We start from the raw sequence: 144,179 nt of genomic DNA on the forward strand, positions 1-144,179 counted from the left end.
ATAGCCCACATATGATAGAGAAGAACTAATCGTGTGTGTGTGTGTGTGTGTGTGTGTATGTGTGTGTGTGTGTGCATGTGCATGTATGTGTGTGCGTGTGTGAGTGTCTGTGTGTGTGTGTGCATGTGTGTGTGTGTGTGAGTGTCTGTGTGTGTGCGTGTGCATGTGTGTGCATGCGTGTGTGAGTGTCTGTGTGTGTGTGTGCATGTGTGAGTGTCTGTGTGTGTGTGTGAGTGTGTGTGCATGTGCGTGTGTGTGTGTTGGGGGATAGAGGGGGTGTCAAACAAAAGAAATTGCAAATATTATTGTGCATTGCGTAGTCTCAATGAAAGCTGTCATAGCTCTCTTCTACATACACTGAATTACCCTAACAATACACAGATGTGATTTATTGACATGTTTTGATGGTTGCTTCACTCTGAAGTTGATGCATTGTCTATGCAGGTAGACTAAAGTGGTCTGTTTAAAAATGTATGTGTATTCAGTTTTGCAGTGTTTTTTTTTAATACAGTGTCTCCCCACAAGATTGAAAAGCAAAGGAATGCCCCCCCCCCTTCCCACCCCCCATCTACAAATCATTAAATTTGTGTACAAAAGCACACAGCTTTGACTTTGACGATGATGACACACGGACGCCTCTTCATTTGATAAATTGAGCTGATGTGTTAAATATTATGTTCAATAACTGCAAGGCAATGCATAACATACATAACAAATATCCATAAAATAAGACAGCTTGAATAATCCAGACACAAAGCAAAGTCTTAGTTATGTGCACTCTCCATTGGTCATGAGAACAGTTTTATTGCATGTAACAATTTCAAAACCTTGGAAATATAGTGGTAAAATATGTGGCAGACAGCCATATAGAAACTGACTTTTTTATACTTGTGATGAAGATCCAGAGACTGCTTAGCTTATTAAATAATATTTACAAATTCCAGTACACATTCAACAGTTACGACGACGTATGCACATTGGATTGGTGGCAACTATTTTAATAGTACATCCAAAGAGAAAAGCAAACTACAAGAGTGAACCATGTACCACTTCCAAAAACAAGATTTGTAAAATCAGCACAGTGGTCCTCTGAATAAGATCCTAACAAATTAAAAAAATGAAAACTGTCAAATCTACTCACATGCACACCCCAGGTGCCAGGTCCTACTCAGGGAGTGCATTAAGCGCAGTATTAAATTTCTGGGTTTCCACGTGCTTAACGGGGAAACACTTTTGCTGCTGAAACCTGTTCAATGCTGCCCAGATGTGCTGTTAATAGAGGACTCTTCACTCACTCAAGTAAAAAAAAAGGGTTTAATAACCTTGATTATAGTGTATTAAATGTCTCCCCGTGCAGAAGTGGGGACGGTGGCTGGCACTTCCCAGGGCAGTAGAAAGGGGCGGAACCCTGGCCTGGCATCTGCGCCAAGTGGACAGCTGCCAAATCGGCCTCAGATGCAGATGCACCCGCATCCTTTTGAGTTTAATTGAAACGCTAATGATTGGGTGGGGGAATGGGGGGGGTTGGTGGTGATATTCACAGTCACGTTTAAAAAGGCGTTGTGCATTGGGTCTGACGGACCCTGGGGGAGCCCTACTACCACCACCTCCCCACCCAGTGTTCACCCTGAAGCTCTGGCTCTGATTCGTTTATCAGACCCCAATTTGCCATCCTCAGAACTCTCCAGAATTTTCATGTCTCTTCATGTAACCGGGGGTGTATTCCCAACCACATATTTTATTTATCCTTTCTTTCCGAGGTCCTTGACTAACCTGGAAATCAAACGAGGTCAACTTTAAGGACATTCTAACCAGCTAAATGCTCCGTCGAGGAGCTAGGAGCTAGAAGGCTCCCAAATAATTCTTGATCAAGGAAACACAACTTGCATCCTTTGCGAAAGTACTTTTTCAGAACACGTGACAAATAATCATCGACCTGTGGATCCACCTCTCCCCATCCGCCACCTTCCGTAATTGACGTGCTTCAGTCGGAAGCTTGAAAGAGCAAAGACATTCCCTCAGCCAAGTATATGTTTCCTCGATTCCTCCGTCCTTGTGTCCTTTCCTTGCTTCCTTTCCTGGCGTCCTCTGATGGGTGGAGCTAGGAGCAAAGAAAGGAAGCAAGGAGATAAAATGAGCAAATGGAATGAGCCGCCGTTGATAACGACTGATTCCACACATCAATTTAACATATTTTTTGACCTGTTTGGCGTTCCATACTAGGAAAGGAAACAAGGAAAGGAAGCAAGGAAGTGAAAAAATAAGCAGTTGGAACACACCCAGGGATTCACTGGAAGAAGTAACCCTAGAAGCTACCCTGCATCCTCAGAAGAGGTAGATGGGAATGGGAGATTAGAGGATGCGGAGAGAAAATAGCTGATGACTGCAGTTCCCCGCACTGGGAAGGAGTGTCGACGGGGAATTAGCCTCGACTCTGCTTAACATCGCCCTTGATAAGCCCTTCCCCCGCCACACACAAGCTGTCAATCATCCATCGACGACTGATTCATTTCACATCAAGTTACGATGAGAGAGCCTGGGTTTCTCATATGGGTCAATATCTCCTGATTATGTAACAATCTCAATTTGTGAAATACGGCATTGGTGAAAAGCATCAGTTATATTAATGGATGCTCACGGAAACAGGAAGTGTCACGGAAACAGGATTTATGAAATTATATACTGTGTAGCAAGGAGTAAAGTGGCATTATGATGCAGAGATCTCATAATAATAAGATTGCTCAAGTATTTCAATTTCATTTGATGAAGGCGCAGTTTAATTTAAGATGACACTCAGCTATTTTTCTCCAGCAAGCTTCAGCTCTCTTAGTGTAGTCAGGAAAGAGTCTCTGTTATACCAGGAAAGTGTTTACACCTCTGACTCTCTTTCTGTTATACCAGGGAAGTGTTTACACCACTGAGTCTCTCTCTGTTATACCAGGGAAGTGTTTACACCACTGAGTCTCTCTCTGTTATACCAGGGAAGTGTTTACACCACTGAGTCTCTCTCTGTTATACCAGGGAGGTTACACCCTGAGTCTCTCTTGTTGTACAGAAGGTTATACCACTGAGTCTCTCTCTGTTATACCAGGGAAGTGTTTACACCACTGAGTCTCTCTCTGTTACACCAGGGAAGTGTTTACACCACTGAGTCTCTCTCTGTTATACCAGGGAAGTGTTTACACCACTGAGTCTCTCTCTGTTATACCAGGGAAGTGTTTACACCACTGAGTCTCTCTCTGTTATATCAGGAAAGTGTTTACACCACTGAGTCTCTCTCTGTTATACCAGGGAAGTGTTTACACCACTGAGTCTCTCTCTGTTATATCAGGAAAGTGTTTACCTCACTGAGTCTCTCTCTGTTATATCAGGAAAGTGTTTACCTCACTGAGTCTCTCTCTGTTATATCAGGAAAGTGTTCATATCACCCAATCACTCTATACCACTGAGTCTCTCTCTCTATATGTGTGTGTGTGTGTTTCTGGTATTCCTCTTGTTTAGCTGTGAGAAGGGATCGTGCTCCCTGTTACATAGGGCAGTGCACTTCTGGTGCGTGCACTGCAGTACTTGAAGCAGATCCATTCAGCGCAAAACCTAGAAATGCACTTACATAGTCATTAAAATATTTAATCTAAATAAGTGAGTTTTCCTGACTTAAATATTATTTTTGATTCAGGCCACAGATTACTTTGTTTTAACCATTCATTAACAGGATGGAAGTGCTTAAACTGGGCATGACATTAATTTCTCATGCTTTTCATATGAGCCACAGTAAGAGCTTGCTTTACGAACAACTTGCCTTGAAAACAGGACTTATGTGCATTTACCCTGCACTGAGGTATATTTCACTTTAGAAACACAGAACAGAAAATAGAGTTTGTATGATATTTTAATGGGAATAAAACCAATATTCCCATATGTGAATAAAGAAAGTATTTCCATAAAATTGTGCAGAAATTAATTCTGGATTAGCAAAAATGAATTTAAACATGACATTACAAAGTCAAGTTAAAAAAAATACTTAAAAGATCATTAAAAATCATTGCTGAACAACAGAATCAAATTGCGGCTGAATAGTTCCATTGATCGCCTGCTTAATTTTAAGACCGGAGGTTGAGTCGGTGAGAATTCCTGCTTCCTCCAGCAGCGGGTTCGAGCAGGAGAAGGGAATGACGGAGGCAACGCGGAGGCTTGCCATGAGAGCACGGCCTCATGGGAATTTCGCCGGGACCGCTTGCGTTCGCCTCACACGAGAATCGCACGAGACTCGCACAGCTGTCAGATCAAAATCAATTCAATTTTAGAGGGCTTTAAAGTAAATATTTAATTCTTGCCTTGGGAACCAATTAAGGGAAATATGTGAACTTTGAGGGACTGCTTGAACCGGGGCTGAGTTGGTACCAGCTGGTGTTCTGCAGGGATCAAATGCGGGCTTACAAAATAGATGCAAATCCGTCGGTGTGAACGCTCTTTTTCAATTACCCAGTGACGTTTTAAAAATTCACCCGAGTCGGACTGTCAGGTGTCGAATGGAGGGGCTCCACCGCGGTGCATTGTGTCCCATGCAGCCGGGCTATTTGCTGGCTTTAACCCATGTGCCGTGCTGCAGGTACGAAGCTACGCAGTAAAGGACGGATGCTGGCCTTCAAAGAGCCTGGCAACAAAGACTTTTCCCCGATCACTTTGACGACCGTCGGCATTTTATTCGGGTTGGCTGGAGTTTTCAAACGCTTTTTACTAAAGGCCTATTGTTTTCACGTTTGATTTTATGCATTTGTTTTGTTATTTGTAGCATGTTGTGATTTAAAACAGATCTGAGTTATGATTCACGGTAGAATGGAACACATTCTAGGGGGTTTCCATGTATATGAATGAATATGAAAAAATTAGATAAGGACTGCACTTCCAAAAAATATTGTGGGTGTGTGTGTGTGTGTGTGAATGCATGTTTGTGCATGTGAGAGTGTGTGTGTGTGTGTGTGTATGTCTGGGGCGACATAGCTCAGGAGGTAAGACCGATTGTCTGGCAGTCGGAGGGTTGCCGGTTCAAACCCCGCCCTGGGCGTGTCGAAGTGTCCTTGAGCAAGACACCTAACCCCTGACCCCTAACTGCTCTGGCGAATGAGAGGCATCAATTGTAAAGCGCTTTGGATAAAAGCGCTATATAAATGCAGTCCATTTACCATTTACCATGTATGTATGTGTGTGCGTGTGCGTGTGCGTGTGCGTGTGCGTGTGCGTGTGCGTGTGCGTGTGCGTGTGTGCCCATGTGTTAGTGAGAGCACATATGTGTGCATATGTGTGAGTGCACATGTGTGTGTGTGTGTGTGTGTGTGTGTGTGTGTGTGTGTGTGAGGTGTTACACTCACAGACAGAGAGTGATTAATAGCAGTGTAGACACAGCCCTCCAGGCTATGTGCTCTGTGGCAGGTGGGGAGGTCCTCTGGTTGAATCAAGATCCCCCCCCCCCCCACAGCGCCCCAAAACCAGGCTGTACACGCCCCCAGGGCACCCCTTCCTCAGTGAGAGAGAATAACCCCTGCCCTCTCAGCACCCCAAAACCGGGCTCCACATCCCCCCGGGGTACAGGGAAAAGGACACGGTGGGAGGCCCACACACACCTCCCTGGAGCCCCCCATGAGAAGAGGAATTTCACCTGCAGTACAGGCACTGCACACTGACTGAGAGAGCTACAGTACATACTCATTCTGGCATCGCTCCATCCTTTCTCACCATTTTCAGATCTCCTTGTGTGACAAAAAAACCTTTACTGCAAAATGATCAGCTATCTGTTCCATATACAATCTGAGACTCATTGATGGGAAAAAAATCAGAATCTTGTAAAACTATTTAATTCGAACAGCGAACCAGATTTTAAAATGCTCTGGAAAGAAAATTACAGACAGGATCATTTGCTTTGCCCTTGCTTTCAGTCAAAACCATTATTTCAGATCATGAATTTTTATTTTTGCGTGACTGATGTAAAGACCGACCGGTAAAAACGTAAGATAATGTAATGGAAGAATTTTAAAAAGACTGATATGACACTAGATTATTGTCAATTATTTCACATTCTGACACCCTGGACATAAGATTGTGTATAGTGTATAACAGCAGTGAGTGTCTGTGTACGTGTTTGTGTTTGTGTGTGCGCGTGTGTGTGTGTGTGTGTGTGTGCGTGCATGTGTACACAGTATGTGTGTGTGTGTGCACTCTCACTGAAATGACTGCACGCTAAATTATGGAGAAAGGGAGGGATGGTTTGTACAAATGAGAGACATCATCAACAGACATTAGATCTTTTGAATGCAATGTAGTTCGATGTTTATCAAATCAAACTCGTTGCAGGAGTTTTTGCAAATCAGGACAATATGGATAAAAATCTCCCAAAATAATTTGGTTGGTAAAACAATCACATCCTCTAATTTAGCATTGATGGGAAATTGGAAAGGTCTGAATTTTTATAATGTAATTTACTTTATGAGAACACATTCACAGACATTCAGCCACTGACGTGATTTAATGTAAACAAGTCTATGAGTGCATCCAGATGCATGATACATGTTAACAGTAGAAACAGTAAAATTTCTTGATTTCATTTGCCACCAATAATACTTTTTTAATGTGGGTCAAATTGAATAATTGGCTTGCCCATATGTTTTTAAACATCAAGGTCCTTCTTGGCAAATGGCTAATAGTTCACAGATGTTTTTTTTTTTTTTTTTGCACAATATTTTCACTGAATTATGGAACTAATATTTCAGCAAAGATAAATATAACGGTATCATTTCATTGGCCGTAATTACCCACTCAAACTGCTTGACACTGAATGAATTAACACGTTTGAGGAGCTTGGAAGTCCTAAACTGAACTGGCATGTATGATACAAACTGAGAAATTGCAGCATACGTTCCAGCAGCCATTTTAGGCTTGGCCCGCAGGTCCACATTAGCACTGCGCTGCCATGCTATGCTGCTAACCGTATGGCAGTCCTCTTCTTTGGGTTTATATAGCGTTCTGTACCTTTATAGTGCCTTTAAATCATTACTTTCCTTCTCTTTTCTGCGTTCTACACCTAAGACAGCGAGAGGTATAATCGCAGGGCAAGGAACGCTATGATATCGCAATGACTGTTGCTATGGTCACAACTAAAGTAAAACTAAACTGCTCTTCCCATCCATTCATACAGTCATGGACAAAAACATGACTCGAATGCAAAGAAATTTGATCTGTGCATCCACACACAGGTCACGTCATTGGAATCGAATACTACAGATGAATGGATATGTGGGATATTTCTTTCAATGTGTTTTTCACCTCTTATACAGTTGGTGAAAAACAATGATTCATAATCGCATGGGGTCCTGAGTTTATCAAAGTTAAGCCCTGTGCCAGTAAACTCACCCAAAGCATATTTAGACGTCCATGGCTATCTGTGCTTCTGTGCGGACTGCAGCTTTAAAAGACAAAAACACGGCGCTTGTTTCTTCAATACCTGAAAAATTCCAGTTTTTACAAGCTAAGATTTTAACCAGTGTGGATTCGTGTGTGTATGCGTTTAATTTTGAATATGTTCTCGTCATTACAGGTTTTATAATGATATGGATGTACCTGCTGAAATTCTGTTTTCTGATTAAACAAAAACCCACTTCATATTTAATATTATATGTTCTGACATTCTGAGCCTGGGAAACATGACCATGTGACTGGCAGAAGGTAAGGCACTCCAGTGTATTTTCTCTTCCTGAATCCTCTCACTAATGAGCTTCTCTTGTATTTTCCTCGGCATGTACTGTACACCCCAAAACAAGCCCCCAAATCCCAGAAAGTCAGATATTTTTACCTGTAGGGCACTACGAGCCTTTGAGAGTTCTGGAGATCAAAGTTGGCTCTTTTGTTGAGGATCCCTGCGCCTCTTTCCGTACAGTGGTAGAAGCTGTGATGTCGTTGTTTTTGTGTGAACGGGCCTCTGCTTAGACAGCCTGTCGCCCGCACGGGGGGTCCACATCACGGCTATGTTAGCCCATACGGGCTGAGTTAGCGCCTATCACGACCGCGGCCTAATTACCATTCGGATGAGGAACGCGCGGCATCCCGTTTGGGTCGCGTCCAACCCCCCCCCGTGGTGAAACGCACCTGCCCTCCCTTTTCAGCCTCCCTCTTTCAGTTTAGCTCTTGGCAGTGGTCGGGCAGTGACCCACAGCAGGGGGCTGCGATGCCTTCTCCGTTCGGCCTGGTGAAAGGATCACCAGCCTGCCCTCAGGACACATGCTTATGTTCCAAAACGTGTGCCGCTCTTGCCAGAGTACCAGCGGTGGTTTGGCCCCTGAAAGAAGTCAAATTTATCATAAGGAGATACAAACACAAGGTATATAGTTATGCCAAGCTGTATGTGCTTGCTAATAGTTTGCTATTAACAGGGACAAAGACTTTTTATTTTATTTATTATTTGGCTCTGTAGTCCACAATTTTAGATTTGTAATCAAACATTTCACATTTGATTAAAGTGCAGATTTTCGTTTATTAGGTATTTCGACCTTGGTTCAAGCCCCCCACACGCACGTTTCATACACACAATGACATGCGTTGATACATGGTTCCATTGAAGTAAGTGTTTGATTTCATGATCAAGACCATAACATTCAGGCTACTGCTTTGAGAAGGGAAGCATGTTTGACTCGTGCGCCGGTTTGTCATTCTACAAAGCAGAGAGAGAGCGCTTACAGAACCTGTCCTTTGGTTTTGTTTGTTCAGCGATCCTCCAGGTTCTCCAGGTCGGGTGCCGAGGTGCGGTACGCACCCCTCCGCACACGTGCAGCCAGCCGTCTCAGCTTTTTAAACGGCTTCCCCTCCTCAGCCGCAATTTCTTGTTCCCGAAAAAGGAGGGTAGAAAAGGTTCCTCCGAAACGTCGCATCAAAGGGTTTCCCCCGGCGCTCCAGAGCTACGCCGGGACGGTATGGAAGCGCGCGCGCCGCGAACGGGACCCCGGTTAATTCGCCAGAGCGCCAGTCAGCCAAGGAGCGCCGGGCCCTCCTCATTATTCGCCGTTCGCCCCTCTCCGTTTCATCTGTCAGCCCCCCCCCCCCCGAGCTGCGCGTTTCATCCCCGCGTATCGGCTGCCGCCGGCACCAAAGCGCGGCTGTCACGGCAACGGGGAAGGAGACGGTGCAAATCGAATTTCTCCGAGACGGCGGGTTCCGCCGGAGCTCGTTTGAGTTTGTTTGTTCCCGGGGCGAACTCCGAGGCTTGAGTACGCGTCACTGTCAGCTCTGCGCGAGCTTCTCCTGAAAACAGGTCTATTCACCAAAAAATACACATTTGCACAGCTTGTCAGATCAATGCAGGTGACAGACAAAAACAACTGACAAACACGGGCTTGGCGCGGAAATACATTATAGAAAACATACGCAGCGTTTTTGTGAACAAGCGCCGTGATGTCTTTTTCATGGAAAGTGGCGCGTGTGTGTGTGTGTGTGTGTGTGTGTGTGTGAGGGAAGTACCACAGATCAGTGCATTCACACTATGTTATACCTGAACTCCTTAAACAGAAAAGGAAACTCTGGTGTATTCATAGTTTAATTTTGTGGTCAGCGTCAGTTGACTCATTCTCAGTAAGAAAAGATATGCACTCATTGGACCTCGTAAAACGTGTGTGATCAGACTGGATTGTTAAATGTGCTTATGAACGTTTCCACAAACATTTCAGCATTCATCATCATTTCTTGTCTGAATGTTTCTTTGGTATGATTAAAATATGTGTGTGTTTGGACACATGCAAGGGTATATACCCAGAAGAGTTTTCTATTTATAATGCTTTATTATTTATGCAAACTCAATTCAAGTAGTTACAGACCTGATATTAACAACAAAATGTTTTGTCATCAAAACAAGAATAGGCCTAATGTGGCTATTGATTTTAACTACAATAACAGGGCAGTAGGTTATTTGAAACCCCATTTAGTGTCCACAAGGGAAAACTGAAATCTCAGCCCAAATCATGACACCACCTCACTAGTTGATCTTGATGGGGACTCCGCCCCCGCGAGTGGTTGCCAGGTTTATTATAACCTGCGTCTTTGTGCGTGGTGGTGGTTCAGCAGTGACCGTCTTGTGATAGAAGCTGCTATTGTAGCGTCCAAAATTTCAAATGATGAGTCTTATGTTGGACAAGTAAGGACTACTATATTTATATAGCAACTTTGCAATATAGCATTATAGCAATGCATTCGCTACATAGCTTGCTATTGGTGTGATTTGTCTTATATGGGCTAGCTGTGTTCAGTGTTGTTTGATGTGCATGTGGACTAATGTTAGCTGTGACAGAACGATAGCTTGATAGCTATCGTTAGTATTCTTCAAAAGCCAGACTGATGGGTCTAGTGCTGGTTGGACTTAGCTGGTTCTCTGGTGACGCCTTGCACTTTCCAATGAAGTCGCCCATTTCTTCACTAACAGGTATAAACACAACATGGCTTAAATGACAAATTCATGGTCAATACAATTTTTTTGGTGGAAAAGCAATACTTTTACTCTTTCTGCAAGCTCTGTGGATGTCTTATTTTTTTATTATTTGTTAAAAAGTTATGTAAAGTATCTTTGACTAACATGTCTGAATGACCTCACAATTTTTTGAAGTTGTTTTAAAATTTAGTTTTCAAATTTGATCTCAATTTCAGTTTAGTTTCTAGTTAGTTTTAAGAGCAAGTTTGCTGAATTAAAATGGATCCCAACAGAACTGTTATCCCCAGCAATGCTAAAGACCATTACACTGCACACTGGCTTCACAATGCACACTATTGATTGGCTGCATGGAAGCCATTTTAACAAAGTGCCGCTTTCTGAGTTGAATGCCATAGAGGATGAGTGACCTTTAACAGCCACTGAAGTGCCTCTCTGTAAGTACATTTGGATGTGCGATTGTGAAGAAGAAATATACACACTGACTATTTTGGGATATGGCAGGTCACTGTAATATTTCCATATCAGGCTACCCATAAGAATTTTGTTTTAAAGATGTAAATTGCAAAACATTCATCGACCTTAATGTAGATTTTCAAAACATGAATTTTAAATTTGCTCATGTACAGCTAAACAAGTAATATCTGACACAGAGTAAACGACTTGGTTGTTTTTATTAGTTTGATTACACCAAAATGCTTCACATAATGCTAAAAGTCTGAATAAAGCAGGCCCTCAGAGATTAGACTCTGCGCACTGTTTGTTTGGGAAACCATGTGACACATGAACATTGCACAGCTGGCATGCCATGTTATCAAACGGATTAACATCTTAATAAATATATAATATTCCCAATGTAGAAACAATTTTCACTAATAGTTTAGAATTCTTGTTATGAGGCATTGTTTCCTGAGTGGTCCACCTGAAAATAGTTCACAGCAATGCTAGGTTTCCAAGGTTTCCAGTTTTTTTTTCTCTCCATATTTACATATTTAAAACATAAATATTTATTCATGTTCGTCATGAATGAAATGCATAATTTTTTTCTTTAACAATGAACAAACAACCAATCAACATGGCTTCCTGAGATTACAGGAGATGTCTCCAGGCCAAAACATAGAGGCATTTATGCCAGTATCCTTTGGACCACCCTTCTCTCATTTATTATTTACTGGAAGATGGCAAAACGGCATTGCTTTGAAAACATGACTTTTCCCTGCCAAATTTATGTTTTTATTAACTCAATTTTGACACTGAAAATGTATAAATTCAACTAATATAAAATAATCCACACCTTATACGTGAAACCATTTGTTGTTGTTATTGTTGTTGTTGTTGTCACTATTCAAGATGCAGGTAGTGACCTGTACACACAGCAAATTTCACATCATTATTAAAATGGTGAATAAATTTTGCTTTGAGAGAGTGCATGTGATTCTATGTGGACTCTCATAAACTCAGTTCAATTAACACAGAAACTTTAATATGAAATAAATTGGCTTCAATGGCTTTTGGATGATATGGCCTGGTTTGCGTCCACTTTATTCAGATAACGCCAACTTGACGGCCAGAAAGAAAAGTGTACAAATCATACCTAAGAATTCAGTCTCTCAGCAGAGATATGTTGGGCTTCACAGTTTGAACACCTTCCAGAAAAAAATGGCTATGCTAGGAGGACACACAGTGTGAGCATGCAGGGGGTTAAGCATGTGGTCTGCTTCCCGATTCCTGTGAGTACCTCACAGTTATGTTTAAGACACCTCCAACCCCCCCTGCCCCCTGCCCCCCCATGCTTGGCGAGACCCATCTGCGATACCAGCCCCCATCCCGCTGCATCTGCAGCACTGGGGCACAGGGATGGGGGCCTCCTCAGGGAGGGGGGGCAGAGCAAATTACAGATCACCGCGGGAACCGCGTCCCTGGCAACCCTCCCCGCACAGCAGCTGCAGCTACGCCGGCCGGTCATGTGACACCCTGACGTGTGTGGAAGGGTGGTGAGTCCTTGGTTCTCAGGGGGCCAGAACCCGGCCCAAAGCCAAACAGGTGCGCCACATCCCCCTGGCACTTCTTGGGGTTGCAGGGTTTTTTGGGGAGATGCTCCTGAGGAGGAGGAGGCCCAGAAAATAACAAAAGAAAGTGGGGATGAGAGATGACAGGTCCGGTGATTCTATTTAAGGTGGACCGGGCCCCTACCCCACACTGCAGAATGCCTCTGAGGTCTTTCACAAAAATGGAGTGCCAGAAAGGAGCGGAGACACGTATGTAAAACAGTCCCTCTGCACTCACTGATTGGTGTGCTTCTGAGTGTCTTATTTACTTTGCTTCGGTGAGTAGGAGGAGCCTATGAGGAGAACCTGATAAAGGATATGACATCACACACTGTAAGATGTGCTAAGGTTACATTTCAGCATTTAACAGATGCTGTTATCCTCAAATGCTGTCATGCTCTTTTATATTTAGTTAACCATACATTCCATTTATACAGTTGGATATAAAATATTATTAATGTTCAGCTGTATATTCATTTTGTGTTCAATGTTCAATGCATTTGTGCATTTTGGAAAGTGATTCAGGCTCCAACCGTTCTTGGAGGTTGAATCTGGTATTTTATCAACAGTTACTTCCCAATTAAACAAAAATGTTTGAAATAAGAAGGCAGATCACTGCAGAATCAGTCGTGTTGGAGGGCAGAAGAGAGGAGGAGAAACGGAGCGGTATTTAAAGCGACGGAGGCCGGTTTTCCCCCCGCTGCGCAGGCCTGGACACGTCCCAAGCGCACGCCGTCTGTGTCAAATGAGCCGGCTCAGTCGCAGCTGAGGCACAGGCGCCCAGCGCCCTCCCAGGGGGGGCCAATCGCCATGGCGCCCTGGCAGTCGCACCTGCAATCATTATCAATTACACCGTTCTGTGAAAACAGCTCATCAGAAAAAACACAGGGATGATAATACAGTACATTAACAAAAGAAATCCATATAAAAGTAAGCCGTGTGTGAGTGCTTATGTGAAATATATATAAAGCATAGAATAAACTAAAACACACTCCATGTATTCAAATAGCAATGGCCGACTATTGCATAGTCCCAAAATATGATCTGTTCTCTTTTTAATGAACCATAGTAATTATCACTGTGTTTTTTTCATGGGTATAATTATCTTCACAACGTTGTCTGGCTTTTCCTGGAAGTTCTTCCATTATCACATATAATGCATGGACTTAACAGTAGGGGCCATGGTAACAGTAGTAATGGTAGTGACTGTATTGTAACTGGTGGCCATAATAGCAAGGGTATGATCTTGGATTTGGTTCAGTACAGGTAGACTTCTGTGACTTTGTTATTTTGGTCTGGCTAGTGACTGGAAGCGTTTGAGGATTTGCCGCGTTAGCAGGGTACGTGTTGTTCACTGCAGGAGAGGTAAGAACGAGTGCCAGGACCGGGCATTAATGTGGGCACTTACGATGCCACGAACGATGGCAGATTTAGCCAGACTGGCACCCGTCACCGCGAGCTCCCTGCTGAAGATCTGGAGCGTTTGGCACGCCGTCTGACTGCGCGGTGGACTGTAGGGGAGCATCATTTGGGCTGCAGCGCGGCGCACTAGAAATAATCACTTTAATCAGCAGAACCTAATTACCTGAAATCATAAATTAAAGAGTTTGGCTGGATCTGAGCTCCACACCAGGTGAAGACATAGAGCATTAATCACAGGTAGAGCTGTGAAGCCAAAGGCCACTTGCAGCTCCCCAACCCTAATCCTAACCCTAACCGTACCCTAAACCTAACCCTAACCCCTCTGACGTTCAGAGTGGGAAAGCACCTGTATATAAAAACACCCGTAGTTTTATTTTATTTATTTGATTTATTTTACTTTAGGTGGAGAGGAATTCAGTTAATGTATGCACATTTATTGAATAACAAACCAAGTATAAACTTTTTTTTTCCATTTCTACCTACATTAACACAAAAATATTTTTTTTTTACTGAAAAATAATCTTAGACACGGCTTTCCTCGAAATAGCCTCCTTTGGCTTTAATTACAATTAAATTAATTACTGGAAATCTATACAATCTTTTTTCAAAGAGGGAGGTGTACACATTCATCATAAATATTTCTGCAGGTTTAACTCCAGTCCTGCAGAGTCAGTAGTGTCTGCAGGTTTAACTCCAGGCCAGGAGGGCCGCAGTGTCTGCAGGTTTAACTCCAGTCCTGGAGGGCCGCAGTGTCTGCAGGTTGAACTCCAGGCCAGGAGGGCCGCAGTGTCTGCAGGTTTAACTCCAGTCCTGGAGGGCCGCAGTGTCTGCAGGTTTAACTCCAGTCCTGGAGGGCCGCAGTGTCTGCAGGTTTAACTCCAGTTCTGGAGGGCCACAGTGTCTGTAGGTTTAACTCCAGTCCTGGAGGGCCGCAGTGTCAGCAGGTTCAACTCCAAATCTGGAAACACCTACAGTACTGGTGTGAAAAATTTCTTACTGGCAGAATGGCCTTCAGCTTGGCTTTCTACAACTTGCAACATACATATTTTTTCCAGATGTTTTTTTGTTTTTGTTTGCGTGTTAGTTTGTTATACATGAGATATGAGCCAGCTGGCTTCAGTAGAAAGATTTGGGATACCGTCCTCCACACAGCAGAGCGGGGCTCACTCATTATGGGATGTTCATGAGGCTTCCAGCACTAATTGGTCTTCCTTTGAGCTCTGGAAAAGAGCTGAGAAAGACCTCTGAAAACGATGACTGCAGGCTCTCTAACCTCATTAGGAAGCGAGAGCTTCCAGTGTGGCAGAGGGCTGGGTCTGTACAACAAACAGGCAAGCCCAGTATGCCGTTACTTTGAGGCTAAAGACAAAATTTAAATAACCAAAGAAAAAAACATACTATACATGCACTTGTGTTGCCTTGGGTATTTGTTAAATCAATGAATCACTTCTATTGTCTGTCTGGATATCTGCTTTTGCAAATATCTTGGAGCCTCTGGAGATATAAAGCTGAGGCGAATTCCGATGCATTCTCTCGCCATTGGAGAACAGTCAAAGAGAGCCCAAAATCTTTCTCAAATGACCTAGTATTTGAAGAGAGGCGCTGATTTTTAGGGTACCAATTACACGTTCTGTCTGTGCCAAATCTCCTGAAAGACCCATGAATGGTGCTCTCCAACATGAATGACACACTTCAACATGAATAACACACTCCAGACAACAACACTTAGAAAAAGGTCAGAAATGTATTGCATTTCATTTGTAAGACACACTTGTGCAACCTCTTGTGCAACCACAATGATAAGCCTACTATTCACTGCTATTCTTTACAAACATAGGGTCTCCTTTGGTTGCTTGCAGTTAGATCTTTGAAAAGGCCAGAACCTTCCAGTAACATGATTAGATATTTATTCTGCAGGGTGAGCAACATGAGAAAATTAAGCAGCCAGACAGCACATCTACAGACGAAGCTCGTCCATGGCTTTTCAGAAGTCACACCTTTAATCAGACATAACTTTTGTGCGAGGATAAGTCCCGTGGGTCTCTGGGTACTCCAGTTTCCTCCCATTGCCCAAAGACATGCAGGTTAGGTTAATCGGCCAGTCTAAATGTCCCATAGGTATGAGTGCGAGAGTGAAAGGTGAGTGAATGGAGTGTGTGCCCTGCGATAGACTGGCGGCCTGTCCATGGTGTGTTCCTGACGCTCTCCCAATGCATGCTGGGATAGGCTCCAGCACCCCTGTGGCCCTGACCAGGAATAAGCAGGCTAGATAATGAATGGAGCATAGTGATAACTATACCAGTGAAAGTAGCTTGAATTCTAAATGTTTTGGAAGTACGACTTCAGTTTTGCTTCAGATACAGGTGCTATTCCAGGGAAAGCAAAGCTGCTGATGAAAAAATAAACAACTTGGCTCCACTGCTGAGCAGCTAATTGGGAAGGGTATATTAGGGTATCATGAGTTTCTGCCTGAGGGCGATTGTACCTGTGAACTCAAATGGATCATTATTTTTTTTATTGAAGCTGCCTACAGTATACATCAGCAGCTGGATCACGTATCAGAGGGGTATCAGGAAAGCCCGGTCCCCGTTTGCCGTGGTTCTCGCTAACCCCTTCGAGGCCGCGGTGTAGCTCGTTTTAAAATTATCGAAAGGAGTAATTGCGTAGCTGAGTGACAGTTCATCAATCCGCGCGGTCTCCAAACGTTTCCTGCAGGATTGCTTCAGTAATGGGAGCAGGCCTTCCAACACAACATGGAAAACGCGTCTAACCGTCATTAAAAGCACACTAAGGATTTCCCATCAGTCAAAGAGAAATGCTAAAGAGCTAAGGGGTCTTAAAGTGGATTTGACTGCTTTTAGTGTTCTCAGCCAGCTACCCTCCGTATTTGATACTTTGTCAGTGTAATCCAGTCTCTCTGGCAAATCTAATAACTGCAGTAGGTAGGTAATAAATTATTTAATTATTTTCAAATGATGTATAGGTAGAATTAGAAATTTCCAGATATCGACTTTTAAGAAAGGAAGTCCTTTTAAGACTTTTTAAAAAGGAGTAACCTTCTTCCAGCTGTACTGAAATAGGTGACACTGAACACAAGCTTATTACAGCCAAGTATTTTTCTTTATTATGAAATTATCCGCTTCATGCCGCAGATCTGCAGTTGGGATGACTATCTGCAAAGCGGTGAGTGTTAAATCATATCAATTGCCACATTGTTCACTGCTGAACAGATGAAACATTTTTAGAATTTATCTTTGCCAATAGTTTGTGCAGCAGTCCAGCTCTCTGACTGTGTTCTGACACATGACTAAGTACAGCATGTCCAATCCAGCTACGACTATATTCTTTATTATAAAAGGACATGAAAGGTACAAACAAAAGACAAATCGATTTTTTGTTTCTTGACCTGAATAATTTTTTAAAAGTGAATTTTTAAAAGTAACAGTGAAATACCACTGTAATTTTAATGTAAGAGGAGAAACACAACAGCAGCTGCAGTTAACCATCTTGGCTGGAAGACATTCTCTATAATCTTTGATGGCGGGACTAAGTAAAGCAGGGAACGGGGGTGGTCCTACAGCCTCTGTCCGTCCTTGCTGGTGACAGACACAGGTGGGTTTGTTTCCTCAGTCTGCGAGGAGAGATATTTATCCTGGAGCTGTGCTGGCTGGGCCTCTGCGGCTGGGGCGCACGCCTCCGATGGGCCGTCTCTTTCGGTAAAAGGCCATGTCCACCATCGAAGAGCGGGGCCCTCCGTACGGAGAACAGGTGCGCTCCCTCAGTAACGGTTTCCGAAAAGGAACGCACGCACCGTGACAATATCTGGCGGACAGCCGAACGGGACGGTACGCGTTGGGGGTTGGGGGTGGGGGTGGGGGTGGGACGGTTGCTGGAAAAAAATTGTAAATGTCTTCAGGCTACAGACAGAGAATGTGAGCAGGGCCCTGAGAGACTGCCAGGCATCCCAGAGGCACAGAGAGAGAGCAGAGAGGAGGAGGTTTTTATTCTGCAGCCAACAAACACAACCTCTGGGACTGCCTCCTGGACCAGCGCAGGAGCTAAAACCTTTCTTGTGTTTTGCTTCTGACAGGAGGCATCTGAAAAAACTCATCCCCCTTCCTGACATTCACTGCCCCCCACCCCAACCCCGACCACGCTCCCTCCCTCACCCGTCTTGCCCAGGGGGGGTTCAGTGTCACGCCTGGTTTAGTATTAGCTTGAACTCAGCGACGCAGAGGCTAATTATTCGTTTCTGAAGCTCCATCTGTTGTGCTCGCTGGAGTGCAGGTGCGAGGAGAGGGGTGGGGGTCTCGGGTGGGAGGCAGGGTGCTGGAGTGGATCCCCAGCCCTGGGGGGGTACTGCCCTGGGGGGTACAGCCCCAGGGTAGAGGCTCTGAGGCTCAAAGGCTTGTGCTATCTCTGCTACGGTTGCACATCACCTGGCAGAGTCCCTCAGGTAGGCTCGCTAGTGCAGTGGTCTCTAAACTCTATGAACTCACACATATCACCCACCTCATGCTAATGTGTGTATACACACACACACACACTGAGACCTGTCGTGAGGAGCACAAAACTTTGCCTCCTGAGAAATAAATAAATGAAATTAAATAAATCTATATACAGTGAGCTCCATAATGTTTGGGACAAAGACATATCTTTCATGATTTGGCTCTGTACTCAACAATTTTAGATTTGTAATAAAACAATTCACATGTGGTTAAGTTCTCAAGTTTTATTAAAGGATTTTTTATATGTTTTGGTTTCATCATGTAGACATAACGGCACATTCTATGCATACAATTTAAAGGAATTTGCTGTTTTTGTGCTGAGTTAAGTCAATGGGTGACATTAGAAGTAAATCAAAACAATAAAGTCAAATGTTGTATAGCCCTTAAATGCAAAAACTGCATCATGTGTACGACCCAATGACATCACCAATCATTTTTTGGAAAAACCTGTCCAGGTCTTCACCTGCAGCCACTTTCAGTTGATTTTGTTTGGGGGGGGGAGGTTTGTCTTCAGTCTCCTCTTCAGCAAGTGAAATGCATGCTCGATTAGAAATCAGGTGACTGACCAGGCCAGTCCAAAACCTTCCACTTCTCTTGATGGATGCTGTGGTTGCATAAGCAGTGTGTCTGCGGTCATTTTCTTGCATCAGCTGATGATGCAAGAAAATGAAGCATCAGCTGATGAGGTCGGAATATTTTTGTACATAGCCAGACAAAATCTGTCTGTGTCTGTATATGTCCAAATTCATCCTACTGCTGTCATGCTCTGTTACATCATTGTTAAATATCTCTGTATTTTTTGGCTAATTCTGATCTTGCCCATCGGTCCTTGCTGCTGATGAGAGGTTTGGATCTTGCAGTGCAGCCTGTATAATTCTGCTCTCCAACTCTTCTGTGTTTGGTGGCTCGTGATGTTTTCACCCCAGCCCTCTGGAGGCTGCTGGTGATGTCACTGACTGCTGTTGTAGGGTTTTTCTTCACAGCTCTTAGGGTTCATCTGTCATCAACTGTAGCTGTCTTCCCTGGCCAACCTGTACCAACCTGCCTGTTCCTGTCCATTTACTCTCCACCTCTTACCCTCAAGAGGCTTCTCTGTGTCTCGCCAGGTCATCTTTGTAAAGAAGAATATGTCCTTAATTGACCTGCATGGTAAAATAAAAGTTAAATAAAAGAAATAAAATACAAATACGATGTTTATTTCCAGCACCAGACCCAAAACAACAAAAAAAATTGTGTCACTGTACAAATACTTTTATATTTGTTTTAAAGAGATTTTCTGTGCAGCCATAAATATTATTTGCATAGCATTCTATTTTGTTGAAAATAATAACAGAATGTTGTAGTTTCATTAATGCTGATGTCTCCAGATTTCTGTCTCCTTAGTGCATTAATGTAAGAAAAAAATAAAATAAATAAATTTTAAAAAGACTGTTTTAATCATCAAACCGTGGACCTATTATTAAAGCAACTGGTCATTGGCTTCATTATTGATTTCAGGTATCAACAATGGATTATTTTGGATCCCATTGTTATTTTAAGTAACATTCAGAGATAATCAGAATGTTATTTGCGAACTTTATAATTATATAATTACGTTTAACTACTCTTCCTAAGCCAGCTTTATTAAAGTACTCAGTATTGCCGCTGCTCATATTCAGTCTCAGTATGACTGCCAGTGCTTGTGAGCTCCTCTCCTCCGGTCAGGTCTGAATAGTCTTTAGCCTGAATTGACACAGAGGCACAGAGGTACTTGTAACTGAATGGACTCCTTATCTGCTGCTTTGGAGTTGTGTGTGTCTTTTTTAAGGTGGGCACGTTTCCATTTCTGTGTGTGGGCCCTTTGGAGCAAGTGGTGCCCCGCAAGAGAGGGGGGTTTGCAGGGGGGTGGGGGGGAGGTTCTGGAGACAGGTCATGTGGTCCACAGCGGGGGCCCCTCACTCCACTTCAAAGGCCTCTCCAGCACCCGCCCGAGGCGCCTTCGTACCCCCTCTTCCTGATTTGACTTGTTTATGTTTTATAAATGACGCATCGGTTTTACATAGTGTGGGCTGGGATTTGACAGAACAGGAGGAGCCCCCTTCCCCCTGCCCCCCCCTCCAGTTTCCCTGTGTCTCCGTCTTAAGAATGTTGTCAAATGAGCATAACCTGAGACTGCACAAACCAACGCTCCAGTTAAACTTGACAGTATTTCTTGACCTCGGCCCCATATCACAAATCTATCACAGACCAACGCTCCAGTTAATGTACACGTACATGACGGTACAACAGTTCTGCAAGCCTAATGATCCTGTAGATAGTTTCAATCATGCTGTTATGAGATCAAAACCTGAGAGGGTGATCTAGAGGACCTTGCCCTCGTAGCGGCCAATTTGCCTTCCCGCCAAAAGCAATTTCCCAGGGCCTTGGCCACTCAAGAGTCATTTCATTATGACTACTTACTCCAGGTCCTTTCTCCCAGCCCGTCTCAATAAAATCCCGCCATTTTATTTTTTTCATTCAGACTGTTTAAATGTTACAGCCTTACCGGCACCGCGCGATCCACTCGTGTCATTCGTCCCGACGAACGTTATTAAAACATGAGCTATCCTCTCGTAGCGCGTTTTAACCGTGTTACTGCATTTCCACGCGTCGCCGGTCGACAGCTCCGCCACGCCAGTCAGCCACAGGGGAAATTTACATGCTTCTGAATCGGGCCTGCCAAGCAGCTCCTTCTCCCACTGACAGTCCGTTTAACTGGGTGATGAGTTAATCCTTGCAGGGCTGGAGAGAGCTCCGGCTTTCTCTTGCGAGGATAATCTGCTTCCTGAACCTTAACGTTTCCATAATCAGCTCTTAATATTGGCTTTTTTTTTCAGAAAAGGAAAACAAAAAGGCAAACATATATGAAAATAAACTGGACTGGAACCAATTTCACTGTAAAAAAAAGTAGACAAGTCATTTCAATTTCACCTTCACAGATTGTATTGGTTTTCCAAATATATATTTAAATTTTTTTTTAAAACTGTCTATCTATTAATTCTTATTAATATTTAGCAGGTGCCCACACAGGATGGCGCCTAATTGGCCACAGCCTCGCCCAATGAGGGAGGGCTTCAGTATGCCAGACATTCCCTGGCTCACGGGCAGTACAGACTCCTGTGATCAGTCGTGCTGCTGCCGTGTGACTGTGCAGTCGGGTCAGAGACACACTGACCTTTGACCCGACAGCAAAGCGAAAAGGAGCAACAGCAGGCAGCGCACATGTGGGAGGGGGCGTCTGGTTTTTACCTCAGCAGAACTGAGGTGTGAAAGGGTATGGTGTGATGCAGTGACAATTTCTGTAAAGCTATACATTAAAAAAACAGAGAGATGAACTTATAAAGAGCATAAATATCCTCTAATAATGGCTAATCGTTTTTAGAATAACAACATTATATCATTATGTAACATTATAATTCAATTGATATTGCTTGCATATAAAAATATTATTTCTTTTTTTCTTCTAAGTACTGCCACATATTTTATATTTTGAAAGCAAGCCTTCACACAGACAACAGTTGCAGCTTGCACAGTAAATATATATGCTCAAGTCTATTTTGTGATGCTTGCAGATGCAGCTGTGTGATAAATGCTCTTAATGGCTGTTGACAGAGCTTCTTTATCGGATGAGAAAGGCAAATGAATCACTCCTCTGACACTGGCTGTGTGAACAGAAGACATGCACAGGGCCTTCAAAGACACCACCGTCAGACATTAAATAACAGTTTGTTTTCGCGTTTGCAGATGAATGCTCTCAGCCTCAAGCAATTACAGGGCTAGCCGGTTTGCTCAAAATGAACTCCTGCTGCCTTTAGCTTTAAATATGTTACCGCTCCCGTGAGATACACTACCTGTTTGGTCCATTTACTTCTTTGTCACATGAGCGGTTAGCTGCACCGCTGCTTAGCAAAGCTGCTAGCCTGTGGAGCTAGTGACCTTGCCTCACACGGCCAATGGGGAGCTGGGGGCTGCCGGTCCCCTTCCTGATTGGACGCGTGGCAGACACTCTTACAGGGAGAGTCCTTGGTACGGTAAGTATTCTTATAGTGCTACTTTCACTCAGTGTTTCCAAGTCACCATCGCTTAACATAGCAATTTCAGCAGGATACATGTAACAGAGAACTATACAGTGTTATAAAATGCGGTGTTTTAAAGTCCTCAAACATTTAATCTTCTACTGGACAGAAATGTAGGAATTTCACAGATACATGGACTGACTTAAAGAAAATATGATGATTGGAAAAACAAAAAATACATTATGCAGTGATCAAATTGATTAACAGTATGGATATCAAAATCACACAATAATTTGATTGATTCCTTTTTAACTACTATTCACTTTAAAAAAATCTTGGTAATAATGCTGAATAGATAATCAGACGCCCCCCCCCCTCCCCCCCCTTTTGACCGATGTGGCCGTAACATTCGACAGCTCCAGTGAGAGTCACAGACGCATCAAAGAAAATAAATCAATTATAAATCACAAGTGGATTCAAAAAATATCACTGAGAAAAACAGGCAGCTAAAAACACTGACTTGTATTCTTTCAGAATTCAGTTCCTCAGAAGGGCAATTCCTTAGAAGCATGGCCTGTAGTCCCTTTCTTTATTCAGGTATAACGTCTGGCGTTTGAGACTGCTGTAGAGTCTAATGTTAATGTACAGCAGCCCAGTGTTACATTATTACACACTAAATGGTCTTCAGGTTTAACTATACAATGGTAAAGCCTAGTTCATGTTGCTTCCTCAGTATATTGTCATTTCTGGGGGATATAACCACAATTTGTGTCCAGTTTCCTGGACCATTAAGCTATACTGGTACAACAGGCTGCTGGAAATCGAGAGAAGACCCTGGCAAAGACGAACTCGGTAAACACAGAATTGAGTTGTCTTTTAGGATCATAACCCAGGCTGTGAAGTGCCATATACTGCACATATCAGCTTAGGGGGAGTGTTGTTTTGATTTCACAAATCCCACGTCGACAACAGTGTGGACACTACAGAAGCGTGCTTAGGCTGGGGCTTGTAACCCAATAGCCGTACAACAGTGTGGACCCTGCAGAACAGTGCTTAGGCTGGGGCTCGTAACCAGATGGCTGTAGGTTTGACTCCTGGCTTTAACACCTCTGGAGAGGTACGTAGATTTAGACAGTACTGTACATATCCATATCCAGCAAAAACTGAGCTACACGCATGGATATTCCATTCCCACAGATTCATACGCAGTAAATATCTTCAGAAATTACATCAGAAATCACTGCGCACAGAATGAAGGTCTGTCACATTCAATAAAGCCATGGCAATATTGAATATGATAACAGTAAGATGTGGGGCGTGTAACTGTTTGAGTGCAAATGATCCACTCATAATCTGCTGTAATGTGAAGGAAATGCCTTTCAATACATTTTCATTGCTTTCATCATGTGCATGCTGTAGAAATGTTCCCCTAAAGCTTTTCAGGCATGCAAATTTGCAGATAGGACATGAAACTTGACAAATTAACTGCATATAGGAGAATATTATTACATGTGTAACAGAAAAACATATTTATGAGAAGTTGTTCATCATATTGTGACATATGCTCTTTTTCTGTTACATGTTGACAGACTGTTCAAGACTGAAGGTAAAATTGTTCAGATGTCGCTTGTTAAAGGAAGAGAAGAAAAAGATTCAGAGAAACTGACAGGAGCTGGTGTGTGCGTCAATGATGTAAATGTCTTTTTCTAAAACAGATGCTTTTAATCTCTGCAGAAAATTGGGGAAGAGATTGTTTGTCAGTTTATTTGGTTTAATATTGGAGCTTCGAGAAAAAAAAACACCACAAACACTGAAAAACAGACCTTTTTCATTAATATTTATTTATTTATTTATTTACTTTAGCTGGAAGGTAAGTCCTGGTAAAAGCAAAGTCTGAAATAAGCAAAGAACACATTTATCGATTTTTGTTGGAGTTCGAGTTTAGGAAAGAGAGAGAGCAGAGAAGGTCTCTTTGCCCAATGTGTCCAAATGACATCCCCTGAGACCTTCATAATGGGGGGAGGGGGCAGAAGTAGAGGACGAGGGCAGCTCGTGCATAGAACTGCCCTTAGGCTAAGGCTAACGGTATCGGCCTGGCCTGGTTATGAGAAGCTCTTTTCTAATAGACAGCTTTGTGATGTGCGAGATGACAGACAGATATCGATTGGTCCTTACGCCCTTAAGTTGACAACCTCTGAAAATGAAAATCCACCAGCCTGGCCCAGACTTTTACTGGGTTGCATTTCTCAGGGCCTGATTAAAAAGTGGCACTCGTGTTAGAGGGAGGGGGAATGTAAGGAGGAGTCAATTTAAATTACATCACATTACATTACAAACACTGAGCAGACGCTCTCCAGAGTGAAGAACATCAGTGTTACTCTTGGGAATATAGTATATATAATTTAATATAAGGCTAGCTCATGCTGAACATTACAAACAAAAGGTCTTCATCCAGGAAGTTACAACAATTTGTACTGTAACAAAATAAAGTATGATTAGATTGATGAGTCTTTGGTCGGTGTCAGAAGATGGGCAGGGTTTCTGCTGTTCTGATTGCAGTGGGAAGCTCATTCCATCAACCAGATCAACCAGAACCAACAGGGGACATGACCTGGAAGTGAAGGCACACCTACATGACCTGGAAGTCCAGGCACACACATGACCTGGAAGTGCAGGAACACGCACATGACCTGGAAGTGCAGGCACATACGCATGACCTGGAAGTGCAGGCACACACATGACCTGGAAGTACAGGCACACACACATGACCTGGAAGTACAGGCACACACACATGACCTGGAAGTGCAGGCAGACACACATACATGACCTGGAAGTGGAGGCAGACACACACACATGACCTGGAAGTGCAGGCAGACAACCAAAGTTCTCATTTTTGTGCAGCAGTGCATCTGTAGGATTCATTTCACCAAAACAGGATCTCTTCTATGTCAGCAACTTTTATGACAGCTGCTCCTTTCATGAATGATTTTAAGTGGCTTTTTTAAATACATAAATTTGTATCAGGGAGAGTTTGCATAACAGTAAACTTTTTCACAGAACACATCACAAATTTCAGTCATGGCAATCAAAGTAAGTCACAGGAGAAATGAAAGGCAGACCAGTGGGTTAACTTCGACAGAAAGAACCCAGCATGGATTTCCAGTGTCAGTCCTTATATACATACATATACTTAAATATGAACCAAGGTTTACATGTATTTTCCATTCACTGCTGAGGTACAGTGACTGCATATGGTCTTATCTCTATCTGTTGCTTAAAAGAGACTGTAGGTTAAGTCACCACACACGTCAGAACTGGTGGAACTGGCTGGACAAATACGTACATTCAGCATGAATTCACATGAATGCTTTGCTATAAGGCAGACTGCAAGATTTTCACAAGAGTTTGAAGCCTTTCCTTTGATTACATGACTCCCTGGAAACTTTCTGAATGGTCCCATTGCTGTTTGTGCCAATTAGGGCAGAAGCGTACACATAAAACAAAGAGCATTCTCCTTAACTGCAAGATATATGCACTATGTGGGTAAATCAAAAAACAATTATCTAAGAAAACACCAGACTACTCCTTTAATTGATCAAGTAAATATTGGATGAAAAAAGCAGAAGTCAGCAGGCATCTGGCCCTTAAAGACCAATACTGAGGATCCCTAAGCCTATTAAAATGAACAAATGCTGTTTTGTTTGAAAGGATTTTACTGGAATTTTGTGGGATATTTTAAATGGCATAAGAAATCTGGTAAAACTTACACAGATATAAGGGCTGTTCAAACACACACACACACACACACGCACGCACGCACACATCTTAATACCAATCCATATTGTCAGTGCTACCAACAAAGTTTGGGAGAGAATAGTTTCTGTGGCTAATCTAGAATTACCATTTGTCATATGCATATGCTATTTACAGTAGAATATGAAAGACAACCTCAGGGAAAAGGGCATGCTTCATTGATAACCAGAAAAAGGAGACAGGATACAAAAAGAACTAAGTGATTTTCTCTGGATGATTTATAGAAAATCCTTAAACTGCACATAGTGATGCCTTATGTAAAAGCAGGCCCGTTTCAAACATTTATAGTGCTCTTATTTGGTTTGCCTGAAGATATTACAGCATGTAGCCGAAGCCTCTGGGAAAGGGCTTTCTCTGCTCATTATATAGTGCTTAGCATTCCCATTCCACTGCAACTGCTGGGGCCCCTGAGTCACATCTACCTCCCACTGCTGTGGGGCCCCTGAGTCACATCTACATCCCACTGCAACTGCTGGGGCCCCTGAGTCACATCTACATCCCACTGCAACTGCTGGGGCCCCTGAGTCACATCTACATCCCACTGCTGGGGCCCCTGAGTCACATCTACATCCCACTGCAACTGCTGGGGCCCCCAAGTCACATCTACATCCCACTGCTGGGGCCCCTGAGTCACATCTACATCCCACTGCTGGGGCCCCTGAGTCACATCTATATCCCACTGCTGGGACCCCTGAGTCACATCTACATCCCACTGCTGGGGCCCCTGAGTCACATCTACATCCCACTGCTGGGGCCCCTGAGTCACATCTACATCCCACTGTAAAACTATGTCCAGAGTGCAGAAATGAAAAAGGGGCAGGAAAGAAAACTTTTAGGCCTCTTAAAGGATTCATACTATTCCAAAGACTGAAGCCCTTAAATCAGTTAATGTTTGACCTACAATGCAACTAGACTTTTTTTCTCCATTTGAAATCAGTTGCACACAAGTCCTAGTTAGTTGTGACAAATAATCAGTTGATCTCTACGGTTTCCTATGACCCAATATGACAAGGTGGCGGACAAACAATAATACTGTAATAAATTCCTGTAATGCATAAATTCCTGCTATCAAAAAGAGGGAATATTTTGGTCTCTGGTTTGGTCTTTTGATGGAAAATGCCAAAGCAGCCATGATACCTGTTTTACACTTGTATGCATTGATAAACACAACGTAATGGATACCCTATTGCATTGTAAGGATACCCTTACAATTATGAACTACAATGCTCTAATGGATTTAAAATGGGTGTGATTTAAACATTTTAAACAAAGGCGTACCACAACTGCACTGATTTGCAAAATGAATTTTAAAATAATAAGTCTTGATTAAAAAAAATGAATTAAACAATGGAAATGGACACTAAATTATCAACCTGGATATTTCCTTAAAACCATTGGTTATTTATTGAGAAGAGCATGAATACACTCAGACACACACACACACACACACAAACACACATGCACACACACGCACACACACATGCGCATGCACGCACACACACGCACACACACAATAGATTTAAAAGTCTCCCAAAGAAAGTGCCTTGAGAATGTGCCTGAGCAAAAAAAAAAAAAAAAAAACTTTTGAATAATCATATATGCAATGAGTGCATACCTGGGAAAAGAGAAGAGGATGCTGGGAGCCGTGCGGCAGAGCGCTGCGGCAGCGCGAGCTGCCCCAGCTGAGCGCGCTTCTCCACCGTGGGCTTTTAAATGACGGGAGCGGCTGGGTCCGGTCCGGATTAAACCCGGATCTCAGCCCGCGCAGGAGCTGCTGTGCTGCTCACGGGCGGAGCCTCCGGGCTCTCCGCGCAATAGGAGCAAATTAGCGCGCACCTGTTCCCGCCCCCTCCGGAGGCCTGCTTTAGAGTAAAATCAAATGCGCGAAGAATAAACAGAATATTACAGCGTTACTGCGGCGCGGTGAAGCTGCCTCCGCTCTGGGGAAAAGCACTGTTTTGCACAACAGCGAGCGCAATCTCCTTTATGAACTTCGCTGTCTGAGACTCCGACGTGAGTACCCACAATGCTCCTGGTGCAGCTTTACTTTTCTCCTCCACTTTCAAACCAATTGGAATCTGCCCTCTTTTTATAGAGAGCAGTCATTCTGTTTATTCAGCTATTCGGTTGTTGAGTTCGAAATGGCTGAGTGAGCATACTCGCAGTGTAGAGAAATAGCTAACTGTGATTCCAGACATTGGCCTGCAGTCAACTCATCATAACTGCTTAACTTCGTACATTAAATAAATAAATATATTTTAAAAATGTAAAAAGAAAGAAAAAACACCAGCCTTGAATTCCAACAGTTCTCAGAATACACTCCTGAATACTGTGAGAAGAAGGGAAAAAAAGAAATTTACATTAAAGTTAAGCTAAAGTTAAGGATAAATGTTGAATCCAGGCAATTGTTATATATTTAATATTTATAGGAATTCAAATACACACATCTTATAGAATCCATCAACATATTTTGCATTTGTGTACACAACTCTCCCCACCACCAACCCCACTCCCCCATCTGGTCAGGGAGGAAAAATAATTTGTAAAGACAAACCGTGCTTTAACATAAAGTTTCTGTTTAAAAGGAAAATCGGGTGGAAAAACAGGGCTGCAGTTAAACTGGCTTTGTTTCCCTCCAGTACACACAAGTCTGATAATGTGTTCCACGGCGTACGCGCTAAAGCCACTATCGTGTCTGCCCCCCCGGGAGACGGTTTGAAGTGCCCGCGCGCGTTTATGCTAGTTCATGCTAGCCTAGCGCTCTCCCTGGAGCCCAGACTTAAGCTGAATCTGGAGGAGGGGAAAAAAAATGTTGCTACGCTCTTGTTTTTCGTGTGGAGAGCAGGCTCCCTGGTAAGATGGGGGTCAGGTGGCAAAAGGGTAAATTTTACATTTGGGGATTAGGTCAGTGTGCCTCCCTGACCCAGTCCATCTCAAAACCGGGGCATTTATTCCAGGCTTCTGCTTTCATAATCAAACACACAGTTTCTGACCAGATAACTCTTTATTATCATTTAAAAAAGAGCCACTTTTTCTAAATGTCGCTTGTTTGTATAAGGCATTTGAACGGTATGAATATTGTGCCATGTGCACGTGTTGTAGGGTACAGTTGTACAAATTTTCCAAGTCCTGGTCCTAGTAACTCATTGTTTATGCTGGATTTCTCTCCAACACCTGTAGGTCAGCTACAGTTTCATTATTTGTTCAATGGAAATCTGAAATAATCTAGATTTCACATCTACGCTAGTCATGTGCCTTACAGCTTCACTGCTGTAAGTCACCAGGTGTTCAATGGAATGCCATTTCACTTTATATCACAAATAGTCTGTCTATCAATATATTTTTGTTTTTAATTGCTACTCATTAAGCAGCACTTGTACTGAATTCCATGGGGAAATTAAATCATTTTCTTGAAATCGAAAGGCTCCCCATGATGTCTTTGTGCTTTTCCACTGAAATGGGGAGCACAGTCATTCAGATTGAAGGCTTTCATTAGCATCGCAAGCTAAAATGGGAGGGAGTCAAGTGACTTTGACTGTTCTTCTCAGGCCTCTGAGCCACCTCCTGCTTGTTTGGCTCTGGTTGTGAAAAGCCGCACGCGCCGGCATGATGTCCGGTCCGGAGATCACTCCTCAGCCACGACTCGCATGCAAAAAAAAAAACACCCCCATACCCGTTTCCTGCTAGCACCCCCTCTGAACAGCTGCTTTGTTCTCAGGGTGAAATGAAGTCATGAGCAGACACCCCACCTTCCACACAACTACACCGTGCTGTATCAAACTTTGACTGGCTGGACTGCTCTGCGATGAAATGCAGGCCGTGGGGGGGTGGGGGTTCATGGGCCTGCATGAGGGCAGTACACTTGGGTCTCCCACTGCTGTTATGTTCCAACTCCTCTGATTGGGTGTCCGTCAAAAGGGATGGAGGTGTCCCTGCTAAGCCAGGAATCCAGCAGCAGGGTTCTCCTAATTAGCCTGAAGCTCATGCAGAACCCCTCCCACGGTCAGGGCTGGCTGCGGAGGTCACATGCTCCAGCTGGGCCAGACTACAGGGGACCTAAAAGAGATGTAGTCTGTGTGAGTCTTCCACTCTCCTGCTGTTCTCTCCTGGGGCAGCATGAGCGCTGTGTGGGAGGAATGAGAGGGTATTTCTGACCGTGCTTTGGCCAGTAAAACGCTGAGTACTGGGTTAAAGTCTGTATTAATGCTGACTCAATACTGAGGCTTCAGCCTGACTGATTAACATGCAATGGCACCTTCCAGAACATTCCTATTCATAACACTGTGCATGTGTGTGTGTGTGTGTGTGTGTGCTATAGCACTTACTCCAGTAGTTCATCCCAACAGAAGGATCATACTGAAGGGTGAGTCAGAGTAGAAAGAAAGACAAGAGACAGACAAGAAAAAAAAAGATGACAGAAGAGAAGAGAAGTGAGTGGCACAAAAGGGAAGGAAATGAAGAAAAGGAAAAAATGAAATAGAAGAAACCAGGGGCTAACTCCAATTCCTTGTTTTACCTCCTTGCATCTCTTTTTGTGTGTAAAAGGATCAAATAAGAGCCCCAGTTCTCCGAGTTTGAATGACAGGAAATGGGTGCCATTGTACAACAGTGAAGAGCAAGGAGTTCCTGCTTGAGCTGGAGCTTCAGAGGATGAGGGGAGAGATTCCCCTCTGCAAAGCAGGGCTCACAGGTTACACTGCCCCCTACAGACAGTCCTCCTGCTCACTGCAGCGTTGGCCACACCTCCGTGGACAGCAGAGCCAGGCCAGTGTATGGGGGGGGCAATGCAAGAACAGTAGCATCAAAATATGCTATTTGCACCCTCTGAAAACTGCACAATTACATTGCCTTTTAAAAAATATTACTAATTTTTAAAGACCTGAACTGTATAGCCCCCCGTCCAACCCCCACCACCCCTACCCCCCCCAGCTACGTTTCCCCTGGTTACTTCTTGCATAAAGACTTTCTTAACCTCTAATAATGAAAATTTAGCTCCTTTGACTTGGTTTGATTTGATTTGATAGCTTCAAACTGTTTCTGATAGAAATATTTACAGGGATTTTAATTTTACAAAACAAGCCGCTTGCTCGTTCGTATTTCACGTTTACATGTTCTGTTTGCGTTTTCATTGCCGTTCTCTGGGTCCATTCTTTTCCCCGATGTCCCAACAGATGTTTCTCAGTGAGAAGGATGGATGTGATATGTCACTGAGAACACTGCAAAAGAAGATCACATCCATCCCTCTTTCTCAGATGCCATTTTCATGTCTTTCCCTTTGAATTGCACGGCCTGATTTATTTATTCATACAATGCACTGCATCAATATTATGGTACAATATTAAGTACAAGCCTGACAATGTTTGAGTATTATATCTCAGAAAAAAATGTGAAATTTTCTGACATTATTGCACAAAATAACACCATAATTATACTGCACATGCAGACAGTTCTTCCTGGCTTTGCTTCTGTAAAACATCAGACTCGGATTTCCCCAGGGTTCCTATTGCTGGATGATCGTATACTGTATGTTGAAAGCTGTATTATTCATTGCCTTCATCAGTATATGAATCCATGTGATGTCCCAATATGAGCTTTGGGCCTGCAATGCTATCAGCTTATTGGCTGTTGCAGCTGTTATCCATTCCCTGTCTTGGCTCTTTAAAAAGCAAATACTAGAGTTTAATTTACCCATTAAAAATGAGTCAGTTATAGCTGATCAGATGGGAGTGTTTTCCAAAGTCCTGCATATGCTAGTACTAAGTTATGGACTGTTAATGAGTTTTTATCGTTCCCTTTTCATGTTTTAATAACGAGTCATCGTATGCACGCATGTGCAGACATAAGTGTGGATGGTTTAGTTTTGCTTTAGATCACACACTGTATGTCTTTTACCTTTGACTTGGCAGAAGACCAGGATAATGCTGGTTTTTAATTTAGAAGGCTGTTGTCGTGCGTAAGTAACAAACATAGTCCCGTGCAAATGGAAAAGCATTCTTAGCAGACATTGCATCTTCTCTCTTGAAAATCTAAGAGCCAGTCATACGGCTGTATGTATGTCACATGGAGGCCCGATTAATAATGGAATATACCGGAACACCAATGCCTGATTTCTCTTCTTGTTCCTTTCTATTCTTGTTCCTTGTTCCTGTGACAAACCAGACTAAATCTATTGAGCCTGAACTCTCAAGGGGGTGTTGTAGGGGAGAATGTTGTCCCCTACTGGTTTACTGTGGTAAAATACTTACTGTACATTGCTAGATTTAAATGATTACGGTCTTGTGAAACCTCATACTTCCACAGTATTGCAAAACCACATGCAGTTTAACTACTAAACACACAAATGTAATTTTAGTGAAGGGTACTGAGTGTTAAATAACCATGATGTCAGAATACAGTGCTTTTAAAAGTGTGACTAAAGGTTTACGATGCTTACAATGTCAGTTATTCAAGTGATATGATAGTAATTTCTTGATTGCAAAACCATAAGCATCAAGATCATGCTGATCTATGAACACACTTCCCAAAACCTTTGACAGGATAATACTGCCACCAAGTGGTGGAATTAGAACATTCAAAATAAGATTCAAAATAGATTACAGAACTTGGTATTTTTAAAAGATTTTTGGAAGAAAAATGTTTAAGGGGAAAAAACAAAATAACATGAACACATGCCAGACACCCTGATTGAGGGTGACAACACTAAAATGTAGGCATAGAATAAAAATAAAAATATACTGGGTGCTCTGTGGTAAACAAGAGTGTGCGAAAAAATATATAGTAGGTGCTCTTAGAACATAGGGAACAAACACATTAAGAATAATAAATCCAAAAAGAACTGAAAAGCGTTCTAGGCACTCACACTTTACCCTTTTCCTACTATCCTCATTGGATTACTACATGAGTGCCTAGAAGGCTTTTCAGTTTTTGGACTTATTATTCTTACTAAAATGTAGGCCTGTGAAGGCGTTTAGCTTTTTTTTTTTTCTGTCCTCCCAAATGTTTTCAAAGTATTTTGTGACTTTTGCGCAGCATGGCTTTCTGCACAATGGTTCAGATTTTCTTTCCAGTCATGGTCTGCAAACTTTACCTCTTCTCACACCTGTTTGCATGCTTGACCGTTGGAGATTTCATCCTTTTACCTCACACAGGATCGGTGTCTCTGCTCTCTACTACGGGCGTATTCACCCTAAGGACACTCACACAAGTCTGTCACAAAGCTGGCCACTTAACAGCAGGCAATCTCACAGAGACTCATTTACTTGGACATTTTCATCAAAACTGATCACAGAATTTAGAAGGAACTTGACAACCAACAGTACTAACCAAACCATTTTAAAAATGCTATCCTAGTCAGCACACCTGACTTTAAGTAGGCCCTTAATTAGCCTCACCTGGACACATTCCAATCAATTAAGCATTTAGTTTGCGTAGAGTAGTATAATGGGCAAGGAACAGGACTTGTAACCTAAAGGTTGTAAGGTGCTTAATCAGCATTGCTGCAGTATATATCCGGCTGTATAAATGGATGCAATATAAATCCTGTGTGAACAATTGTGTAAGTCGCTCTGGATAAGAGCGTCTGATAAATGCCTGTAATGTAATGCGTGTTAGCCATACCATGTCCATTAATCTCACAGCAAGTTCATGTAACTGGGGAATAAGGCTTATCGTGCAGGAGTATTTTTAATTGAAATGTCAATATCAAAGGAACTTAACACGACTGTGGCCAATCGCCTGTCTCCTGGCTGGCCTGTTGGCCACAGTCAGCACTGGTGAGGTCAGGATTTGATTGTGATCGTGGGGCTCATCACTCAATTAAGGACTAGCTGGACAGGGCAGCAGGGATTAGGCCTTGGTACAGAATCAGGGAAGCCCTGTTACATTCCTTTCACAGGGAAGGCCTATTAAATTCCCTTCTCAGCAAAACCCTATTCAATTCCTTTCTCAGGAAAGCCCTGTTAAATTCCTTTCATAGGGAAGGCCGATTAAATGCCCTTCTCAGCAAAACCCTATTCAGTTCCTTTCTCAGGGAAGCCCTGGTACTGTGCATCGCTCTCTCAGGGATATAACAGAAGGGTCTCACTTGGAACCTAAACTAGGTTCAGTTCTGTAACTGCTGTGATACTCTGTGGTCCAGGATGCTTAAAGCACCTGTACAACAATAACACTTTACAGTGGTAGCAACCAGTGGTGCAATAGTACACCTGTGCAACAATAACACTTTACAGTGGTAGCAACCAGTGGTGCAATAGTACACCTGTGCAACAGTAACACTTACAGAAACAGCGTAATGATGCGTATGTGCACAGTGTAACATTTACTGTGTACTTACAACTTGCTTAATCCAATTCCTGAATGTAAGGTTATATCACATGACATCTGTCAATCTGAAGACAGAAAGGTAATCAATTAGCATAATACAGTCTATGATAAATACAAAGATGTACAGTGTGCATAATTATTTTTACTCAACAGCTTCCACCACTTGTTTGTAAGGATACAGGTGCATCCCACATCCCATCCATCGATTATCTATACCCACGTATTCCTGGTCAGGGTCACGGGAGGTGCTGGAGCCTATCCCAGGATGCATTGGGCAAGAGGCAGGGATACACCCTGGACATTTGCCAGTCCATCGCAGGGCACACACACCAGTCACTCACACTTTCATACCTAGGGGCAATTTAGACTCTCCAATTAGTCCAAGGTCTTTAGACTGAGAACTTCTGAGTATGTGGAAGCAGGGAAACCATGCAAATTCCACACAGAGGTGACAGTGCTACCCGTGTCCCCCATCAAAAACTTTAAAACTGCTCCTTTGGCAAGTGTATAGAGATCAGCTGCTTGTTTCCTTCATGTTAGAAAGTCAGGCACAAAATCCACTCCAGCTCTCCTTAAATGAGCCTCATATCCGGCAAAGACAAATCAGACAAAGCCGAACAGTTAGAGCGTAAACAAGTTTAAAAAGAGTCCATGGGGCTTCATCCACAAAAGCAATAGCGACTGGAACAAGCCTCTCCGCGGCTAAAGCGTCCCTGCGGTCCAACGCTCAATAAAGATTTAGCTACTTAAGAAGTTCAAAACAAGGAGCCGTTTAGTCTCTGACACGAACCCGACCAAGACATGGACACAAAGGATTGACGCGGCTGCTTTCAGCCGTACGTTGCTAACGGGATCACTTCTGCGGCACCGGCTGATTTGCCTAGGAAATGACACCTTCATCACTTTACCCCTCGTCACCCTCGGTACATTTCCCCTCTCTCCCCGAGGACTCGATCCTCTTTCGCTCTTATCTTACCCATCAGCCCACTCCCGTCAGCTGATCTCTGTTTGCCTAAGACTCAGTCCAGCTGATCGATATGGGATCCTTCCTTGACGAAGACGTATATAGTTTATACGCTGCCTTTGCATACGCTTTTTAATGTGTTGAGTGTGCTTCCATGAAATCACTTGTATTTAGGTCATGATGCTTGTGGAGGACCAGTGGCCAGGTGTTTTCTGTTTCCAGTGACTGTGCTTGGCACACCTAACAAACACCTGGCTTTTGGGAACCGTTTGCAATGGCTACAGAACCAGAGTCCGGGTCAATTCCATTTCAGTTCACTCAATTCAGGAAATGAACTGAAAGACAGTTACTGACCTGGGGAAAAAAACCCATAATGATCTGTAGGGATTTTTCAGTTAATGAATTGAAGGGCAGTTCATTTGCAGAATTTCCTGAACTGGAATCAAATTGGCCTCACCCCAGTGTTGCCAAAAAAATCTCACCAGAAGTCACTATTGGCTCTCTGAAATGTCGCTAAAAGTCGCTAGATTGCATGAAGACGTCACACAATACATAACCACATCTAATTTGCATACGTCACATAGCTGCCCTCCAATGGCGTTGGCCGAGCTGTGTAGTATCTGTTAGATCTGTAGAACATCTACTCCCGTGTAATTACAGAGGCTGATTCTATAGGTCATTACTTTTATAAACGTGGGCAACACTAGAGCACTAGGAAAGGCAGATGTGACATTCACAAATCAGTGAAAGGTGATTTTTGCTGTTGCTCGACAAAGAGAATGGGGGTTGCCAAAGTTGCGAGAAGTTGCCAAATTTGTCGCTAGATAAGATTTTTAGTCGCTAGGGAAGGTCAAAAAGTCGCTAAATCTAGCGACAAAGTCGCTAAATGGGCAACACCGCCTCAACCCCGTACAATCCAACTCAACCCTGCTATGAATGCTGCTATGACACACAAATCTAACCAGCCGTGGCTATGTTTTCACCTAGCACACCTGCTTGATTCAGTAATATCTTAAAAATGCAGTAACATCTAAGCTTATATTTTCACAAATGAATCAAAATATCTTTTTACAGTTGTAACAGACTTGATGTTTGATAGCACCAGAGCACCATTAAAGCTCTGTAAAGCATCATTACTTCCTGCTTCCTGTGTGTAAACCTGACTTCCTGTCCTCCGTGGGCAGTGATGCGTGTAGGACAGTAAGGAGAGCCGCTGTTTCTCCTAATGGCCCTGAGCTTCAGTGCATTGAGCTCTGTGCTGCTGCACCGTATGCAAATGCAGATAAAACTCAGCGTTTTTATAAGCCGGGCAGCAGAGTGACATCACTAATCTTCCAGGCCCTGAGTACTCTGGGGAAGCACTGGTCCTCCACTGGTGCCGCTAAATCCTTCCATATCTCTTTCGGGACTCCGCCACTTCAGTCTGGACAATACCCTGGCAGAGGCTGGATGTTTGCCCATGATATGGACTGCCATTCTTGGCTCTTGCCACCCCCACCCCCCACCCCTCTGTCTCTGTTCTCTCTTTCACTCACTCACTCACTCACTCTCACTCACACACACTCATTGACTCACCCTCTTTATCTTTCAGAGGAAAGGCATAACAGTGCATTATATGCATTGATGGAGTCCCCTTTCGTGGAAATGCTTCTGACCTTTCCCTCCCAATCCGGAATGGCCGACCGTATTCCCCAGCCACGCCCATCACTTCATCCACCGCCATCCATCCAGGAGGACGCAGACGAGCACGTATGTTCCTCCCAAATGCGTGACCCTCCGGCCGCTGAGTCTTTTCACACCGTTGAGTAACAAACTTAATGAAAGCTTCTCATTCGTAGGGTCCCAGCTACACAATAATTGACATAAAACAACAAAAGAACAGTGGGTGCAGTGGGTAGCACCATCACCGCACAGCAAGACGGTCCTGGGTTTGAAGCCTGGCCTGGGCCTTACTGTGTGGAGCTTGCGTGTTCTCCCTGTGTCCACATGGGTTTCCTTCAGGTACTCCGGTTTCCTCCCACAGTCTAAAGACATATAAGTAGGCTAATTGGAGATTCTAGTAGCCATATGAAAATGTTAAGTCTGCAACTCCCACAAAAACAATCTACTACTCATATGATTGTAACAAGTATTGTGCACAATGATAATGCATTTCGGCAGTGTCTTCCTCAGAAGTCCTGGAATTGTGTCTCTCTCTGGTTCTCACCCTGGTGCCATCTATTTCCTCGACCTGGGATATTTACTAAGAAAACAACCACGCGTTTAGAACCTTGGACTGATTGTGAAAAGAACGTGAAAAGTCGAAAGCTTCTTGCTCGAACCATAAAGGTAATCGTGTTGTCCTCGTGAAGCAGGTGTAGATTTTACATTCAGTGTCACTCTAATACATTTAAAATTTGTTTTCTTTAGTAACTGCCCATGTAGGCCTCGGGACAACTCTTTTACTTGTCACTCAAAGTTGAGGAAAAGCGCATCGCCACTAGATTGAATCTGGGCCCGACCAGGAGACGTCGATTCGCGTCTTTATTCTGTTTATCTGAAGTATTTAAAAGTGGCGCCTTTGTTTGCCTCTACAAAAGGGTCGCTATCTTTCCTGGAGGAAATGTATGTTTGGCTCCTTTATGATGCTTAATAATAGGAGCGCAGCCTTTCTGTTTCTCTGTTTCGCGGTGGCTCCAGGGGGCCCGGAGCAAATTTAACGGGAGGCTACGGCCCCAGACGGGGGGCCTTGGGGGACGTCCCCTTTCTGCTAATGCCATTATCTCTCTCTCCGGGCGTCCGCCAGGCGAAGGCACGGCAGAATGTCATTCAGAGGAGGTTCGCTCCTGATAATTGTCTGAGTCCCCGATAAGTGCGTCCGATGCGGCGCGATGCGGGGGTGTTCCCTCCCTCATTTCTGCCCTCCAACAATGGGGGCCCCAGACGCCGCTGCCTGGCATTCTGCCACCGGCTCGGAGGCTTTGATTTATGCAGTGTGTGTGTGTGTATGTTTGTGTGTGTGTGTGTGTTTGCGTGTTGTCGTGTGTGTGTGTCTGTGCATATCTGCGTGTGTTCATGCATGTTTGTGTGTGTGCGTGTATGTGTGTGTGTGTTTTTGTGCATGCGTGTGTGTGTGCGTGCGTGCGTGTGTCTGTGTGCATCGTGCCTGTGTGTGAGTGTGTGTGTGTTTGCATGAGTGTGTGTGTGCATGTGTGTTTGCGTGTGTGGGTGTGTGTGTAGGTATGTGCGTGCGCATGTGTGTGTGCGAGTGTGTGTGCACATACATGCCCTTGTGTTTTGATAATGTGAATGTGTTAAGGCCTGCCGTTGGGTAATGTGTAGTGTTAAGGCCTGCTGTTGTGTTTAAAGAGAGCACGCTCCCCATGCTGGCCCTCCCATTGTTCCGGGTGTGATTACTCACGCACTGGCCCTCAGCTCAAGTTGGGGCTTTCCTATCGAGAGGTCTGCTCCCAGTGTAAAGATCGCTCTTAAAATGCAGGACATACTGCAAGGCGGTGTGTGCAAAGGAACCCACACTACATGCCGGTTAATCAAAAGTTAATTGTTTAATTGTTATGCAGATGAGGGCCACGTGCGGGCGAATCCCTGCTCTGTAATTATTAAAATGAATAAATAAATAAATAAATAAATAAATAAATGAGGAACTATGGAGATGCGGCGGGGCTCTGGGGCTGGTAAACAATCAGCCCAAGTTTAATTTGTGGTAAACAAAGTGGAGAAACACCAGGGGTCTCCGAAGGAGGGACTCAGGTTAAATGACGCTGGGGAAGTGTGCGCACGAGCGGCATTGTCTAACGTCTCACAATTAACCGAGCCCTTAACGAAGAAGAAGGAGAAAAAGGGCTGCGGCGTTTGTATACCGGAAAATACAGGCGAGCAATAAAAGGTGGAGGACAATGAATCTCACTGCCATGTACGCCATGCGTATGTGATCAATAAAAAACTTGAGAGGCAGCTGGTTACTGGCTTGGTTGGGGGCGGTGGGGGTAAGTTAAGGGGTGGGGTCGAGAGCCACACTTGCTTCGGAGTTTAAAATCAAAGCCAGATTAAAAACTACAATCGTGCACAACAAATGACTTCTCCCAGTCGCAATACCGTATGATACATAAAGAACTTATATAAAAGGCAATCATGCATCAATATATTTTAAATAAATAATCAATTAGTAAATAAATAGTTACCTCTGAATAAGATTAAAACCACTTATTTTAAATGTGCAGTTCGTGGATTTATTATGTACTTTTTTAAACATTTTTTTCAGTAATTGGAAAAAGTTGGTTATCGTATGGAAATAGCACCTCTGTTGGTGTTTGAAGCAGTGAAACAAATTTGAAGTGAAATCACGTTAAATGCCAATGCGGGACTTTTATAAAAGGATTAAAAACAAGAGCGCAGTCACAGCGATATTGGTAAGGGGAATCGACGGACTGTCTCATTGGTAAAAACTTATTTCCTTATGTAAATCGCGGTTATGAATATTAAACCACAGATGAAAGGTTTTTAATGAAGGGGTCTTTTGTTTCGAAAGTGCGCGAGTATGTGCTTTAATTTCTTGCTAATTTAATGTTCTTTGATAATGTCTGCGTGTTCCCTGAAGTGGCCCCGCTGATGGCTTTTGCAGTGCGCACGCAACGACATGCTAACAATGGCGGCCTTCCCCTGTGTGATCGACGCATGATTCTCAGGCCCTAATGCACAGCCCTATTACCAGCAGCGTTCTCTGTTGGGCTTTGCCTGAAAAGTTACATTTAACGTTAGCCTCCTGCAGCTTTCAACTTTTAATCCCCGGTACGAAACGAGAATTTTGCAGTTTGCAGGAAGCGATCCGTCGTTGTGAAGAAAAGTTAGTCATGAAAAGGTGTCCAGAACCAGTTAAAAATGTGTGTGTGTGTGTGTGTGTGCGTGAGTGTGAGTGAGTGAGTGAGTGTGTGTGCACGAGCGTGTGTGTGTGTGCGTAAGTGTGTGTGTGTATGTATGCATGTGTGTGCTATATGAGTATGTGATATGCAGCAGTATTCGCGCAGTAGTCTTAACCATGGGTTCTACACAAGCATGTTTTCCCCTCATGAAACGCACAGTACCAGCTGCTGCTGCTGCTTCTCACAGCGCTGTTCACAAGTCAGACTCACACATGAGGAGGAGGAAGATGCCTCACCTTCACCTGCAACAGCACTACCTGCAAGTGTGACGAGAGAGCAGTGAGGCTGACTGAGTCCCTCCCTCTGGACAACGCTATAGGCCAGGGGTGCTCAACTCCAGTCCTGGAGGGCCGATGTGTGTCCTGGTATTTGTTCCAACCCCACAGCTCTATACACCAGCACTGGTTCACTCCTATTTCAGACCACAAAAACATTCTCACCACGAATACATGGAAAGTCTGCAGCTATAGTTCATGATTTTACAAAAATAAAATATCTGGCAAAATAAATGATTGGGGCTAATTAAATAGTTTTGGGAAAAAGTTGCAGTGAAATCCTGAAATGGATTGGCCCTCACTGTGCACCCCTGCTATAGGCGCTAACACATCACCCCGTGGAGCTACAGGCCACGGTCAGTCATGGCCCAGCCAGAATCCAGTCCTGGACAGTGGGGGCCCATACGTGAACCACAACAGAGCCTTAACTTCAGAGAATCCTCCCAGCAGCCCACAGAATCCACCTTGAGATACAGTACACACACTCCAGGGGTGCTGCTAGACTTAAAGCTCTGCCAGGCCACGGGCCCCCGGCACCAACGTCCCTGAAAATCCAGTTTAAATTCACGGCGAGCACAACAGTGACAACATCTTTATTAGGGGTGACAGTGATAGCGGTCACTGTTTGGGAGGGAGTCGTGTCTACCCCACCTAATGACTGAATCCCCCAATATAACTAACTCCCATTTCTGCAAGGATGCGGCCACCTGGGTGCCCATTGGCTCCTCAGTCCTCCCACTCTCAGGGGTCAAGGGCCAGACCCAATTCCTCCAAGGGCTGGAATCGGTTGGACACCACAACCTCTGGAGATGTCACCCCTGTGTGGTGTGCATGCCCTTTTCTGCGACTGCGCCCCACTGTCACCCATCTATCTCTCCCTACCTGCTCTGGCTTCACCCCCCCTTCTCACCTGTGGCGTGCACACCAAATCCTTATAGGACACACTACTCAGTTCCTGGAACTTTGATAATTGCAAACTGTGGAGTCCAGCAAGCTGGCACTAAAGATCAGAAATCTTGCTCTCAAGGTGCTCGACCAGTTGGCAACGGTGGCAGAGAAACTTGCCCTGAAAATCGCTTTCCAGAAGCACAATCATCCTGCAACCCTCACACAGCTTTGGCCACATTTTCAGCCCTGAACTATCACCGTATCTTTCCCTATGTCTAAAACAGTGGTTCTCAAACTCGGTCCTGGGGGACCCCTGTGTATGCTGGTTTTCATTCCAACCTCAACAGCAATCCCAGAATTTTTACAAGCTGTTAATTTTTCTTAATTAGGTGCTTTTCACGTTTTAGAGCTGGGGTTCCAGAAAGGACCAGTGTGGGTGCACACACCTGCTTCTATTAGTCAATCACTAGAGTCATTGCTAAGCACCTTATATTAGTAGAATCAGGATCAGGTGTGTGCACCTGTTGGCCCTTTCTGGATAAGACTGGGGACCCCAGCTCTAAAACATGAAAAGCACCAAATTTAAAAAAATGAACAGCTTGTTAAAATTCTGGAATTGCTGTTGAGATTGGAATGAAACCCAGCATACACAGGGGTCCCCCAGGACCGAGTTTGAGAACCACTGGTCTAGAGTAAGTTACTGCCGAAATGGAAGCACCAAGACCATACTTTAAAAAACATGCAGGTAGCTCTAACAGCAGAAACCGGAGAGGAAAATAAATAAATAAGTCTCTTTTATCTAACGTTAAGTGCTGAATAAGTAACAAGAAATTAACTACCCGGAGTGGAATCACTCCAGTTATAATAAATTAACTTAGCTAGCTTTATACTAAGTAGCAATGACTGAAAGAACAATTTGTATTAGGCAATATTTTAATTATATCTCAGAACAAAATACACCCAAAAATTTAGCTGGAATAAATTTATAATAAACTACAGCTAATGTTAGTAGGCAAAAGTGCACAGGTGGCTTCAGACCACAAGTAGAAGAAACCAGAGAATAAATAAATAAAAATAAGGCACTTTTAACTATCTAATGTTAAGCATTGAATAAATAACACTGAAAAGAACTACCCGGAGTTGAATCCCTCTGGTTATAATCAACTAACTTGGCTAGCTTTTTACAAAATAGCAATGACTGGAGGAACCCATGTACTAGGAAATATTTTGTTCATCTCAGAACAGACTACAACCAAAATCAACCCGAATAATATTATAATAAACTAGAAAGATTACAATTCCTGAAGGAATTGTGTGGGCTTGCTTCAAATTCCAACTGGCACTGTCCTCAAGCCTCAATGCATTTCAATCAGGGCACATAGCTCAGAAGAAGCACGAAACCGCCCAGATCCACGGCGCACCGTAGCATTACATATAGGCCTATAGCCGGGGATCAGCAAGTCGCGATTATGTTCCAGGGATGAGTCATATCCTAAAAGTGTCATGAGTAAAACTTGGCTAACTATATAGCTAGCTAGCTACGGCATGTCCTCACCTCTGTAACGTTATTTGTTGTCCTCCGTGTGTCCATACATCTGTATCGGTGGTTGTAGCTGTGTGTCATTAGCTCATGCATGCAGGATAGCATCCATACACGGGTTGTAGCTGTGTCCATAGCTCCTACTCATGCGTGCAGGATAGTATCCATACGCGCTAACTAGCTTAACTAAAGTAGGTGAAACGCTAACATGTTAGGGTTACAGTTAGATAAAGTAACGTTAGGCAATAAAGCTGTGCTTAAAAATCTTGTGCCGTTGGAAGTGCGTCCATGCATCCTACTAAAGCGTCGCACTAAACGTCCTTGAGTGACCCTCTATGGAGTGACCAAAAGTTGAATATTATTTGAAAGTTTTAAATATGTCAAAAATCTGAATACAAGCAACAATGTCTAGAACTAGCCAGTCATTTTGGTGTAAAAATGTAGTGTTTGAATGTAGTGCAAAAACAGTAGGACTAGTTAGAGCTAGAAAAATGGGCGGAAAGTGCAGATAATAAATATGAAAGATATCAAGAGTGGGCTTGCCAGAAACAGGCCCACTAATGAATAACCTCAGCTTTACAACAGCCAAAAATGACTTATTTACGATACCTGCTATGGCTCATATGAAATCCCTATGCCACAATTGCACAGATTTGGGTAACTGTGTTAGCCGCATAAAACAATGAAGGAAATAACAAAGCAAGACGTTGTTTTGGATGAATTTATTTAATGTCACAACCTGCATTTACAAAAGACACGGTCAACCGGATAAAGACTCCACCGACGAGCGCAAGCGAAAGGATCGAAATGCGTCTGCGCTCCAGCAAACGCAGAACCCCAGCCCGCGATTCCGCAGCTAAACATCACATCAGAATTATCCCAGCAGCCATTGGAAAAAAATCACGCCCCCAGTCCATCTGTTCCTTTCCTTTACAGGTATTTCTAGTGAGGTACATTTGGTCAGAAAAAGATATTACACAGAAAGTGTGTTAGCTTGTTTTTACAAAGACATTCTGGAATCATTGGTTATTGTTAAAACTTTTTTTTTAAAAAGGAGGATCACCAAGGATCTCACACAGTTCATGGCTTCATTAATGCTTTCTGAGCAAAGCACCCATATTAGCTGGGTTTGAGAGGAACTGTTTTTTTTTTTTTACGAGGCAGCTTCAAAAATGTACCCTTATACTTTTATCTCTGCTTGGCGCAACTGCCGTTGACACAGCTTTGTTCTACAAATATGTCCACATTACAGAATTTAAGTCACCTGGTGACCATTCTAACCAGATCAGAAAGATTCTTTTTCTTCTGATCAAGATATGACACTGCTTTATGCAAACACACAAACGAGAAAGCACATTACAGTGGTGAGATGTTTAGAAAATCCTTGCAGTTTGGAAACCTCTTCCCTATACCTCAGCTCTCAAACAGAGGAACGACTTCCCACCTCTTCTTTTACTGTAGTTTCATCCATTGCCTTATAGGGAAGAGCCAGGCTGACTCGGACACAGCAGTGTTATCGCAAATATGAGCTTCAGTCACAATTCAAGCAACAGTACTGCTTCTGAATGTTAAGCAAAATGTAAAATCCAACTTTATTCATTTTCACAAGGTTCTGGAAATCGGACGCACTGAATGAAAGTGAAAATTTCCTCTTGCTTTCTTTTATTAATGCATTTTTTTCTGCGTCCGCTTTTTGCACAAGAAATTAATTTATGTCAGCCTGTTTTTTTTTTTTTGTTTTTTTTTTTTTTGAATATATCTGGTTTGATTGCTGCTCAGTGTTATGTTTTTATTTTTATGTTATTTTTTCTGGTTATTGTCCTGCCTGGGAGTTTTTTCCTCATGTTTTGCATCCTAAATAATATTTCACACACAGGATTTCACACATAACGTTCTTTGTATAATGTTATAACTCACCTACAATGGAAATAAATAAAACCTGACATTTATAGAAATTTATCTAAATTTTGATAAAATGTTATTGAGAGATCATATGCAGCAACATCACATAAAAACACAATTTACATAAACTACAGTAGTATAAATATTGTGTATAACATTTAAATAATCTTTAAAAATAATTCTCAGTTGGCATAAAACAATGTTAAAACATGAGCCCAGGTACTTTACACATAATTACTGCAATGGGACCAAAGGTAATTAACAATGACAAATCCCATTCTTCCCTAAATTCTTCCATTCATATCAAATTGTTAAATCAGAAAATCTTTTTTGGTATTTACAGATCTCATCAACTGAGTAACACAAGTATATTACAGTACAGTACAGCTATTATTTATTTGCAGTAACCTTTAAGTACAAGTGCATAGTAAAACAGGATCTTCATTTAATTCAGTTAAAAAGATTTCCTGACCAAATAGCATCACTAACGTAAAATACTTCCTTCCCCTGAAATGGAAGATTTAAGGCAAAGTCTTCACTTGAAATTGGCGTAGTCAGAGAAAATGTCGACAAAGTCCTGTACCACTCTGTAGCAGAAATCATATTGCTCCTGAGAGAGGGAATTGACAGAGATTAGAAACTTTCAAATAATTTATTAAACTTTTATTCAAATCATTTCAAATTAACATTTACTGTTTAAGAAATGACTATCTTGTGAAGAGATTGTATTTTGTGATTCTTCCAAGACATCTCCCAGTGAACATTTTTGTGATGAAAAGTCGATGGAACACTGTCTAGGCATGCAGGTGAAAACCCAGCTACATTTGGTTGAAAAGCTTTCTAACAAACTAGAATGTAGCCAAGCTATATCCGGGAAATACCTGAGCTATACCAGAGTATATCAAAACATCTCTCAAGCTAGATTTCCCCCCATCTAGACGTCTAGATTCCAGATTCAGCTCACTGGGCTCAACTGATTTCTCAGTTGTGATGCAGTAAGCCATTCCTCTGCACTGCAGCCCAAGCTCCAAGATGGAGCGGTTTCCCATACGTACCACAGTCTGAACCATGTGGGGCCTCTGCATCCGTAAACTCTTGACCGTTTGGAACACGTCCAGCAGCCCCTCGGCTTTGACCCGCTCCAGGATGTTACTGAGGGCGATGAACGTGCCCGTCCTCCCTGCACCAGCACTGTGAAACACAGAGAAGTCCTCAGCGGCAGAACACAGTACAGCACTGCTATTAATACAGGCCTTAATATCCAGCTTTCATCCTTATGCTTTTTCTCCACAGATTAAATACCAGCGTTCACTGCTGCAATCTATGTTATCAATTCAGGAGAGAACGGATAAACATGTGCTCATAAGATGCCAATCTTTGCTTCTTATGTTACGTGCCATGTTTTTCTTTTGTGTGGACTTCCCTGCCTTCACCTGTCAGTCACCATCCACCAAGTCCCACCTTCACCAAGCCCCACCCTCCGTGTCAATTCCGGACAGCCAATCAGAACTCGCCACATCTACTATAAAAACCCCACCTGTTTGTAACAATGGATGTCTGACTGTTTGCTCTGTGTTGTGTATTTGACTATGTATGTTAACCACTCACTTGAACTTGTCTTGTTTTATGTACACTTCCAAGGCTTGGGACAGGTAAGACTGGGGGCTCCTGTACATATGCCCGTAGGCTATGTTTTGTATAGATTCACTAGTCCTTAGGGGTGATTGCCAACCAATTGTGTTTCAGTCTGCTAGTTAGAGTAGATAGGCCTTTTGTTTGTGTACTTGATACACTAGATTAGTTTACTCTCTGGTTTAGCTAGCTTGTTTTTTTTTGTTCTTTTGGCAACATCCAGCGTCCGTTGACCCTGGTAGTGTGTGTCTGGGTTGTTATATGTCTGGTAGTTTGTTGCACCGTTTTGTTTATCACAGTAAACACCCGTGCACTGAGTTGCTGCTTTGTCTGTGTTTTTTTGTTGTTACCATATCTACAGCATTAACATCTCCCGGCCATTTAACATCAAGTTACATACCCCATGCACCCCTAGACCCATGGGGTCGTAACATCTTATCACACCACAGTTCAGCAGTCGGGTTCGCTAAAGCCGCGTTTCCACCGAAATTACCCGGAACTTTCAGTCCCAGGAACTACTTTACCAGGAACTAAAAGGTTCCTTCAGCCAATGGTTGTCTGCGTTTCCACCGGGGTCTAAAGTACCGCGAAGATTAGGCAAATTAGCCCACTGACGTTGTCGTCGGTCCATCTGTCATACGAGTTCTTCTGTAACCCCATACTACCACCGAAGTAGCCTACATTATTTTCTAATAACCGGGACAGCCCGGAGGGGTTTATTCCACTTATATAACGGGTTACCAACAATGACTATATATGGTTACTTTTGTATTTATTGATTTTCATATATCCTCTCAAACACATTCATTAACAGCAGAAAACATGCACACGTTGTAAACAATTAGCTGTTTTATTACTTTCTCGTCGTCAATTCCATATAGGCTAATCGCAAAATGACAAGAATAAAAACGAACGAAAACTCGGACTTGCGTGAAAATGTAAATTAGTAGTGGTACAGCCACCGTTTGATTTCCTTCGAAGTTACTGCTAGCCGAGCAGCGAAGTGTGCCCTCCAGATGCGAACCATGCACCATAAATGAGTCCATAGTCTTCCTGGTCTTTTCGTGGAATTGAAAAATGGCAGTAAAATTGAGTAAAATTACGGCAGTCTGAAAAAGCTAAAGGGAAGATTACTAGAATTAACCTGTTATTTTACCCGGATAAAAAGTGCGGAAGGTGATTTCCAGTTTGCTTGTACTGTATCACCAATGTTAATTATGCAGAACTACCGCATACCTCACATAACTGTATCAAACGTTTTGAGTCAATTACAACGGGCTAACAAAGAAAATCCGGAAGAAAATATTCAGCAACCGAATTAATCCGTTTGAATGTTTTGGTAGCCTACGTAATATGCTGTCCCAGCACGAATGCTTAGCATTTTATAAAACGAATACTAAAGCAAGAAAAGAACAGAAGAGCACACGTTATAATTCCAAGACGTTGATAGGCTATAACCAAACGTTGGCTACTGCGCCGCATAACATACAAGTTTGATTTGAAGTTATTATGAAAATAAATTGGTTTGCCGCTGCATATTTTCAAACATGGCGGGTAATGGCGGAAAATAAATACAACACAAACGCTACGAGTACTCGACCAATCAGAAATGTTCAGCGCTGCAAGCTCCACCCAAAAGGTTCCTGTACTTTCGGAAAGTACTACCCCCCGAGCAGGAACGTTTTGGGGGGTAAAACAAAGCCCCCAGAACTAAATTTAGACCCTAGTTCCTGCGGTGGAAACGCACTGAGTTCCTCAAAAGGTTCCTAGTTCCGGGGTATAGTTCCTGCGGTGGAAACGCGGCTTAAGACAGTGGGAGGTTCTGTGCTTTACGCACAGCTTAACAAGTAGACTTGCAGGTCCTTGATTTGCCAGCAGGGGTCGCCGGTGTGTGATGAGGTGCTGCCTTGCGAATCCAAATCCAGATGCGAATGATATCAGGGTGCCAAGTGCACATGACCAACAGTATAAAGGTGCTAAGTATGTATGACCACCAGTAATATGGTGCTAAAGGTGAATCAGCAGTGGTATAAGGGAGCTAAGGACACATGGCCAGCAGCGTTAGAGAGCTCAGGACACATGAGCAGCAGTATTAGAGAGCTCAGGACACATGAGCAGCAGTATTAGGGTGCTAGGGCACATGAGCAGCAGTATTAGGGTGCTATGGGTGTATGAGCAGCAGTATTAGGGTGCTAAGAATGTATGACCAGCAGTGAAAGGATGCCAAGGATGTATAACCAATAGTATTAGGCTAGTAAGGGCATAAGACCAGTGGTATTAGGGTGCTAAGTGCACATGACTAGCCGTATTAGGGTGCAAAGGGTGTATGACTAGCACTAAGACCAGTGGTTTTAGGGTGCTAGGTGCACAGGCGGTATAGGAGCACTAAGACCAGCGGTGTTGGCTGATCTGAGATCAGCACCTGCAGTGCACAGCGATGGGGTGGTTTCCGGACTTCTGCTGCTGCCTCTGCACGGCAGCGATGAAGTCGATCATCCCCTTCCCTTCGCCCGGGATCCCCACCTCGGGCCAGCCGTGGAAGTGGAAATGGCGGACGAACCGCGTCTGATTCTCCTGTGGGGAAGGAGAACATGCGCGCGTCGCGCGTCATTACCCGGTCACATGCTACAACGCTGCCGCAGTGCTGAAGTACACATGAGGCATTTCTCCCCCCATTCACTCCACAGATATGCTACTACAAAATGAAATGAAAAAAATGTATTAAATACTTTTCATGGCCAAAAGTACGTGGACACCTGACATCCAACATCTCATCCCAAATGAAGGGCATTATTTATGGAGTTTGTCCACCCTTTTCTGCTATAAGAACCTCCACTCTTCTGGGAAGGCTTTAGACTAGATGTTGGAGCATTGCTGCAGGGGTTTGCTTCCATTCAGTCAGAAGAGCATTAGTGAGGTCGGACACTGATTGGCTTTCCAATTGATCCCAAAGGTGTTGGATGGGGTTGAAGTCAGGGCTCTATGCAGGCAAGCCAATTTCTTCCAAACCGTTCTTGACAATACCATTTCTATATTGACCTTGCTGTATTGCCGGGGGCATTGTCATGCTGAAACAGGAAAGGGCCTTCCCCAAACTGCTGGGGAGGCACTGAATCGCCTAGAATGTGATTGTATGCTGTAGCATTAAGATTTGCCTTCACTGGAACTAAGGGGCCAAGCCCAAATCATGAAAAACATCCCCAGACCAAGGGGTGTCCAGATACTTTTGGCCATATAGTGTATGACTCAATGATGTTTAAAATCCGGCATTGATTCTGGAAAACCAGGAAACCTGCAGAGTCCTGTTCCCCTGCACACGCTGCGCACGGAACTTACCGGAACGTAGGTGAGCACCAGGTCTCGCAGGCTGAAGCTGTCACACAGCGTGTCCCCCTTGATTTCCACTGCATAATCTCCATGTGTCACAGTGCCCTCTGCTGGCCAGTACTGGAAACACTTATCCTGTGTGTAATAATTCAGATGTCACATGTAGGCATTTTAGGTAAATTTATTGGTATTTATGTATTTATTTATTTATTTCCACTGAATGCCAGATGTGTTAAGATATCTCAATTGGAAAAGGACCAACTGTTTCAGATATCAATTCCAGGACCAAAGCATACATAAATAACATGAAATAAGATCTGCACAATGGACTTAAATGAAAGACACAGAATTATACTTTGATTTCACTTTGGATTTGGATTTAGTTACTCCCCATGCAGTGGAAATACTGCTCCGCCTACAGGGCTGGGGGGTCATTTCTATTTCAATTCAGTCAACTCAGGAAAACAATTTTAATTTCATTCATGAATTGATAAATGAAAAAATATTCTATGAGCATTTTGAAAGAATGAATTGAATTTCTGCTGACATGTATAACTGAGTGAACTGAAGAGGAACTGGCTGAACTGAACAAGAACTGAACTGACGAGGATCTGACTGAAATGAAGAGGGCCTGTCCGCAGGCCTGTTCACCCACCTGCTCCCTCTCCTGCAGCTCGGTTAGCATGACGATGGAGTGGCACCTCCACTCCCACACCATCCTCCAAAAGTCCTCCACCGTCTGGGCCAGGGGGCCCTGCGTGGCCATGTAGTGATCCTTCTGCCTGTAGCCCTGCGCAAGACCAGCACAGCCTCATGAGCAGAGAGTAACACAGCAGCACAGTTACACAACACACCGCCAATACCGCGTTATAACCTCTTATGAGCTCTCCACACACTTCCTGTTCACACTTTCAGTTAAACTGCAGTTTTTACAGAGAAATAACACCATTCTCCTCTCACTTCTAACATTTCTAATTTACATGTCAGTAGGGAACTTGAAAGACTAAAGTGCCTAGGGAAAAGAAATTCAATGAGTTTTCCGGAATAAAACGAGGGCCTAGTGTCCGGTGGGATGTTTCGAGCACAAACCAGGAAATGAACTTCACCAAGCAGACCGGTGAACGCCTGGTACTGTACATGCAGTGAAAGCCAGCGTGGCTTGTTAGGGCTGTGGATGGGTGCTTACGTCTATGAAGGAGGCGTTGATGTAATCTGTGAATTCCTGGCCCCTTTTCATAGACAGGATTACTCTGTTGAAATCATCTAGGAACAAAAACAAGTTTTAGGAAAGAGAATCAGCTTTGTGCTCTCATTATCACATCGTAACAAGCATGTTTAACAAATGTCAAAACTGATGATTGAGTCATACACAAAGTATACCACAAATATCCACATATCATCCCATATTTAGCATAAAAATGGTCTGCCTACAGAATGATTGATATTAACTGACTGAGTTAACCACTTGTTTCTTGTCATCACTGTTGTTTGAATGTTAAGACTAATCCATTTGAAAAGGCAAGATGAAGAAATCCAGGACCACAGAATCACAGATCACAGAAATGTAGAAACCAAGGGGTAGTATTGCTTTGGAACCATGCTTATTTACTTTCAAACACGGAATAGTATTTGTTTCAGCATGCCATTCTGACAATATATTCTTTAATTATAACTTTAGGAAGAAATATTTTTCAATGTACTGTGTGTATTTAGAGCTGTATTTATGCTTTGCATGAGTGTATTAGCTTTCATGTTGAAAACCCTTAAACAAATTGGTGTTACACAGTACAGGCCTTGAAAACAGTAGGAATTCTGACTAGAAAACCATAAAGAAATAGAATGTTCAAGTAGGTTAGAATGTTCAGTATTGTTTACCTCTGTTATGTCACAGTGGAAGATGTGATAAAATGCAAACTATTATCAACTGATTTTCAGATCGGACATTTTACACACAGATGGTAACAGCTTTCATAGTCATGGATATTTTATTTCAAGAAAAAGGAGGATAATGGCATCAAAACTTGTACTTGTTGATTTTCTGGGACCATGGCCTCCTTCTCTGTGAGCATAACCCTCCGGCTTCACCTTGAACAGTGTGTCCAAGTTTGTATTAATTCATCAGGACTGATTTAGCTGTAAATATAACTAATTGCTAAAAGATTAGATGAGATTTATCTCTGTGACTATGACAAATCATAACACTAACAGCGAGTCTCTTTGTGAAAGAGTACATACCAAATCAATTAAATATTATAACACATGATATGTTGCTAATAATAATAATAATCATCATCATCATAATAATCATAATAATAATAACAATAATAATAATAATAATAATAATAGTCGTCATCTGTTTTCCCTGTGAAGACATGTATGGCTAGTATTTCAGCTTATTGCCATTACTGTGTCAATTCAATTACCCTCCAATGTGAAGGCCAGCTATTCCACATGTATTACCTACTATAGCAAACGTGCTAACGATCTTTATTTGGGGTGAGGAGCAAAAACGGTGAACTGGGCTATTGACTATTAGCATATTTTGAACATGAATTTTAAGGCTTCACATAGTTACACATACAGATTCATACCTTCTGTGATGTCACAGTGGGGTGGTGTCAGAATGCAGGGAGATGTCAGCTGACGGAATGTTTGTAGTTAGAACACAGGCTGTGTTCAAAAAACCACACTTGTAAACTACGGCATTTACGCCGCATCACGTCATATGGGAGTGGTCGAAATAGACCACCGTGACATAATCATACACCCAAACAAGGAATTCCTGTTCCATCGCTTCGCCAGGCTAAAGGGAACATGGATGTGTTACAGTGGTTATGTGTTTTTGTAGGCAAAAGCCGTTTCTTTCGCCATGGGTTCCCTCGGCAGATTTCCAATGCTTTACCCCCATGAAGATTTCGTTTATTAGACGGCTGCCACAAAACGAACGTTGTAGTAGTTCCAAATATAGAAACTTGTTAACAACTTACTTTTTAAAAGCACATTGCAGCTTCGGAACCCAATGTACAAAACCTGAAACTCTCCTACGGTTTACGTTACTCACATACCTTATTTTCGGCAGAAAACTAAATCCCTATGGGGAAAAAGCATTGGAATCCGACGACGGTCACGGAACCCACGGCGCAAAAATGCGAACTTACTTCCGGGTTTTAGGATTAAAAACTGTACCACTCTCTTGGGATAGCTATCTCAGAACTGGCAGTAAAATACGAAAATGTGTGAATGCAGAAAGAAAAATGGCTTCCACGCCTAGGAACTTTCCAACCGTTCAAGTTAACAAAGCCATATTGTTTTCTGTGTATGTGTTTTATTTTTTATGCGCGATTTTATATTTATTTAACGCACTCAAGCCATCTTGAGTTTCACAACTGAATACAATGCGTGATGAACCCTTCAAGTCGAAGCATGATGGGAAGTCTTCTTCTCCCATATGACGTGAACGCGGTTATCAGACAGCCTGGCTGCTCCTGCAATCGTTCTGTCCTATTTGAGGCTATTGCATAGATAAGCAACATAGCAGGTTAAATGCAAAGCGATATGAAATAAAATTCAGTTCAGTCAAATCTAATTAAAACTTGAACTGGAGCTGGAGGTGGTGCATTAGGTACCCAGAAATGAGACAAGGCAAACCCATTCATGAGGCATTAAAATGATTTAGTCCTTCTTCTGCTCAATCAGCAGTAGCCTAAATTAGCCTCCGCTTAGGGCTGCTCTTCGACAATATGTTTCGACACTGTTAGCTGGTATGAAGCTAACAGCTAATCTCAGCCCGAAAAAGAAAGGAAAAGGCGAGGATGGAAGGGGAAAGAAAGAAGGGGGACATGGAAAAGAAGAGTGGAGGAGAAGGGTGAAATAAAAAGGGAGAGGGAAAAGGTGGAGGGTGAGGCTGGCCCAAAAAAAGAGATTGAGATGGAGGATAAAAAAAGGAGGCTGCAGGGAGAGGGACAGGCGGGGCCAGGGAAGATGAAGAGGGGGAATAAGGAAGAAGAGAGAAAGAGGCTCAGAAAAATCTGGAAGAAAGAGATGAAGAGGAGGGCAGCTTTGAAAGAGCAGAGCAAGGAAGAGACCAGGCCATCAAATGAGAAGAGATAGAGTGATGAGTATGAGGAGCTCAGGAAGAAAACGAAGAACACTGCAGAGGGGAAAGACCGGGTCTAAAAAAGCATTAGATGAAAATCAAGAACCAAAAAGAAGCAAAGCGAAAAGAGCTAAAAGAGGCGAAGCTTCAGAAGATTTATAAGAAACAGCCAAAAGAGGCGGAGCTTCTGAAGTTTACGAAGGGCCCAAAGAGGCGGAGCTTCAGAAGGAGATCGCTAATAAAGAGCCAAAACAGGTGGAGCTTCTGAAGGAAGTCATTCAGCAGAAGAAAGAGGTGGGGATTCAGACGGAGGTGATTACTGTGGCACAGAAAGAGGAGGAGCTTCAGGGGCTGATTGCTAAGAACGAGCCAAAACAGGCAGAGCTTCTGAAGGAAGTGATTCAGCAGAAGACAGAGGTGGGGATTCAGACGGAGATGATAACTGTGGCACAGAAAGAGGAGGAGCTTCAGGAACTGATTGGCAAGAATGAGACAAAACAGGCGGAGCTTCTGAAGGAAGTCATTCAGCAGAAGAAAAAGATGGAGCTTCAGAAGGAGATTGCTCAGATTGAGCAAAAAGAGCTAGAGCTTCTGAAGGAGATGATAAAGAAGAAGAAAAATGAGTTGGACATTCTGCAGACAATGATGAATGAGAGAAAAGAGGCGGGCCTTCAGAAGGAGGTTATTATGGAGAAAACAGAGGCGGGGCTTCAGGAGGAGGTGATTAAAAAGGAACAAAAAGAGGCGGGGCTTCTCACAAGATTGACCAGGAGAATTATTCAGGAGAGAAAAGAGGCGGAGCTTCAGTCACAAAAAGAGATGCGGCTTCCGGAGGGAGAGAAAGAAGCTAAAAATGCCCTGCTAGAGGCATAAAAAAATGAGGTGGGGTCCAATGAGCTGATGAAAAAGGAAAAAGAGGTGGAGCTCCGAAAAAAGGTGAAAAAGAAAAAGCACAAAGAAGTGGGGCTTCATGAGATTGACAAGGAGAAAAAAGAGGCGGAGCTTCAGAATTATATGGTTATGAATATGAAGCCGAAAGGGACGAAAACAAAGAAGAGAAAAAAGAGCGAGGTCCTGCAAGAGGAGCTTAAGGAGCAGAAAAGGATGATTCCCCCCAGAGAAGGAGATCTAAAGGAGAAATGGAGACTCATGGAGCAACAAGTTTGCTGGTGACATGAAGGTGTGCATAAACACACGCACACACACACAAACACACACACACATATACATAGCTCAGAAAGATAAATTCAAGAATGGGGGAAACTCTACGTAACCAGCTGACCCTTGCTCTTTCCATAGCAGAAGCAGAAGGAAGACACAGACTGCCTGCTGTCTTTGAAAAAGAAGCCTGAACAGGACAGTAAACCCATGAGGCCCATTGTGAAGGAAGAAGAGGGAAACCAGCAATGGTACAGAGCATGCTCTGTGTGTGTGTGTTTGCATGAGTACTGAGTAAATTACCAGGCTACATGGTGGCTAAACTGTTTTTGTAGCTTTCTTATCCAGCGGTGTCTATGTTATCTCACTTCCTCTTCCCGCTTCCATTTGGTCCCTCCCCCTCTATAAGGTGGGAGGAGCAAATGAATGAAGATGGGACCAAATGGAAGTTTCTTGAACCCAAGGGACCGCTGTTCCCTGCAGAATGCCAGCCCCTTCCTGATGGTGTCAGTTTCTACTATAATGGTGAGCACGGAGATGTAGCCAGATCCCACTTGACTTTGCGTGTTACGTTTAAAAATGTCTAGGGAAATATGAGTGTGTGTTGTAACCTGAGGAAATCTGTGTGTGTGTGTGTGTGTGCTCTGTCCTCAGGGCGAGCGTCAAACAGAATCCCCATGCAGAGGAAGTGGCCTTCTTCTATGCTCAGATGCTGGACCATGAGTACACTACCAAAGAGGTGTTCCGTAACAACTTCCTTACAGACTGGAGAAAGGTGAGAGAGATTGGAGAATGGGGTTTGGGGGGGGGGGGTGATGGAGGCTTGACTGACTGCGTTTAGTTGATTTTGTTGGGTAGATTAGTTGATTTGTTGAGCTCTTTGTAAATCGGGTTCCTTAGTTCTCTGAACAGGAGATGACTCCAGCATGTTGATAACTGACCTGGATAAGTGTGATTTCTGGGAGCTCCTCAACCTGCACAAGAGGAGGGTGGAGGCCCAACATAACATGTGCAAGGAGGAGAAACAGGTAGGCGTGGCATCATCACCAGGTGGGCGGGGTTAAAAGTCTGACAGCTTGGTTCATTCTTAAGCATTTCCTTTTCCTCTCTACCTGTCCCACCCGCTCCCAGTCTCATTAGTGTTCACTTGTTACTACTTGTGTGTTTTCAGGCCATCAAAGCGGCTAATGCGAGGCTTACTGAAGAGTATGGCTACTGCACTCTGGACCAGCACCGTGAGCACATTGGAAACTTCGGGATTGAGCCCCCAGGCCTGTTCCGTGGCCGAGGGGACCACCCCAAACAGGGCATGCTGAAGAGGAGGATTCAGCCTGAGGATGTCATCATCAACTGCAGCAAGTTAGAGGCATGCTGGGATCTATAGGCATGGTGGGAATGAAGCATGCTGGGAGTTAGAGGCATGTTGCTAAGTGTAAACATGCTGGGAGTGAGTGCATGTTGATACATGTTATGAATTCTGGGAGTGAGGATATGTTGCAACATATGATGCATTCTGGGAGTGAGGGCATATTGCTAAATGTGATACATGCAGGGGAGTGAGGGTATATTGCAACATGTGATGCATGCTCACCCTCGCCCTCCCCACAGACAATCCGAAATCCCAGAGCCCCCTGCTGGTCATAGGTGGAAGGAAGTTTGCCATGACAGCAATGTCACATGGCTGGCCAGCTGGACAGAGAACATTGAGGGCTCCTACAAATACATCATGCTTAATGCCAGCTCCAAACTTAAGGTACATGCTGGACCCAACCCACACAAGAGGGTAACAGAAGAAGCTGCAGAAACCACATGAAATATGTGGACCATTTTATGGATAGGAAGTGATGTAACAGCAGGCAAAGTAAGCAATTTGTACTGTCCGTCCAGGGTGAGAAGAACTGGGAGAAGTACGAGGTGGCCAGGAGACTGAGCTCCTACAGTATTACCAGGACATGGATTCCAAAGAGATGCTGATACGGCAGAGAGCCACCGCTCTCTACTTAATCGATAAGGTGAGTGGAGGGCGGGACTTCCTGTCTGAGATGCGTCTCTGCTGTCTCTACACTGGCTGAGCACACGGTCTCAAGTTGTGAAAACGTCCACCACCCTTCAGTTTGAGATGCTAAGGTCCACTGCGTTATCGTTACGACCGAATCACGAAACGAACAGAGATTCGATTTTCCGCCGCAGCTGGCCCTGAGGGCGGGGAACGAGAAGGTGGCGGGGAGACAGCGGACACGGTGGGCTGCACAGGCACCTGGGCGAGGAAGAGTACGTGGTGGAGTTTGACTTCCTGGGGAAAGACTCCATCCGCTACTGCAACCGAGTGCCCGTCATCAAGAGGGTAAGTGTAGACATCAGCCTAAGCACTTCCTCGATGTTTCCTCAGTGCTGCATTCACATTTCTTCCCCCCAGCAACGCGTGTTTATCCGGAATGGTTCCGATGCACTGTCCTGTTGTTCTGTGCTCCAGGTCTCTAAAAACCTCAAGGTTTTCATGGAGGACAAGCAGGCTGGAGATGATCTGTTTGACCGACTGTGAGTCTTGAACCCGATTGCCTCTCTTTTCTTGCTGAAAATCTATAGCTGAATGGAGAATCTCTTTGTGTGTGTGTGTGTGTGTGTGTGTGTGTCTATAACACTCCCACTCTCTCACTCCCTGCTCAGACGTCCACTCTGAATACATATCTCAGCTCTCTGATGCCCGGTCTGACTGCCAAAGTGTTTCGCACCTACAACGCCTCCATAACCCTGCAGAAAAGACTGGCAGAACTGTCCTGCAGTGAGTATCTACACCTCTGCTCCATCTAACACACCTGTACACTTACCTGTTACCTGTCCCACCCCTACAGCCAGTCTTATGCACCATATATGAGTTATATCATCATACTGACATCCAATTACATATACCTGTGCATCTAATAAAATCACTCCTAACCACAGTAATACCCCTCTCTCTCGCTCTTATGATAGAGTCAGACGGCCAGGCTTTGAAGCTGCTCGCCTATAACAGGGCAAACCGCGCAGTTGCAGTTCTATGTAACCACCAGCGGGCGAAGCCAAAGAGCTTTGAGAAGTCCATGGCCAGCCTGCGGGCCAAGGTACACGAGGGGGCGGAGCCATAAGCACTGGGAAAATGATTAGGGGAGGAAAAAGAGGTGTAGAGCACAGATTGTGGGGAAAGATAGAGGGAGGAGGAATGAAGACGGCGTCTTGTTCTTGCTCCCATGTTCTCTTTCCTGCTCCTGCAGATTAAAATTAAGACGCAGGAGCTGGCCCAGGCCAAGACAGAGCTGACACTGGCCAAATGGAAGGCCAAGGGCTGCCCTGGCAACAAGTGGCATGTGTGAGTGCCCCACATGTGCATTATTCCCTCACAAGTGTCTGTATGTGTGTGTGTGTGTGTGTGTGTGTGTGTGTGTTTCAGTGAGGTTGAGAAAAAGCGGAAAACCAGTCGTCGCCTTGAGGACCAGCTTCTGAATTTTAACATTCAGGCCACAGACAGAGAGGAGGGCAAACAGATCGCCCTAGGAACCTCCAAACTCAGCTACCTGGACCCTCGCATTACCCTCGCCTGGTGAGCACACACAAACACATACACACATACAGGCACACTCACTCACTCACTCACACACTATGCTGAAAATCACCTTTTTCTCTTAACTATATTATACAGTGCAGAGGGTTGAATGTGTGTGGACTGTGTCTGGTGAACTCTGTATGCCTGGCTGCTTAATCTTGTACTCTCTCTCTCTCTCTCTCTCTCTCTCTCTCTCTCTCCAGGTGCAAGAACATGAAGGTACCCGTGGACAGAATCTACAACAAAAGCCAGAGAGAGAAGTTTGCCTGGGCTATCGACATGGCTGAAGCAGACTTTACGTTCTGAGCCCGCACTGGCTGTTTAACAGCGATGACCCCCCTCCTCCCCCTACCATACCCCCACTGCATAACAAAACACAAAAAATATATTTTATTAGTAAAGTGTTGAATATTACTCTGATGAATATGTATTGTCTCATAAGATCTAATCAAAATCAATAGCAAAAAATGATTTCTTGTGGTTTCTTTTGTTTTTTTGTGATGCCCACACTGGCTGTTTTAACAGCACTGACCCCTCCTCTCCCCTACCATGCTCCCACCACAAAACTAAAAAAAAAAGAACCTTTAAAGAACCATCCCAATGATTTTACTAGTACTTTTACTGGCTCCAATGATTTTACTAGTACAGTGTTGAATATTACTTTGATGAATATGTATGTATTTACAATATATTATAAGATCTAATAAAAAGTATATTGCAAAACAAAGATCTTTTTTATGGTTTTCTTTTGTTTTATTTTTTTTGTTTTTTGTTTTTCTTGTGATGGCTGCACCATTTATACAGCCACATGCATTTCCAGAGGAGCTAATTTGAGCATTTTGCTCAGTAAACATGTCTGATGATGTCACAGCCTACATACTCAACCTGGCAACATTAAATGGTGGAACAGCTATGTAGCATAGCATCACACTGTAGTTTCAATGAAATGGCCAAAGCATAGCTAGCTAGCTTGCTAGCTGTGTAAATTAAAAATAGTGTATAGGCATGCGTAATGGAAGTGTAATGGAAGTTTTTGTGATAATAGTCTAATGCCAGCCAGCTGAGACAGCCAGTCAGCTGAATGAATGTAACAAGGTGTACATGCCAACTTGCTATGGCTCAGTATTTTAATTAGAACGAACAACATGGGAGATGACTAATTAGGGTACTTTTATAATGACATATCATAATAATTACTATATAGCAATAACATTTAGATAAGTAGCTTGCTATATACACTACATGGCCAAAAGTATGGCACCCTAATATATCACACCCGTATGTGCTGGTTGAAGCTTCTGGGAAAGCTGGATATTAGATTTGCTTCCATTCAGCCACAAGAGAATTAGTGAGGTCAGGCACAGATGTTGGGTGATAAGGCTCCCTAGAAAAATGGCAGCAGAATGTAGGTAAGAAGTAAGAGGAATGGCAAGTGTTCTCACATGGTATGATCTGCAGGACGCGGTTCTTCCTCATGTTTGCCGGAAGGTTCCCCACCCTCATGTTCTCCTTCATTATCCTCACGTTGGTCAATTTCTAATAGGAAATGAAACATTATAAATGAAAACAAGGGTAAATGATAATGCACATGCTAGAGATGCAATGTGACTGTAAAATTTGTATGTAATTTAGTTTAAGTGAACAATGTTGCTAGTTTGTATCCATTAAACTAAAACCAGAAGTTTGTTAGATTTGCAGGGCATTCATTCTTATGGGATGGTATGGGACAGTATTCACATTGGGTGTGTGCCTGTGTGTGTGTACCTGTGTGTGTGTGTACCAAAATATATGTAGAGGAGGATCGTAGCTCCACTGAGTTTAAATCCCAAGCACAGAAACAGGAGTGTGCACTGGCAGTAGGAGAGCAGTGAGAGCGTGATAATTTAATGAACTGAAATGGCAGTTATGATGTCTGTGTACGAGACAGACATGATTCAAGCAGCAGCTCTTACCTTGAACTCCTCCTCCAGCCCGATCCGGTCCAGGGGTACCACTGTGTTGTGCAGCTTGTGCAGATGACCCTCCAGAGAAGATATGTCCAGTTCTGTGTCCCCATAGAGGTAGTATTCCAGCAGGGCCTGGTAGATGAATGAGTACTGCATCTGTGGGACAGGGAAACAGCCAAATATACAGCCTGGTCAAAAAGTCCCTATGGAACATGCCAATGCTGAAAACATGGCTTGTCTTATTAAAACATGGCGATCATATGCGTGTGCATCCACGCCATTTAAGCTCTTAAATTCTCTTGTAATGCCATTTATATTTTAAAATAGCAACAAAAAAATAAATAAATAAACATCCTCCCATTCCAACATGCTACATACAAAGGGTAAGAGATGGCAGCAATATGAAATGATGTGAATGTGGAATTCCACATTCCAGATTGCGGCATGTGGACTCAGTACCCATTCCGACAACAAGAGGGCACTCACGTCAGTCTGGACCATCTGCGAGCGCTGATTTCGTATTTTGCACACAAAGGAGAAGACGTCGATCTTCTGCTCCACATGCATCATGTCAATCATGCCGTCGATGACGATGAAGGTACCCGTCCGTCCCACGCCAGCACTGGAAGAGGTGGGGCAGGAATAGTGATTCATCACAATAAAACCCTACAGGAAGTAGTGATCAATCACAATAAAACCCTAAAGGAAGTAGTGATCGATCACAATAAAACCCTACAGGAAGTAGTGATTACTCACAATAAAACCCTACAGGAAGTAGTGATTACTCACAATAAAACTCTACAGGAAGTAGTGATTAATCACAATAAAACCTTACAGGAAGTAGTGATTACTCACAAAAAACCCTACAGGAAGTAGTGATTAATCACAATAAAACCCCACAGGAAGTAGTGATTAAACCTGCAGGAAGTAGGGATGCTGTGTTGCTGGAAGACAAGGTGCCACGGGTCTCTGGAAGGTTTATAGTGGATATAAAGGACTGGTTTTAATGTTTTGTGTTAAACACATAATTAGTTTTGTAGTAAACTCTACTATCTATGTGTGTGCCCACAGAACATTACATAAAACTAAGAACAATTATTTCCAAAATAATTCCCAGTAGAAACAAATAAATAATTTCTACTCATGAAATGGAATGCACTTACATTTTTTTTTCGTTGGACAAGTGTCTATATTTACACCGATATACAGGAACGTAAGGCAATGTAACATACTCTAATGCAAAGAGCGGCAAATGCACACGATGACAACATCGGTACTCCAGTGGACTTGGCACAGTCATGTGACCACCTTCAGTGGAACACCACGGAGGAACACCCTGACAGGTGGGCCAGTGCCGGATGGCTCTCAGCCAATCACGCGCAGCTGGCTCGAACAGAGCCGTTCGGCCCGAGTTCCTCTCAGCCGCGGTCTCGCATTCCAGCTCGGGGTGTTAACAACCAATCTGAGGGCCCCATTCAACCACCGGGGACGCGAACGCGGCCACCTGCCGCAGCAGTTGGCGACCGGAGGCGCATATTTCTGCGCTGGTCTGTTTTTCAAAGTTATGAAATGCTCGGACTTCCACGGGGAGGTTCCAGAAAACACGCGGACGAATCAGGCCGGAGGAACAAACAAAACCTCACAAATGATTAAAAAAAAAAAAAAACTTGTTTTGTTTTGCTATTTTGAGGTAAAAGTTCAAGCAGCTACTTTGCTACGCCGTTGCCCGCCCGCCTACCTGCAGTGCACCACGACGGGTCCGGCGTACGACGGGTTGACGGTCTTGACCTTCTTGAGGAACTTGAGCATGCCGATGGGGGAGAAGGGCACCCCGAAGTCGGGCCAGCTGGTGAAGTGCAGCTGCGTGACCAGCCTGGGGGCTTTGGCGCCGTCGCCGCCCTGCTGGAGGATCACAGGCACGGCCCGAGATTACGGTCCCGCCAGCCCGACCGCGCACACAAAGGACCCTGCCTCGGGCCGGACTTTGAAGAGCGTGAGTCATACGCTAGCGCCCCGTCTTTGTTGTGGAGCGTGAAATCGTGTCCTGTGGTAGATTCTATAAAACTACACCCACCCCCCCTGCTGTGGAACAAATCTTCATTAGGACAGCATGTTGGAAAGGCAGGCTTTACCTCTGTCGTGCTGAATTCAAACATCAAAATGTGCATTTAATCATTATGATCCTCCGCAGTATAAATCTATGGCTAAAAGCCAGAACATCTGTTGAACAACTTGCTGCACAGTTTCCTTTATGAAATTATATTCTAATCTTAGAAAGGACACTATCCTTGAAACCTATGTAGCTGCCTTTGAATCTGGGAATCATTACGATATGGTAAGAGAAATAAAAGGACATGTTTTTGTGCTCGGCTTTGGAAAATGTCCTGCTACTAAATATAGTTTCAAATGGTCACTTTGGCCCAAGAAGTAGGCCTAAATACAAGAAATGAATGGTAGTCATCTGCAGTCTACACTCAAAAAGATCACTACACTTCTAAAAAAAGATCTAAACTATCGTTTTGATCCAAAACAAGGAATTTATGGTGAGTGTTTGCAGCGTACGCTCACAGTGGCATCTCCGGCGGGGCAGACACTTACGTATTGCACACAGAACTTCCGTATGGTGTAGTCCACCAGCACAGTGAAGTCCTCCACCACCACCCGCACGTTGCCATAGCACCAGCAGCCCTGCTCGGGCCAGTACTGGTGGCACTTATCCTGAGGAAACAGAGGCAAGATTTGAAGTGACCCAAATTTCGTCACCTATAATGTAATTATCTATTTGTCTATTCCTCTCCCACTGGCAGTCTGAATCATGGGAGAGAAGGAGGATATAAATCATTTAATGAGAATCAGACTAATTTTAATTCCTAAAAGACTAAGCCATGTATTTATTCATTAACTCGTATTTAGTCATCGGCTTAAGAAGGCCACTCAACCAAACGTTTTAATTTTATCGATTTCTTTACTGCACTAAAATATTTTCTAAAAATCAACAATGGAAATTCGCGGTGAATCTTCACCTGCTTTTCTCAATTTAAAAAATGGAATAAGACATTGAATATCAGAGTAGTTTGAAAGTTTAACAGATTAAGTTTCCCTACTCAAATTGTTAAAGGCAATACGTTCCTTGAATAAACTGAACTATTTAGTTTAATGGTGAGCAGGAAATGCAAAGGAAATGAAAAGTGCAAATGGCAGGAATATTATTGATGTAATTGCTGCTAGCTGTTGGACGGATTTTGCTGAAACAGATAACCACAAACCCCCTCACCTCTTTTCTCTCTTTTATGTTCGTCAGCATCACTATAGTCGCTGTCTTCTGTTCCCAAATCATCCTCCAGAAGTCTGCCACCGTTTCTGGTTTGGGACCTGTAACACAGGGATGGGTTCAAATGTGATTCTGTCCATTGGAAGTGATCAAGATCCCTGTGTGCTTTCAGACCTACTGCTCTGTCAGGGGAACTCATACATCAGACCAGGAAGGAAAGCTGACTCCTTGTTAAATAAATTATCTTTGGTTTAAAAAACCCTTACCTTGTGCTGCAATAAATTTGTTTTTGTCTTTGTAACCCTGGTGAAAAAGAACCGGTGTCAAAATTGTTCAATGTCTTCAGTACATTGTATAGCACTGTGTATATTTTATGTATTAATGATTATTAATCTCTACTAAATTAGCATGTATTTTACACATAACGATAACTCACATCGATATACGAGGCATTTATGTAATCTGAGCTCTTAATCCCATCAATCTGTGTTAACACGACCCTGGAGTTGTCATCTGTGAAAAGAAACAAACTTAGTGTTGAGGCTTAAAATGAACCATTAATGTGTACATACAAACCTGCATTAATCAACTAAAAGTGAACAATAAGCTAAATAACACACATATAAACATTAAAAAAATATATTTTTCACTTTCTTTAAGTTTTGACTAACATATAATATAAACGCACACCTCAATAAACTAGATCCCAACAACTCCAATGATATCCCTATTCTTATGTCTAATCCCCAAATTAAAGTTCAAAGGGACAAAGGAATTGCCCCAGTGTGGAACTGAACCTGCAACTCTCGGGTCACATTATTCACTTGTTACTGACTATGCCACCGTGCCGATAGCAGCCTGTGTACGAGATTCACTCCAGGATTTTGGCAGAGGTTCCGGACTCACAGGGGAGGATGTTGGGATATCTGTTCTTCTCTCTGTTCTCCTCTCTGCTGGCCACATCACAGGTGCCCTGAGCACAGCCACTGGGCAGAGACTACGACAAAACACACATCAGAGGTAACCAAGGTGACCGGCGAAACCGAGAACCCGCAGTCTGCAGCCCGAAGGCAATCTGAGCTAAATAAATCAGGCACACAAAACTGGCACTCGTGTTAATGTGCTCACGACATATTGTGTAGTGTGCACAGTGCTTTTGCCATTTATTTTGTGATTTTATTTTATAACATTTTACTGCTTGTGTGTGTGTGTGTGTGTGTGTGTGTGTGTGCATTACACACATATACAAAGAAGAGTATTTGGTGTGTGTACGTTATGTTTGTATAGGTAACTTTCTGTTTTTATTTGACTTATTTTACACGCTGCAGACCACACAGTACTACAGGAGACTTTGTGCAAATTGAAGCTGGCATCTCTCTCAGCAGGGATCTGAAATAACAGTAACCTGGGGAACCCTGACCCTGACCAGCCGTCATCACCCACCCCCTTCCCCAGGACGGGCGATTGTGATTGGGTCCCTGTGCAGCGGACCGCCGTGCTGGGAGAAACAGGACAGGCTAAACTGGAAAAAACGAGTGTGAACGAGGGCGAACGAGCGTGCGAGAGGCGGGACTCACGCCGTACTCCTCGCGGAACATCTTCCCGTCGTCGGCCGAGCGCTGGCGGTACTCCTCCTCCAGACGGGACACGGGGATGGGGAAGTACTTGGGCGCGGGCGGGAATTTGGGGAGCAGAACCACCGTCTGCTGCTCTGTAAGGCATCAGGAACGTTCTGTCAGACTGATTAAAACGTCCTCCAGGGGGCGCCACCTCCACAACCCAGCATCACGATTGGTGATTACAGTACTTTTCGCAAAACGCAACTTGTGCGCCAGTCAGCCATTTAAAGTCGAGGCTCCGGTAATTTCTGTGTAAAACATAACGTGCACATTTCACACAAAAAAGCTCACTGCATCTGAAACACTTTTCTGCTGGGCCCAAACAGACCAATGTCAAATAATTGTTATAGGTCAGCACCACCAAATTCAGAAATCAGTGTTATCAGGCATCTCTATCTGATCAGATTCCACCTGTAGAACAATCACGCCACACCTACAATATCCACTCATTCATTTCAATCAATGCAGAGCTGATTGGGGTTCAACCTTAATTGTGAAAATCCTGATTGGATTGAAGTACATGCTTGATTTTGAAGTTATGATTAGCTGTAATTATGAGTAACTGAATTGCTTAATAGTTCATACATTTCCTAAATTATCACTAAAATGTATCAGTGTATGTACTGTATGTGTCTATACAATATATACCACTATATTATACATTAATCATAGCAATCATCCAAGTCCCTGAACACGACCTGTTAGCATATCATTGACACACTGCTAACAGACCAGTGAAATTAACAGTGCCACGTCTGTTAGATAGCATGGTTCAGCTAGTGAAAGCGACTGATTGGTTTATCTTCAGATCATGTGACTGTGAGTCTCTATCAGCGCGATCAGATTCCAGTGAAACTCAGTCCAGGGAAACGCAGACTGCGCTCAGTACCGACCTGAACGATGCAGCCGAGGGAGGCAACAGCGTGGTCCTTCGTTAGGAGGAGAAGACACCATCAGTGTGAAATTTACTCCATCGGAGTGCCATTTATACAGAGCTCTGCTGTTTTAAGGGAAGGGTTTGCTGTCGAGTAAAGCTTGTTGTGTGTGTGGAAGACTCAGTACTTCAACCAGGTGGCCATATTGTTAAAGATTCAGTGCAGCGGAAGTGCAGCATTTTATATGCTGCTGTTCACTGTTTAAAATGTAAGAAGAAACGCTGTTGTGGGCACAAACCCACACTGCAGAGTAAATCTACTGCTTAAATATTCATCAGTGGACAACAGCATGGGCGTGTACTTGAAAGTTTCCCATTAAAAGCCCACACGACAGAGGTAACCTCACGTCAGGCCATATTACAGAGCGTGGCAAATGGCAGTGCTACTACCTCCGTAATAGAGTTCAGCAAATGCACACTATCCATCAACTGTCCTCCCTGAATCAAGAGGGAAGGGATTCTTTGTTGGAAATTAAACTGTAACTGGATCCCTGTTGTATGTAAAAGGAAAGTGTCTAAGTGGACACAGCAATGCTACTCTTCCTAGTTACAGAAAATTGCCTGAAGTGTGCAGTTCACACACACAGAATCACGGTTCAGATAAGGACAGGTGCTCCACACAGAACACTGCGATGAGACGTCACATGACTTTCCACTTTTGCTGCCTCCAGAAACGTTGGTTTTTACTCTCCAAATTTGTATGTTGTTGTACATCACTGGTTCCCAAACTCGGTCCTGGGGGACCACTGAGTATGCTGTTTTTCATTCCAACCTCAACTGTAATCCCAGAATTTTAACAAGCTGTTCATTTTTCTTAAAGTTTCTTAGGTGCTTTTCATGTTTTAGAGCTGGGGTGCCCAGTCTTATCCAGAAAGGGCCAGTGTGGGTGCACACACCTGATCCTGAGTCTACTAATCAAGGTGCTTAGCAAAGACTCTTGTGGTTCAGTTGAGGGTGGAATAAAAACCAGCATACACAATGGTCCCCCAGGACCGAGTTTGAGAACCACTGATGTACATCAACATGTAATATATAAAAAATGGCTTCACTAAATATAAACATTAGAAAGCCACACTTCAGCACTTAAACCAAGCACTCAATATAATACACATTAGCATTAGTGAAATGCACAGTGTGTGAGGTGGTGCTCAAAGTCTCTTGCTGTTGTGCCCACATGTGTGTGAGTCCAGGAACAAATATAAACCAACAAGCATAAACAGCAGAAGTCAAATTACCTTGTTCTTCCAAGAAGCCATTCGGTAGCTTTTTGTCAACTGTAGTAACGTCTGCCTTCCTATGGTTCCTAAACCTGAGAGAGAAAGTGAGAGGAGGAGGAGAGAGAGAGAGAGAGAGAGAGAGATGATGATGACAATACCTTTCTCAGATCTCCTCAATGTACAGCAGTCACTGGAAACACACAGACCACAGATATATATATATATATATATGTATATGATCACCTACCATCTGAAAGCTGGATGGTTGAGCCTTTTCATGAGAGCCGCGGTTCAGCTGGGATCACGAGCACTAGAGCTCAGACAGACTGGAGAGAGGAGGCTGTCCTCACTGCTGATATCCGTTATCCAGCTCAGCCCTGTGCAGCTGTTACTGATCTATGGCCCACCCAGGGGGAGGGGCCTAATACATGCCACCGCCCCACACAAGCCAGTGACCTATAGGGGAACCCAGCCAGTGCAGTACTGACCTAAAGGAGCACCCAGCCAGTGCGGTACTGACCTACAGGAGCACCCAGCCAGTGTGGTACTGCCCTACAGGAGCACCTAGCCAGTGTGGTACTGCCCTACAGGAGCACCCAGCCAGTGCAGTACTGACCTACAGGAGCACACAGCCAGTACAGTACTAACCTAAAGGAGCACCCAGCCAGTGCGGTACTGACCTACAGGAGCACCCAGCCAGTGTGGTACTGCCCTACAGGAGCACCCAGCCAGTGCAGTACTGACCTACAGGAGCACCCAGCCAGTGTGGAACTGCCCTACAGGAGCACCCAGCCAGTGCAGTACTGACCTACAGGAGCACCCAGCCAGTGTGGTACTGCCCTATAGGAGCACCCAGCCAGTGCACTACTGACCTACAGGAGCACACAGCCAGTACAGTACAGACCTACAGAAGCACCCAGCCAGTGTGGTACTGCCCTACAGGAGCACCCAGCCAGTGCAGTACTGACCTACAGGAGCACCCAGCCAGTACAGTACAGACCTACAGGAGCACCCAGCCAGTGTGGTACTGACCTACAGGAGCACCCAGTCAGTGCAGTACTGACCTACAGGAGCACCCAGCCAGTGTGGTACTGACCTACAGAACGACATGCCAGTGCAGTACTGACCTACAGAAGCACCAGCTAGTGTAGTACTGAATTACAGAAGCACCAGCTAGTGCAGTACTGACCTACAGGAGCACCCAGCCAGTGTACTACTGACCTACAGGAGCACCCAGCCAGTGTGGTACTGACCTACAGGAGCACCCAGCCAGTGCACTACTGACCTACAGGAGCACACAGCCAGTACAGTACAGACCTACAGAAGCACCCAGCCAGTGTGGTACTGCCCTACAGGAGCACCCAGCCAGTGCAGTACTGACCTACAGGAGCACCCAGCCAGTACAGTACAGACCTACAGAAGCACCCAGCCAGTGTGGTACTGCCCTACAGGAGCACCCAGCCAGTGCAGTACTGACCTACAGGAGCACCCAGCCAGTGTGGTACTGACCTACAGAACGACATGCCAGTGCAGTACTGACCTACAGAAGCACCAGCTAGTGTAGTACTGACCTGTAGAAGCACCAGCTAGTGTGGTACTGACCTACAGGAGCACCAAGCCAGTGTACTACTGACCTACAGCAGCACCCAGCTAGTGTGGTACTGACCTACAGGAGCACCCAGCCAGTGCACTACTGACCTACAGGAGCACACAGCCAGTACAGTACAGACCTACAGAAGCACCCAGCCAGTGCACTACTGACCTACAGAAGCACCAGCTAGTGTAGTACTGACCTGTAGAAGCACCAGCTAGTGCAGTACTGACCTACAGGAGCACCCAGCCAGTGTACTACTGACCTACAGCAGCACCCAGCCAGTGTGGTACTGACCTACAGGAGCACACAGCCAGTGTACTACTGACCTACAGAAGCACCAGTCATTGCAGTACTGACCTCCAGTGTTTCACTTTGGGAAGAACAGACTGCTCTGTGACTTACCTGAGGCAGTATACGGCCAATAGGATGAAGATGACCAGAAGCACGGAGGTGACCAGCACAGACCAGACGATGTGGGTAATGGCAGAAGGGGGTGTCACTGAGGACAGAGAGAGTAACCCAATTCTCCACTGCACAGAACACACAGCACAAGCTGATGGAAGCATTTTTAACATTAAATGCAAGCCTGGTTGGTATTTTTTTCAGAACCAATTACGTGAAAATGGTGTTTTCAAGAAAGATATTTATTTATTTATTTATTTTGTAAACTATATTTTATTTACAAATTCCACTAAGTAAATTACAAGTCATTGTCAGACTTAAGTTTATATGTTAAAAAATGTTTAAAAACTAAACACCATAAACTAAGCAACAACAGCAATATAATTCACCCTCACTGAAATTGCATGTACATGCTCTCATGTTTTCGTTTGTCTTTCAGAGCAGAAATGTATCCATTATGAAACAGAATTATTAATATGAGTGCATATGAAGTACAGGCATATTAATATGAGTGCATATGAAGTGTGACTGCAGCTTCTGTGATTGTGAATACAGGAAGCAGAGAGTCATATTTATGTTAATGAGGCTGCATTTCCTCCCTGGCTCACATTGCAGAGTCTGCTGTGTACTTACCTATGTCTGTCCCATTCGACGAGTTAACGGATGCGATGGTGGCGGTCATCAAAAACAGGACAAGGACCATCATGACTGCAAGGGAAAAGAAGGAAGGAACAAATACATATTTATTATTTCCCTCTCTCTCCCTCTCCCTCCCTTTCATTCTCACTCCCTCTCTCTCCCCCTGTCTCTCATTTTCTCACTCTCTCTTCCTCCCTCTCTCTTTCTCTCTTGCTGACACACTCCCACACACACACCTACATACCTACAAACACACACACACACACACACACACTTCCCAATACAGTGTTAAAATAGAAGAAATAAAAACAGGTTGGTTACTTTGTTACTTTATGTTGCCTGTTTGTGTGCAGAACTGCCAGCATTTATGACCAGCCAATAGATTTACAGGACCCCCACAGCAGTAATAATGAGAGCATATCATCCAAAAGCAGAGACGAGAACTGCAGTCAGAGAGTGGGAGTGGTGTACCAAGAGACCTTCACACCTACTCTTTCACTCTAAACCACCACTACCAACCAACCCAACCCTCACCCAACCCCCACCCCCAACCCCACCCCCTACCCTGTAACTTGTGATTAGCGGGTGGGTCAGTGCTGGGACTTAGCCCCACCCTCACCGATAAAACCTGCACACCGAACGACAGGGCTGAGTCAGGGAAAATGCTCAGTACATGTAACACACCAGCACATATCACAATGTATTCACATATAGCTTAAAGGTACTGTATGTAAGTGTTTGCTAGAATCTATAATTGACAATAAATTGAGACAAAGCTTCTTCAATGAGAAAATAATTTTTCTCCGGACCATAGAGAAAGCTATGCACACAGACTGGCTTGTTTCCCAGCATGCGCTTTATACACATTAGCGTTTGTATCTTCTAAACTTGCACTTAACTATGAATGACGTCTGATCTGTCGAAGTGAAGGAAATAGATTTATTAATTATTAATCTGAAAGGCTTGTAAAAGCAACCGGACTGGCAAGATAGCCTTGAATCTCAGAATGCGCCAATGCGGAAAGACACAAGTCTATTTTTCTCTCTTTATAAGAATGTAAACATGAAGAGGTTAGAAATATCCATCTGTACCGTGACTTCTGAAAAGAATTTTCAATACATTGTGTGTTTGCGTGTGTGTGTGTGTGTGTGTGTTGCCTTCCTCTCAGTTTCCATCTCAGATGGGTGCTGGTATTTCAGAGAATATCAAAAAAAGAATAATAAAAACAACATATATCACAATATTAAACAGAATATATAATATATATAATTCCATTCTTATATAACATTTCAACAAGTAACAATATAAAGACCTAATAAGTAGGCCTGGCTTTACTAAGTAAAATAAAGCCATGCTAGATTCCGCATTATTACTGAACAATTACAAGAGGTTAGTTTAAACAATGGGCTTTTGTAATGATATCAATTCAAGCTCAGAGGGGCAGCTATTCCACAGAATGAGAATACCGTCACACGATAGAGGTGAATGTCTGACAACAGTACTTCTCCAGAGTTCCACTAGGGGGCACCAGGCTCACAGGTTACTGCGTGCCTTCTCCACGATGCTGAGGGCATGCTCTAAACTGAAGCCGCATGTCACATTCTGTACTAAGGATGAGAAATCCTTTGGCACACAGCGTATTTTCACATATAAAAAAAAAAATAAAGTAAAAATCACTGTGAATAACGTGTGAATAATTATCTGCACATTAAATTATCACGCGCACAGCACGATCAGGTGATGCACAAGCGCACGCACCGCCATGCGAATCCCTGCGTGTTTGTTCTGCCTTCAGGCTCGGGGGTTATCTGAGGACAGAGCGGGTTGATTGACGTATCGGTGCTGAACGCAGACGCAGCCCGAGGTTAAAGGAGCGGGTTGTGCCGTTGACTGAGGGACGCGGGGAGGCTCGCTCGCCCGGCGCGGGCCAAACACACACCCGTACCTAAGTGCACGTGCACCCGGGAGCATCGTTTCAACAGCCCAGTTCTCGCACAGCAGCTAACAAGTTATTTCTCACAACTTCCTTTTATCTCTGCTTCTTTTCTGGGGGAAGCTTTGAACGCACACATACACACAGGTACACATGCACACACACAGGCACGCATGCACACACACACACACACACACAAACATGCACACACACGCACACGCACACATACAGATAGACATGCACACACACACACCCACATAGGATATACATACACACACGTATACACACATAGAAACGCACACATACACACACACACGCACACGCACACACACACACCTACACACACACACACACGCACACACACACATACAGATAGACACGCACACACACACACGCACACGCACACGCACACGCACACACACACATACAGATAGACATGCACACACACACACACACCCACATAGGATATACATACACACACGTATACACACATAGACACGCACACACACACACGCACACCTACACACACACGCACACGCACACACACACACATACAGATAGACACGCACACACACACACGCACACGCACACGCACACACACATACACACACACCACAGCGCTGAAATGTTTGTCCGTGTGAATGGGAGGTGAAAATGAGTCTCACATTTATAAAAGCGAGTGGTCACACTTCTTAGGCACCGCAGTCTCTGCAGAAACGGGCCGTCCTCACTGGACCACAGAAGTGGCATTCTGGTGCTATACTCGCATGAACATCAGGAAGAACACAGGACATTACTCATAGGTGTTCATAAATACATTCCCACCTTTTAAAACAGGGCTCTCAAACTCCAGTCCTATACGGCCAAGGTCACCGTTGGTTTTTTGCAATCTCCTTTCAATCAGCATTCAATTTAGGCCTTGAGAACAAGGTGTGCAGACTCTTTAGCCAATCAATGACTCGGATTAAGGGTCAGAATACAGACCTGCGCTTAAGTGCATTTTCTGCATAACACGCTGAAAACACGCTGAAGCTCAGGCCTGGATTTGGCCCTAAAAGCAGGAACATGTCAGAGACCAGCAGACACAGCGGCCCTCCAGGATACGAGTCTGAGGTCCCCGATTTAATGAGAGCTCAAATTAAGCCTGAAATTAAGTGTCTGCAGTGAGAACCGTCACGTTCGCGCACCGGCCAATCAGAATGCTCACGTTCACGCACCAGCCAATCAGAACTGTCACGTTCATCCGCCGGCCAATCAGGACTGTCACGTTCACGCACCGGTGGTTTAACATGCAGCCATTGTCACAGAGGGAGAAACGCGCAATAAAAGCGTCCATTAAAGCGGAGTCTGTGCAATAAAATGGAAGATAATGCAGCTCCTGATGCAGGGAAACATGGGCAGGGAGCTGCCCATGCCATAAACACAGCTCGTGTTCCCAAAGGCGTAAGTTTAGTTTGAACATGGCGGGGGGGGGGCCTCAAACTCACAGACACTGAAGTGCATGCACCTCCCCCACCCCCCCACCCACCCCCCCCTTTAAAAGAACAGCTGTGAAATTATCATTTCTGGAGAATTCTAAGGGGAAAATACTTCAGACTACTAATCAGTATATCCCAATCAGAACATGAAATCCCCATTATATGAAATCCTTTCTTCACGATATGAAATTATTATTCTCATCATCATTCTATATTATTGGAGGGGGTTATTTGCCTGTTTTGTAATATTAGAGAGGAGGGTTGTAACTCTATCCCCCCATAGATTATGCCCTTGTGTGCTCCTCCCTTCTGACTCATTTGTCTGCAAGTCACTGGTGCCGTCACCCAAGCATAAGTGCCCCCAACACTTCATTTCTTACGTTAAATCTCCACAAAAGGAGGCTCAGGGGAGATTCGATTTACAAACGTTGAAGGAGATTCATAAAGTGGAGCAGGGGAGGAGGTTCAGACGGAGTGTGCTGCGTACTGAGAGGCAGACGGAGGAAACGAGTCTGAGGTGAATTTCACACAGATACTACACTTCCTTCACAGTGTAAAAGAGACCGTCTTGCCAATTTTGCGTCAGGAGTTAAAGACCAGGCTTGACGGCAATGTATTTATTAATCTTTTTTTTTTTTAAAGATATACTGCAATGCATCAGAACCTTAATGAGCGTTATATCCTGTAGTTACTGAACTCCAGCTTCACTAAGAAGAGCCAGCCAAGCGTAAATCTCTCTCTCTCTTACATGTCTGCACAGTGTGTACGTGGGTTACACTGTGGTACGGTTTACACTGCTGACAGGTGGTACACGGGACACAGGCATTACCTGTGCTGACAGAGTGTCACTGTGTACACGTTGTACACTGTGCTGCACAGGGTGTGTACACTGTGGTGCACAGGGTGTGTACACTGTGGTGCACAGGGTGTGTACACTGTGGTACACAGGGCATTTACACTGTGCTGCACAGGGTGTGTCACTGTGCGACAGGGTGTACTGTGTGCACAGGTTACACTGTGGACGGGTTGTACACGTGGACACAGGGCATTTACACTGTGACACAGTGTGTACCTGGTCACAGTGGTATGTGTGCACAGTGACATGTGCTGCACAGGGTGTCCTGTGTGCACAGCATTACACTGGCTGCACAGTCCTGCATGCCTCTAATAACCTGGCACTGTGAACAGCTGCTCCACACAGAGACGCCATGCAGGACAGCACATTCACGAGCTATCCTAGCTGCCTTTTTATATAAATAATTCAGGTGCTATTTCAACTCCTGTCATTACAGATAGGGGAAGAGAGCTAGACATAGAGAGAGAGGCCTGGGGTCTCTTTAATCACTTTTTCCTTTCAGTCCATTTAAAACACAATCACGTTCTTTTAATCTCCTAGATGAATCTTGGCATGAGATGGTAAACAAAACAAAATAATGAAATCTTGACATTTTTTACATAATAACAAAGGTGGCGTCGGTTTTACATAGAATGATAAAATACACGCACGTACACACACGCACACGCACACGCACACGCACACACACTTTGGATTTAACAGACACTCCTATCCATAATGGGCCAGAGTGATGTGTACATAAAACTCGCAACGCAAATGGTGTCTTGACGAGGGTATGCTGGTGCGAATGCAGTCTGCGTGAATTTTTAACGCAACATCTTTTTGACTAAGGCTACGGCTAATTACACAATCAGCAAATGGGAATGCCTACTAATCGCATTTTGCATATACTGTATAGCAGAGCTTAAAAGGCACTGTTCAAAAAAACTCCTGTTTAGTTTCAACAGAAATTGCTTACTTTTCTGTCTTTATAGGGCAATTGTTGGTTTATTTATGCCATATCTGTCTATTTATAATGAATGGGAGAGTAAATGTAACACGGTCAATAATTTAATGTACAATATGGCAGCCATAGCCATTTCAGGTTTGTACATGTGCAATTTAGTCCTGTAATGGTTTATGCAAATATGCAATCTCTTTACAATGAAATGAATGGGGAATGGTTCAGGATTTCATAATTGTATACAAATACCCAAATTTAAGTGGATTAAGTGGATCATACTATACACTACCCACACTGTTTTTGCCGACCTGTGCAGACTGAACTGGGAAAAAAATTCTGGAAATCCTTTATTTGTGTTGATTCATTAAGTTAAAATGTTAATTAACATTGTACCCTATGTTTTGAGTGACAAAAATGAAACACATTTCAAAACATTACAAATTCCAAATACCAATATTCTGGTAGAATGATTGCCATACAATGTTCGAAATATAAATAATATATATATAAAGTAGGCCTATACCCTCCCCCCCTCCCCAATTCTGGCACTTACAAAAACGAACTCTTCAATAAATATTTAAATTGTTCACATTTATTTTTTGGTTCATTTTTCATACCATACATCTCAATAAACTGTTGTGGTCTCTTGGAGACCAGAACATTACGTTCTAAATGTAGCTAAATATAAGGAGACGACGAGTTGAGTTGATGGTGGTAGTGAAGCCGGCCTGACTGCAGTCACACAAAGTCCCCACCTAATACCTATTCTGAGCCAGGAAACCCCTGCAAAGCTACACTGCAGCAACCAGCCTGAACTATACATCCACTGGTCTTTCTACATAGCGGACAGACAGGTTGTATGTACCTCATGCTGTAATGTGTATTAAGCCACAGACCAGACGAGTGATAGACAGGCATCACTTTAGACAGAAATAATCCATGATCTCATCCGTGACTCCTTTTCTGAGAGCGTGTAATCCTGATCAGGAATGCTAATGCTAAACTCATGCTTGGATGATCACTTGGGTTTGGATGAACAAAACCACTAAAAGACTCAAGTGGACCCTTGTAGGTTAAGGAACTGGATTTGTGACCACAAGGTTATTGGCTAAAATACATGGCGTACCTGTGGGAAATGCATTTGACATCAACTGACTTCATAAAACCTAAAGATTTCTTGCAAAGCAGTGTCTACTGGACACAGAAACTTTCAGGTTAGGGGAATCAAGGAAGCTTGAGGTTGAATTTTCATAAAATGGCTACAAACATTACAAAAACAAATGGTTTAGGAAATAAATAATCATAAAAATAACTGGATCAAATGGTCCTCCTTGTCCTTCTGTCCCAGGGACTTAACTGTGAAAATGATACCCCTTTAGAGGGGCTTGGGAGGGTGAAGTATACACGTTTTCAATATGGAGGGGTGAATCACGTCCTGCCTGGATTATCCCTCAGGGTAATAAGGTGAGGGGATGAGAGGGTGGTGGCGATAGAGGATGAGAAGTAACTCATCTGGGTTGTCACCTGGAGCCGATGGAACATTTCCACTGTTCTTCAGAACATACATATCTATTTATTTATTTATTTATTTATTCAGAAAGTCAATGCTGTAAAGGTACACAAAAGCCTGGTTATCAAACCTTAAACAAACCCACGATGATGATGATGACAATTATTATTATTTTTTTTTTTTTCATTATTTGTTTTCTGCCTTTGCAGATGGATACTGATTTGCATAAAGAAGAGAACCAGACAGGCATGAATGAACGAGTCTGTCTGGTTGCTGGTGTGGTGCATAATAAACCAAGCAGATCATTCCCCTGTCCACCGGATCTTCGGATTATCACTGAGAGTCAGGGATGACTGCCTTATCCCAGTATAGACGGAAATCAGACCGTGATCCACAGTTAAACACCCACCCACTTTCAGTTCTTCCTGTCCGACTGGCTGCATATCAAATACTCCTACGCACAATCTAATATGCTTATTTTCTGTGATGAACTAAATGGTTTTGGTTGAGCAGAAAATGTATTTCATCTTAGGCTAGCGTGATGCTAAGTCAATTGCATGACTTCGCAAAGCCTATTTTTTAATGTAATGTTTTATCTCAGCTAACTGCTTTGTTGAGGGTGACTTATAGAGCTTACAGTTTTGTACATCTCATCCAGTTAAAACAACATTACTGAAGCCATACAAATACATCACATACAACTCAAGGGTACAACAGCACCATCACACTTCTGCCTGATTTACAAGTTCAGCCATTTAGCAGACAGACACTCTCATCCAGAGCAATCTCATGTTCTTTGTGCGTGCAATCCATTTATACGGTTGGATGTTTACTGAAAAAATTCAGGTTAAGGACCAACTAAAGGGTACAACATCAGCACACCACCTGGGACTGAAGCCTATAACCTTACGGTGAAACCCAGTTCCCTAACCGCTACGCTGCACCGCTACCTAAAAGGTTCAGTTGGACTTCGGACCTCCGAGTGGTGCTGCCCACTGCCGACCTCATAGCTGTGGGTGTGTTACCACGGATACGGCCTCTATGAGATCCAAGCGCCGAGCGAGGCCGACGTCATACCGCTACATCCGCAGGTCTGTCGAAAGCGGGCGTGGCCGTGGATCACATGACCCTCCTCTGCCTGAGGGCTCAAGTATCCGGTTCAGGGCGGGGTCACAAAATATCTTACAGAGTGACAGACGGGTGGGGAATGCTGGTGACTGGGCACACTTTGAGCGGGACAGGAAATGATCGCACCGTGATTCAAGCTGTACGGATGAATTTAGTCAACATTATGCATCCAGGCAACTACGGTAGTAACATAAAAACTGAGAAGGCCTCCATTAAAATTATATCTGAAAAGTATATGCAATTTTGTTTTGGAATTTTTCATAAAATTCCAATTGGTTTATATGGATTTTTAATTCTTTACAGGTGAATATAAAGTATATTGGTTTACTGCCACTTTACATCTGGTCTTCTGATAACCCCCTTTGACAAGATTAATTAAGATTTAATTTGGATAAAAATGACTTCAGGTTTGTAAGAGCTTTGGTTGTGTTTAAGAGATTTGGTAGTGAGTAAGAGCTTGGGTTTTTTGTAAGAGCTTCGGTTGTGTCTAAGAGCTTTGTTTGTGTGTAAGAGCTTCGGTTTGGTTTAAGAGTCTAGACTGTGTGGAAGAACACATGCTGCTTGTCAAGGGGAGCTGCTTGCACCATGCAATGACTTTGCATCCTTGTCACATTTCAGTGAAGATGGAGGCCGGTAATTATGCAACAAAGCAGATATGATCACGGTCTGGCATAATTCTGCATCTGGGCCTGCATGCAGGCTGCTGAGATTCACCGCTAATGCCAAGCCTTGGAGGAACTAAATCTGTCCCAGTTCACGGTTTACATCAAAACGAGTAGATCTGTGTAAAATACACATTTCAGATATTCCACAAGGGTCCTGCTTACAGGGTTTTTCCTGCGTAGAGAATTCTGAGGTCATCACCTCAATCAAATTCTGACCAGTGTTAACGTGAAAAAGCATAAATACAAGCATTCCGTTGTGTCGGCATCTGCACAGTGCACTAGGAAATGTGCTACTAAAGAAGAACGCAAAGCTATAGGGGATGTACACATATGCCTGATTAAATGTTGCTGAGTTAGCTGCCTTCGGACAAGTAAATCTTGTTTCGTTTTGCATCCAAATGTGTCCAATATTTTCCAAAAAAAGTTTCAGAAATTACATCATATCAGTTCAAGTTTTTTTTCAACCAGTGGTCAGGCTAGCCCACGGAATGCTGCGTCTTGGGAACACAATGCACTTCTGTTCCGCAAGAAATAACTATTTTTGTTGTAATATGCCAACTCACAATAATAACGCAATAAACGTGAAATGTTACCCTGGCTTACAGGATGTGTGTGTGCAGACTGTGACCCGTGCTTGTTAAAAGGCTGCAGCAGAGACAGCAACGCACCTGGAAATCACCACGGCTCTGATTCAGCCCAGGTGACATGCAATAATGGGTGGGCTCTGCCTAAAGAATCCCCCTCTGGGAGGGGAGTTACACCTCTGGAGTCAGCGTGTGACTCACTGAAGGTGCTGTGGTGTTTGGAAGGGGGACACCCCAGGGACCAGCGGCGTCCATTAATAACCGCAGGCGTTTCACCGGGGCACAGCAGTCCCCAAACGAGCAAAGCTACGTCTCGCACGTGCGCGAGAGTGCGGAGAAAATGGCTACGTTAGCTTCTGTGCGCACAACTCTTCAGGGAAAACACCAGGAGCCCATCTATGAAAGCTGGGAGAAAATTGGCAATTTGAGACCAAATTCTATTCCGCTATTCCGACAAGGAACTCGGCGAAGCAGGGACATTTTAGCAGGAGCTGGTTTATCTCCCGATTCTGAGGTTTTTAAACACTTTGCAAAGCTGAAGCTGCTGAGTCAAACGTGCGCAGGAAGTCCGGCGGGGCGAGCGGGCGATTAAACAGGGCGGCGGCGCAGAGCGGCGGCGCAGAGCGGCCACTCAGGTGCTTCCTCCCCCGCCGCGCTGACACCGGGAAGAGGGGTCGCCGTCGCCGTGGGTACTCGGGACAAATCCAGACACGGGAACCGAAGCTGCCCTGTCGTCGGTACCCATCGTGACGGGAGCGCTCACGGAGGAAAGGGAACGCGGAGGCGGACGCGGCGGCGATAACGTCGCCATGCCGACAGGAGCGGGGCGGCGGCCGACGAGGCCTGTCCGCTTAGCGGCGCGCGGCGAGGTCGCGACGAGGTCGGTCCGCTCCCGTATCACGCTTCGCTCAGAGTGTGTGTGTGTGTGTGTGTGTGTGTGTGTGAGTGAGTGAGTGAGTGAGTGTGTGTGCGCGCTCCACACGTACCCAACTTCAGGGGACCTGCATTACGCAGTATTCGTATCACCCTGGGAGGGATCACCCTTCAGTTGGCTAAAGTAACCATGTCATACCATTAACAACCCAAACTGGCGAATCAGTTTGCTCACTGAAACCACACCTCAAGGGTCTTCCTCTGACTCCCGTCTGTGTGTGAGCTCGGTGCGAAAAGAATCAGCTGCTGGGCATCCCATACCTGTCTCTGCTCTGACTGGCTTGGGGAGGTTTGAGCAATAAGCAGAGTGGAAGGTGCCTGGCCTTTCCAAACTAGGATAACAGCACCCCCAATGTCCCCTTGAATCCCCTTAAAACCTGGGAGAAGAGTAAAACCCCTGGTCATAAAATCTTTATTTAGCATTCATGTCTACATTAAATTAATTTAAGTCATTTTTAAATACATTTTTGAGAGTTTGACTGAATGCACCAACCCAATGATGCAAAAATAAATTCACAAGCTGTGTTTAAAAATAGGGCATCTCACCAGCATACAGCACAGGAAATTTTGAAATAAAAATGACTGAATTGCCATTGCCTTAACTTCCGACACCAGTTGGACAGACTGCAGGCTGTGAATGCCTCACTTATACCCTACATCAGCGGGGTACTACAGGAGGGGGTTCTACAGCAGAGGGGCAAACCAGCAAGGGGTAATACAGTGTGGTGGGGGGTGAAACAGCAGGGGGGTAGTACAGCAGAGGTGATACAGCAGGGGTAGTAATACATCAGGGGTAAATTAGCAGGGGGGTACTATAGCAGGGATTATTACAGCAAGGGGGTAATATAGCAGGGTGGTACCACAGCACGGCGGTAATAAAGCAGAGGGGTACAGAGCGGTACTACAGTGGGGGGGGGGTAATACTGCAGGGGGATACTATAGGAGGGGGGTATTACAGCAGGGGGTACCAAAGCACAGAGGTACTACAGTGGGGGGGTCTTACAGTGGGGGGGGTACGCTGCAGCAGAGACCCCAAGTCTTGCGCACTCTCTCACAAATCTCTCACGTTGGCGCACTGGGACCACACACACTCTCACACAGACCAAACCCGATAATGAAACGCACGCAAACGCAGGCCTTTCTGCAGCTCCTCATTCACACCCGCTCTCCGTGTGAAAGCGCCGAGCTCGACAGAAAGGCCGCGTAGACAAACCGCACTCGCGCGTAATACTGAGAGACGTCAACTTCATTTAAAGAGACAAAAGCTCAGCGCTGAGGCATCAGTGTTCGACAATCGCCGAAACCTCTCCTCTTCAGGGAGACCACTCGTTCGACCTTTTCACTGTTACAGTTTCGGCTACATACGCACCTGCCCCAGGTTCCCGATGACCTCGATGCCACAACGGAACGTCTGAAACTAGACAATATCCAACTTCAGACAAAAGTGGGTCACTGCACCACAGATCTCAAATGTTAATCGCCTCTTACTGTCCTCAAATTCGCTGGGGCAACTCACGTGACCCACAAGCCGGAAACTAACGGGGAGGATAATACGACCACGAACGGTGCCTGCTCTCGCTGATCAGAGCTGCAGTGTCACCACAGACACAATGATGTCTGATTAACGTGCTAATTTCTAGTCTTATAGCTTCAGCTGAGTCCTTTATTAAATGTCTGTTTAAACCGAGAGTGTACAGAAAATTAGCTTTCACAGCGGTTCTGTTTCTCCGTGCCTGCGCTGTGTTGATTCCTCCCCGCTATGCCACCTGCTAGCCGCGGCTTCCCCTGCCATTTGCGGCCAATGAGAATGGTCCCGGGCGCTTTGCATTCTGGTTGTTCATTGTGTGGAACAGAAACCTCGCGAACTGGATTCCCCTGGAAAGAGGAAGCTGGCATGCCGACAGAAGCCCCGACACATGCCTGCTGGGCAGGCCAATGGCAGGCCAGGGGCAGCAGGGCGGGAGCCAATCAGAAGCCGCCATTCTGCTGCAACAGTGCAGAGAGCCAATGGGCTGGAGGCTGCACCAGGAAGCTGAGGGGATAAGCCTCAGGCCTTCATTCAATGAACATGTGACCTGAACACTGCAAAATAATTCATTTTTTCTGTTTTCCCTAGAAAACAGTTCACCCACCATAGTTTGGTGAACTGATCTTGGGATTATGTAATCGTCAAACGGACATTTGACTCACACAATGAATGAGTGAATGAATGAATGAATGAATGAGTTAATTAATAAATACTGTTTCTAAGCAAAAGTTAAGGACAGATGATAAATGTAGACAGGCCTAACAGGGTGTCTGTGCAAGATGCTTGTTGACTCCATACCACCCTATCACAGAAAATCAAAGTTAGTAACTACTAATCGCTCATCGTTCCAAAGGGATTCTCTAACCCCTGACACAGCCGGCCCACTCAGTTCCTCTTTCGCGAGGCCAAGAGTTTTGTCACACGGCAGGTTCGCACCACAGGCCTGTGCGCGAGAAGAATATTTATTATTGGCCCTAGAATGCATGCAGCAACGCAGCGTGGATCTGCGGCCGGGGTCCTGTCCTTTATTAGCATCGAGATAGCGATCGGCTCAGCTTTCAGCTGCTAACCACAACCAGACATCTGCGCGAGGAGCGGTGGTTTTCTCACCAAGCACCAGGAAACCTGAAAATAGGGCTCCATTATGAGAGCGATTAAACAGCCTTCTCCGAAAGGCCGTGTTAAAACTCGACGAGGTCGGAATACACATTTTATCCTCCCCAAGGAGCTCAAGATGCCAGCAAAGTCTCCTTTTAATTCTGTTTCTTTAGTCTCACAATTGTCTGAGGCGGTGTCTTCGTTAGTATATCGGTGTTCTTCTCGTTTTTTTTTTTTCCCGCCATTTCTCCTCAGAGGGAAGTGTTCAGCTGTGTTTGGAGGGCTCGCTCTGGGGCTTTTACGGTTTTCCTGCCTGACCTTCATCTGTCGTGGGAAGGAGGGGCTCTTTCCTGCACAGGCTGCTCCTGACTTCCTGTTCCGCTTTAGAGGAAACGTGACATACGCTCGACATCTACACGTTTTTCTCGCCTTCCCTCTTTCTTTCTGCTTTTTCTCATTCCTCAGACAGACAGGCGCACACACACACACACACACACACACACACACAGCCTTAGCACTCTTAATTTTTCACATGTTCAACACTGGAAAATCTGACTGAAATCTAAGTTCACAAGCATGGTTTCATTTATATTCCATTCATAAAACGTTTCTTAAATCCTTCTTACATTTGTTCTCAATAAAATTTACTATGAAAAACCCAAAATGGGATTCATGTGCGGACCTTCGATTTTGTGTGTAGCCCAGGTGTATCAGAAAGCAAATGGCAATTGTTAAAAGTGCCAATGCCAAATGCCACTGGATCAGTGTCAGTTCTTTTGCACAAGGAAATGCTAGCAATCATATAAAAGTCATGGGGCTTTCAGGGACGATGGCAAACATCAGCCATTCATCGCTCTCAACAAAAGTGTCTGCGTGGTCCCTGAAGGCGTGCTCTCTCCCCAAGGCACGATTAGCCAAGTAATCCAAAGGCAACAGATAGACCATTCCTAAATGCTGTGTTTGGCTGTGTGCTTGTGGGTCTTCATATATCATTATCAATCATTATCATCAATCACTTTTATCAATAAACAAAATAAATTTCATGTGTTCCCAACAGTTGTATTATTGCAAACTAAACTAAGATGAAAACTATGCCTGAAAAAGACATAGAAAATAAAAAAAACTAAAGACTAAACTAAAACTAGCAAACCCGCTCATAAAACTAAACTAAAACTAAACAGAATGAGGCCCAATGAATGTGTGTGGGCAGTACATGGAATTTATGTTGACTATGTTGGTTATTAAAACTGATAGCGCTCTCCTTATTGCCATCAGAGCAGGGAGCCTCAACCTGAGTGAAATAACAAAGACAGATTTCCTGCCTCAAAGTGAAAAAATGAGGTCTGTTCACACAAATGAAGGAAGAGCAGGAATGACTGAACAAGCAGCCATTTTCTAACCTCCATCAGAAAATACCACAGAAGAAGAAGCAGGCAGTGCAGAAGACTGGCTGAGGGACCCAAATAGCTCCAGATGCAATTCTGCTCCTGCAGATCGCTCAGACTACAGTCCCCTAGACCATGACAGCTTTTAGGACTGGGGGGGGGTTGGGGGGTCGGGGGGTCGGGGGTATGTACTCACATTTCCTGACGGAGGCAGCTGAAGCTTCACTGTGGAGAAACTCTCACAACGTCCATGTCACCCTGCGATCCTGGTTCGGTGGGGCCGGTCCTCCTGCAGGGCAGTCAGAGGGCCGGCTCATTCACATCGCTAGTCCTCCCGCCCGCCCTCTTCTCCCTCTGGTGAGCAGGATAGATCACCGCTAGGCCTGGAGAAAGTCTACAGCCTTCTCACGGTCCACTCAGTCGAAAGCAGGCCTCAGAGGTTGAATCTTTGGGCCTCTTCCCTTCTTCCACACTGAAGATCGTTAAAGGATCTCGTCCGCCACCTGGCAAGAGAGAAGCAAAAGGATCAGACAGTCTGCTTGGACGTGTTTTACCCTATCTGACCTAGGTGTCATTTTCCATTCGTTAAAGAAGTATGAACACACAACCGAAATCGGTACAGAGGAGCGAGATGTCACATTTGCACGGCTGAGCTGAAGGATCATAGCATGCCTTTCGTGCATCGCCGTTAACAAGCAAACAAATTACACACGAGACATTGTTTTCCACCGCTTCCATCAGGCGAAATTGGTTCCGGCTCATTTTTTCCTCAAAGCAGGCAGCCGAGTGCAAATGCGAACGTCAGTGTCATTTTCTCCTTTCGGGAAAAGCAATGGTCGCACAACCATTTGGGTGTGTGTGTGTGTGTGTCTGGGCGTGCTTTGCGGCGGAGGTTCCGGAGACCTTGCGCCTTCCGCGCGGTTGCTATGGCGACGGCCTAGCGCGGCTTAGCCCACCCCGTTAAAATCTCAGCGCCAGCGTCAGATTGGCTTTCCTTGCCGGCTCAGCGGCCCGTTAACAGCGAGCCCTCGTCGCGTCCACGGCGACGTCCACACTTTGCACTATATGGGAAAATGTATTAATTATCTACTTATACCCTTTCATGGTGCAGCCCCTCTGATACAAATTCTGTCAGCAAAGTGCAGTACAGAATGACACTGCTCTTTCAGAAAAGGCATCAGGATAACCAACACTAAGTTTTAAGAATTGGCAGTTGAGCTGACAAACAAGCAAGTGAATAACTGAAGAAATGCGGAGGAGAATAGAATGTCGATCCTGTTTAGCCCCTGTCAGGTTTCTGCTGTCTCCCAAATTCCATGACCTTCAGGACCACGGACAGCAGAGCCTTAAGCCGGAGCGCCTACAGGCTGGCACGGCTGAGGCAGACTGCCGATCATCACAGCTGTAGCTCACTGCCTGCACAGCCAGGGTCAGGGTTATATAGTTTATATGCTGCTGGCTGGAGAGCTCCTTTCCCCATCAGCGTGCCCAAAATGCACACGTTTACCCACAGAGTATCTACAATGTTTCAGAATCACTGTGCTATTTAATCATTTTCTAACAACCGCATGGCCTGTTTAATATGTTTTGAGGTGTCCCCATCTGAACTCAAAATCCGCATGTTTCTATATCCTTGAATGAACCTTGATCCGTGTGCTTACAAGAACAGGAACACCGTTCCAGACGTCCAAGCGAAGTGAGACTTTTCCTCTACGGCATTAAAATCAAAGAAACATCTGCCACACCTGAAACATAGGCCTAACTGTTTATACAGTGGGCGTTTACAACATTCTTATAGCCTTGCAATATATTAAGAAAAAGTGCTGAAGGGGCTTAGTATCGCTAGGCTACATCCCCCACCCCTCACTGTGCAGTGTTCTTTCTGAAGCCCCACCTGCATTCAGACTGAGTGTGGAAGTGACCCAGGGCTGCTGGCTAGCTCCGCCCAGGAAATGTGCTTAACTGCTTTTCCCTCCGTAAAACAAGCTCAGATCCAATTAAAAGGGCCACCGAGTTTAGAGTCCCACTGCACTCCTGGACGGGTTTCAGTGGCTATGTACACACTATGCTATGTTAGGGTTAGCAGTCTTAGAAATGAACCAGGCTCACTGCTGCTACGTGCCTGTCCCCACACACACACACCCACAACCCCCACACACACACACACACACACACACCCCTCCCATACACAAACACAACGCTCACACACACACACACACACACACCTACACCTACACACACACACACACACACACACACCCCTCCCACACACACGCACCCACACACACTCCCCTACACACACACACACACACACCCCTCCCACACACACGCACCCACACACAAACACAACGCTCACACACCCACAACCCCCCTACACACACACACACACACACACCCTCCCACACACAAACACAACGCCACACACACCTACACCTACACACACACACACACACCACACACCTACACCTACACCTACACCTACACACACACACCCCTCCCACACACACGCACCCACACACACTCCCCTACACACACACACACACACACACCCCTCCCACACACACGCACCCACACACAAACACAACGCTCACACACCCACAACCCCCCTACACACACACACACAAACACAACGCACACACACACCCACAACCCCCCTACACACACACACACACACACACAAACACAACGCCCACACACACACACCCACAACCCCCCCGTATACAAACACACACACCCACCCACAACCCTCCCCTCCCCAGACTCACTGCTGCTATGTGTCTGTCCCATCACACACACCCCCACCCACACATACACACACACACACACAGACACACAGGCACACATACATGCACAAACATGAAAGGAGGACACTGCCAGCATGAACTAGCGACAAACTTGCAACATTCTTTTCGCTCTGTTTCTTGCCTTGCTACTCTGCAAAGCGTCTTTGTGACAGTTCTCTGTAAAAAGCGCTATACAAATAAAACTGAATTAGAAATACAACTGAACATTACATAGAGTATTGTACACACTTGTCACGTAGCAAGGATAATTCAAAGAATGCATCACTGCAAACAAACACGGGTGCCCCAATGGTTCTCCAACACTACATGCATTCCCCTGTCTTTATAGCTTCAGCTGTTCATCAATCTGCTTCTCTCAGTTGCCCAGCCCATCCATAAAACTGATGGGACGTGAAGGAGAGTTTTATACTGCAGGTTTATTCACAGCGCAGCTACACACATTAGCCAACCACCTTCTCCCAACATGCCTTTATGGCCATGGTCAGATGCATAGAAACCGGACTGTATGTTTTTTCTATAAGTGCAGTACACTTTCAGGGCTATAATTTGCTACCTGCTTCTAGCTGGACCAGCTAATGCAGTTGCTACTCCCTCCCTGAGCCATACCCATTGTGGATGTGACTGAATAAAGCAAAGAGGACGCACAACCCAATCTGCCTTTACAGTAAGAGTCTGTAAGATGAGGGGGGGGGGGGGGGGCTGGACGGGGAGGGTTTGCGAGCCTCCATCTCAGGGGAAGAACACAGAGCAGCTGGTGAGACCGTGACCATGACCACGAACGTGCGCGGCCTCAGTAGCTCCGCCCCACCGGCCCACGTCCGAAACTGCACCTGCGGTTCTGTGCAGGGGCACTCGAAACCGCAGTGAGAACGGGTTGCGTTGGCTGCCATAGCAACCACAGGGAAACAAAACAAAAAAAAAAACAACCAAAAATAAATTCATAAACACCAGCTTTTCCTATGTGCAGTGTGTCAGGACAATTGTCTCAGATGAATCACTAATTTGTGCAAAATAACTTAACAAACATCTCATCAAATGTTAATTTGAGGTCCATTAGGGAACATCAAATGTGACGGCAGACAGGTGATGAGATTCCAATACATTTTATGTATTATTAAAACTAAAATTACACTACTATTACATTATTAATGCAGCTCATTATACCCCATTTGTAGCAATCACAGCGTACGCATAATGTGTTTCAGAATGAGGATGCAGTTATTGTTTCAAATAGCCTTCCATAGACCTTTATTTGTATTGTATGGAAATGGGTTATTTAGCATTAACCATTCCATTTGGTGCAAAGGCATCAGATACACAAATAGTCCAAAAATGATGGAAAGTGTACTGTACGTAGCCAGTAGCCACACTATAATAGCTGGCTAATGCAGAAAAAGTTAATCAGAGTAGCTAACATCTTGCCATATTTAACAAATACAAAGGAATCCTACAGTTCATGCTTAACAGATAACAGACCATGGGGTCCATCCACACACTGGAACTGTGACTTAACTGATACCAGACCGTGAGGTCCATACACACACTGGAACAGAGCCTTAACAGATACCAGACCATGGGGTCCATCCACACACTGGAACAGTGCCTTAACAGATACCAGACCATGGGGTCCATCCATACACTGGAACAGAGCCTTAACAGATACCAGACCATGGGGTCCATCCACACACTGGAACAGTGCCTTAACAGATTCCAGACCATGGGGCCCATCCACACACTGGAACAGTGCCTTAACTGATACCAGACCATGGGGTCCATCCACACACTGGAACAGTGCCTTAACAGATACCAGACCATGGGGTCCATCCATACACTGGAACAGAGCCTTAACAGATACCAGACCATGGGGTCCATCCACACACTGGAACAGTGCCTTAACAGATTCCAGACCATGGGGCCCATCCACACACTGGAACAGTGCCTTAACTGATACCAGACCATGAGGTCCATACACACACTGGAACAGAGCCTTAACAGATACCAAACCATGGGGCCCATCCACATACTGGAACAGAGCCTTAACAGATACCAGACCATGGGACCCATTCACACACTAGAACAGAGCCAGCATCCAGTTTCATATTCCCCTGCACATGAAAATGAGTTTATACAGTCCAGAACAGGCCATCCATTATCCATTCTGAAAGTTTACCAAGTTTGTCCTGTTTTAATTTTAAAACAGGACAGGGAAGGGTGCTATTGGCAAACTGCCATCAGATTTTCGCTTGTACACATGCCTAGCCTACCATGAGGTTTTGAGTGAACAAGCTCCAAGCAACTTGCGCAGATTAGTTGCCAGTTGCAACCCTGCTGGTCTGTTATAAGAAATCTTCACGCAGACAACAAATGTTTGGATATCGAAGACCTTTCCAAAGACTCCAACACTGAGACTGAGACGAGACTTCTTGTGTGGTGTTTATAGACCTGTTTTTTTCTGAATGAATGAAGAGGTGACTCAGCTATATGATGTTACGAGAAAGAGCAACAGGGTCCTGGAAACAGTGAGTCCAAACAAGGAAAAAGTCAAAGATGAACCACGCAATATAAATCCATGTTCAATAACTTAAGAAGAAGAGCAGTAAAGTTAGTTTCTCTACTGCAAAATGACAAGAGAATGTGAGTCCACGTTAAACATTCTGCCCAAAATTCGAGCTTTATTAGGAATATTTATGAAGGGATCAGAACTGTAGCGATGAACGGCTTTCTATCTCCTCGATTCACTGATACGACACACATTGAACAGTGTGGTCATCCGGCCCCCAACACCAGCTGCAAGCCAATGAGAAAAAAAATAACAGGCTAAACTGGGAAGCATTTATTTACACAGATCTGCATTTGGGCCTCAATGGGGAAAAAAGTAAATGCCTTGTTGATAGTTCTCCACTGACACAGAAATACTTGTCTAAACCATGTGGGGAAAACAGAATACCTTGTGCAATAAACAAGTGACTCAGTCAGGACAGGCAAATGCGAATGTCTGAAATCGCTCGGGCTCATAGGTGATGTGTGACATGCATTAGCCAGAGAGCGGTGCGTCAGCACAGCACGGAATGCTAGCTTGGAGAAGCAAGAGGGTCTGGAGGCCATTTGGGCTCTGAGTCACATGCTCACGGTTGGAAAGGTATCTAGAGAGAGGAAGTTAACCCGTGGCATGCTGGGAAAAGCTTTAAACAAGCATAAAAAAAGAAATTGTTTAGGGGCTTTGAGTTATCGGCAACTATGAGGGACTACATACAAAAGAATCCTATGGTTCATACAGTTCAGAGCAGTCCTATTATATCACTGTTGTGAAGTGAAGTGGTGCCCAACTGTAAAAATGTTAAAATGATTGCTAGTGACTCTGAAACTACCCGAATAGGAAGAGAAACCAGTGAGGACATATCCTGTAAGTGATCTGTTCCTGTTTAAACAGAGGTGTGACTACAACGTTGCAGGACCGGTAGGTGTACTGCAATCACTTGAGCTACTCTGGGTTCTATTTATTTTTTTATTTTTTTTGCATCCTTGTTTTAATTATATAAATGAGCAAACTTACTGTATTTTTTATTTTTATTTTTTTTGTAGTCCATTGCCCATAGCTCAGAGTATCTCTATTTTTGTGGGGCATTTCCATCTTTTTATGAAACTCCGGAATCACCGGCTTGGCATCGCTGCTATGCCATCCCACACAGAGCGCCCTTGGGCTGAACCGGGCCAGTCCTCCAACGCACTCCTGCAAACCAGAGAGCATTCTCCACATGCAGCCCACAGAGTGAGCTACTGTACGGGACAGCAGGGCCTAACAGCAGAGAGATCCGTCTGATTGATTCTCAAGGTAGAGGTGCCTGGTACCCAGGGGAGGGGACATATTACATTACATTACATTACAGGCATTTAGCAGACGCTCTTATCCAGAGCGACTTACACAACTTTGACATTGCATTTTTTTTTTTTACATTGTATCCATTTATACAGCTGGATATATACTGAAGCAATGCAGGTTAAGTACCTTGTTCAAGGGTTCCATGGCAGTGTCCTACCCGGGAATCGAACCTGCGACCTTTCGGTTACAAGCCCAGTTCCTTACCCACTGTGCTACACTTCGTCCAACAGGGTTACTGTTACATACGTAACAGTAACCCTGGTAAGTCAACTTGTGACCATCTTGGGCTTTACACCTTATACAGTAGCGTGAGTTTCTATTGTTTTCTAGAACGTAGGTTTCTGTCAAGAGTCTGTTTAACCGAACGGTTGACGAAGCCCTGCGAGAGTTGGCGGCGTGTTTAATGCACTGAATCGCGACCCACGCGCCGTCTGGTCTCTGTCCGCGTCGCACATCGCTCGTCTCTACTGTTTTATGAATAAAACAAGACCCGGAGCCGCGGCCGCGATCTGAGAATGCCGAGGCGCACAATGGCTTCACTGTGGCCGCGCACAGTGTGTTCCTGTGAAGCGCGGAGGCCTAAGCCCGCTTCAAAGTGCCCCCGCAGTCCCAGAATTCCTCAGCCCACAGGTGTAGACACAGAGGGTCCTTGTTAGCCTGCGGGCATTAAATCGGTGGCAATAATGCACATCATCAGAAAGAGCAAAAACCTTGCACGTCCATTTCAGATGTTTAACACACTTAGAAAGTTCCCATAGAAAAGGAAAATACTTTTTTTTTTTTTTTTTTGCTACAAGGACTATGCTTGACACCGACAATACGCAGATGTGGTTCTATTTTTTTCTGTATTATTTTTCAGTTAGATCTATAAGTTATGGGTCGTGTAATGAAAACGTAAACTGAATATGTCATAGCAAAAACATCCATAAGTTTGATTTGCAAAGTAGGCAAAAACCTGAAAAATATCATTTTTGTAATAACAATAGTAAAATTATCCACTGTATTACACTGTATTATTTATACTGTATTTCAAAACAAAGCCATTTGACTATTTAACCTTTGTATCTGGCTCCAAGGCCAGACTGACTAAACTAAATACACTCATTTTGTAATGTTTAAAATTTTTAAGGTCTAAGTCGCTTACTATTATAAAACATTCTAATCAGTTGGAAGACTGTGTTGACTCAATTGCACAGCACATTATTAATGATATGATTGCTGCTTCTCTGATTCAGTTTATTCCTTCAAGACCGTTGAATGTCATGCCAGACTCAGGTTTGTCTCTATTTCTCGAGAGGATTAATCACGGAAAGCAATTTACGGAGATCTCCATCTCCACTGCTAGCTGTCAGACTGCGGAGGGAGGGTGTGGGCGCTACGCTAGCTAAGGGATCAGAAGACCAGAGACGAGTACAAAAAACACAGACAGCTATTCCGTGACAGCAACTGCTGCCAATACAGTCTCATATCTCAGCCTGTAAAAATGAGTGTGACATCACTCCCCATAAGACGAACACACAAGCGTTCCTGGGAATTACTCACTGGGAATTTAAACTTTGGAGCACTGAATTTTGCCAGGTTTTTACGCTGAATAACACATGGTTGCTATCGAACAATTTGGTGCTGTGAGAACCAGATTTTGAAAAGTGGTTTGATTGTTACTATGGCATTACTGTGCTTTATTGATGGTGAAAATGTCCATCTTTCCTACAGATGCATCTCATTTCAATATCCTTTAAAACAGAGAACATGCTAGAAAGGTGTGATAAGCAGCCAATCAAATTAGTATTAACAACCCGTGATGGCTTCACTAACTTTTACTAAAAGTGCAGGGGTGCGTCCCATTGCTTTTTACTCTTCACCTTGTTTCCTCCACTCCCCCACTACCACTCATCTCCTACCCAGATGTATGTGGAGGACAGGAGGGGAGGAGACGAGTGGAGGAAAGGAGGGGAGGAGACGAGTGGAGGAAAGGAGGGGAGGAGACGAGTGGAGGAAGGGAGGGGAGGAGAGGAGCGGAGGAAAGGAGGGGAGGAGACGAGCGGAAGAAAGGAGGGGAGGAGATGAGCGGAGGAAAGGAGAGAATGAGGAGGCCTGAAGAAAAGCTTATCTGCTTCTTCATCATCAAGGTCGAAGCCGACAGTTCTTGAAATATCTTTATTGTTATATTTTTCCAAGCCCACAAATAGTCCTCTAGCCAATCACAGATCTTACATGTGGTCAGCCCATTTAAAGCTGCAAAATGGCTTGTAAGATTCAAGTTGGAAACATGAAGAGCACTAATTGACCTCATATACTGAAGCTATTCTGTAACAGCCTACGTTCTACTGCCTGTTCATTGCATCTCACACATGCTAATTCAGAGAAATTGGATATGACGCTTCATATTATCGGAGTTATTGTTTCCCAATGTTCAGTGTTCACACTGAACAGCTATTATTTCCCACTATAACATCTGCAATCAAATTTGTTGGTAATACTTTTTTTAAAACATACCTTTATTCCATTACAATAAATTCAATCAATCAATACCAATTGAACAACAACAATTCACAATGACAGGCATAAAGAAGGGAACGACCTGAGTGTTTTTCCTAAATACATCCTCTATACATAATTAAAAAACCGAATCAGCCAAATCCAAATCCAATGCAAGCCAATTAGCCAAATTAGCAACACATTCGTCTCAATCCCCGAAGGCCTTTCTCTCAGCCTGAGGCCAGATCTGTAGTATCTGCTCTACAGCTTCTCAAAGCCAGGCAGACAAGTCTTAACGGTGGCCCAATGACTTCACCCAAGAGCAATACGTCTTTTTCATCTGATTGAATAAATTCATTCACATATTCACATACAGAAATAATGGTAGCTGCCATGCTTACTTATGTTCAGAGTCATGATTCTGTTTAAGCAACATTCATTTACAAGTAAATAAACCTGCTTCCCCATCTTAAATTGCGGAACTTCTCCGTAGGATATGTGCCACAAAAACGAGCTGATATTTTACAGTGCGTTGTCTGCTTCGCTCGTCTCCTCCAATATCGGGACGTGCATTTTGGGAAGGGAGGACACAAAGACCGGCTTCCGGGGCACAGAGGAGACGAGGAGGTAGAGGAGGAAAGGAGGACACATTTTTCGAGTATTGGGACGCACCCCTGGGGGCTTGACTGAAGCCTGACATTCTCCTTAATGATTACATAAATCTAAAGTAGATAAGCATCAGATTCTCTGATCTTCACATTTCTGACATTTTACAAAAACAAAACGTCCCTCGTCCACCTGGCTTAATGCTCTTGAATGATGATTCAGCTCTTGACCTTGCACTGCCTCCGAAATGTTTGGCAGGTTGGAATTGCAGCAGCGAGAAACTGTTCTTAGGGTAAAGTGGAATCCACCGCATTCACTCTCTAACCCCCGGTCCCGATTTACCTTCTAACCCGTCCCCGTCTGTTTCGAGTTACCCTTAATTATAAGCATCTCTGACCTAAGGGCCACTCACGAACGAGGGAAGGCATTGAGGCGTTGGGGAGCATAAAAAGCAGCAGGTGTGGGACACACTTCTGCTCTGCTCCGACGAATTGGAATTTACTATCGGAATTGTCAGGAGTGATTATTGTCAATAAAAAAAATCATCTCCACTTAAAATAATATCACTTAACAGTTGGGCACAATGAGCTACTTTGGACCGCTGCATTTGCATTACAAATGATGATAACCACAATTTAGATTAGCGTTATCAGTACGCTTTAATCAACAAATTTGCATCATTTGAGACAACACTTGCAATGACAATACTGTAATGGCCATGATAACTGTCTTCAGAAAAAACATGAGATGGCAAACAAATGACATTTAAATCTGCCATGCTTTAATGACTCTGGCAAAGGTGTTAAGCAACGCAATGCATGCTGGGTCAGCACTCACTTTTAGGCCAGCAATTAATTTCCTCATTATTGGGCAGAACAACCACTACTTCTCACTGAAATTTGGCTCACTCAGTTCTGGGACAAGCCCTGCACAAGATGTAACTCTTGCAAACATGCAGTTAGTGCGTTAATGTTAAGGCAGAGTGGCCAGGAGGTGAACTGGGACGGGGTCCACGATTCACTGGATTTGCACGATTCTTGAACTATTCACATGGAGTTGTTCACTGAGCAGATACATGGTGTCAGAGAGACGACAACACTGACCTGGGCAGCAGCTGAATCCACCTTAACTAACCTCATCTCAGTCTTTCAGTTTAACCAGCCTAAACTGGTCAAGATGGTTATAGCTGTGTTTTCAACACTTCCAACACTGTTTAGCCAGGCAGTCCATCAGGTTGACCACCAGCTTACTATAGCATCTCAACCAGCTTTGACCAGATTTGTCCAGCCAGAGACCAGCTAGAGAACAGCTTTGACCAGCCACAGACCAGCTATGACCAGGTAGAAGTGTCAAACCAGCTCAGAATCCCAGCAGGTCTTAGTTGGAATATTCAGCAGGGTACACAGACCTTTGGAATTTCTCTGTCATTCCTGTGGAGGGATGGGAGGGAAGGGTAACTTTGCTACGGGACAGGGATTAGGGAGACAACTTCTATTATTATTATTATTATTATTATTACAACATATATATTTTGTATTGAATTATTTTTCCTCTTTTGCACTTCTGTACTCCTGTATCCATGTCTCATCAATAATAATAATAATAATAATAATAATAATAATAACAGATCACAAAAAAGCATCAAATTCTCTGTTGTAAATACTGAATATTGCAAATCTGTTAAAGACTGATCAGGAAGGAAGCATGATATGGTGAGTCCCCTCTGTTGGGTTAGAGCTGCTGGGATTAGTCTGTCATTAATTCAGTCTGGGATTACGGAAATCCCAGAGCTGCTCCAGACCATATCTGAGATTACGGCACCGGCAATCGCGGGGGTAAGCACAAAGAAAAAGCAGGTCTTTGTTCCCACGCGATGCCGCGACTGCGCGTCCAAACAACGGAGCACTGCCCGCAAATACTGCAAGAGCTGATTAGAGAGGAGACGGCAGTCCAACTGAGAAACACCGGCAGTTCCAACTGCGGAAGTCGAACGGGATTTTAATATTATGCCGTCATGCACGCCAGCACAAAGAATTCGCGAAAAGAGCGTTGCGTGGCTGGTTTTGCATTTTCTACCAGGAGAACCGGAGAACCGGCGGACTCCTCTTGGTAACCACGGACGTCGGTCCGCGCTAGTGTCGAAAGAGAGCGCAGTCCAGCGCATTCAGTTTAATTAAGACATGACAGGATCGGGGCGGTGCGCGTGTACAGCGCTCTGTCAAATCGCACTGTGTGTACTGGGCAGCCCACCGAGGCAGACGTAACATCTGCATCACGGCATAAAAAGGCCAGACAGTAATTTAACACCGCTTCACAGTTTCAGGCCAATATTCAGCCACAATACTCTTTATCATTAACAGTGAGCTACTGATGTGCCATAGAATGAGGTTTTATAGTTGTTCATATTTAATAGACCATCACGTGTAATCACGTGTAAATCCTAAACTGAAGCCATTGTTATTTTTATGGAGTTGTCATAATGCTGTTGTTTTAGTTGTTATCAACTTGATATTAATTGCCTTCTGTTGCATTCTAGGAACAAGCTTAAACTAGAGATCTACAGTGTGTCAGATTGTTGTTATTAATGCATCTGTATCAATAAGGGTTTGTCCCAATAAAATATTTATTTCTAACCCCCATCACATGGTGTTAGAAATTATACGGGTCAAATGAACTGAAACTCAAACACTTAGACTGAAAAGAGAATAAACAACATAAACCCAGGCTATTGGGGAGAAATAAACACTTCTTTTTAATGATATAAACCATAAGTATAAACGCTTTAAGGCCAGGCATGGTCCTAGGCCTGAAGTTAAAGATGCTGATAGTGGTAGTCAGTGGACCCATTGTCTCTGTAGCACTGAGCAATTCCCGCTAACAGATAGCATCTGTATTCCTGCCTGTCCTCCGTGTAATTAAAACATTCAGGACTCAGTGGGTCAATTGCAATGTGCTTAGCTGTTATTTAGACCTCTGGTTTAAAACCCTAGACCACAGAGCTGCATTACAATTAACTAGATCACCTATCCGGTCTGTAAAATAAGGATCGACCGTTCCAGTTGTAATGCAGTTCTGTGGTCTATGGATTTAGACACCAGCCAAGCACACTGCAATTAACTCAACATGTTTGTGCATCTAATCCTGACACGCTGAATGATGTTATCTGCCGTTCCATGCCTTTCTTTAACCACAAAACCAAACCTTGTTTGTCACCATAACACAAGCACGAGCACTGAAAATCAGTACATGCCATAAATATCCTATAATGGATCAACTTGTTTCAAACAATGTATCTTCACTTGGAAAGTACAGACATTGAAGCTGTAATTTATTATCATCATTTACGAATATCTTGAGTTTCTAATGTAATTGCATTAAGCATTCATAATGAGGACATTGACTGAGCCATTTTGTACATTGCAATAAATATTTTGCTTGTGCAAATGACATGTTTGAAATTCGTTATAGTAAATATTTGAGATTAAAAAACAGATTTCAGGCATTTTCACATTAAAAAAACCAACAACATTGCTAACGCACTTGAATATGGTTACATTGATTTAAATAAAATTCAACAATGTTAGGATAACATTAGCTATAAATTATTTGCTAAATGATTTATAGTCCATTAAGAATTGATGCTGCAGAATCTGTCAGTTCAAAGTAAATGTCTTTTAGCTTGTAGTTTCATTCAATTAAACGTGCTGAACCGCCAATGGCAAAAATTCAATTTTGCTGCATTATGACAATATAATTTACGCTGTCTGTCACTTATTTTAATACACCATCGGTTCAGTGAGCCTGCGTTTCCACTAACGCAAACTGCATTCGCTCAACACTACGGATTAAAACGCAATTAAGTCAGCTGCCAGGGCAAAGCCTCAAAAATAATTAGCTGCTTCGTCAAAGAAAAGGACAGACCATTTATTGAAAAGCATTACTGACTAACAAATGAAGGCCATCGAATGGCTAACGCGCTGACTGGCTCTGCCGTTGGGTTGCGAGTCATAGGCCGGATGTACGAGGCTGCTTTCGCTGTTTGTTTGGAAACGGTGGAGAGCCGCGGCAGGCTACGTCCGTTTTAAACGGAGCTCATTCCTTCGTGTGAGTAATACGTACGGGTGCGGCGGCGAATGGCTCTCAGATACGGTTGCCGTTCCCCCCAATGCTTTTCCTGCAAGCACGGGCGTATCCTGTGAAGAACGGCTGTTCAAGGGACTATTCAGAAGATAGCCTACACCCCATCCCAGCAGAGAATAGGACCTTTCCTTACTGATGTTTTCCTCTAGAGTGTTGAGTCTATAAAAAAATCACACATTAACTGTGCTTCTACAAGACAAAGCCAGCCTTTTATTGCAAGAAGGTTGCTCTATGGACCCCTTAGCTGATTTCTGTAGACAGTACAGCTTCTTTCTGAGAACTGCGATCATCATGACTGCCCAACCGACGTCACGGATGAGCAGATTAAACGGGTTCCTCGTTCTTGGCTCTCCTGTCAACGTCCTGTGGACATCCACATTAAATGGCACATCCGCTAGTCTTGACCAAGACCGCTCGTATACCGTTGAATGTCAAACGATGTCTTCTAACTCACCCTGAATGATAAAAAAAGAGTAAGGTGTACGGACGTAGGGAGGCAACGTCCAGATGAGACGTCTAAGAAACTTTCAGATGACACGGTGACGTTCCAAGTGTATCAAATGGATGTGATTTTGCTGAGGGGGTGTACACTGAAGAAACAAAACAAAACAAGAAACAAGAAACCCAATACATACATACCTCTCTCTCTCTCTCCTACTGTGGGTTTACAGTACTCTTGAGAAAAGCATTTGCATAATGGAAATGCTTATGCTAGGAATCCACGGTTGCTGCGCTATAAAAATGCCTTCAAGCATTCTCATTAGGACAAATGATTCCAGAAGTCATATCTGTTATCGTTAGGTTGCGTATAAAAAGGTCCGTGCATAGATCAAGTAGAAAATTGAGGATGTGACAGAAAAATAAAAGGAAATGGTCTCACAAAAGGTCAAATAGTAGAGGCCACATTAAAATGATTCTCATGATGTACAATCCTGAAGACAAGATTTGCACAATGATGAAGACCAAAGGAATTCTGGGAAATTGGGACATTAATTTGTTGTAGCCCCTGAAATGGTCAGCCTGTTTTGTAAATCACCAGCTGAGAATGCGCTGTAATGTGCAATTTAGGCTTATCCTGAAAATAAGCTCTTTCCTAATGGATCAATTCAGATGGCACTTAGCGTCGATACAGCTATCAGACGACCTTCTTAGGAAACAGTACTCGCATGTCACAGCTGATAAACAAGCTGCGGTGTCTCCATGACGACAAGCTGAAGGGTCATTCCAAAAGGCCCTGTTTTCAGCACCTAAAATCATCTCTAGGCACTCTGCTATCAGCTGTGAAACACGCTGCAGATAACACAGGGCACAGGGCACAGTCCGTATTTGCCATATGGAATGAGAGATATACCGTATTGATGCATTTCTGTGCAGGGCACTCAGGACATAGAGTGTACAGAGGACCTGAGAGGGTAGGAGGGGCCAGGCGGTGAAGCCTAGGAAGTAACGGGCAAAATGTTGAAGGCAAAAGAGTTTGCTGCCCATTGAATTCAATGCACTCAATTTGATGTAGAAAATCAAGGTGATTTAACTACCAAAGAAAGCCTAATGTGTCAATTTTTTGTGATCTTAAATGTCATTATGTGTAGCAGCTTGTGAAACGGTGGTTGTTTTGGTCCAGAAGTCTTGGGAAAATATTTAGTAAAATGTGCATATTTTATTACGTATTACACATATTTACAATATGTTTTTCATATTAAATGTAACAATTGTTAAACAAAATTGTGACATTCCACATTCACTTTAATGGGAGCTCCAATGTTTTGCCCTTAGCATGCACAGTACAGGCCTATACAGCACTTCACAAGCTTAGCTTGGCTGAATGCTTGCTTGCCTGTCTAGTTAATTATACATGTCTATGCTAGAACACCATCCATCCAGGTAGGGGTGGGGGAGGGGGAGCGTCAAACGGGTCTGCAATTGCTACCCCCCTCCACCCCACCCCCAAATCCATAATCTGGAGTCTGAAGGATATTGGAGGGATGGTGTATAGATGAAAGATGGTCCACTCCCCTGTCCTTTAATGACTCTGATTAATGGTCTTACTGCTACTGATCACTCACTGTGTGACACGTTACCCCTCTCCCAGCTTCCATATATTGGCTTCCAGTCGCTTTCAGAATGCATTGTAAAATTATTTAAATGAATTTTGAAGCTGCGCGTGGTTAGGCCTCTGGGCAGAGCTCAGCGCTGCTACCGCTGCAGGCCTCAGATCCGTTTCACAGACGGCCACCGTGCGTCTCTGAGCGGTTTATCGCTCTGTACCACAGACGTTTTCCTGGGAGATAAAGTGAAAAGGTACCACAGACGTTTTCCTGAGAGATAAAATGAAAAGGTACCACAGACGTTTTCCTGGGAGATAAAGTGAAAAGGTACCACAGACGTTTTCCATAAGGCTCGAGAAATCAGACCTTTAAATCAGGACGAACAGACGTGAGGAGACAGAGCCTTAAGCTGCATATCACAGCCCCCGCCCCCAGCCCCCAACCCCCAACCCCCCATGCATTTACACCAGCCCCCCCCCCTCCACCCCCTCCTTCCCCCACCGTCGTTCTCTGGAAATGAGTAAATACTGCCCAACATCAATTTATCCTGCAGCACGGTGATCTTATTTGATAATAAGATGCAAGACGCCAACCATTCAGAACACAACAGGGAGAGACATCTGAAAACGGCAGCCTGTCTTACCTGAGCAATGACAGACGGACAGCCTCCTGCCACCGGGAGATAAAAATGTCTCTATTATTCTTAATTCGTTTCATTCAACCCACCTATAACACTCTCATCCTTCACACTGTGCTGCTCCACTGCTGACCAGAGTTTGAACCCAACACATCAACTCTCCTGATGTTCCTGTGTACACCTAGCGAAGCATAAATAAACTAGCATAACCTTCATTACTGACGGAAGCCCAAAGACAGATAGGGTCATTTACATCAGGATGCGTTGCCTAGAATTGAACTCCTACAATTTACAGTCATGTATTAGGCATCTGAAACGTTCCAGGCCCAGAGGAATACAAATACAAAACAAATTTGTTCTTTAGTTCATAAAACATTATTATTATTTTCCCTTAGAAGAGTCATGAATCAGAGTGAATTCTGCATCACATCTACTGTACAAGGCATAAATACGTACTTACGTAAATACATATCACAAATGTACATACATACAGTACATATACATATATACATACTGTATACATGTAGAGAGAGAGACTTTTAACTCATATTAGATAAAGTTGGAAGTTAGATATGGACAGAGGAAACCTCTATGGCCCTTTTTGAGGGGGAGGAAGTACCTAGCAGTGGACCCTATGACTGAATACTCCAAACGTCTCACTCTGGAAGCAGGCTAGCTAGCGAGGCTACATCATTTTCCTTTTCTTAAATCGCGTAACTGGCTATTTTAAACTCCTCAGTACACGATTCACCAGCTAGCTTTCACCCCTCTGATTAAACACAGACACAGTTATTAGCCACTGCTTTCTGCCTCAAAGAGGAGGAGGCACCACCACATCATTAACACGACAAACTAGCGGCTAAATTTAGACTGATAACCTCCGCCGTATCTCCGCGCATACTAGTTTATCCCTGGTTACTTTCCGTATCGCTTTGTAAGAACGCTGCAGTTATCACGCAGAAATGAACGAAATCAAATTTAATTAAAGCGCTCCAACTTATTATTACAGTGCACAGCCAGACTGAACAATATCACTGCAGGGGACAGCAGAATTAGCCATTGTAAACCGCAGCAAAGAAACCGGCAAGTCATTAACCCTCAACAGTAATCCAAATTAAAACATCGACCGACTCGCCAGAGATCAATTACAACACAGCATGTGCATTTTCTCATTAAAATGATAAATAATCACGCATCTGAAGTGAATCAACAGCATCGTCTCCCTGGATGTGAATAAATGAGCACAATACTATTTCTCCACACTACTGTGCTGTATGTACAGACAAGAACAGTCTTTTTTTATTATACAGTAACATTGTATTACTTTAAAGGAATTTACCAGGCGATCTTATCCAAAGCAACTTGCACACATTTACATCGTATCCCTCCATACAGCTGGATATATACAACGGCAGTGTCATACCTGGGAATCGAACCTGCAACCTCTGGGTGACAAGCCCATTTCAGGACAGGAAGTTGCAGTCATACCATAGCCTAATAAGGCGAATAATTTAGCATGATCATCACAGCTCACCTCGTGTCAGTTCTCACAATGAAAGGGGCGGGGTTTAATCTCTGCTGATGTAGCTAGTACATTAAAAACATAAAATTAATGTAATAAAAAATTTACTTGCCATACTGGCCTAGCAGATCATTATTGATATACACGTGACAGCTGGAACTGTAAAGTGAGGAATAGCTGCAGAACGAAACAGTGCAGTCCCCTCAGATGGACACAAACGAAGAGTGAATAAAGCCAAACATGTTTTGGCTTGGGCTGCACGATGCTGCCGTGGGTAGCACTGTTGCCTCACTGCAAGGAGGTCATTTCTGTGTGGAGTTTGCATGTTCTCCCCGTGTCCGCATGGGTTTCCTCCGGGTACACTGGTTTCCTCCCACAGTCCAAAGACATACAGGGAGGCTAAATGTAGAGTCTAAATTTACCCTAGGTATGAGTGTGTGTGCCCTGTGATGGACTGGCGAACTGTCCTGCTCTCGCCCAAGGCATGCTAGGATAGGCTCCAGGAATAAGCGAGTATAGACAGACGGATATTTACGCTCTTCAGTACTGAAGAGGCTGTGTGGTTATGGTCCTGGTCCTCGAGCGGCTGACTGACAGCCGTTATCCCCGTACAGCCTGAAACTCGCATGACACAGTGCGTTGGAGAAGCAGCTCTGTGTGCAGGGGTTAAAACCGAATGCCCCGCCCCTTCTCCCCACACCGCCCCTTCCTCATTCAGACCCACCACGCCACCGGGGCCAGTCTCTTTAACGTGCATCTCCCAGGCGTCTCACAACCACACCGCACGGGAAAGAAAGGCCGTCCCACACGCTGTCTGTGACTGGTGGGGATAATAAAACACGTGGGTGAGGAGCCACACACAGGGGGCGCTGTTTCAGAGCTGCACCTGTGACCACCGTTTCGTAAAAACGCTCCTCATCGAGCCCACAGGATGGACAGATTCAAACTCAGGCATCCAGCAGAGGCTATTATCCAGCGGATTACATCAGTGCAAACATACTGGTTTAGTGCTAAGGCTGAGTCATCAGGGTCACAGCTGATAGCAGCAGTCAATACAGTTTGCAACATACAGGTAGACGCCAGAGTAGGTGCAAGGGCTAAGTATAGAATGCAGTATTATTGGACAGCAAATGGGTTAGCGGATACACTTTTAGCTTTAGCGTAGGCGGGGTATGAAACCCATGGTATGTGCAGAGTTCAGCTTTAGGTGAGTCAAGGTGCAGTTCAAATTGGTGCATTTCAGCAGCAGCAGAAGATGGGCAGTGACTCTGCTGTCTTAAATGTAGTGGGGGGTGGGTGTTGAGGGGAGGCTAAATTCACCCAATATCCTTCAGCTCATTCTCATTTGGCAACTGTTTATTTTCTTTTTCCCACGGCGCGCAGGAACTGCCGCCGTGGGCTACGCATAGCAAATTGTGGTCACTCACTCACGAACAACCTTTCAGGGACGTTTAGTAGGACGCATGCGCAGGTGGTGCCAGCTAAAATGTGTCTGCGGAAGTGAGTTGCGCCATGGGTCTGGACGGTTACGTGCTTGTTTCCCTAGAAGTGGGAGTGGGAAAAAAAAACATTTAACATGGTTTAAATAAAGTTTCATTATGTGTCAGCAGCTGACATTCTGTCCTCTCGTGCGAGGCCAGATGCCCGTGTGATAAGATGTCTGGTGGAAGTTCGGCAGGGTTCGCAAGCTTTCCGTGCCCCGCCCACCCCCTCGGCCCCAACCCGCCCCCTCAGCACATAATGGATACACAAGCGCATTCATTCCCAAACAGTTCGGTATTATTATTACCAGGAAAGTATGTCACGTCTTTTATGCGCCCCCACCCCCTTCCAGGCATCCAGGCCCCTCCCACTACCTCAGATCTCCAGAAATGTGAACCTCTCAACAAAGCTTCGCCAACTGTTTGTGTTTTTGAGGGTGGCAAATGTAATACCCTTCTATTTAAAAACTGTGTGTGTGTTTATGTGTGTCTGTGTTTGTGTGTGTGTGCGCGCGTGTTTGTCTGCGTGTGTATGTGTGTTTGTCTGTGTGCGTGTGTGTTTGTACATCTGAACTCTCCATATTGCTGCCATTGTACATAACATAATGCTGCTTTCAAATATGCCTGTCTGAATGTAAATTAATTACTAATTTCTAATTTTACACTTTAGTGACACATGTAAAAAAGGTAACATGCTATCAGAATGCCAGATGTTAACATGCTGCAATGCTATGAAGAAGCTCGTGAAACAGACGGACTTTCTGGCCTTGCAGAAGACAGGGCTGTGACTTCTGGCTCCGTTTGAGCAGCAGTAAGAGCAGCATCTCTTTTCACCAGGCGCAGGGAAAAGAAACAGGCCTCACAAGCCATAAATTGGCGGTTTGGGAGAGCATCACCCCGCACCTAATTACAGCTCTACGCCACTGCTTCTCACACTGATTTATGGCCCCGATAAGCAGAACTGCAGACAGACCCACACAAAGCGGCAAGCCTTCACCAAATATAGCCTGAACGCTTCTCTTTTTCTACTGAGCGCAAACGCTCCTCGCTGTTCCAATGACATTCTGAACACAAATGAACCAGGTCATACCTACGAAACAGCACGGAGCCATTAAGCTTCAAAGAGGGTGAAACTGACAGCGATATTTTCCTACTTTCATATTTCAGTCTATAACCACCATAACCACAACCAAGATTTTTTTCTTTTTTTTTTAGTGCTGATGAAAGACTGTATTAACTCGGACAATGTTCATCTACCCAAACAGACAAAGTCAAAACGAAAGCTCAGACAAAACACTAGAGAAACAGATATGTGAGCCTTGGGGTTTGGTTTATACACCGTTAAGTGCTCACAGGTTGTCCACTCGAGGGAAATTCAGGATGTTAGTCTGTTTGTATGTCTGTTTGATACAGCATTAACCGTGCCTGACTGTGCTCCTCCCACGTTCCACGACACCCCACGCCGGCCTGATTAAATCCAAAAGCCAGAGCCCATTCAGGTGCTTGCGCCTGACTAAGCACAAAGTCATTTTGGAGTAGGATGAGATTGTACTAAAAACATGCAAAAAAGTCATTTCAATACCCTTATTGCAAACACCTCCATTATCATCATAATTAAGGTTACACAGTTCTCCTAGTGCCACTGTCAGTTCCACGCTTGAAATGTAATGGTTTACTGACTCATGACAGTTTGGTCAATTGGGTAAATGCCCAATAGCTGTAATTCTGTGTCTATGAGTCCACTGGCAAGATATTTTGTGGTCTGTAAAAGTGACTATCACCCATGTGGTATGTGACGAAGAAGGACTACTGGTAAGTTTTTCTCCAAAATTAAATGAAATTTACTTCTGTTGTATCGTAGCCTAGAAATTTAATCACAGCCAATTTTGAAATATGGGAAAATGGACTGCTTTTTTTTGTTCTTATCCTGGTTGATGATATCACCAATTCCACCTTGTATAGTCGGCAGGTCATTTAGCCAGGTATCTTCCCATTTGCTCATGATTATCTACATCTGCTTTTTTTCCACTTCACCTTCTACCTGCATTCCTTGGCCACAGAATACAAAACCCTTCCATTTTGGCAAGCCTGGAAACCACATGTGTGAGCAATCATACAGGTCTTTCCTATAAATAACACACCTAAATGTCTTTATGTCAGGGCTCACAAAGGATTCTCAAATGTAGCTCAGATGGAGTTAGCTCATTGACACAGAATTTCAGAAAAACAAATAAAGCATAGGCACTTTTTTATCATTTTGTAAATGTCAGCACCCAATCAGTCTGTCTGAATGAGTTATGATGCGGGCAGTGTACGTTACACTCAATCATCTTGAAAGTCGTTCGGATCTTGGTTTGCTCGCCTACGGTCTTGTTTGACGCTGCTTCACCCAGAACGCGATGATGAAGTATGCCATTTTTTTTCTTAATCAAAATGTAAATTTACCGTCACTCTGAAAGACTGGAACCAGATAACGACAGGGGCAAACACAAGAGAGACTTCAGGGGATTCAGAGTGCCTTTTCTTCCGCAGATTCATTATTTTGTGCGTGTGCACGTGTGCTTCCTCAGAGAATGTGCGTATACGGTCAAAGCACGCAGACATTCCGATGATTGAGACGTGACAGTTCTGAGGAACTGCTCCATCCACAGCGCAGACATGCATATTTAACTAGACAGGCAAGCACAGCCTTCAGCTAACCTAAGCTTGTGAAGTGCTGGAAGTAAGCCTGTACTGCGCATATTGAGGGCAAAACATTACCAGCTGCCATTAAAATGAATGGGGAATATCAGACTTTTGAAGGAAAAAGAGATCTCCCCCAATGGTATTCTGAAACTTGATTAACGATTGTCACATTTCATATGAAAAGCATATATGTAATAAAATATGTAGGCTACATTTTAATAAATATTTTCTCAAGACTTTTGAACCAAATCAACTATTGTTTCACAAACTGCTAGACATTATGAAATTTATGGTCACAAAAAATCGACCAATGAGGTTTTCTCTGGTAGTTAAATCACCTTGGTTTTCTAAATTGAATTCAATGGGCAGCAAGCTCTTTTTCCCTCAACATGCGCAATAGAGGCTGTTTCCCGTTACTTCCTAGGCTTCACCGCCTGGCCCCTCCTACCCTCTCCAGTCCCTGCGTACGCTCCATGATCCACAGTCGCTGAGGAAAGGCCTCTCAATAACATTATGGAAAACATTTACTTCATCGCTATATTAGAGGAATACAAATTTCCTAGTCATTAGAATACATGCAAATAAATATCAGCTCTTATTCCAAAAGCTTGAATGTTATTAAGAGACAGTGACATCTCTGTGTCATGTAGCCTAAAAGGATGAGTTATTCAGCCTGTCCTTGGTGTTGGTAATGACATGCTAGTCTTTTAATAACTGACATTCTGTATTAGGTAGAAGACCTCAGAAGGCTGGGGTGGATAAGACTGGGCTGTCCATTACATTTGGCCTCGGTCATTTAAAAATTCATTATTATTCATTGTCTCATTCTACATTAATTTAGCAGGCAGCGGGGTACAGGGAATGCATCAAATATGCGTGGCATTGCCCTAATACATTTAATATCACCCTCTGCGGATTCACGAGGAGCAGACAGAACTCATCTTCAGAACATATGGCACAGTCTATTCTTTCTGCATGACTGGGTCATGACCTGGTGACTTACAAAAAAAACCCATTTAAACAATAATTAATAATAAAAAGGTAAAGATTTGTAGCTGATAAAACAAAGAAATTCAAGAAAACAAAGACTTGTGAACATAATAAACATAATATTTGCTTCTGTTGTTGACATTTGTAACAACTGGAAAAAGAATGTCCTTGGGTAGAAATGAAACTTTTCCACATGCGAGACATCTGGTAGTCTGTATTGTTCTTTCACCAATTCGGATGGTATCTCGCTAGCCAGGGGCGCAGTGTGTAAGCAGGTTATTATTTCCACCAATTACCCTGGATAAATGCGCTAATTAGCTACGTACACCACCACCGGTTCACTCACAGATTAGATCCCGGTAAAATGTTTTTTATAGGTACAGAAGAACAGCCTTTGGCAGTCATTCATGCGGTTATCAAGAAATTTAGCTAAACGTCAGATGGCATAAACGTTAGGGCTAATTGAGTAATTAAGGCCAGGAGTTGGCATGGAAACCAGAAACAGACAGAGCCCTCATTGCCCACCTCGGGCGTAGGCCTACTGTGGGACGATCGAGTGACCTCACGAGATCACAACAACCTCCTATCAGGGACAAGAGGAAAAAAAGGAGGTTTGTAATCATTAGCGAAGCAGCTATGCTGTAAAACAGGGGTGCACAACCCCAATCCTGGAGGGCCGATCTGCGTGCTGGTATTTGTTCCAACCGATTACCATTTCTTACAGCTCTATAAACTATGCTGCTTCACTCCTGTGCTTGAGCACAGTGAAATCTCTAGGATACACTTGCAGACCGTGACTCTATTTGTTGCTTGTACACACGTCAGATCAAGATATGATTGGGCCAATTCAATAAATGTTGGGAAATGTTGGCACAAAATCCTGAAGTGGATTGGCCCTTGTTGTGCACTCCTGCTGTAAAACCTTGGAGGGTGTGGGGGGGTGGGGGGGGGGGTAAACTCTTTCCACAATCATCAATCACCGTCGTTTGAAAAGCAGCTGCAGTTCCACTCGACCCCCCCCTCCCCCGCCCCCTTGCTGTCAAAGCAATAACTTGCACACATAATGAGTTTTAAAGCCGGACCCGGAAGGGCTAGCCCGGCGCGGCCTTGTTTGCGTAGCGATTATTCATCACGGCAGCGTAGCCGGCTAGCGCCAGGGCCTCCTTCGCCGCGCCGCACGGATAGCACGTCAGTCGCAGGGGGGGAGACGCAGAGCGACAGAACTTCTCTAATGGAGGGGAGGACTGCTTCGGAACACAGCGTTCGGACAAGATATGCCAGCTTCCTCTTTTTATAACATCCTTCAAGTTCTCATTCTCATTTCTCGCTGCAGAAATCTCAAGGACAAACATTCTTCTTAGGAATGAACAATAAGATTGCGATTGTATTGTCTTGGCCGGAAATGGCTTAAAACGAATGTATCAGCACCGATGCTAATATTATGGCTTATATGATAGGCCAATATGATGTGGCAACAAACATGCACCTATAATGTGTTCTGTAATTATTTAATTTCCCCTATTGCAGCTATAGCGCTTATGCAATTGTGGATACGCTAACTTTTCAGTGTCAGAAAAGGTTGTCATATGTATCCATAAGCCATGTGTTTATAATCAAGCTTGCTTTGTTTAGTGAGCACCTTCTTCTTTGTCTCCACAATCAAACATTATGCCTTCCCACAGTCTATGTTCACATGTGCGCTAAGTCATTTACAATTCATGGACTCCCACACAAAGCGTCTCTAATACAGGCTTATGTTATCAACTTGTTTTTAATCAAACAAGGAGAAATCTGTGCCTTCCAGGGAAACTACATAAAAACAAAATAAAAAATATATTCATAAAAGGTATGACAAAAAAAATAGTAAGTGAAATTATGCTTATTTTGTTTTTTTTAATGGTGAAATAAACCAGGGTAGATTTTTTCCTTCATATTTCTTAAAAAATTTTTTTTTAAAAACGTTCATTCTATGCAGCTGCTATATTATATTTCAAAGGCATTCGTGTATCTATTTATTCATTTATTTTATTTTATTTGACAGTGGATAGTGCTTTGTGCTCCATAGTTTTCTGAAGCACATTAAAGCAACCGACACAAATACAGCAGAGCAATACAGGGAAGCATGAAAGACGAATGAAACGTGAAGGGCACAGAGAGGACAGGCATTCCCTTAGCAACGGTACCCCGGCGAGCTGCAGGGGGCGCTGACGTTCCCATTCCCTACTGTTCCCTCAATGCAACGCGTTCCCCTCTACCTCAGAGAGCACAGCTGTGGGTCTACGTTAGAAAGTCCGTGAAATCAGGGCTCTCTTTCGTGGACAGATCTGGTGCCGAATCCGGCGTTAGAGAGTGGACCTGTTCCTACATCCACCCTCATGGAGTTCACGTGTGTTTGTGGCATAAAGCCCTTTCCGCACAGAAATGGGCTGAAACAGGTTTGAAGTTAATCCAATTTTGGTCTTTTAGTCCGTGTCCCTGTTGCCGAACTGAATTTGCACGGCGCTGAGCGCCAAGCAGAACACAAACACGTTTTAGGCTGTGAACAAGGTCACTTGGCATATTTCTGAGCCAGTGTGCACACCAGCTTTGCTCTGGCTTTCCGATGGATTCCTTTTTGTCTGAGCAGGACGTGACTCATTTTTTTTTTCTGCCACCCACCAAACAGCAGCTTCAGCAAACACGGGACGGGTTTAGTGAAAAGCTCCCAAAAAAATAAGAGAGGAAAACAACTAAATGTACGAGTCATGCACACACAGCGGGATTCCTTGTGCGTCACAAACTGTCTGTAGACAAGCTGTTCCCCCATTAGGCTGTCTGAGCTTTAGACAGTCTAATAACACCTCTATGGGAATATTCATAAGAGGGAAATCCATTGAGTTGCCTTACGAGGCATGTGGTCCATCCAGCAAACCAATGACCAGCAATGCCCCATGTGCCAGGACGAACTGGCATCAACCAAAGGACATCCACCTGACCCCACCTGAGCAACCAATCGACATTTGGTTGTCCCGGGATGCCAGAGAGCTGACCAATGACAGGGCAAGGCCCATGCGGTGGCAGTGGCAACTCTGAATTTAAAACCTTACGCGTAAACCGAACCGCCCGTGCCTTGCTCTGAAAAGAGCAGGATTGCCTCACCAGGTGCGGCAGTGTCTGGTTGCTCGGTAACAAGACCGTTTCAAACCCGTGAGTCTGGCTCAAAGTGCCTTCTGTTGCTGCCTCAAAAACAACCAGAGTCCCGAAGGAATTTCCAACCCCGTGCAGAATGGAATTACCTCAAGTGCCCTTGTTTGGTTTTTCACTGCATTACAGACTGACTCCCGCCTTCTCCTGGCCTAAAAACCAACAATGACTCTTCAGCTGAACGGACAACAACCTCCTTATCTTTCCGTTGCCTGCCTTTACAAATTATGATATTAGGGCCATGGACAGCGCGAGAAGTCTATGTTAATTCCCATCTATAACACTACAGGGTTCCCACAGAAATAAATCCTATACATTTGCATAGACGTAGGTTTCAGTTCAACAAATACACTGCTGGATCACCTAGTCTGTAATTAAGAGGAGCAATTAATTCAGCAATTAATTCCCCCCCCCCCCCCCACCCCCTCAACGGCCTGCAAGAAGTCAAGCACATGGGTCGCTACAAAATGAATAGCTGAATCAAATTCCTTTTTTTCCCCCACTGTTTGCAACGCATACGGCTCAAATGTTGAATTCAAACACAACTTTGTGTCTGCTTATGTGGTACATTCTAGGCTAACTGTATGTCAAATAAATGGCTGTTCCAAAGGAGTCTGCAAGCAGAGTTGCACGTTGGTTTCTCTTCGACACACTCACACTCTGAGGTACACCATAGGACCAGGCAAGCACCAAATTCAATCTTGCTTCTAACAACAATTAATGGTGATTGCAAGAGAAAAAAACTATGAGTTCGTACTGATTCATTAACTCTATGGTTGCCGCTAAAAATTGAACTTGGGTATCACCCTCCCAATAACCTATTAAGCGAAATAGTGCACAAAACCCCCAATGATCTTCTGATCTGTTTGTCCCGGATGATTGCTGTATATATGTCACAAACACTGATCCAGTTCTGAAAAGTATAGCCTTAGGATACGCTTCCCTAACCCGTTTAAAGCGACCCTTAACCCTTCAATCTGTAGTCTTCTTCGATGGAACACTACTACCCTACGTCTGTTGACATATTATGCTACTCACACACAACATGTTCGTATTAGATTTGTAAGGCTAAAATATTTCGATAGAGACGATCATTCAATTTCCCCGCCAATAATACAATCTAAAAGTCAACCGTGTTGATACTGAAATAAATTTTATCTTTGTATTCAATAACCACATTTGAACTAAATTTCCATCAAACATATAATCCGTGTTTTTTGTTTGTTTGTTTGTTTTTAACAGCCACAATTCGAGGTAACAAATAACAATGTGTTCAAAAAGCAAATTGCTTGAAGCGCGGCTATTCCAACCGAACCACAGACGTATGGAAATACGTGCAAAAACACCAATAAATGCACGAGCGCTCCTTCATGCATTCAAAAATATTCAACAGCACTAACTGAGCACTTCCATAGGGCAGCACTCGATAGCTGCTATGGTAAAACAACATTTGCCTCATGCACCGCCTTTATCGGTAAACTGTTTGCTCAAACTGAACACCACAAGCTTGCCTGTCGAAAGTGCCCATCAGATTACCCGACTCCAACGAAATTAAATAACACGTTTTAATACTGGCTCGTTTAAATGCTTCAAGATAACTGCCGGGATGACCAGGAAATCAAAACATGGGAAATACGAGAACGCGATATCTCGACTGCCAGCAAGAGCGAGTCTGTTCCACTAACCCATATTCGCAGTGCTGAGTAGGATAGGCTATTCTACGGCTGTCAGATCCCGGACAGCCTGACATCACCGTAATGTTCACATTTTAATAATGAGAAATAAGAATTACACTGAACACAAAAAGCAAAGGTTATTTCTGCGAACAAACCAAAAACGCAAACCTGCTATTGCATTCGTGTTGCGATATCAACACTAATCATCATACATTGTGCTGTATACCCTCGGCCGGGGTAGGCTATTACTGATGTAAAGCGATGTTGACTGAAGGCGAACACCGGCCCATAATATAAACAAAACAATTTAATACGCGGAATTAAAATCAACACACTGAGCTATTGAGAAATGACACACTGTATCGTATTTGAAAATTAATAATCCTTCGGAAATAAGTGTCTGAATCTTACCGTGTTTGCTGGGAACAAATTCCACCACGCTTGGCATTCAAAAACACCCGGAAATTCCCTAGACGACGCTCGGCGAGGAAAGTGCTTTGTAATTCTGACTTGGGCTTTATCAGTGTGATAGTGCCGGACTGCCCTGATCTGCACTGTTCGCAAGAATAACCTTACTCTGATTACTACTCTTCCCAAGCGAGGAGAGAGCCGCCTGGCGGCGCTTTTAAAAACTACACCGGCGTGGAACGGACACCCCAGGGCGCGTGAAATGGGTCTGCATTATCGGGCTGGCCTGGCACCATGCATTATCGGGCTGGGGGGCATTAAGATTAACGTTAAATTATTCAATATTTAATGTGCAAGACCAGGCTAATATGTGTATAGCAGTGCAATAATAATGATAACAACAACAACAACAACAACAACAACAACAATAATAATAATAATAATAATAATAATAATAGTTGTTGTTGTTGTTTGATAAAAATAGGAATGACAGACCAGGAATGCGTTAAGGTGATAAATCGTTTTACATAATCCACAAACGAATCATCGAAGGGGATTTTGTAATACACCTAATCCTCCCAGAATCTGACAGTCAAGACGGAGAAATAAAACGATTACCAGTCTGGAGTCCTTGTAGCCCACAGCTGTTATTATCTGACACAGGTATTTTATCTGTGCCTTTAACTCAAAATGTCACCAACTCCAGTGTTTTAAACAGAATTGAGGCTAAATGCTATGTGATCAACGAACGCAGCATCTGCTGTTAAATTATCAAAAATATGAATAGTTTCTGTCATAATGTGTGCTGAGTGAACTATTATGCTTGTGGCATTTCTTGTGCTGTAAAACCTGAACGTTTTTCATAACTAATGAAAAAATGAGGGTGAAGCGCATGTAATGAATATGAACACCTGTTTAACGTTCTTTTATGAGTTCATTCAACTATAATTCAGAAACATACCGTGAGACATGACATTTCAGTTCAACATGACATGTTAAGGCGTAACATTAACAGTTACCTCACAGTTACAGGTGGACATTATATGACCAGGATTCACATTAACATTGCAATGGATGGCGATTCAAACGATTTAACATCAAGTTTCATCGTACAAGATAGGGAACTGCAGTAAAAACAGTTATTTCAGAATTTAAACAATTAGACGGAATTTCAACAGATAAAAAATCTAATAAACATAGACATGTACTATTAAAGGTATTTAACAAGTAGGCAGACATTAAGAAGCACGGCTTGAGAGTTCACAATTTATTATTGTGAATAGGCTACACGTTTAACGTTTCAAACTAATCTTCCCGTGTATATAAAGGTTGTTCAGTACACCCGCCGTATCTTCAAAAAAACCTTGCGTTTCCTTCTGCCTCCTATGGTTGTCATGCTCGTTTAAAGTAGGCTACTGTTCCGATTCAGCATAAGCAAGTATATCTGTTCGTTCACGGCTCAGATTGTGTTCTATTATTTATTTCCCATGTAGAGGCTCGCATCCCAAACTTGCTTTTTGTAAATGATCTGTTTCGTTGATGAACTCAGGTTAGTTTCCTTCTTTAGCAGCTCTTTGACTGCTGCATGCAGTCTAAAGGCTTCCGCGCGCGTACATGTGCGCACCGTCCGCAGCAAACGGGGCGTCTTGCACTCTCATCTAAAGTCACTTTGTCATAATTTTCCGCCACTGAGTGGCGCTGTGCCCCAAGCCAAGTAAAGACCCCACCACTATCCCAGCCTAGCTCAGCTGTTCTATTTATTTATTTTTATATTTTCAAATGAGAAATGTCACACACGCAGAGTAAACATTTCAGAAGACTCCACACTGTAGGAGTTTAAACTTGCAAAATTCTGGTCACAATCCCAGTTACATAAACACTATGCTACACAGTAGCTGGAAACAGACCCTTCTTTTAAAAGTTATGTCCCATGTATATCGCAGATAAAAATTAAACTGATATGCAAACATTTAAAGTATGAAATATATATATTTTTTAAATCACGCACATCTAATCATATAGGCTATAATTTTGTGAGTAAGCTGTGGGACTAATTAAAAATAAATTACATAGCTAAAAGCAGCAAAAGGAATTTTCTAACATGGACTTTCAGCAAAAGAAAATTGATATTCCTGGTATTTCTGAATTTTGGATTTCATATTAAGCTGTCAATCAGTATAATAATAATAATAATAATAATTCTTCTTCTTCTTATTATTATTATTATTATTATTATTATTAATATTATTATTAGTCCACTTTGCCCGAACTACAGTCCATTACACTGACAAAATATGCAAACACTGGTCCTTTTCCAACCCTTGCTTCCTGAGACTATGCACCCAAATATGTCATGTAACGTGAGGGTAGCTTTGATTGCCTTTTCCATTTTTCATTTCTATAAATTAAAACCATTCCCCTTTTAAACCCCTTGGCTTTCTATGAAAATATAATGAAATAACATATAATTGCATTTAAATCGTAATATATGGATGAGAAAAAGAATATATGCACATGCATATCAAAAATAACTTGTAGGTGATGACTATTCATATTCATAACATTGCTACTTTGATTAGTACCAACACATATTCTGCCCCCTGCTTACTGAAATTGGGAACTTGCAAAACTTAATGTGTGCTCAAGTATCTCCAAAAAACTTGCACAGCTCTTCCAGAAGCTGGACAAACCTTTCTCAATAAGTACTTCCACAGAAACAGCCAGGGAGCAGAATAATGTTGTCGTTTACAGGGCATTAACGCAGTGTTAATGGGCTTGTTTGGTGTTCACAGTGGGGCGGGGTCTCTGATGTGGAGAGCTGCCAGAGCAGGATGTTGCTGAGCCTCTGATCGCTAACGTACCCCGCTGAGAGATTAGCGGTCCTGGCACAGCAAGACTCTGCCAGCCTGCACAGCCCAGCTAAGATCCTCCTCCGGTCCCAGGCATTATTCATACAGCACAGCCAGTCAGTCTCCTGTCAGGCAGAGTGAATTAGTCTGCTGACAAATATTTTAATATTAATATTTTCTGAATTGTGTATTTCATTACACTTGTTTGGGAGATGCTTTTATCCAAAGGTCATTGGAACAACTAGAAAACACTGGCCCGATAAAGTACAATACTCATTGTGTAACTGTTACCCATAGCCATGTACGCATTAAGACCAGTTCATACAGTAAGCATAGGCTAGGTCAGAAAGTAATGGTAAGTCAAACTAGGAGGCATGACAACGAGCTACAACATCAGGATAATGATACAAAAGCAATATAAGCGCTGGATGGAAGTGTGCATGTGTGAGCTTGTGTACTTTCCAATGAGTCCATAATTCCATATCAATCAGATGAGTGTAAAATAAACTCCCATGTTCTTTTGCTGCTCTTGATGTTTTTTTGTTTTTTTTAAAACTACTTGCTCTCTCATTGGTGGCATGACGTGAGGGATCCTGAATGTGATTGGCTGATCGCTGCAAAAGGAGACACAGGCATATTGCATCTACAGTAGTACAATTGTTAATGCTTAAGTTGCACTGTAGTTACAAGTCCCAATTCATACATTAATAGTTTAGGATTAGTTAAATTAGAGTGTATTGGGGTTATGTGGGAACCTCTCCCAATGCATTGACCTATTGAAGAAAATGTGATGTTTTAAATGTGGTGCCATATGTGATACTGTTGCTTTATTATAGCCTTATTTTTTCAGATAAAGTTGTGATCTTTCCTCTAAAGTGGGAAATATAGTTAGAAGAGACAAAGGTGAGTACTTGTCAAGATTTCACAAGTCAGAGAGTTATGGAATGAGCAAAGGGGGGAAGGAGGCAGCCTCCACACCTCCATCACACTGCCTAAAAGGCTTGATAGCCTCTTCAGAAACACTTTTTCTCTTCTCTTCCACTTTTATCAGCCTCAGACTCTTGAAACGCTCCCCACCAGCAGAGGCTAATTAACTAGAGGCTCTGCAGCCTGGAGGAGCAGGCACAAAGATCACTTCAAAGGTGGTCCAAGGATAAGTGGATGTAAAGCAGGCTCATTGGAGCATTTGCGTAAAAAAACAATCAAAGGCCTGCTTCATGGCTGCTCATTGGTGTTTGCTTGTACAAGATCAACACAAGTGTAGCACAAGGAGACAAGCTGGGCACAAGAGTCTGTAAAAGACTATTACAACTTCTGAAGCACTGCATAAGAATAAAAGGGAGAAAATAAATGAACTGAGAAACCAGGAAAAGTAAAGTAATGAAAACTGAATTTTTAATTGAAGGGGGATGAATTGAAAGAGAACATTTTATGCCTTTCTAGACCAATTCAGGCAAATCAAAATGTATTTGCAAAGTGGATTTTACAAAACAGTTGTCACAATAAGTTTCAAAGCATACACCAGCCTAAATCCTTCTACAAAAGCTAGCCAAGTGGTCCAGTGCCAATATAAACTCCGTGGATGAAGATGGTTTTGGTCTATGCTTGGAAGTGTCCTATGCTTAAATGATAGGTCTGTGTAAGGTATTTCAATAGGGTTTTAGTTGTTCCTGTTTTGAATTAGTCCAGCTTTTATCAGAATTAAATGTTAGAATTCAAATCTGAATGTGTTGTATGTGTGTGTGTGTGTGTGTGTGTGTGTGTGTGAGCGTGCCTTATACAAGGGAAAGACTGAGAAAATGTTTTAAATATTATGCACCAAATCATAATTTAATTATATCAAAGCTGAGCATAAAACCTATGACCACTTGAACAAAATCATTAGCATTGCATCTACACTACACTTCATGTTTTAAACCTTTTCGTTTTATTATCTTTAGCCATCTGTCAACATTTAGACTGCTTAAAATCCAAAAAGATGTAGCCTTTCAAAATTAGATTAAGTGAATTTCCTTTTTAAAATTAATTTCAATATGCACATTAGGGTCCCATTTAAGCTGTTGGCTACAAGACTGACAATGAAATATTATCAAATTATTCAAACAGTTATTCAAACAGAAGCAAGACTTAAACTTGCATATGGCTTAATTGTTCAACTAAGAAAATACAGAGGCATACCTGATTTGAATTTGACAACAATCAGGGAAATCATAGCTGAAGAGTATTTACTGCCACCTTGTGGACAATCTGTGGAATTGCCACCTACATTGACATGAATAGGGATCTCTGCAATGATCTTCATGGTGAGCACAATTTGGGAAACAGAGAATAACTTGGAGAATGACCTTTCAGCCAAAACAGGGGCAAACTATGTAAACAGGTTAGTAACTTGTATTTCTGATTTGCGTCTCAAATATAAGTCTGTTGGTATTCCTGACCTCTGTGACCTTCGGACTCAGGACATTGTACACACACTGCGGAAGCAGTCGATAAAGCCGTTCCTTTTTTTCACCTAGTGAGTCATGCCATAAAGTCAATTACAGACTGTTTGTAATTGCGTAATACTAGTAATGAACTGGTAAAAAAGTGTTTAGTGCATGGACACAAGCATATTGAGTAACACCATAAAGCTAATTACAAACAGCTCTTCAAGTACACAGTGCGAAACATGAGCTGGAAACCTAAGGCACTTAAATTGCTTAAAGATGTAATTACTTCCCTGGGAGCTGAGAGGAACCTATTAGACACATCTGAGGTACCAGAACCAGATCACATACTTGCTGACTACTGAAATGGAACCGCAAATATCCTTCCCGTAACCGCCCAAATTGAAAATACACAGAACGACACGGCTCATTTTATTCCAATTAATTTTTTTTATGCACCTTTAAAGGTCCAGAGAACAGTCCATTGATTGCAGACTGAATATGAAATGCAGTGCTCAATAGGGGCGGAGTTTGGACACATTCTGTCTCTCTGGATAGTTGGCTAAGACAGACCGGTTTGTCTGGTATGCATCGCTTGAAATCTGAGTGTAAATACTGTCACACATGGGTTTGTGTGCGAGTTGTTTATTGCAGTGAAGAGGTCTGAGTGTCAGTACTGACACACATGGGTTTGTGTGTGCTGTTTATTGCAGTACTCTGAGTGTCAGTACTGACACACATGGATTTGTGTGTGCTGTTTATTGCAGTAAAGTACTCTGAGTGTCAGTACTGACACACATGGGTTTGTGTGTGCTGTTTATTGCAGTAAAGAGGTCTGAGTGTCAGTACTGACACACATGGGTTTGTGTGTGCTGTTTATTGCAGTAAAGTACTCTGGGTGTCAGTACTGACACACATGGGTTTGTGTGTGCTGTTTATTGCAGTAAAGTACTCTGAGTGTCAGTACTGACACATGGTTTGTGTGTGTTTATTGCAGTAATCTGTGCAGTACTGACACATGGGTTTGTGTGTGCTGTTTATTGCAGTAAAGTACTCTGAGTGTCAGTACTGACACACATGGGTTTGTGTGTGCTGTTTATTGCAGTAAAGTACTCTGAGTGTCAGTACTGACACACATGGGTTTGTATGAGCTGTTTATTGCAGCAAAGTACTCTGAGTGCCAGTACTGACACACATGGGTTTGTGTGTTGTTTATTGCAGTAAAGTACTCTGAGTGTCAGTACTGACACACATGGGTTTGTGTAAGCTGCTTAGTGCAGTAAAGTACTCTGAGTGCCAGTACTGACACACATGGGTTTGTGTGTGTTGTTTATTGCAGTAAAGTACTCTGAGTGCCAGTACTGACACACATGGGTTTGTGTGTGTTGTTTATTGTAATAAAGTACTCTGAGTGTCAGTACTGACACACATGGGTTTGTGTGTGTTGTTTATTGCAGTAAAGTACTCTGAGTGTCAGTACTGACCCACATGGGTTTGTGTGAGCTGTTTATTGCAGTAAAGAGGTCTGAGTGTCAGTACTGACACACATGGGTTTGTGTGTGCTGTTTATTGCAGTGAAGAGGTCTGAGTGTCAGTACTAACCCACATGGGTTTGTGTGTGCTGTTTATTGCAGTGAAGAGGTCTGAGTGTCAGTACTGACCCACAAGGGTTTGTGTGTGCTGTTTATTGCAGTGAAGAGGTCTGAGTGTCAGTACTGACACACATGGATTTAGGTGAGCTGCTTATTTTAGTGAAGTAAAGTACTCTGACGCTCATTTCCTGCTCTCTTTGTAGGTCCTACAGGTGCACACAGTGCCAGGAACGTCAATGAATCACTGCCAGGAAAACCCAGAGTTAAGGGGAGGGCAAGAGCAGGGGGACAGTGAATTTGTCTAGAGAAGGTCACTATGCCAGATTAAAGGAACACTGAAACATTTTCAAAAGGTCATATGAGAGGACCAGCCCACCAGTTGAACTTTTTAGGATGTTTTGAGTTAGGTGTTTCTCTTTAGACGAAGCACATGAATAATAGTTGTAGTACTGAAAATAGCTCACCAGAGTGTGCTATAGTACAAAAAATGGCAGAAAAATCCTGTACATTTCATTGCTCAGTTCTGGTTGTTGCATGGACCGCATATTTGTGGGACTTACATTACATTGTCACTTCTAAAGCTTGGTCTTGGTAGATTCATGTAAATCTACATTTCCCATATTTTACCCAGGACACCAGCAGTTGGATACCAGTCAGTGTCCACAGACACACACACACACACACACACACACACACACAAGCATGTACATGAATACATATGTGCATGTGTGTGTGTATGTGTGTGTAAATTTATGCCTGAATATTCACCAATGTGAAACAGGAAGTTTTTAAAAGTTTTATTTCATACAAACAAAAAATGCTTATTTAATTCCATTCCAAATACTTTTCGATTTAATTTGAACTTCTTTGTAGGGTAAATCATCCACTGGGGCAGGTATCATAAGACTCCTGCTTAGAGTAGATTTATGCAAAGGAAAGATGTTAGATACTGTGCACATACAATCCCCATATGATTGAGGTGCAAGATAAAAAGGTAAACTCCAAAAAGGAAAAAAATTATATATCCACAAGCCAAAGTTTAAAGCTCCCAATAATTTTATTACGTTAACAACTTTTCAGTCACAAAGACCGCCAGGCATCAATGCATCAATCGTTGATGAAGTTCTTTGCGACCAAAATGTTGCGTTGACTTCATAAAATTCTTGGGAGCTTCTAATTTTGGCATGCGGATATTGTTTTTCCTTTTCAGTGTAGATTTACACACGTAATGCATTGGGTGACATTGCTAAGTCATAATAAGCAATAGCCTGACAGATAATCCAGTTGGGATTGGGTTTTGATTGTGCTTAGTAAATGGCAAATTTTAGAATCAGTCATGTTGCAGATTCCTGCTCATGCACGGAGGGATGCAAACTTATAAAAATGAAAGAAAATCAACTCTGTCAAATAACTGCTGTAATTATTGCAACAGGGAACCAAACTGCATCAGCATTCAGGTTCGGGCTAATAAAACAACACAATAAATTACTCGGCGCGCAATACCTACGGTCTGTATACAGCGCAGAATGCAGTTTTACCAGTGTCTGGAATATTCTGTGGGAGAAATACTGATGTACACCAAAACGTCAATCAACTGACACCTGGAATGACCTACAAAAGCCCTGTGAGTCTTGTTGATTTTATCGGGCCAAAATGTGCCGAGAGTGAAGAAAATAGCAAAACAACACCAATCTTTATCAAAATATGCCCTAAAGATGGACCTAAATTAAGCCCAGAAGACCGAGAGTGTAATTCAGGTCCGTTGGTACGACCCAAACAGGTCATGGTTAGCCTCTGGCAGTTCCTGGAACTCCGTGTCATCTTAGTTGACTTTCTCACAGCAAGCTTCATGCAAAATTGTAAGTCCTCACGCTTTCACATGATATATGGCGAAGGTTATTAAGGGGCCAATCACAATTTATAAGCCCACTTAATTTTATTCCAGGTCAATAAAAATCCTGCGAAACGACATCCAATAGGATTCGATTTCACAGCGGTTTGGTGTGCCCGTAAGTAAGCGGCCTCTGTAAAGGATTGTGATATTACCGTTAGTAAAATAAGCTGCAATCGCGATTCGCGAAAGCGAGGGGCGCTGTTTCGACGGACGCGGCCGAGAGGCGGGAGCGCGGTCGGGGCTCGATTCGTCTGCCGAGTCGCATCTCGTCGTTTTTACAACGATATAAATCTGCCTGACGAGCGCCGCGGCTGCCTGGAACAGCCAATCAGCCGGCAGGTGTTTAAAAAAAAAGAAAAGAAGCTCTTTTTAATTCTCGCCGGCGCGCTCCTCTGCTCAGTTCAGTAGTCCGCTGATTCACGGCCGCTCCCTCGGTGCTGACGCCGCCGCCGCCGCCGCCGCCGCCGAAGCCGTAATCAGTTGTTTTTGAATGATACGAGTTAGCAGCGGGCGCACGTTCGTTTCCGGCGAGGGCGAGGGGGTATTTCCATAATGACGGACAGGAGGCGTCTCTCAACCGTGGCGGGGGGCGACAGCGGGCGGAGGAAGCAATCTTCTCTGCGGCCGGTCTCATCCGGCAGCCGCGATATTTATTTTATCAGCGTAATCGGAGCTGCACTAAGGAAAGGGATCGACCGGTGACAAAGGGCATCGTTTCCGAGTCCGAGTTAGCAAATGTAATGAAAGTTTGGCCAATCAAAATGCTGCAATGGTTTGTTTGATCAATGTTGTGAAGTTCTGAGAAAGTTGATCCTCTGTGCATTAGTAAAATGAGTAAAGGAAAAACATTGAGTTAAAGTCAATATGGTGGGAAAAGCACAAATACAGTGCATAGGCATGTGGTCTGTAATGGGATTTGAACCTGTAACCGTCGGATTCCAACAACTATAACCTCATTTTCAAGTTCTCAAGGGAATATGGGTGAAACGGTCCATTAGACCAACGTCCATTAGTCCATTATGGATGTCTTTAATGAAGGCTGAGACTCATAAGCTGCATATCATTTCACGGAAGTACCCACAGGTGCCCTCACAAAGATTTCAGCCCCATAATGGGCTGTTGGGGGACATCCTGTTCCAGTGTGTGGATGAGCTCCATGGTCTGGTATCTGTTAAGGCTCTGTTCCAGTGTGTGGATGAGCCCCATGGTCTGGTATCTGTTAAGGCTCTGTTCCAGTGTGTGGATGGGCCCCATGGTCTGGTATCTGTTAAGGCTCTGCTCCAGTGTGTGGATGGGCCCCATGGTCTGGTAGGGCACTCTTCATGTTCTCAAGATGTTGCAGAAATGAGGGCAGTCTGTGAATATGATTTTGTGCTTCAAACTGGCACAAAAAATGGGAAAAAATCATTTTTAAAAATACATTAGCTCCCCCATTATCGGGTCCATCTACTCACATTCCCCATTAATGGCAGTAGGTGGTGGATCCAGATTGTGATTGGCTGTTCCATCATTCATCAAACCCCAGCTCCTCCCCCTTCTGCTGACCCTTTCCGTTTCATAGCCAAACTCAGATTTAACACCTGACCCTTTTCCACACGGTGTCTCTACCCCGCTGTACATAAGAAATGAACCCAGTTATTATGTTTACCCATTTTGTGATGCCATAGAACCTGATTCTCTTTCCTCTGAGCCTGCGACCAATGTAATATCTGCTTGTTTATGTGCAACAGTAAATCCACTCATATATCCTTTCTAGGGTAATTTTATGGCACTGTAATGAAATTTAGCCGGAGAGGTGCTGTATGTTTGTATTAATAATTTATCGCTGCACTGCGCTTCAGCCAATAGCATTTATTATTTAGGACCACAATATTATCAGTGTCAAGCAGATTATTTGCTGAGAACACAGCCCTGCCAGAAAGCCCTCATTTTCGAACCCGCTCTGTTCATCTGCATTGGTGCCCCATCATTGCTGCAGCGGGGGGCTATCGCAGAAAACAGGAGCCGCATTCTGAATGGTCACACGCTGCAGAGGTCGCGGTTTGTGCTACGGATGAGCCTTCTCATTGGCTCTCTCTGACAATGACATCACACTGCAGAAATGCAGAGGCAAACCCCCTACTTGATTGGGTGGTGATTGGGCAGGCAGACCATTGCTATAGCTTAAGCAAACACATTCACAGGGATCACATTTTAGAAAAAATAGGCCATCTACCCACTAATACAGCTGGATAATCTCCCGGATTATTGATGCTGTATACCTTGCTCAAAGGTGCAACGTCAGTGCCCGATCTTGGATGTGAACCAGCAAGATCTACGTTCTGAATCCAGTACACTACATTGCTCCATACACCTGCTTGATTCTTTGTAGGTCTCTCCGGTTTCAATGTTTGATTACTCCGAACACATTATATTGCTTGCTTCATGTTTATAAATTATCAGTCTCATGTTGACACTATGTATTGTAAAATATGTGCAGTTACAACAGTAATGAGCACTCCAGTGTCAGAGGCAACGCTGAGCTCTTGTTCTTGCTGCTCTGTTCTCCTTCCAAATAAGTTCCCCCATGACACAGAGAGAGAGAGAGGAACGGAGAGTGAGAGAGCGAGAAAGGGAGAGAGAGAGAGAGAGAGGGAGGGAGAGGTAGAGAATGAGAGACAGAGAATAATACATTTAATCAAAAATGTAATAGTACAAAAAATGTCATATTATTGTCATTTATGCTGTTATTGTTGCTGTTTTTGTATTGTTACTGTGTTGTTGTCACAACGCTTTGACAGTTTGTATTTTGAAATATGTCATGCTAATAAAGCATTTGAATTTGCGGGAGAGAGACAGCGAGAGAGATGGTGTGTTGGTTTGAATGTCAAGAACTACACACATTTCACTTTTATTTTCATTAATCAAGAAACAGATCAGACAGATCAATTGATATTTCATGTGCCAGGGGACACCTCTGATGCAGCACTGACAGTAGCTATATAAACGCAGTACTGACAGTAAGTATAAAAATGCAGCACTGACAGTCAGTACAGAATCGCTGCAGCACTGACAGTAGGTATAGAAATGCACCAGACAGTAGATCTAGAAATGCAGCACTGACAGTAGGTATAGAAATGAATGGTTTCAACATAAGTTTAGTACATCTCAAAATTGAGTAAATCATGGCATGCCGTACTTATCTCACCCTGAACAGCACAAAGAAAATCTTTATTAAATTAGGCAGAGCTATCCCCCAGACCCACGCCATCTAAATTCCGACATTACATCCAGTCCAGTGCATTTACTCCATGTGATGCATTTTTAAAGACTGGAGAGATGTCTGCTTACAAACAAACAAGTTTGTGCTGTGGGGGTGTGTGCCTTTGTTGGTGTGTGCTCGCATGTGTGTACGCATGCATGAATCTGTGTGTGCACATATGTGCGAGTGATTGTGTGTGTGTGTTTGTGCATTCATGCACATGCAAGTGTTCCTATTTTTGCGGGTGGGTGGGTGAGGATAGTTGAGCCCTTTATTTGCTCATGTTCTCTTCTCTTTTTGAAGACATGCTCTCACTGCCTCCGTTAAAAAGTACGACTCTTGGAGCCACTGCAATACCAAAGGCCAATTCCTTGGACATCATTTTGTTGCTAAAGCATTTTTAACATGAGGAGGAATGGAACCGAGAAACGGAACTTTGAATCTTTTCAAGATATGATGTTGCTTGCCTGATCAGTGGCTTTTCACTCCCCATATAAAAGCCATGCGTTATTAAAAATAAAATAATATCCATAAGCAGAGGTGCGTTCAAGTTCATGTGCCCCGTGTCTTACTCTTCTACAAGGCAAACGGAGCACTCAGCCCTTCACATTTCCCATTAAGCATGATTCATATCCTGATGACAGAGCTTGTTCCAGTTCACCGTGCATTGAATAACCATTGAAACATAGCTTTTATCACACACACACGCACACACACACGCACACACACACACATGCACACAAACACGCACACGCACACACACACGCGCACACACACGCACACACACACACATGCACACAAACACGCACACGCACACACACACGCTCACGCACACACACACACGCGCACACACACGCGCACACGCGCGCATGTATGGTATGTATGTTTAAAGGCTTCTTAAATCAGTTTTTATTTTACAATCAAGTGGTGCTGTCCAGATCATGTTGCAGCATTGCCTTCTTGCATTTCGTAATGCTGCAACATGATCTGTACAGCACCACTTGATGGTAAAATAAAAACTGATATAGTTTCAGCCGATTCTGTTTTGTTTTGCCATTATGTTATCCCTGAACTGACCGATGCTGTCAACTATTTCGCTGGATAGCATTATCAGCCGGGAAAAATACATCCCGTCAGATATAATCTACAACAATGGGCTTTGTGGAGTAATTTAGCTGAGTCGTGGGCTGCCAGATCTGCTATGGGACAGGTGGTAATGAGGCTGTGCGTGTGTGGTTACCACGGTACTCCTGTACGACTGATCAAAGGAACCGGGGGAAGAGGTCTTATGAGGTCATCACCACAGGCTGGATGACATCACTTTCAAGGCCCAAAGCCCTTTGAATCATTTGAATCACACCTACCTATTTGTAAATAGGTATCCATGGCAATGTGCCTCAGAGTGCGGGGTGATAGTCAGGAACCGCCCCCTTTTAGTTTGGGCCCAAAACAAATGTCAGTTTAGATATAAAATGAATAAATAAAAAAACAAAAAATTGTTTGTCTTAAGTGCATTATTATTATTCCATCCGTCCATTATCTAACCCGCTTATCCTGGGCAGGGTTGAGGGGGGTGCTGGAGCCTATCCCAGCATGCATTGGTCAAGAGGCAGGAATACACTTTGGACAGGCTGCCAATCTACCGCAGGGCACACACACCATTCACTTGCCATTCACTCATACAGTACCTATGGGAAATATATAGTCTTCAATCAGCCTACCTGCATGTCTTTGGACTGTGAGAGGAAACCGGAGTACCCGGAGGAAACCAACACGGACACGGTGAGAACATGCAAACTCCACACAGAAAGGCCCAGACTGGATTCAAACCCAAGACCTTCTTGCAGTGAGGTGACAGAGCTACCCACTGCACCACCGTACCACCTATTATTATTATTATTATTATTATTATTATTATTATTATTATTATTATTATTACAGCTAGAAATGTGCTGATGCAATCCAAGTAACGTTCTCAAGGCTACACGTGCAGGGTTTGAACCTACAACATGCTTGATGAAAATAAATCTTATTGCAAATGCTAAAAACAACAGAACTGAATTCCAGCCAATTTTACAGTATGCCAATTAATTCATTCGTTAATTTCACTCTTCCCATCTGTTGCATATCCCATCTGTCAAAAGAAACCTGCTCATACCGCTGAACTAACACAGACACCGATGTGTGTGTTTATACCCATCACTACTGCTGACGACTAAGATCATCTTCAAGATACTCAAGCTGAAGTACTAAGACACAAAATACTAAACATATTCTGCTTACTTTCCCTGTCCGAGGTGGCTTAATTTTATGTAATTTAAATGAAAATGCTTTGGAGACTGAACATGATTTTCCCATGAAATATTAATAAAACCCGTATGCAAGTAAACTGCAGTACTATACATTACTGAATGAAACAATTTATACGACCTCAGATAAATACGTTTACTGTTAAAGGTTGGGTTATTTTCTGTGTTCATGGTGCAAACAACACTGTCAGCTGTACGTTTCCCTCACAAACGATGGTATAAATTAAACAAGGGGTTCATTTATTTTCTATTTCACGATATTACATGAAGCCATATTATGCTATGAATAATTGCTTTCATTTTATGTCTAGCAGTGTATTATAAATCAAGGCCAATGCAATGTACTGCCTGAAACTGTCCTAACCAGCATCATTTCAGACAGCCCAGTGCATTATGGTCACTGCTATCAGAAGAGAGGAATGGTGGAATGGCATTCCCATAAATAAAGTGCATTTCTATCCTTTTAAACGGTGGAAGGTATATCTTTAAAAAGGCGGGAGCACGTTTTGCTGAGTGGGCCCTTTTGATATCATAGGCTTCATGCGATGCGCGGTTCTATAATTTATATGAGCGTGTTGTTCGGTGGGCAGTGGCCTTTATAAAAGCTCTATCATTCCCGCAACCCTACATTATTCAGAGGTTTCCCCCGGGGGGTGGAGGGAGAAAATATATAAAAATGTGAGCAAATATTCAGCACGGCTGGAATGGGGATCGTTCCTGCTGTGGATTAATTTAGGCAATAAACCCCACCTGTCTTCCAGTAGCAGCACTCTTCAGTCACCATGACTTTGAGCACTGTGTGGCTCAGGTATTTGTAGAGCCTGTAGACTGCGACCAATTGCACTACCCTTCCACAGAAAGGGCAGAAGATCATCTAAGGAAAGGAGATGATCAGGTCTTGGTTTGGATCTTCTCACAGTCTTCTTCCCCAGATCCAGGTTTGGATCTTCCCACAGTCTTCTTCCCAAGTCATAATGACAAAATGCAGTGCCTGTAGCTACAGGTCAATCTTCCATTATTAATATCTTTTGGTCATACTGTTGGCTGCACTGCACTGCTGTACAGTATTTATGTTCACATGTCTACATACTATACACCAGGAGCTAGATGCCTTGCTACCTGTGTGTCCAAAGGACAAAATTCGCAATAACTTCAGGTCGTAAAAAATGTTGAATTAACGCAGTGAGTTAGTATTAATGCCAAATGTGAGAATTAAGTGTAAACACCGTGAAGCAGGATTTGGAAAGACAGGGGAAAAACCCAGAACCCAGCATCTGGGAATGTATTTTCTCAGTGCTATTTCACCTCGAATACTAGATTTCTCTCTAATTTGAGTGCAAGATCATGCTGATAAACAACAGTGACATTCTTTCATAGCTTATTTTGCTCCTCTTTACCAAGTGCTCCAGTACTTCCAGAGGGCACCGTATGATTTTAAGAACTTTCAAGGCTGTGTCTAATGACGGCCATTGGAGAGCTTTCTAAGAGCACTCTCTGAGAGCATATGATTTAATTGCAATATATGAATGGATATAAATCGTTAAAATCTCTTCCAATCATTCGTTCAGTGCTAAATCATCTCAGAGCGCTACAGGCCAACGTAACAACGAACTCTAGGAGGAGGGCGCCATTGTCGCAAGTGTTCAGAGGTGAGCAGGACTGGATCCTTCTGGGCTGGCATGCGAGCGCACGGCGATAAGGTCCGAGCGCATTATTTCCCAGTACCCTTCAGAGGGCGAGCGCGCACCGGAGGGTTCGAGCCGTAATTACATCACGGCTGAGCGGCGGGAGTGAGGGAGGGCGCGTGGCGAACGGAGACGCCGGTAAGCTCTGTCCTCCCCTCACCTGTATCCGAGAGGGTTTTTCCCTGAAGCTCTTGCCGATTCATGGGAGAACAAAGTCACATTTCTCAGATATCAGCAGTTCCAAGGTCCATCGACTACATTTTCAGTTAAAGAACTAAATGAGAAAAAGGCTTTAATAATGCATTTACTGTAAATCCTCATGCGATTAGACCTATTTTAAACTGTGAGCATGGTTGGTTTTTGGGGACGACCAATTGGCTAAAGTACTCTGAGGGCTTATTTATCAGTTTTTAGATGTAGCACTGCCACACACACACACAAACACACACACACCACGTGGAGCATACTTTGCGTGAATGAGAAAACTGTCCCATTGTGTGCTAGTTAACAATGCAGCCGCGGCACGCCTGCAAAAATCGACTGCGTCGGGAAATCGGCTGTGAAATCCCACTGCTTTATTCCCGCTGCTTTATTCCCGCTGCTTTATTCCCACTGCGTTATTCCCGGACGCCCAGGAAAGCGTGAGCGGCGTCACCTCGATCCGCGGATGGCGGTTTGGGATAGCCTCTCGTCAGGAGCGTTCGTTAATCGGGAGCCGTGTTCGTTGTCTATTATCGCCGCTCAGAGAAACGAGCTTCCGCGGAGCAGGCCGGGGGCTCAGAGAACAGGAAATTGACGATGAGTAATGCTGACATGTAGTTATTGGGCCACGGTATAAGATGTGAAAATGTGAGGCTCTCTGTTATTGTTTGCATGCGAACATAATGTTCTGTGGACACAAGTCATTTTATCTGTATTCTTCTCAAATGATGAAGCAAATGAAACCAAGAATTACGAAATGTACCAGGTACACTAAACTCTGGCCAAGATCCAATTGTAAAACTTCGGAGTAGTGTAGCCTGGGGTTTATTGATAGGCTTGAACTTTTCTAGAACTTACTGATGCAGGGTGGGAAGCGGAATTACTGAAACACGATGATGATGTTGCTGAAAGGATTGAAAAGAAAATAATTTCAAAAGTTAAAAAAAACCATCCATCTCATAATAAAAACGGCTACCTTTTAAATAAATTTTGACCGTGGTTCCGCTTGTGATCACCTTTACGCCTTCGATCAATAGGCAAAACACCCCATAGTGTAAGCCTGTTAACTGCACATAATGTTTTTTCACTTATTGTTTCTTTCCTGACTCATCCATTCCAGGCTCTTCATTTTATGGGTCTGTCGAGTACTTGTTGAATAACAATTGCAGGTGTAATTTGTTTTCAATGGACAGCTTTGACCTTTCTCAGCCCAAGCCATCCAATGAAAATGACCGTCTTCTCCGGGTACCGGGGGTGCCCTTGCATTTAATTTGCTTTTTTTTAAAAAAGAACCAGTAGACAAAAGCAATGAGAAAAATGTTCATTCAAAACCATGAAGCAAAAAAAAAAAAGAAAAGTCCCCCCCCCCCCCTTAATGAACACCACACTAAAGTTTAGTCACAATTTAGTTTAGTCGCTTTACATTACAAAGAGCCAGGTGATAAATTTCAATGTGTCAAGGGAAAAACATGAAAGGTTTCTGTATGAGGCCAATGATATGTACCACTAACTGAAAAATACCCTTTCATTTGAGTTTTGGCCTCTACCACTGCTGTAAGGATGCAAAATGCACTCCATTTTCTGCACTCCGTGCCGAAAGCCGCCATTTTATAGAACACGGAGGGTCATAGTCACATGATCACACTTTCCATGGGCACACAGCAATACGACACTCCAGCGCAGTGCAAAGGTGCTCTCAGTTTCAATATCCACTCGTAATTCAATGCAGCTTTTAACTTATACGGAAGATAACATATTGTAAATGTAGCTGATGAACCACTAGTCTTTTTGATATACTTTTAATGTTTTAATTTGTGTTAAAGGGTTTCAGTGAAAACTGTGTTTACACCTACAATGTCATTGAGGTGCATTTCAATTACAAAAAAGGTTGTATCTAGCCAGATACGTTTTTAATAGAGCTGGAAGTTTTGAAAGACTCAACTGTAATTCATATATTACTTATGTATTTGCGTACACCATTTTCATTGAAGTAGCAGCAGCACTTTATAATTATTTTGAAAGTGCCTTATATATAGCTTTACATATAACACTGAAAAAGCTGAGTCCAGAACTGAGAATCCTTAATTGAGAAATTCTTGTGTATCTCCAAATGTGGCATTCTCACCAGTTTGCCTACTCCACTTCTAGCCGCACTTGTGTTGCCTTAGTCTTTGTGAAAATAATCTTGTGGCATTGTTTTGACTGGCTGTTAGCTATGTGTCAAGCTATGTTTGATGAAACTAAACTCGGATGTTTTGTTGATGTAGTTATGACTAAATCATCCACAGACGCAGAGCAAAATGTATGACGCAAGTTTCTCCAAATATTTTTTTAAATTTTATTACAACAGGATTCAAGAGCACTGACACTTTACAGGAACATTTTAAAATGGAAATGGAACCAAACTGAACATTCAGTTGAAGAACATGTTTCAGGTGGCTGAGAGGACAATTATGTGCAGCATTTATTATGGCCAGTTAGATATTTTAACCAAAGAGAGCAGAAGCTTTGTCTGCGTTAATCCATAGACATAACTGCAGTGTCTATGCTCATCCATAGACATAATTGCAATTACATTACATTACATTACAGGCATATAGCAGACGCTCTTATCCAGAGCGACGTACAACAAGTCCATCATTTCAAATGTCTATCAAATGTCAGTGCAATGTCTATGTTAATTACAATGCGTTGCCCCACCATTAAACTAGTCTTACATCTGGTTCTGATGAGTGAATGGGATTTCATTGAACTTAATTATGGGTGGAGTTAGCTACAGTTAGCTATTAATCACTGACTTGTCAGAAAATATATAACTGTATATTACCAGAAGAAAAAAAAAAAAGATTACAGAGACGGCTATAAAGAGAACATATGAAGATTTGCCATTGTTTAATTTTAAGCTACAGGATAGATCCAATACAGCTAATACAACAGCGATAACTCAGTACAAACAATACAATTAATAATTATTTCATTACACAACCATCTAGGTACAGTAGAATGAGCCCATAAAGCTTCACATCATTTGCTCTAGGTTAAGTTTTTCAGACAATTCTCAGCAGAAATTTTTAGGCGCTCAACTCATTGTCATTGCAGAGGTGATAAATAGTAATATATGTTGAGAAAAGGTGACGGTTACTTTCCGAAGTGCCTTCCGTATGTCTTTGCCTCATTGGTCCGTGGCAGTGAACTTCTGAATGCCGGTCATCGCAGGTGATTCGTTTCATCACTGGCTGACTCAATTAGTTTAAACGGTTTACATTAATAATTCGTTTACGGAGCGGTCCGCTCCCTTGAGTCAGGTATTCACGCGGCGTAAACGCTTTCTCTGCGGCCGGTTTTGTTTTGCTAATGACAGTGTCACCGATGAAATGCATGCAGGGCTGAGATTAGCCCTACGAATGGGGAACGTGTCTGCCGTGGCATTTAGCATGAAAGGCGAAGATGATGAATCACATGTTCCGAAACGTCACCCCCGCGCACAAGGATGCGCGATAACCTTCGCCAGTTTCAATGTGAACAATTCCCGCAAGGTTTGGGAGTCGCGTTGCAAAATGAGAAACGCTGAAAATATTTTTAGAAGTACCTTTAACAATTCATGCGCGATAGACATGAATGGACATTCATTCAAGATGCTCAAGATATAAATTAAAATGGAAATGGGCTCTTATAGAGTAGTAGCAGATGTAATTGTAGTAGCAGTAGGTGTAGTAGTAGATGTAGTATAGTAGTAGTAGCAGCAGTGTAGAGTCAAGTAGCAGCGTAGTAGAGTAGTGTGTAGTAGCAGCAGTAGTAGTAGTCAGACAGCAGTAGTAGTAGCAGCAGTAGGTAGTAGTAGTAGCTAGTAATAGTAGCAGTAGTAGTGTAGCAGTAGTATAGTAGCAGCAGCAGCAGTAGTAGTAGTAGTAGTAGTAGTAGCAGTAGCAGCAGCAGCAGTAGTAGTAGTAGTAGCAGCAGCAGTAGTAGTAGATGTAGTAGTAGCAGCAGCAGTAGTAGAGTAGTAGTAGTATAGCAGCAGCAGTAGCTAGAGAGTAGTAGAGTAGCAGCAGTAGTAGTAGTAGTAGTAGCAGTAGTAGTAGCAGCAGCAGCAGTATAGTAGCAGCAGTAGAGTAGTAGTAGGCAGTGTAGTTAGTAGTAGAGTAAGAGTAGGCAGCAGTAGTAGTAGTAGTAGTAGTAGTGCGCGTAGTAGAGTAGCAGCAGAGGTAGTAGCAGCGTTAGTAGTAGTAGTAGTAGTAGTAGCAGCAGTAGTAGTAGCAGTAGTAGTAGTAGCAGCAGCAGTAGTAGTAGTAGTAGTAGTAGTAGCAGCAGCAGTAGTAGTAGTAGTAGTAGTAATAGTAGCAGCAGTAGTAGTAGTAGTAGTAGTAGTAGCAGCAGTAGTAGTAGTAGTAGTAGTAGTAGCAGCAGTAGTAGTAGTAGTAGTAGCAGCAGCAGTAGTAGTAGTAGTAGTAGTAGTAGCAGCAGCAGCAGTAGTAGTAGTAGTAGTAGTAGTAGCAGCAGCAGTAGTAGTAGTAGTAGTAGTAGTAAAACCTATTTATTTTAAGAAATTGTCAGACTCCGCACCCCAGCTTCTAGTATCTGTAATTACCCTCTGTGGCTTTTACCTTTTAGATTCTTCTCAAACAACCTTGGTCTCTGAACGAGGACTGTGGTTTGAGTTGTAGTGCTATTCTGTGACCATCCATTCAACAAAAAATATGTTTTAGTATTTAGAAATTTATATTATACAACTGATGTTATATAATTGAGTTACCATGAGTAAAAAATGAACTGATAGGTGTTTTTGATCGAATGTGAAATATTCTGTTTAATTTTTGTTTTCTTTTGTTCTTTTTCAAAGTGAAACAAAGTTCAGAAAGCATGGATGATTATTTCCCGAAACGTTAATCAAAGGATGTTTGGCATAATGCCCTTCAAGATAAAACAGGAGATGTATTTTATGTAGTAACCTCAGTATGCCATATTGATAAATAAAGGGATGTGTCAGGTCATATTGTGGGTTAGAAACACCAAAAGCATTCTAAAATCTTTGTCTTTTATGCTTACACGTTTTTCGCCGTTGTTAGCAGAAAAGGGCTATAACTCTTCAGCTCAGTTCTGACAAAGTTGTTTATAAAGCAGCCATGAAACTGACTCAGATTATTTATCTTTTTTAATATAAAATAAAATAAAATGTAAAGTTTTTTTCCATGTTATTTTTTGCTGTACTATCAGCTGGGTCTTTAGTTAAATGTTACATTTAGTTACATTTTTAATTTGGCTTTTTTAAACCCAATATTACAAAGAATATTCATCATGTATCATAGCATGCTATGAAGTGATATAACATGCTAAATTCAGCGCAAGATCTAAATCCAACACTTCAACCCTTCAATAAAATTTTAGCCTCTGACACCAATCGGATCTCCATATGACTGTCACAACAGTGTTTTAATGTCCGATCAAAATGGAAAATTCAGCAATCCTGGATTTCTATCACACTTCGTGCCCACTAAATGCTGGTGCAGTGGTTCGGTGAATATGGACGAGTGATTTATTGTGCACGATTGGACATAAACATGAACATCTGAAATCAATTATGCGCATGTTGCAATTTTCTGTGTTCTGTGCCCGCTGCCATAATAATGGAAGGTCTCAGACTCATTGCAATAGTTCTCAAGCATTTAATAAATATGTGGACTAATTAAGAGAAAATGTGTGATATTAATATACTACAGGATTCAAATTAGATGCCAGTGCCATTTTTTCTATTCATGAGCCTTCATGAAGCTCCCCTCAAATGACAGAGGAGATTTTAAAAAAGTTAGACTACGCTGGTGGCTCTTTTATTTATTAATTTTTTTTTTGTTTGTTTGAACCCCAGTGCTACTTACAAGCAACAGCAGACAATTGGGCTCCATACACAATACCAAAGGAAAGAAGAAAAAAAAAACCCCTCAATTCCACCAATGAAAAAAGGGTAACAGCCAACAAACATATCCATGGTTATTATGCAGCCATTAAATCTATAAAAAGCCTGTACATTCCTTTCTGAGACTGAAAAAAGTTTACATAAAGGAATTGCTTTGGGTTTGAAACAAAGCGATTTTCCATGTACCCGCAGTGGAAACAGCAATTCTTCAAATTCTTAAAATACCATCAACTTTCTTTTCTGGCTTTTTCTGCTGACACAGATTAGGTGTCTCCCGATATAGAAGACACCATTGGCAAAACAAAATCCAAAATATAAAGACACTCATGCACACCAAAACCTCCAGATATTTCTTAAAATATACATTTGAAAATATACAGGTACGTGCTTCAATACACTTTAGTTCACATATGCGTTTAATTATAACTGGTTATAGGACATAATGTATTTGTTAAAATCGAATCACAGTCAGCAAATTAAAGTGTAAGTGTATCGCAGATCAGGAAAGTCCTGTCTGAAATCACATGGGCAGGGTCTAGCGATGGGAGGTTTGAGAACCAACATATTTTTTGAACAAACATTTTAGGTGAACGATCGGACCAGAATCTTCTCCGTCGAAGATTTGTTCGTTTGGGTCTTGCTCGCTCAGACTTTATTTGCCCTTTCTCTCTTTCTGACTAAGCCCTGTATTTCAGTCAAAAGGTGTCCTTTTGGAGAGCTTCTATGTACAAAATGTGTTCGTAATGGTTACTTATCACACAAACTAAATTCACTTAGAAACAGTCAAACCACTTAATTTTAATTTGCTGTGTGCTCTGACCTACACTCAGCTGGCAGGCTGCAGCAAGTCAGGCTTGTACAGTAAGTTGACTGTTGGAATTGGCTGTTGGCTGCTTGAGCCTCCCAGCCCCTCTTTTATTAACTCGCTTTTCCATTGCATGGTACCGGATCAACTCGACTCGACTCGACTCAACGTTTTTGGTTTTCCATCAGGCAAAAGTTATGGATAGTACCTGGTACCTGGTACTTTTTTTGGTATCACCTCTGTCGAGGTTCCAAGCGAGCTGAGGGGATACCAAAAGGTGACGTGAAAACACTGCAGACCACTGATTGGTCAGAGCAACGTGTTTCATGCGGCGTCGCTAATGACGACCAGCTACATTGACGGGGGTACTATCTGCAGCGGAAAACGAAGTACCTGGTACCAAAAGCGAGTAGAGCCGAGTAGAGTCGAGTCGAGCCGGTACCATGCGGTGGAAAAGCGGCTGTAGTTATCAAAGCTTACAAAGGAATTTCACAGGGAAGTGTTCAGTGAGGGAGCTCATGTCTTTCAACAAACAAACTTAACACGCAGACACACGTGTGTAAACAGGCAGCGCTCTCTACAATAACGGTTGATTTGACTGTGCTGATGTTTCACCTTACCTCTCCAGTGTGGTAAAAGCATGCCAGGAGTAAACAAGCCTCCTGATCACAACAGGGTGAGAGCCCACAAGGAGGAGAATTTGAACGGTTTACAAAAATATAAAACATCAAGTCATAAACGATTTGCAATATAGTGCCCTTTATTACTACCGCAGGGTCCTTTATGCAAGCACTTACTGATAAACAAACAAAGCTGTTATAAACAATCATAAAGTGTGCTCTAAGCTGTCAGTCGTGCATTGTGCGAAAACGGAAAGTGAAAGTAACTAGGTACACAAGAGAATAGCTAAACCGTAATTTCTTTTTTTAAATATATATATATATTTATGGGCTTTTCAGCTTTATTGGACAGGACAGTGTAGAGAGACAGGAATAATGGGGAAGGAGTGAGGGAGAGACATGCGACAAGGGTCGTGCGGTCGGACTCGAACCGCCGATGTCGCTGCTCGTAATGAGCATGTGGACAGTGCGCTACAGGCTGCGCCACAAGACACCCCCAAAACCATAATTTCAGATGGAATTAAGACCTTCAAGAGCTGTGTAAATGAGCTTGAAGAATACGAGAATGTAAGGTTACTGTAACATACAGTATGTATATGGGGTTTCCAGTATACGGGGTTTCCAAAAAGTGGAAAATTTGTGATGGGTAGATCATAGGGAGGGTTGACTTTTCTCTGGTAGTAGCTTGCTTTCATTTATTTACTTGGCACCGCAATGTCTAATTGAGATAATTAAGGTAAGAAGTTGCTTTTTTCAATTATCTTTGAAATTCTATTTACGTACATACTGTAGAAATGATCATGTTCAAGAGCTCCTGAAAATGCTTTCAGCTCAATGGAAATAATGCGTATTGATATAATGACTTTTCCTAGTCTATGTACAAAGAGAGGATTGATTGCTTATGGCTCAGAGGGGGATTTTAGCAATGTCAATACCATCAGTGTAGCATTAGCAGTTGTTTGACCGGTTATGGACAATTATTGGAATATTAAATACCATAATCATCAACCTGGGGTGTCAATTTCAGTCCTCCTTTGGGGAAGGGGACTGCCTTGCTGTTTCTTGCATGTCCAAATAAGCTAGGGTGATGCTTTGGCTGCTGGGTAGCAAATGGAAGGCCACCCATGATGCTGCTGAAGCTGCTCTTTGCTTCAGATCCTAAGCAATATTGACCCGAGCGGACAAATTAAGCTCTAAGGTTGGCAGACAAGTGATTCTCCTCCTTGAAAAACCGTGATGCTAAAATTAAGTTTTAAACAGTGCCCATCCAAAGACAAAGGTGATAAAACATGCACCCAAGCTGAATGGGAATTTGGTCCTGGGCCAGGACAGAGTTCTTTGTTTTGTGTAGAGGAGGCAGAGAACAGCATTTTTTTATCATTACCAAACTGTCTATGGATGATGTCTTGTTACATTAACTCAAGGTGTCTCATTACTCTCTGTCAGCCTGCCTGTCTGTTTGTCTGCCTAGACATACAGACAATTTTCAGACTGTCCTTAAGTCACATGAGAGATCTTCAGCACTGGATACTTTTGAAGGAATAATTGCATAGAACTGGAAAATGATGACAGCCATGTGATTAAATTGTAGATACCTGTTCATGCAGAACACTGACCTTGAGGTAACTCTGCTCTGAACCTTAATGCTATGAGGTATGCCAGATATAAAGTGTAACTCTTTGGGTGCCGGATTCGATCTGAAAGGGGTATTTAAGGGTTCTGGTCTGATCACAGATTCTCTCATCTTCTCATACTGTATCCAAATCACACAGTGATATTTGACTGTCATGTTAATTTTCTGTTAAAGAACAGGAAAAAATCATAATTGTGATAGCATTTCAGTTATTAAATACTGTATCACTGCAAGGTGATATAAGCCCTTTTCTCATTATATTTTAAAACCACTTGTAAACCCCAAAGTTTGGAGAAAAGAGAAGAAAGAATAAAGGATTAGCACCAGTTAGAGAGATTTTTTAAATATCCTAGAGTGTTTCTAGGGGAGAGATGTAAATCTATAACTATATTCAATTTTGTGCGTAGAACTTATAATCATATCCATTTCACATGCCTAACATCTTGAATTCAGAGCAGAGGTGAGGGTGCCCGCACACATCCTAAATCTTTCTGGAAAATAGATCCTTCTGTCAGGAAATCAAAATTGTGCATCAGTCAACTAGTCCCTTGAATGTAAACCGAAGGCTTTCTGGGAACAGTTGTTAGATTTGTCATTACGGGGATTTTCAGCTAAAAGCCCACTGCCACTGTCTCAGTCACTGTACGGCTTCCCTTTTCTTTAAGAGAGGCACAAAATATTTACATTTTCTCTTATGGATTTAGCAGACACATTCATTAAAAGGGACTTCCACATTATATTACAATTAACTTACAAACACTTAATATGGCAAGCAACACCAAGTGTAAATAAATAAATCTTTTATTGGGGGAAGATGGGGTTTATTGCGAAGCCGGGGGGAGGGGGGGGGTATGCAATGTGAGACCGCGAGGGGGAATGGTGGGTTGGTTTGTGGACCTGGGTGGGGAATGGTGGGTTGGTTTGTGGACCTGGGTGGGGAATGGTGGGTTGGTTTGTGGACCTGGGTGGGGAATGGTGGGTTGGTTTGTGGACCTGGGGGCCCTCCAGACAGATGGGACCCTCGTTTTTATACCCTATGCCTACAACTGGCTCAGAGTCCTGAGCAATTTAGTGGTATCCTGATCAGAACCAGTGACTACTACATGTCAGTGAAATAAGACGTTATGTGCACAAGTACTTAGCATAAAAATAATAATAATAATAACTCTCTCAGAACATCTTGTTTGCAGTCAGTGTTCCCATCAATATACACAGTGAGCTTAACTTAAGATGCATTACAGAATTACTCTCTGTTCTTCTCTATTTATGATTTTTTTAAATTCCCCTGTCAGACACTTGTTTGGGCTTGTTTGCTTTTATGAAAGTGTCCTTACAAATGAAAGCTTTAAGAAATAAATGCATGAAACCTGCTGTTTTTCTTCTGTTGGGACGTGGTCTAAACGAGAAATAGTTCTTGAAAAGATTCAGTTAGGTTTCTTTTTGCAGGCAAAACCAACCTAAATTTACATAAGCTGCTTGGTATTTCATGCTAGTATTATAGCTTCACACCTGTAGAACGGGTTTCTTGAGCTTAATGACATCCTCATCAATTCTCCATGCAAAGACTGCTGATTGATGCCCCCGAATGGTTTTATCTTTCTATTTCTATATTTATATTTAATGCTGTTTCTAGGCTAGTAAGAAATAATGAGGAAATTTGTGAGAACTAATTAAACTAAATAGTTTGTGCCATACAGTTGGTACTGGACAATTCAAATGTACATGCATGCCCACACGCATGCACACACACACACACGTGCCCACACACATGCACACACACACGCGCCCACACATATGCGCACGCACGCACATACACACACCCACACATACACTGAAATGTATTCTTTCCCTAAAATCAGAGGCTGCTTTATGAGCAGCAGTTTGGAGTGAAAATGTGGCTTTTTTCACATGAAGTATCAAATACCCTTCAGGTCCACATGCCATATGATGTTTTATGCAATAATATTTGTTCGATCTGAACGAGAGGGATGCATTCATTTGAATGGAACGTACTGTTTATGAGTATAAACTATTTGTGCTGAATTCATATTGATAATGTCTGTATGTCATTTGCACTGAATCTCTATAGTTGTGTTATAGGCTATACCATCTCTCCAGAAGGGTTGTGCAGCTGATGAATCATGAATGAATTATCTGTTGAGTAAATAAAGGGACTACATGCATTTAGCTTTCTTTGTACTGTGGTTCTGACGTAGTGGTCAGTACTTCCTGAAAGTATGTGGCTGTTCTTCAGCAGGCATGAAATGAAAAGGGAAAATAGATGGTCCTTGCATCGCTCAGATGTAATAACAGGATTGGAAAATTGATCAATCATCTTTCTTTATTTGGTCCGAAATGGCGCCCACTGTTCAGTGATTCATACCGTCGAATAAGGTACGCCCGTGCAAGTTTTTGGGTCTTTCTATTACTGATTTGTTACCGCAAATTTACGAAGCAAAGAAATCCGTGCACTTAATTACACAAATTGGACTGTCGAGTGAGTAATTTGTACCCTCGATTAATAGATTGTACCCTCAGATTATAAAGCAGGTTCTAAATTTAATTCAGTGCCCTCAAATTAACAAAGCGTAGCCTGCGTTTAGCTGAAACGGTGCTACTCAAGAGGGACGAATGCCAGGAAGCGGAGAGTAATTAGCTGAATTTGATTTTCATTCGGAGTTTGAGATGCTAGAGCGTGGAAACAATGAGAGTAGGTTACGGTGAACCGAGGCAGTTTGTTTTCATAAAATCACCTGAAACAAATCAAGTCTCGCCAGTCTGGTTTTACTGATATGATCTGCCACGCACTTCCTATCTTAAATCCGCCATGTCCTCGCGTTTAATTTCTGATGAACTGTACAGTCGTCTTTGAATGTGGTTGATAGTTACATTACATTACATTTCTTGCTACATTATTCATGAACGAATGCAGAAAGTAAAGATTATCAGCCCAGCTCCCTTACCTTAATGCTGTGTCACCCTTCCACCTCATTAATTAAATCACAGGCTAAATTAATTAATTGAGGGTACGGATTAGCGGGGGGATAAGTAGATAAGGGTAGCCTCTCTGTCTGTAATTACCAGAGTGGTTTTCTTTTAACTATGAATCAAAAGTTTAAGCAAGGCCTACTTCTTAATTCCTTTTTATAGACTAATCTTGACACTTGCTAAAACTTGTAGACCTGGAAGAATCTCGTCAAGATAAAGTTTAACATTAAATTTGTCTTAAAGCATGACACACAGGCCACAAAATTCCACAAATTACAGCTCATATTTTGACATGTTCAATTTTGCATTTATATACAACCATATTTTTGGGTGAAATCCCAATTGCCCTTCCACAGGTGTTGCAGTTACTCTCATTGCCCTCTAGGGGCAGCCTCACGCTCAATTTGTTTGTGTTCCAGAACTTTCCAGTCACCTCGTCAATTACAACCAATATGACCTGAGATAAAACACCAACAAGACTGCGGTTCTTTGCCAAACAATCCGCTCTCTCTCTCTTTAGTATTATGAAGGAAACGAACCACTTCTGCTCTCCTATACGATGTGATTTTTATGTGGCCAGTGCGACAGAACAAATGCGTCTCTCCGTAAAAACAACTGCACCGCCAAAGGCGAGCTGCGATGCCATTTGTATAAAGCTTTCCCCAGCTATTCCGTCATTAGCGCTGCAAGACAAATACGGCTCGCGCGGAAAACAAACACGAGGCCGTAGCCCCGGGAGGTCGGGGTTCGTTTGGAGCAAAGCGTTCAGCTAATTTCACACAATGAATGCTGGGAGATTGCCGCGGCCTGTCAGCGACTCGAAAGCGAGGGACGAAAACGCGGGTCGAATTTCGCTCTTGAAAATTGTGAACGGCGGAGTCTGAAACGCTGCGCGCGCGCAACGAGATGAAACAAATGCGAATGCCACAGCGAGTTACGTGGAAAGTTGCCTGAGAGCTCAATCAGAAACAAATGGAAGAAAAAAATCGAGCATCGGCGTCAGAAGCGGGAACAGATCAGCACGTTGTTCGGCCGCGGCATATTGGATTGTTCAATGTATTTATTTATGTTAAAGGAGAACAGACAGTCCACCCTCCGTATGTATTTTTCCACTTTATTCAGACGCCGTGAAAACAGAGGCTTACAGATGGAGATGGGAATTCCAGTACAGACACCCCCAGCAGCCATACAGGAAGGTCATGTATGGGCTGAGAGTCGGCTGAGCTGGTGACTGCGTCACATGGTCTTCATCTGCCTATTGGATGTTTCACTGTATTCCGATCCTCACAAAATCATAATCATAAATTCATAATTCTTAGTAATTGAGGTAGTTTAAAGGTTTTTTCATTGTCAATGAAACCTAAATCAGTATCTGAAACTATTTTCACTGGCAATGCATGTGCATTGGAAATATAATGCACTAAAAACGTTTTTTGTGTACAGTAGATGCAGGTGATACACATGCAAATGTACACACACACATACACACTCACACACACACACACACACACACATACACACACACAGGAAATGGACCCTTTGCATACTGTAGTGAGCATCCAACAGGGTAATATGGGGGATTTAAGCACACCTTTCCCAGTGGTTGGAGAGCAATTATATCCAGCTACTGTGTGAACAGGTGTGAAAAAAGTTAAAACCTGTAACAATGGAGTCCTGCCTGGCAAATAAGTACCTTCACAAGTGAGCCATTCCAGCAATAAATATATTTTACTTTGAGCGGATTTAATACTGAAATATCTTTTTCATTTGAGCGCATTTTCTATTCAATCAGAAGAAGCCATACTCTGCAGCTATATTTGCATTTAGCACCTTGACATTCCTCCCGCAATAATTGCCGATTTTGGCAATATTAAACTGACTTGTGTTTATTTCACAACTATTTAGTTGCATTATTCCAATTAGAAAGTAGCAGTTTCTTAAAAGTGAAAAATGAAAATAAATACCATTCTACTTATTTTTCCACAATTTAATTTAATTAGAATCATTGGTCGTTACAGTTGAACAGGCTAATAGCAATTTAACGAAGGTTATAATTTATTGACACACTCCCTCTAAAATATTTCCTGATTATAATGCAGAAAGCACGATAGGGAGTTATTTTTCTCAACAGCAACATGCCACATCTGTATTTTCGTTAGAACAACAGCAACAACCAACAGATTTACAATTGAGCTCTTGACGGTTCAGTCATGAACACAACTGCAGCATCGATATGTCGCTAACTGCTAGGATCGTTTAATACAGATTCTGAAGAGCTTACTAGACCTCTTTACGAGAGCAGTTTTGATTCATTTCATTCATTTCGTTTCATTAAATGAAAACACAGAACCAAAGTGTTAGCAAGCAATGGCCGCTCCCATGGCCAGAGATCTACACCTTGCTTATGTTCAGGACATCAATAGTAATGTTTGTTTTTTAACATAAAACCCAGGGGGTATTACTTTTTATTGCGTAGTGATACTCTACAAAGCAGGCGTCACTTTGTTCTGGCATACTGACACAGCTATATGTTGTAGTTATGTGCTCATCGTTTCATCATTTACAAAGCCACAAGTTCTGACAAACCTCATCAGATCATGTTCAGTTATGGCTCTAACAAGATCACTCACATATTTTAATGCGCAAGAAGAAAAAAGAACAGATAAAAATCCTTCTCTGAGGCTTAATGCATTTAAATCACATTGTGTTTGCTCTAAATAACTCCCCTAGCATGCGAGGTCTCGGACTGTAAGCATTCTGTGCGTCTGGGTCATAGTGTCACAGTCTCAGTCTCTCCATCATATTAGCCCTCAATAAAAGCAGCCTAAATATTTATTCACTTTTTAAATAATGTATTTAATGAAAAATAAATGGAGTAAAACACAGGACATGGTAAGCTCTCCGAAAGCAAATGAGGGATTTTGGGAAATGTTTTTGATG

The 144,179-nt window shown here is 43.3% G+C and overlaps 1 protein-coding gene and 1 pseudogene across 5 annotated transcripts; one reads left to right on the forward strand and one right to left on the reverse strand.

Moving 5' to 3' along the window:
• Positions 1-43,899: 43,899 nt before the first annotated feature.
• LOC135244640 (receptor-type tyrosine-protein phosphatase epsilon-like) lies at positions 43,900-113,259 on the reverse strand. 5 transcript variants are annotated; one of them, XM_064317100.1, is made up of 22 exons: positions 113,089-113,259; positions 84,747-85,053; positions 70,504-70,578; positions 69,871-69,967; positions 67,893-67,966; positions 66,617-66,652; positions 65,682-65,815; positions 65,011-65,101; positions 64,541-64,617; positions 64,371-64,407; positions 64,108-64,205; positions 63,432-63,551; positions 62,572-62,732; positions 61,320-61,455; positions 60,840-60,989; positions 60,330-60,423; positions 51,240-51,316; positions 50,709-50,843; positions 50,063-50,188; positions 49,149-49,300; positions 46,150-46,285; positions 43,900-45,704 (listed from the first exon to the last, which is right to left on the reverse strand). In XM_064317100.1, the coding sequence occupies exons 3-22, from the start codon at positions 70,574-70,576 to the stop codon at positions 45,630-45,632; spliced, it is 2,079 nt and encodes a 692-aa protein (XP_064173170.1). In that variant the 5' UTR covers positions 70,577-70,578; positions 84,747-85,053; positions 113,089-113,259; the 3' UTR covers positions 43,900-45,629. The 5 variants fall into 5 exon arrangements, with proteins under 5 accessions (XP_064173170.1, XP_064173167.1, XP_064173169.1 ...); XM_064317097.1 differs by having other exon boundaries at positions 62,572-62,735; positions 113,089-113,258; XM_064317099.1 differs by lacking the exon at positions 113,089-113,259 and adding an exon at positions 112,846-112,864 and having other exon boundaries at positions 62,572-62,735.
• Positions 55,050-58,450, forward strand: LOC135245189 (DNA topoisomerase 1-like; annotated as a pseudogene).
• Positions 113,260-144,179: the final 30,920 nt, after the last annotated feature.

Source organism: Anguilla rostrata, chromosome 18, assembly GCF_018555375.3.
Source record: "Anguilla rostrata isolate EN2019 chromosome 18, ASM1855537v3, whole genome shotgun sequence".
In the NCBI taxonomy this organism is placed as follows: Eukaryota; Metazoa; Chordata; class Actinopteri; order Anguilliformes; family Anguillidae; genus Anguilla; species Anguilla rostrata.

Bases quoted from the DNA above. Each gene is read 5' to 3' on its own strand.
- LOC135244640 (XM_064317097.1), bottom strand. From the start codon at position 70,576: ATGATGGTCCTTGTCCTGTTTTTGATGACCGCCACCATCGCATCCGTT. The intron at 65,816-66,616 runs GTCGGTACTGAG...GATGCCTTACAG, and splicing joins CCCTCGGCTGCATCGTTCAG to AGCAGCAGACGGTGGTTCTG. The intron at 45,705-46,149 runs GTACGTATGGGA...TCCCTCTCTCAG, and splicing joins CCCACATGGTTCAGACTGTG to GAGCAATATGATTTCTGCTA.